Here is a 144,179-nt window from a genome sequence, read left to right on the forward strand (position 1 = left end):
CCTATCATAATTATTACTCATGGTGGTGATGATGATGGTGATACTTTACATGTGTTATCAAGACGTCTAATGCCATTATTTATCTCTGTAGTATATGTGTTTAGAATGGTGTAAGTGGTATTTGTACATGCTGTTAGCATACAACTTTATTATTTCTACTTCATGCTCAGTATTTCAAAAGCTTTACTGTAATTCTTTACTAGACTATATAATTTGTTGACACCAAGGGCTAATAAATGTCAAAAGTTTAGTTGTAACAGAGCAATCTGGCTGCTTCCAAATTTATGTTAAAAATAAAATATTTTTTATAATAGTTATCTACTTATTATACATAGTAAAAGTTCATAAGTTAGTAATATAAATTAATTACTTACCACTTGAGTAAAAATACCTAAAATAAGCAAAATATATCAAATGGTGTAAACTTTTTACTTACTAACTGTATTATATTAAAAGTGAAAGTGAAAGTTGCTCAGTGTGTCCCACTCTTTGTTACCCCATAGACTATACAGTCCATGGAATTCTCCAGGCCAGGATAGGGGAGTGTGTACCCTTTCCCTTCTCCAGGGGATCTTCCCAACCCAGGAATCAAACCCAGATATCCAACATTGCAGGCGGATTCTTTACCAGCTGAGCCACAAGGGAAGCCCGTTATATTAAAAACCTGTTCTTAAATGGGACTTGAGAATTATACAAAAAAGCAATGAATTTGCTTATTGTGTTTGAGTGTTTGTATTTAGTAGTTTCTGCTTTTTCACTTATTTCTCTTCACTTGCTTTGTTTTATTATATACGAATTCAGCATTATATACATAATTTATATATATTATAATATATAATAATTGATATACAATTATGTGTGTTTCTATGTTTATATATAATTATATATATATAATTTTCACAAAGTCAGCATATTTTCTACCCAGCCTCCTGAGAAAAAGCCTGAGGTAGAAAAAACTGGTTCTCCACAGCGATTTTCGGTTCATTTCAGTTCAGTTGCTCAGTTGGGTCCAACTATTTGCAACCCCATGGGCTGCAGCACACCAGCTGCCCTGTTCTACACCAACTCCCAGCTGCTGCTAAGTCACTTCTGTCGTGTCCGACTCTGTGCAACCCCATCCCTGGGATTCTCCAGGCAAGAACACTGGAGTGGGTTGCCATTTCCTTCTCCAATGCATAAAAGTGAAAAGTGAAAGTGAAGTCGCTCAGTCATGTCTGACTCTTGGCGACCCATGGACTGCAGCCCACCAGGCTCCTCGGTCCGTGGGATTTTCCAGGCAAGAGTACTAGAGTGGGGTGCCATTGCCTTCTCCGACCAACTCCCAGAGCTTACTTAAACTCATGTCCATCGAGTCAGTGATGCATCCAACTATCTCATCCTCTGTCGTTCCCTTCTCCTCCTGCCTTCAATCTTTCCCAGCATCAGGGTCTTTTCCAATGAGTCAGTTCTTCCCATCAGGTGGCCAAAGTATTAGAGCTTCAGCATCAGTCCTTCCAGTGAATATTAAGGAATGACTTCCTTTGGGATTGACTGGTTGGATCTCCTTGCAGTCCAAGGGACTCTCAAGAATTTTCACCAACACCACAGTTCAAAAGCATCAATTCTTTGGCACCCAGCTTTCTTCATAGTCCAACTCTCACATCCATACATGACTACTGGAAAAACCACAGCTTTGACTAGACGGACCTTTGTTGGCAAAGAAGTGTCTCTGCTTTTTAATATGCTGTCTAGGTTAGTCATAGCTTTTCTTCCAAGGAGCAAGCATCTTTTATGGCTTCATGGCTACAGTCACCATCTGCAGTGATTTTGAACCCCCAAAAATAAAGACTGTCACTCTTTCCATTGTTCTCCATCTATTTTCCATGAAGTGATGGGACCAGATGCCATGATCTTAGTTTTTTGAATGTTGAGTTTTAAGCCAACTTTTTCACTCTCCTCTTTCACTTTCATTAAAAGGTTCTTTAGTTCCTCTTTGCTTTTCTGCCATAAGGGTGGTGTCCTCTCCATATCTGAGGTTATTGATATTTCTCCCAGCAATATTGATTCCAGCTGGTGCTTGATCCAGCCCGGCATTTCACATGATGTCCTCTGTCTATAAGTTAAATAAGCAAGGTGGCAATATACAGCCTTGACGAACTCCTTTCCCAATTTGGAACCAGTCTGTTGTTCCATGTCCAGTTATAACTGTTGCTTCTTGACCTGCGTACAGATTTCTGAGGAGGCAGGTAAGGTGGTCTGGTAGTCCCATCTGGTATTTTCCACAGTTCTTTGTGATCCACACAGGCAAAGGGTTTGGCATAGTCAATAAAGAAAAGCAGATATTATTCTGGAACTCTTGCTTTTTTGATGCTCCAACGGTTGTTGGCAATTTGATCTCTGGTTCCTTTGCCTTTTCTAAAACCAGCTTGAACATCTGGAAGTTCATGGTTCACATACTGTTGAAGCCTGACTTGGAGAATTTTGAGCATTGCTTGGCTAGAGTGTGAGATGAGTGCAATTGTGCGGTAGTTTGAGCATTCTTTGGCATTGCCTTTCTTTGGGATTGGAATGAAAACTGACCTTTTCCAGTCCTGTGGCCACTGCTGAATTTTCCAAATTTGCTGGCATACTGAGTGCAGCACTTTCACAGCATCACCTTTTAGGATTTGAAATAGCTCAGCTGGAATTCCGTCACCTCCACTAGCTTTGTTCATAGTGATGCTTCCTAAGGCCCACTTGACTTTGCATTCCAGTATGTCTGGCTCTAGGTGAGTGATCAACCATCGTGATTACCTGGGTCATGAAGATCTTTTTTGTATAGTCTTCTGGTACCTTGCCACCTCTTCTTAAAATCTTCTGCTTCTGTTAGGTCCATACCATTTCTGTCCTTTATTGAGCCCATCTTTGCATGAAATGTTCCCTTGGTATCTCTAATTTTCTTGAAGAGATCTCTAGTCTTTCCCATTCTGTTGTTTTCCTCTATTTCCTTGCATTGATCACTGAGGAAGGTTTTCTTATCTCTCCTTGCTATTCTTTGGATCTCTGCATTCAGATGGATATATCTTTCTTTTTCTCCTTTGCCTTTCACTTACTTTCTCAGCTATTTGTAAAGCCTCCTCAGACAACTATTTTTCTTTTTGCATTTCTTTTTCTTGGGGATGGTCTTGATCACTGCCTCCTGTACAATTTCATGAACCTCCATCTATAATTCTTCAGGCACTCTATCAGATCTAGTCCCTTGAATTTATTTGTCGCTTCCACAGTATAATCATAAGGGATTTGATTTAGGTCATACCTGAATGGTCTAGTGGTTTTCCCTACTTTCTTCAATTTAAGTCTGAATTCGGCAATAAGGAGTTCATGATCTGAGCCACGGTCAGCTCCCAGTCTTGTTTTTGATGCCTGTATAGAGCTTCTCCATCTTTGGCTGCAAAGAATGTAATCAGTCTGATTTTGGTGTTGACCATCTGGAGATGTCCATGTGTAGAGTCTTCTCTTGTGTTGTTGGAAGAGGGTGTTGGCTATGACCAGTGCGTTCTCTTTGCAAAACTGTTAGCCTTTGCCCTGCTTCATTCTGTACTCCAAGGCCAAACTTGCTTGCTACTCCAGGTATTTCTTGACTTCTACTTTTGCATTCCAGTCCCCTATAATGGAAAGGACATCTTTGGGGGGTGTTAGTTCTAGAAGATCTTGAAGGTCTTCATAGAACCATTCAGCTTCAGCTTCTTCAGCAGTATTGGTTGGGGCATAGACTTGGATTACTATGATATTGAATGCTTTGACTTGGAAACAAATAGAGATCATTCTGTCATTTTTGAGACTGCACCCAACTACTGCATTTTGGACTCTTGTTTACTATGAGGGTTACTCCATTTCTTCTAAGGGATTCTTGCCCACAGTAGATATAATGGTCATCTGAATTAAATTCACCCATTCCAGTCCATTTAGTTTGCTGATTTCTAAAATGTCGATGTTCACTCTTGCCATCTCCTGTTTGATCACTTCAAATTTACCTTGATTCATGGACCTAACATTCCAGGTTCCTATGCAATATTGTTCTTTACAGCATCAGATTTTACTTAGATCACCAGTCACATCCACAACAGGGCATTGTTTTCACTTTGACTCTTGTCTCTTCATTCTGATAGCCTATGGTGAATGGTGTCAGATTCATGATCTTCGAAGAAGAAGATTTAGCTTCGGGGCCAGGGACAAGGGACCAGGCTTGATCACTCAGGTGCTTTTGTGTAACAGAGTTTTATTAAACTATGAAAGTGACAGAGAAAGCTTCTGACACATACATCAGAAGGGGAATGGAGAGTGCCCCCCTTGCTAGTCTTAGAAAGGGAGTTATATACTTTTTCAACTGGTTATTACAATAAATCAAAAATCTCAAGGTTGTAAAAATTTTACCATACTCACTCCCACAATTTCTTCACTTCAAGACCACTTTTGGGGCTTCCCTTGTGGCTCAACTGGTAAAGAATCCACCTGCAATGCAGGAGACCTGGGTTCGATCCCTGGGTGGGGAAGCTCCCCTGGAGCAGGGAAAGGCTACTCTCTCTGGTTTCTGGCCTGGAGAATTCCATGGACTTTATAGTCCATGGGGTCACAAAGAGTGAGACATGACTGAGTGACTTTCACTTCACTTCATATCACTCCCTCAATTTACATTTTAAGGCAATAGGATTAGAATTTAACAATAGAAAGATCTTACCAGACCACTCCCATAATATACATTCTAAAAATACCAGGATTAGTCAGGAGGTTTTTAGGAAGGAGAAACTGTCCTCAAGCAGGATACATTTTTGTAATATAATACCTAGTACAGAGTTTAAACTGAGTTGTTTTTTGTATAATCATCAGTTCCAGGCTTAAAGCAAAAGACATTTTATGTGACTAAGACTAAGGAATGTAGAGAGGAAAAAAAAAAAAGATGTTTGTCCTTTCCTCCTCCTTGAGAACTCCAGACCCCTATCTCCTCTTTGAGAGCCCCAGACCCCCCTCTCGTCCCTGGGGACCCTCAGCTTCCTATCAATCTGCCTAGGAATTGACTCTCAATTCTTTCTGGAGTTATTTCTCCACTGATCTCCAGTAGCATATTGGGCACCTACCAATCTGGAGAGTTCATCTTTCAGTGTCATATCTTTTTGCCTTTTCATACTGTTCATGGGGTTCTCAAAGTAAGAATACTGAAGTGGTTTGCCATTCCCTTCTCCAGTGGTCCACAGTGATTTTATTTATTATTATTATCTTATATTTATGGGCCATTTTATAGTTTCCAAAGTGCTTTACATAATTATTTCATACTCAAAGCCACTCTCTATAGTTGGTGTTGCTTCTACTTTTAAACTGAGGAAACTGCATTTGTGAAGTGGTTCACTCTAGGACCGAGAGCAAATTGATTTCTGAACATTCTGATGCATTTATAAGTAAGCATTCTTCAGGACACCATGTTCTGTTCCCACTGTGACACACCTGATATGTATCTGTGTATGCAACTTCCACTCTTCTACACCTGCTCTTCAACACATTCTCTGGTGATTTCATGGAGTGTGACTGCTGTAGGCCAGGGGTTCTTAACTGGGGGCAATTTTGCCATCTCGCCACCCATGACATTTGACAATGTCTAGAAACATTGTTGATGGTTACAAGCAGGAAGGTACTGCTGGTCTCTATGGTTAGAGGCCAGAATGCTGCCCAGCATCCTAAATTGCACAGGCAACCCTCGCAACAAAGAAAATCTGGTCCTGTTTTGCCCGATGTCTGAATCCCCGAGCGGGAAGAGAGAAGGCTTCCAAGACAATGCAATTCGTAAAAAGGGAAGTTTATTACTGACTCGAGCCAGGGCTCCTGCCTCAACCAACACAGTGGTGCAGGGTCAGAGAGCCCGGCGCCCAAGCTGTTACCAAAATTTATAGGGTATGCATAAGCGGTTGGTAGCTGGCTTAAACCGATTGGTTACATGTTTGCAAAGCAATTCTATTGGTACAAACTTTCACCGGCCTTTTTCAAACTTGGGCGTTCGCGGGCTTTTCAGCTTTCCCTTTGTTTCTTACTAGGCGCATATTGATTGGCTGGCCCCAGGTTGCCTGATGGGGGTAGGGAATCTTACCATTTCGGGGGGGAAGCCGAAACTTAGGTCCAGGCCGCCTGTCATGGTGTTAGCCCTGGCAGTCTCACAGTCCAAAATGTTCACAGTGTTGTTTTGTTATTGTGATTCTGGCTCCCGAGTTTGAGTAATGGTCCACTGACCACCACTGCATCCAGTCATGGTCTTTGGTTTGGGGGGTCCAGGCAGACATTTGAGGCTGGTCCTCATTGCTGGCTAAAATTTTAGCGTGTGAGGCTCGCAGGCTATACAGCATACCACATTGAAAGAAAGATGAAATCCACACAGAGAGAAACAGGGAAAGGCTGTTGTCTCTGGTGCCTAGTTTCATCCCACTGTATCACGTGAACCATTTTTTGTTTTTTCAGAATATATCCTAATTCCATTCAATAGATTTTTCTATTTTATTAGGTTATTTCAAATTCAATTTCTCTAACCGATTCAACTGAAGGACATTCTTACTACAGAGTTATTTTAATTAAGATTTTCTTTATTTGAAATAGCATGAACAAAAACTCAATCCATAGATGTTCTTCATATCATCATGTGGTCAGAGGAATAGTTTCATCTTAAGTAGTATTTCCCATATCTTTGTTTTTGGCCCTCCTGGAACCACACAGCCTATGTACTTAGAATGCTTGTTTTTATTTTTAATATGCAAGCCACAGGTGAACTCCTTCGGCTAGCTCAAGGGATTATTAGTACGAATCCCAGAGATGTGTGGGGAAATTACAATTGTTCTTTTTCCATGGCACTGAGTTCAGGAATGTACTTTAACCAGATATTCTAGCATGGATAGGCTGGGGTGATGGATGAGCATTTGATTCCTTATTAAAGCACTGTGTATTCTGTTCAGTACTATAAAACTAAAAATACAGAAATGCTCCTGACCCTGGTAAGGTCATCTCCAGCAAGTGTCTATACTGCATTACGTGCATGTACACGCCAGTATGTGACTAGGTCAGAAGAAAACAGATAGACTTCTAGTACTTCTGTCATTTATATTTTAACCTCTGCAATCATACATCTGCTGGTGAGGCTTAGCACTAGGAAGTTTTCACTCTTTGATCCTGGAGAGTGTTGCTGCTCTCTGCCATATATCCTAAAATTCTTTTGTGTCCTTTACATGAGTAAAAACTGTTTGATGTTCTCAAGTGTTTGTGTCTTGTTTATCTGTCAGTCCATTTACATTGTTATTATAGCAGTTGTGCAGAGAGGCAGCCAATGGAAATGACACAAAGACTTCATATCCATACGGATATATTTCTGTAGGGAAAACTTTCAGATAGTAAAGGGGACAGAGATGATATTGTGATACCAAGTTGGTTTTCTGTTTGCCCTTGATTTGACTAAGGGCTTGAAAAAGAGTGTGAAAGACTCAGTACACTTAGTCAATAAATATTGACAAAATGTTAGGGATCCAATGCTATCTTGAGTCTTCCACTTAAATGGCAGTAGGAGGACACATGAACTTGACAATAAGTGATATCAGTGATTTTACTGTTGGCTATTGAAAACATAATTCCATGCAGTAAACTTGCTCTCATAAAATTGAATTCAGTAGTTCATCTTTATTAGTACTTACATTATCTAGACCTATTAAATATTTGGGTTTCCCTGATGGCTCAGGGGTAAAGAATCTGCCTGAAATGCAGGAGATATGGGTTCGATCCCTGGGTCAGGAAGATCCCCTGGAGAAGGGGAGAAGAACTCCAATATTCTTGCCTGAGAAATCCAATGGACAGAGGAGCCTGGAAATCCCTGAGCCAGAGGCTACAGTCCACGAGGTCACAAAAGAGTCAGACACGACTTAGCAACTAACAACAACAATTGAAATGTATGCCAAGTTCCTAAATACAATGGTAAAGATCTGAAAGTGTCTTACATTATGTAAATAACTACATTTTTCACATAAAATAGCATTACTTTTGTAGATGGTTTCTAAGTCCTATATAAAAAGTATAGTCTTGGCATAACAGGGTGCTATGATGATTGGTTTAGAAGCCATGAATCAGATTAAAAACAAAGCTGAATTTTTATGAAAGCAGAGATGTAATGAAGAAAAAGCAGTGAAATGGGAGCCCATGAGGAGGTTCTGTTTCTGAATCTTGGTCAAGAGTGAGAGTTGCTGAAGCTTTGTGAACATGGATAATCTAAACTTACATTTTCAGAAAATGGCTGGGAATTCTGTTATCGCAATTCAAGGGAGGAAAAATCCTAACTCACTTTGGATCAACAGTGACATGGCAGAGTGTTAGTGGATCTTGTGAAACACAGCATACTGTAGGTTCTCAGGCCTGTCCTGTTCCCACCAGAGAGACCAGTCTTACTGCCTGACAATGCCCTTCCTGGGAAAGAAGTCTCCATGTGCTACGTGTTCTTGTCTCGTATTAATAACATGCATCTAAGTACTTTTTAATGGCTGCAAAATGTCCACTATGTGAGTGCTCTTTATCTTACCTGCCTCCTTTTATTGGATGCTTGTGTTCTTTCTGACACATGACATGGACAACAGTGGCTATTGGTGTTCCTGCTCAAAAGAGTTTCCCTACTACTTGAATTCAGTTCTAACTTCACGGGGACATGAGAGAAAGTTCTTCCTTTTTGCCCCATGTCCGCATAAGTCCCATTAAGAAGGGCTAACAAAGTCTAGTACTGTTCAAGTGTAAGATTTCTACAAGTGACCAGTTGATAGGAGAAGAGAGCAGGTCCTAAGTCCCTTCTGCTTTGCTCATTGGTCTCCTCTGGACCTTTCTCCGACTCCATTTCATTTTGATTTGAAATTTATACACTTGAAAATGCTGAATTTAAAAAGTTAAAGAGACTTCTTTACTGTATACTATAGGAATTCTCTGAGACTTTAATAGGCTAAATGTGAATTAGGGATCTTTGAAGTGTGTGTAGAATATGAAGAGTTTCTCCACCCTTCTTACCATCAAGTACTTTCTCACATATTTTCTTCTCTGTTTTCAAGAAAATATAGTTTGGTAAAAATGCTGCCATGTATTAAATTCTTACAAACACTTGCAATTTTTTGGATTCTTTATTTTCTTTCTGATCTGTCTAGTTAGGTTATTGGTAAGAAATGGATTATGAGATGATGGCTAACTTCATGTGTCAACTTGCCTGGGCTAAGGGATGCCCACATAGCAGGTGAAACATTATTTCTGGGTGTTTCTGTTGGAGGGTTGGAGGAAGAAATGGCAACGCACTCCAGTATTGTTGCCTGGAAAATTCCACGGACAGAGGAGCCTGGCTGACTATAGTCCATGGGGTCACAAAGAGTTGGACATGACTGAGCATGCATGCTGAGAAGGTACGTCCAGAAGATTTGAATAGGTAGGCTGAGTGAAAAGATCCCTTTCCCAGTGGGGGTGAGTGTTATCCAATTTGCTGAGGGCTCCAACAGAACAAAAAAAAAGTGGAGGAAAAGTAAATTTTCTCTTTCTTCTTGAGCCAGGTCTTCCCTCCTCTCCGCCCTCAGACAGCACTCCTGGTGCTCAGACCCTCACGCTCAGACGGGGACTTACCCCATTGGCTTCTCCAGTTCTCAGGCCTCCAGGCCTGGTCTAAGCCTGCACTGCCTGCTTTCCTGAACCTCCAGCTTGCTGATGGCATGCCAGGAGACTTCTCAACCTCTGTATTCACATAAGTCTATCCTAATGGGCTCCTTTCTATGTACTTGTATGTGTCCTACTGGTTGTGTCTGTCTGGAGAAGCCTAATATGGACACCACTAAGATGATGTTAACCCAGAGACCTAGGGCTGCCACAGCCATCTCACGCTCCTGCCTTCCTCAGCGTGCACTCCCTCGCTGTGTGAGAGTCCTGGGGGGCAAAGGAACTCTTTAGGAAAGACTTTGTCCCCAAGTTCCCATTACAGAAGCAGAGTGTGCTTGATCAAGCTATGTCCAGCTATGAGCTGTGCACTTTCTCACCTCGATACATATCCCTAGATCTCAGGACTTGCCACTAGATAAACCGAAATCCACATCTGCTAGTTGCCAGAGGAAACAGAAGCAAACAAACGGCACGTGTACATCCCAGGCCCATCCTGTATGATTAAAGATGCAAGTGCCACAAACTCCCGAAGGAGGGGTCCCCAAGCATGGGAGAAAAATAGAAAATAAATCACACCCATGTGTATCATGACTTTCTGTTTTCCTTTGAATGCTCTGTTCCAAATAACAGTGCAATGACATATGATTAATGAAGTTTAATATTCCTGCTCAGGGTAGAATAAGAGGACTAGAATGACTATGAGGAGATTGAGGTCAATTTATTCATTCTTAAACGGGTAAGATTCTTCTTATTCTTACATATAGTAATCTAGTACATTTCCTCAGCTCTGTCAGAGGACTCTTTCCTTATCTTTTTTCAAAAAGTTTTTTTTGCTATTTCCAATCTTCTGAATTGGGATTATATTGTCAAGTTACAAACAAACCTCACTGGTATCTTTGATTGGGATTGTCATTGTTACGATTGTTGTTCAGTCGATTAGTCATGTCCGTGATTGTGTTCAATATATATTAAAATTAGGGAAAATTGACACTTCTCAATGCAATTTTCCAACTCTAAGATTTATTCCCGTGTTTATTCAGTGCATTTATGTACTCATTTCTTAGTTGTTTTCCTCTAGGTGACACTATTTTTATTCTACCTCTCAGCTTCTTTTCCACTATGTTTTCTATTTCTTCCTTGAGGCCTTCTTCCCCACATTTCTTGCATTTTCCTCGATATGCCTGCTGTCTTGATATTATACATTCCTATATTATAACCAGGTAATATAAACATATGTATACATTTGACTCCAGCTTAATAGTCTTATAATTAATGCATAATTAGGACTTCAATATAAGTTAATGGTCTCATTTAATAGTTTATTTAATGTCAAAGGGACTTTTGAGTAAAAGTTATTCTGTACCTATTTTAATGCTAAATTTATTATTTATACTCTAATAAAATTATGAACATCAGTTTTATTAAACATGTATTAAATATTTACCTTTCCTTAAAAAATAGATTATAATTGCAGCCTTAGGTGTTCTGTTGAACTATTTATATAACTTAAAAGCAAGTAAAAAAAGTATTTTTGTAAATATAATAACTTAAATACTATGTCCTATTGTAAAAATCTCAGTACTTTAATTATTTCTTTACTATTTGTACTTCTGATGGCTTTACAGGATGTTTATGTTGCCACCCTACCAGCATGATACCCAAGAAAACTTTCCTCTAGGCAGGTTCTATTTTATTTTTGTCCTCTCAAGTTCTGGAACTCAAGAATTAGCATCCCTCAGATCCACCTTGGAGGCTGTATTAGTTTCCCAGGACTGCTGTAACAAAATACCACAAACTGGGTGGCTTAGAACAGGAGAACTTTATTCTCTCACATTTTTGGAGACTAGCAGTTCGAAGTCGACCTATAGGTTGGGCCGTCCTCGCATTGACGCCTCAAGGAGATTAAGCTTCCTTCCCTCTTCCAGCGCCTCGTAGCCCAGGTCATTCCCTGCCTTGTGGCAGCATGATTTCAGTCTCTGCCTCCGTCTTCATATGGCCTTCTCTCACTTTGCCTCTGTGTCTTCACGTGGCATTCCCCTCGCTGTATCTCTTCCCCATTTCTAGTAAGGGCACTGAAAGTGAAAGTGAAGTCGTTCAGTCGTGTCCGACTCTTTGCGACCCCACGGACTGGCTATAGCCTACCAGGCTCCTCCGTCCGTGGGATTTTCCACGCAAGAATACTGGAGTGGGTTGCCATTTCCTTCTCCAGGGGATCTTCCCGATCCAGGGATTGAACCCCAGTCTCCCGCATTGTAGGCAGACGCTTTACCGTCTGAGCCACCAGGGAAGTCGCCAATAAGGACACTAGTCATATTGAATTAGGGTCCATCCGAACAGGCTCATCCTAACTTGATGCTCTGCAAGTGCCCCATTTCCAAATGTCATTTTGAGGCTCACAGGGTTAGGGCTCCCACATAGCTTCTGAAGGGGCTCAACGCAATCCCTAATAAGCCCCATGACTGGGGCTGCTGAAATCTCTCTGAATAACTTCTGTTAAAGTCGCCTTTATCTTGCAGCCTCCTACACAAAGCAGAAACTAACTAGCTTCATCGTATCCCCAGTGTGATATAGGCACCATCCCTTCCTGCCGTCTTTTTCTTCATACTTGGAATGTGAATGTGAACCTATAGCTGGAGCAGCCGTCTTGTGACCGTGAGATAAGAAGCATGAGTAGAAAGGCCACATGCTAAAGATGATTGAGCAGAAAAACAGGAAGAGCTGGAATTGTGTTGCTACTGCACCAGCTCTGGACTCCCCACCTTTGGACTTATGTTAGAAAAAGTATAGCCCATTGTAGTTAAGTCACTGGAGATGAGGTTTTGTGCAACCCTCCCTCTTTTCAAAAACAACCTCAAAACAAAACAGCTGTGTTAGAGGACTGCTTCCCCCGGGGCTAACTGCTCATGCAAGCTTAACGAAGTAAATCTTGTTTATCAGTGATTTAGTATTGGCACACCTTTGCAACTCAACACAGGTAGCTGGTGTCTTAATTTAAATAACAAATAGTGTATGTTTTAGTTCTGTTTTTTGTTTTCTTTCTATTTTAAATCAAAATGTGACCTCCTCTATTTCCACACTTATTCTTAAAGTTGACAGTGATAATCTTGTAGTGACAGTATCCTCCTCACAGAAGAACTCTTCAGTAGAAACTCACTTATTCACATGTCTGACTTCATCTTTGCTGGCTTTGATTCTAGATGTCAGATGACCTCAGACACTGCCCACTGACAAACTCCCCGTTTTGGTTTCTGATTTGACAGGTTAAATTTCTCCATCCTTTTTTATGCCTGGTTCAGCTTTCCAAGCCTAATGTTGGCCGAGACTTTTAACCCCGCGGCATCCTGGCTGCGCTTACCTGCAATGAGCAAGGCTGATCAAAAAAACAGAGAGAGAAAACTAAAATCACCAGTATCAGGAATAAACAAGGTACACTGCGAGAGATTTAGGGAAATTAAAAGAATGATAAATGGACGCGAGTAACTTTTTGTCACTAGATTCAACAATTTAGATGAAATGATCAAATTCTTAAATGAATCCACTTCCAGAAGATGCTTTAGCAATGCAAGTGCCAAAAAAAAAAAAAAAAAAAAGCCAGGAAAAAAAATTTAGAGGAAGTAGCTAAATTGCTGTTGAAACCACCATTTCCTTAGGGTACAGCAAGTTCAAGATAATTTCCTTCTCAGAAGTGAGAAATTAACTAGGCTGAAATGTGTAGCTATGAGAATAGTGCAAACTTTGGATAAGTCTCAATGCTATAAGATTTTATTGGCTCCATTATCTCTTTGACCATTTATACCTTGTATTCCTACATGAAAACACTCAGGTCATATTTAGATGCCTAACAAATTTAACTCATGAATGACTAGATCTAGCAGCATTACCCAGTATAATGTAAGCACTACATAAGTACTAATCTATTAATATTTATTCATTTCTGGATGTTTACTGATTTAAAAAGTACATTTATATCCTGTTAGAATTTATAGTGATTTTGAAAATGTAACCATGTCAATTATTTTAGGATAACTGGTACTGTATCAGAAAAGGACTGTTTAAGGGAAACATGTTAAATGAGGACCAAGAATTCAAAATAAAATGTGGGAGATTATTTAAATGGAATTTTCTTTTGCAGAATGAAAGTGTAAGGATTAGGTGTTAGCGATAAGGAAATAGGAATGCTCGAATTGGAAGTAATGTATAAAGTTTATTAACAAATTTGTGTTTGCTATGCCTGCTGTAGACCTATGTCACCCAGTAACTATAGTGACTTGAATATGAACGCTTGAATAATAAGGATGCTATATTTTAACTGTTATGTAAGAATATGTTAGGACAGAATCTATAGACCATTCTGACTTGAAGTAAACTAGCATTGTTCCCAAGTTCTAATTTTAATCTCATGTTGATAAAAAATATATAATTTATTATTTATTTGGAGAATTACAAAAAATAAAATATTCTTGTAATTACAGTTTTATACACAGAGTTCCTCAGTAATAATATTCCTTAACTCTATCAGTGCATAATTCTGTGTTAGTATATTCATACTGAACCATCATTACTTTCTTAATGATGTTACTTACTTATTGTTACATTACTTACGTAATGAGGTTATTTACTTAAAACATCACTGTCTAAAGAAATAAAAAGCAAGCCACACATGTTATTTTGAATTTTCTTGTAGCTACATTTTGAAAAAAGTAAAAAGAAACAGGGGAGATTAATTTTAATAATAAACTTTATTTAATTCATCGCAGCACTGTTTATAATAGCCAGGACATGGAAGCAACCTAGATGCCCATCAGCAGATGAATGGATAAGAAAGCTATGGTACATATACACCATGGAATATTACTCAGCCATTAAAAAGAATACATTTGAAAAAGTTCTAATAAGATGGATGAAACTGGAGCCCATTATATGAGTGAAGTAAGCCAGAAAGATAAACACCAATACAGTATACTAATGCATATATATGGAATATAGAAAGATGGTAACGATAACCCTATATGCAAGACAGAGAAAGAGACACAGATGTATAGAACAGACTTTTGGACTCTATGGGAGAAGGCAAGGGTAGGATGATCTGAGAGAATAGCATTGAAACAGATATATTATCAAGTGTGAAACAGATCGCCAGCCCAGATTGGATGCATGAGACAAGTGCTCAGGGCTAGTGCACTGGGATGACCCAGAGGGATGGGGTGGGGAGGGAGATGAGAGCGGGGATCAGGATGGGGAACACATGTAAATCCATGGCTGATTCATATCAATGTATGGCAAAAACCACTACAATATTATAAAGTAATTAGCCTCCAACTAATAAAAATAAATGAAAAAAAAAATGAAAATGGGAAAAAAAATAATCAGTATTAAAAGTATAAAGATGTTTTTCATCCTTTGTTTCATACCAAGTCTTTAAAACTGGATGTGTGTTTTACACTTCAGATACATCTCAGTTTAGATTAGCCACATTTCAAGTGCTCATTAGCCCCATGTGGCTAGTGGTTCTAACTCTATACAGCACAGATTTAAAGACCAAGCTCTTACAAGTACGGTAACTCCAGAGCTCATCTTTTCCAATAGCCGAGTAGGTTTCTGTTTACTTAGTATGATTTGAGGTGGAGATTCTGAATTAGAGGGTGTATTGACTGAATGTGAACCCTCCAAATTCACATGCTGAAGCCCTAACCCCCAATTTGATGGTATTAGGAGGTAATTAGTTCGGGGAAGTAATTCAGTTTAGATGAGGTCATGAAGATGGGGTCCCCAGGATGGGATCAGTGTCTACTCTCTCTCTTTTTCTCCCTCTCCAGCATGTGAGGACACTTTGAGAAGGTGACCCTCTACAAGCCAGGAAGAGGGCCTCACCAGGAGCTGAATCAGCTGGCACCCAGCTGGTGGGACATCTCAGTCTCCAAAACTGTGAGAAATAAAATTCTGCTGATTAAAACACTAGAGAAAGTTGATTAAAAGCAGTGATGAGTTGTTACAGTGTGGACATTCTAATGCACACCAAGGTGTGTGAGTCATCCATGTAAAGAAGAGAGAGAAATCTGAGTTTAATTCACTTCTTTCATTTACTAACTGTGTGAACTTGAGCAACTTACTTAATGCTGGCCCCCAAGTGTAGCTAATAATACATAGTTTCCAGGACCGTAATGAACTCAACATTAACTGAGAGCATGCCAGGTCACACTATGCCATACTGCAAAAAGTATAAGGTGAAGGGTCGTAGATCTCTGTCTTGTCAGTGGACCATAGTGAACTGACAGAAGATAGATGCCTCTTGGACTAAGAGCAATAGTCCAGCATGCAGTTATTAGGCTTCCCCAGACTTGGGTGGTGCAGAAGCTAAAGGCAGAAAATAAAGACACAGTGCCGTAATAACTGCACGCCAGCTCTCTCAGCCTCTCCACGTAGCATCTGATTTTCCTGCACACAGTTTGCTGTGTGTACAGAGATCTTTGCTCAACTGGGAAGAAACCAGTAGCCTAACCACTGAAGTGTATGAGTCATTCTCTGAGGTCACCCCAGCAGAGAGACCCTGAAGGAACTTAATGGAGTGCACAGTAAGAACTTCTCTCTTGCCTTGCAAAATCAGAACAGCATTACTCCAAAGAGAAACAGAAAGGGAAGTACCAGACCGCTTTTTATGCTGAAGTTGAGTTAACTCATATTTGGACCATTTGTCAAATTAAGAAGCACAAGAGGACGTGACCCTTCAGTAAATGTTTCTTCTCTGAAACAAGTGTGCTAAAGAAATATTTAGAAATATTTATAGATAGACAGTTGCAGCTTTGTGCTGTAAGTCACTTCAGTCGAGTATGACTCTTTGTCATCTTATGGATTGTAGACTGCCAGGCTCCTCTGTCCATGGAATTCTCCAGGCTAAAATACTGGAGTGGGTTGTCATGCCCTATTCTAGGGAATCATCCCAACCCAGGAATCAAACCCATGTCAGTTATGTCTCCTACATTAGCAGGCGAGTTCTTTACCACTAGCACCACCTGAGAAGCCCCTCAGTTATGAGAGTTTAAAAATGTATGTTACTCAGTTCTTGTCTTAACATCATCTTTGAATTCATACTTTTAAAAGTGGCCGCTCTGTTTAAGTATGAGCAGAACTGATCCTAGTGCTAATAACTGTTTACGTTCTGTCTCTCTTGTCATATAATACAATCAAAGGCAAAATTTAGAAATCCCACTGTGGCCTTCTTTTTGAGCAAAATATGCATCAAAGTCAGCTAAAGTTGAGATGATAAGCTAAAATCTAGTGTAGAAAGGAAGACAAAACAGGAAGTAATCGAATATGCATATTAATAAGACACCCTTCCTAACCAAACTCTTAGGCAGACTTCCCTAAAGCCTGTTCCTGATGGAGGGCCTTGACTTTGCACACTTCTCTCCATCCTTGTCAATTGTGCTTAGACCAATTTTGGGAAAAATCCTGCCAAATCAGTTTAGAGAAAACTTCTGCCACTCTTTAGATCTGATTGCTCTTAATAGCTCATCAAATATCTCCTCTCCCACCCTTGATACTTGATCACTCTGGCCTGCTACTAGTAATTTTCCATCCTCCAAATCTCTCCCCCGCCCCACACCAACTCTGTTCCTTGGCTATAAATTTTGGCTGCCTTGTTCTGAACTGAACCCAGTGCTAAACTGAAGTCTCTTCATGAATGCAAACTAAATGTCCATCAACAGAGGAATAGATAAAGAGATGTGGTACATATATACAATGGAAAATTACTGAGCCATTAAAAAGAATGAAACAATGCCATTTGCAGCAACATGGGTGGAACTAGAGATTGTCATCCTGAGTGAAGTCAGAGAGAGAAAGACAAATACCATATCATATTGCTTATATTGGGCATCTTTAAAAAATGATACAGATGAACTTATTTACAAAACAGAAACAGATTCACAGACTTAGAGAATGGATTTATGGTTACCAGGGTAGAAGGGTGGGAAGAAGGGATAGTTAGGGTGTTTGGGATTGACATGTACACACTGCTGTATTTAAAATGAATAACCAAAAAGGACCTACTGTCGAGTGCAGGGAACTCTGCTCGATGTTAAGTAGCAACCTAAATGAGAAAAGAATTTTTAAAAAATGATAGATACATTAATATGTAAAAAACAATTCAATCTTCAATAAGAAAGGGTAAATTAAAACAACAACAACAAAAAAAACTAGTTTCTTTTCCCCTATTGCAATAGTTTCTGAATTAAATCTATTTTTACTGCCTTAACTAATGTCTGGCTCTGGTTCTCTTTGACAATATACACAACAGGTACATATAACATATAGCTCTGATACTATATGGCCCTTATACAAATCAATCAATGTGATATACCATATTAACAAACTGAAAGATAAAACCATATGATAATCTCAATAGATGCAGAAAAAGCCTTTGACAAAATTCAGCACCTATTTATGATTAAAACTCTTCAAAAAATGGGCATAGAAGCAACCTACCTAAACAAGTAAAGGGCATATATGATAAGCCTACAGCAAACATTATTCTCAATGGTGAAAAACTGAAAGCATTCCCCCTAAGATCAGGAACAAGACAAGGGTATCCACTTTGGCCACTATTATTCAATATAGTTCTGGAAGTCCTAGCTACAGCAATCAGAGAAGAAAAAGAAATAAAAGGAATCCAGATTGGAAAAGAAGTAAAGCTCTCAATGTTTGCAGAAGACATGATACTGTACATAGAAAACCCTAAAGATAGTATCAGAAAATTACTAGAGCTAATGAGTGAATTTAGCAAAGTTGCAGGATACAAATCAGTACACAGAAATCACTTGCACGTCTATACACTAACAATGAAAAATCAGCCACTGTGGAAGACAGTATGGAGATTCCTTAAAAAGCTAGGAATAAAACCACCATATGACCCAGCAATCCCACTCACAGGCATATACCCTGAGGAAACCAAAATTGAAAAAGACACGTGTATCCCATTGTTCATTGCAGCACTATTTACAATAGCTAGAACATGGAAGCAACCTAGATGTCCATCAACAGATGAATGGATAAAGAATTGTGGTACATATACAAAATGGAATATTAGCCAAAAAAAGGAACAGCTTTGAGTCAGTTCTAATGAGGTGGATGAACCTAGAACTATTATACAGAGTGAAGTAAATCAGAAAGAGAAAGATAAACATCATATTCTAATGCATATATACAGAATCTAGAAAAATGGTACTGAAGAAATTATTTGCAGGGATGCAATGGAGAAACAGACATAGAGAATAGACTTATGGACATGGGGAGAGGGGAGGAGAGGGTGAACTGTATGGAAAGAGTAACATGGAAACTTACATCACCATGTGTAAACAGAGAGCCAATGGGAATTTGCTGTGTGTCTCAGGAAACTCAAACAGGGGCTCTGCATCAACCCAGAGGGGTGGGGTGGGGAGGGAGACTGGAGGGAGGGTCAGAAGGGAGGGGATATGTGTATACCTATGGCTGATTCATGTTGAGGTTTGACAGGAAACAACAAAATTCTGTAAAGCAATTATCCTTCAATAAAAAATAAATAAATTATAAAGATACTATACGGTCTTAATGTCCATATGATAATGATGGAAGTGCAAGTTAGTACAAATGCTGAGGGTAATTGGACATTCTCTATGTGGAATCTTTAAAACACTCATATCTTGTTACTCAGTAATTCTATTTCTATGAATCAATCCTACTATATATGGCTTATATATAAAGATATTCACAGCAACATTATTTATAATAAAGAAAAATAGAAAAGAATCTGAATGGCCAACAGTAATTTGTGATATACTCTTATGAGGCACTCATAATGATTTGAGGAAACATTGTACCACCCCTCAAAATCTTTATGAAAAGTCATAATGACAAAAATGTGCTTATGAAATAGTGGTAAGTAGAGAAAAAAGCAACATACTAAATTACATGAAATTATGCCCACATTTAACATGTTTCTGCATATGTTGTTGTCCAGTCACTAAGTCCTGTCCAACCCTTTACGACCCCATGGACTGCAGCATGCCAGGCCTCCCTGTCCTTCTCTATCTCCTGGAGCTTGCTCAAACTCACGTCCATTGAGTCAGTGATGCCATCCAACCATCTCATCTTCTGTTGTACCCTTTCCTTCTGACCCTCAGTTTTTCCCAAAATCAAAATTCTGCCCACATTTAACGAATTTCTGAATGTGTATTTTATATATATATTAAAAAACATACATATGTATGTGACTGCATATATATGAACACAAAACACTGAAAGAAGTACACCAACAGGGTAACAGCTAAACGGGCTTTTCTGAGGAGGACTGATAGGTGTTGGTTTTCCTTTTCAAAAAGCCAATATCCTGGGAATTCTCTGTGGTCCGGTAGTTAGAACTCAGGGCTTCCATTGCCCAGGGCCTGGGTTCAACTCCTGTTTGGGAAGCTAAGATCCCACAAGCCACTAGGCAGGGCCAAAAACAGTCCAAATTCTTTGGTGGATACAGAATAAGCCACTCTGACAAGGTTAAGCAGAGAAAGTATTTATTATAGCAAATAATGTAGCTGACAGAATGGACTAGGGTGCTGTCAAAACAGTCCTAGAGCAATGCCCAGATCTGGCTGATTCTGTGTAAGAAATGCTAGCAACGGGATTTTTCTACAACTGCTGGCTGTCAGGAAGTCTAGAAAGCTACTCTTAAACTGCAGCCCCCAGAAGCTGTACACGTCTGAGCCACATGGCCAGCAAAAATGGAAACAATGCGGAAGCAGTTCCCACGTGTTACTCATCTCCAAGTGATCAGAGGGGTGACCTAACTGACTTAAACCATAAAAGGGTAATTCTGACTGCTGGGAGGAAAATGTAATGCAAGGGCTGGGGAGGATACAAGGAGACTGCTGAGGAATTCATCACCATATTCCAGGTAAGAGGTAAAGATTGATTGCTGAGAAGTGGTTGAACTCTGGGTGTATTTCAAGGGTGACTCCTAGATCTTGACCTGAAAATTTGGGAGACTCGGCTGTAACATAACTGAGATAGGAAAGATCATAAGTAGAAATCATAATCGAGCAACGTGCTGGGGTGCCCGCAGTGCAGAAAGTCAAACTCTGATGACAGGTGTTTGCGGCAAACTAAAAACTCCAGGGGTTGGTGATGGACAGGGAGGCCTGGCATGCTGCGAATTCATGGGGTCGCAAAGAGTCGGACACGACTGAGCAACTGAACTGAACTGAACTGAAGGGCTTATTGCAAGTTGACTTTGCAGAGCTTTGTGGTCTTATGTAAGGCAGTTGTGGGCAAGTGACAGTGAAGTGTGAGTTACTAATCTAATTTGATATGGTTTGCTCTGCTTGAGGAAGAAAACACTAGTGCCTTAGAAGGAAGCAGTCTACATTGTTGTCAGCTGCTTCTCGTCCTAATCAATTTGATCTGAAGGTCTCCAACATTTGTACCAGAGCAGATGTCAAATGAAGTCTTTCTCTGTGAATTGTGTACCCAAGGCTCAAGCCCCTGAAGTCTGGCCGCCATCTAGATAGTGGGGAGGACCTGGTATGGTCCCTTCAAGGAGATCAAGGGCAGTCTTTGTTCTTACAGATTCCAAATCAGAAGTGTGGGAAAAAATCAGAACCATTAGTTTGGATAATCCAGATATCTGAGGAAATTAAAATTCAGGATTCAGTCCACTTTACAAATACATACAAAATCTCAAAGACAAAATTAACAGGATTAGAATCTAAGAGAGAAAAGTACAAACATTAATTTTCTCTCTACTATCATCCCCATTTTTTATCAAACATAATCTTAGTAAAACTAATTTGTTTTCACTAAAGTTGGCCTGATAATTTATAATGACTATATAAGATCTTTTTAAGACTGCTTTGCTGAAGCAAAGTGCTGGGTTGACTTTTCCAAGAAGCTTTATTGTCTCCATAAAGCCAACCTCGGTTTCTTAAAGCTGTCTGGTCATATCTGAGTTTATGCTTCTCTCTCTCAAATATGACAATCCAGTCAAACCCTTGGTAATGAAACCACTTGGGTCATTTCAGGGGCTCTGAAAAGTTCTGGTACTGTGGTCCTTTATCTCTCAGTGCAGAAAAGAAATCAGAGAGAGGCAAAGTGATGGATAAGAAGTGATTTATTAGAGTAGAATGCTTGTGAGGTTTACAAGTGGGCAGGTGAAAAATGCCACGCCCCGAGAACTTACTGGGCTATAGTTTTATAATCAAAGGAAAAGTAGGGAGGGGAGGAGGCCTTCTTTGTCTTTCCTGAGCAGAAGTCATGCTTTGATCAACAGTCCCTCGTCCTGATTGAGCAGGGGCGTTTTCTTTTCCGTACATGTTCAAGTTCGGTCCACAGATTATCGTTTATCATGTGGGCAGAGAGCATGTCCCAGGGATGGTTAACTTACTGAGCTCGCTGGGCAGGATGTGGGTCTCATGCCACCGTTGCGTTATTGTTCGGGGTCTTGTCTCGAGCTTCCGTTTCGTGGTTTCGTTGCTAAGCAAGCCTACTTGGTTGTGTGGTAAAGCAAACCTGCTCTTTAGAGTCATTGTTTAACTTACAGGATCTCTCCCATACAATTTCTACTTACAGGCCCCCGATGGGATTAACTAATCACCCACTTTGTCCCTTTACTCTGTCCTTGTCGGTAATACAGCAAATATTTTCAACTGTGTCCTGTTATAAGAGACCAGATTCTTAATGAACTTATGCAAATAACTAACTCTATAGCCATGAAAAGAATACTTAAGGGTTTCCAAATTCAAGAGGGATCAGGTAGAGAGAAAAAGTAAATATTTCATCTTTGTTTACTAGGGTATACTTTACCAAAATGCTGCAAGACATAGATGGCTTGAGAGAAGCTTCCTTGAATTTAGAAAAGCATAATATAAAAGAACTGGCAAAGTTTAAAACAAAATGTCATAAAAATTATAATCATCGTCACCAGTTTGCTCAGTCTGACATAATTAATACTTGTTCTGCTTGAATCTAGTTTTTTCATTACTTCTGCAAGTTTTACCCAATTCAATTTTATGATATTAACCTTAACAGAAACCAATACTTGTCAAAATCCTTTCTATGAATTTCTCTGAAGATGAAATATTTTTGCAGAAACACTTTTACAAAAACTTCTGAGTGAAACAGTAACTTTCTGTAAATGACAAAAGACTTTGAGGGCATTGTAATGGAATTTTGAGGCTCTGTTGTTTTTTCTGTGGCACATCATGTTTTATGATAATGTCTGATCAATTCACCCTAGATGGTTGTTCACTTTCTCTCTGTGCATCCCCTGCTTGATCAGTCTCTGCTTTACCTTCACCCTACTCACAGGACTGACCTTTCCTCTTGCTGGTAGATCCTTATCAGTGCTTGCCTACATACTTACTTGCCCCAGGCCCAGATTGTGATAGCTCTAGAGACTAGGAATACCTTATCAAAAGGACAAAAAGAGGTGCTCCTCTGCTAGTTTCCCTGGTAACCAAAGAGCCAACCTAAGGCCCATTCCCTTTATAACTGGTAACTTCCCCCATCCCCCGCCAATCCCTCCCCATCCCATAGCAAAGACGACCGCCAGGTCTTGCCTCCTGTCTCTCACACAGGGTGGAGTATTGCTCCAGGATTTTGCTTCAGACATGCAAGATCCCCCTTTAAAGGATGTCTCTGTCACTGACTCTGAAATAAGGGAGAAATCTTGTTTTCTATTTCAGGTTAATCATTAAAGGAATGTTGCTTATCAGCTTGAATTATACAAAATAGCCCACCTCTGAGAACTTTGCCTCCCAGAAAACATCATAGCCAGACCCGGCTGTGAATGACTGCAGGTGCAAAGAAATGAACACATTCCCTCCAGAGGCTGATAGTCAAAGTGAAGCTGCTCATTCGTGTCTGACTCTTTGCGACCCCATGGACTGTAGCCTGTAAGGCTTGTGCGTCCATGGGATTTTCCAGGCAAGAGTACTGGAGTGGGTGGCCATTTCCTTCTCCAGAGGCTAATGGGAACTAGGAAATGCTTGACTTTACTCCCCCGCCTTTTAGCAGAAAGAGGCCTGAATTCTAACTCAGGCAACACAGTCCTGTGAGACAGGAGCTCACCATTTACTCAGTCTGCTGGCTTTCCAAATAAAGTCACCATTCCTTGCACTAACAGTTCCTCTTTTGATTTTTTGCCCTGTAGTGTGACAAGCAGGACGAGCTTGGACTAGGTGACAAATGTTGGTACAGCCAGCCAGAATCCTTGCTACTCCTTGGCCAGCTGGCCTGGCTTGGGAATTTTCTGAGAAGGTCCTAGCAGATGCTGGGACCTCCTATCTTGAGGATCTTGTCTTCAAAATTCCCCAAAGCAGTACTGGCTGCCCCCACACTTGGCAGTTGGAACAGGGCAAGTGATATCTCTTTAAATTTTAGTTCCCTCATGTATTAGTTTTTTGGTCATGCCATGAGGCATGCGGGATCTTAGTTCCCCAACCAGGGAACGAGCCCATGCCCTCAGCACTGGAAGCATGGAGTCTTAACCACTGGACTGCCAGGGAAGCCCCTGGCAGGTGGAGCAAGGAATCAACACACGGGAGTGGCCAACAGGCTTCATACAGAAGGGTAGGTCACTCCGGTGTTTACAGACAGAAATTTTATTTCCTCTCCATTTGGGCCTTTTTCTTCAGACTGTCTTGTGCTTGAGTTGGGTATCCTGTTGGAGAGTGGAAAGAGTTGTTGGACTTTTACAGCTCGGTTTGTGAACTGGTTTATCTGTTTCTTTGGATGCTAGGATTTGTGTGTGCAGTTTGTGTTTTGTCTGTCTTGAATTTCTGTCTTTGAAAACAGAGAATGTTTCTATGATCTCTAAAGAAAGTCTTCTAAGGCACATTTTGGATAATTACAAATTATCCAGCTGATTACAGCTATGAACATGGGTGAGACGAAGATGCTATATTGTATAATAACAACGCGTGACCACAGTACTTGTTAGGATCTCTACAAGGGGGTTGAGTGGGATTATGTGAGGACCCTGTGGGACACGTACTGATATTCTCCCTCAGTTATTTATGTTGCTTATGGTTTCCTGTGTCATTGGTATCTGTAAAACCCAAGACCAAAGTTGAGGGTTTATTTAGGATTTTCTGCTTGACTGTGGGCCTTTAGGTCCTTTTGAGGTTTTCATTTTATTTTGTTTAGTGTGGTTTCTCCATGCATTCATGTCAGTCACTCAGTTGTGTCTGACTTTTTTGTGACCCTATGTACTGTGGCCTGCCAGGCTCCTCTGTCCATGGAGTTTTCCCGGCAAGAATACTAGAGCGGATTGCCATCTCCTCCTCCAGGGCATCTTCCAACCCAGGGATTGAACCCGCATCTCCTGCATTGTAGGGGGATTCTTTTCCACTGAGCCACCCAGTAAGCTCGTTTCTTCATATACACCCAAATTAGTTCTGTGATATTTAAAACTTTTACTGATGTCGTATAGAGGAAAAGAACAGGAAAAAAAAAAAATCTGTCCTTATCCCAGAGTGGACATTTCCAGGAAGAAAGTCTCCAGGTGGTTCCTAAAAATCAGTTAAAGCTACAAATAGAAATGGACATGCCTTTCCCATAAACATTAGTTTAAAAGGTTTTAGCCATCTAGACAGCTGGCCTTGATTTGTCCCATTTGCCGGAAACCCAATCTTTTTTGTAACTGAGTTTTACATTGTTTTTTACATGGTTGGTCTGAATCATGGCTGAAATTTTGGAATGGGAGCTATGGAGTCTGTGTTTGTACATGTATTATAGATGTGTAGCATAATCAAAATTAATTTGTAAAAGAGCTCTAATTACATGACTTAAAGGAAATTTAGTGCTTATATAAATACGCAAAATATAAAACTGGCTAGAATAAATTGGGGTTCATGTGATATAGAAGACAGTCATTATCAAATTAATATCTAGCATTAAACTTAGCTTGGGCTTCCCAGTTGTCTTACTGGTAAAGAATTTGCCTGTCAAGCAGGAGACATGGGTTCAACCCCTGGGTTGGGAAGATCCTCTGGAGAAGGAAATGGCAACCCACTATAGTATTCTTGCCTGGAAAATTCCGTGGACAGAGGAGACTGGTGGGCTACAGCCCATGGGGTCACAAAGAGTCAGACACTACTGAGCGACTAACACTTTCACTTTTGAAGGTTTTAAGGCTAAGAATTATAAAGAAAACATTTCAATATGAAAAAAATGTAGGATGTTTGTTTTTAGCAAAGAAGGTATTAGGAGTAAAAGTGCATTTTGTTAAAGGGGAAGAAGGTGGTTCTGTCATAGAGTTGATTGTTTCTAAATGAAAAGAGGATAGATTAATAAGGACACAGAAAGTTGTGGAAGGTTTGTGGAGGAGGAACAATGAGTTTTGTGCATTGTCAGGATGGCTAAGATAGGGTTGAACTTAAGAAAGAGAATCTTAAATGTACAGTGGTACCACAACTGAATTTGGTTCTCAAAGGGGACAAACTTTTTTTTTGAAATATTGAACTGCTTTTGGTAATTGAGTTTCTTTAAGTGATCTGTATTTGCCATTGAGATCTTCTACTGTTGTTGTTGTCTAGTCACTCAGTCGTTTCAGACTCTTTGTGACCTCATGTTCTGCAGTACATCAGGTTTCCCTGTCCTTCACCGTCTCCCAGAGCTTGCTCAAACTCATCTCTATTAATTTGGTGATGCCATCCAGCCATCTCATCCTCCGTCATCCCCTTCTCCTCCTGCCTTCAATCTCTCCCAGCATCAGGGTCTTTTCTAAGGAGTCAGTTCTTCATATCAGGTGACCAAAGTATTGGAGCTTTAGCATCAGTTCTTCCAGTGAATATTCAGGATTTATTTCCTTTTATTATCTTTTATTAGCACTGGCTAAAATTTTTAACAAACTTTCCACAAGATCAAATTTTAAATGAAGTTCACTTGACCTCTAATTAACTTTGAGATTTTCCAGAGGGTCCTTGGAACACCTCAAATTATCTGTATTCTCTCCATCTCAGGAATATTTAACTAGGACTTATTTGGTATGTTAAATTATGTGGGAAGCACTGTTAAATAAGTGGTGATAAAACTTCTTAGAGTGTATTCATGATTGTATTAATAGTGTTAATTATTATTAACTATTAATACACACATTCTGGAAATTATATGGAACTTCTGAAATCCTGGTATATCCTGGTAAATGATACCAGTCATAATTAATTTAGTAATACTTAGTAAATAATAATTTACTAATAATTTTTACTAATAATTTATTAATTAAATTTCTATATGTCACAGCAGGAACCAAGCTTCTTTTCAATTGCATGTAGTCCTGACTGATTCATGGCGAAAGCAAAAAGATATCCTTTTAATGGTTAGAGATGAAAGTGAAAGTGCTAGTCACTCAACAGTCTCCAAATCTTTGCAACCTTATGGACGGTAGCCTGCCAGCTCCTCTGTCCATGGAATTCTCTAGGCAAGAATGCTAGAGTATGTAGCCTTTCCTTTCAACAGAGTATCTTCCTGACCCAGGGATTGAACCTGTGTCTCCTGTGTCTGCTGCATTGCAGGCAGATTCTTTACCCGCTGATCCATAAGGGACTGCTATTTATGGTTTTACAGTGGCTTTTGAATGACTATAGCAATTTCATGAAGAAGCAAGGAAGAATGATGAAACCCTTTATGTCCAAGAAAGTGTGCTATTTATTCAGTTCAGTCGCTCAGTCTTGTCCGACTCCTTGCGACCCCATGAATTGCAGCATGCCCGGCCTCCCTGTTCATCACTAACTCCCAGAGTCCACCCAAACCCATGTCCATTGAGTCGGTGATGCCATCCAGCCATCTCATCCTCTGTCATCCCCTTCTCCTCCTGCCCCCAATCCCTCCCAGCATCAGGGTCTTTTCCAATGAGTCAGTCTTCGCATCAGCTGGCCAAAGTATTGGAGTTTCAGCTTCAGCATCAGTCCTTCCAATGAACACCCAGGACTGACCTCCTTTAGGATGGACTGGTTGGATCTCCTTGCAGTCCAAGGAACTCTCAAGAGTCTTCTCCAACACCACAGTCCAAAAGCATCAATTCTTCGGCATTCAGTGTTCTTTATAGTCCAACTCTCATATCCATACATGACCACTGGAAAAACCATAGCCTTGACTAGAGAGAACTTTGTTAGCAAAGTAATGTTTCTGCTTTTTAATATGCTGTCTAGGTTGGTCATAACTTTCTTTCCAAGGAGTAAGCATCTTTTAATTTCATGGCTGCAATCACCATCTGCAGTGATTTTGGAGCCCAAAAAATAAAGTCTGACACTGTTTCCCCATCTATTTCCATGAGGTGATGGGACCAGATGCCATGATCTTAGTTTTCTGAATGTTGAGCTTTAAGCCAACTTTTTCACTCTCCTTTTTCACTTTCATCAAGAGGCTTTTTAGTTCCTCTTCACTTTCTGCCATGAGGGTGGTGTCATCTGCATATCTGAGGTTATTGATATTTCTCCAAGCAGTCTTGATTCCAGCTTGTGCTTCCTCTAGCCCAGCATTTCTCATGATGTACTCTGCATATAATTTAAATAAGCAGGGTGACAATATACAGCCGTGCAGTGCTCCTTTTCCTATTTGGAACCAGTATGTTGTTCCATGTCCTGTTCTAACTGTTGCCTCCTGACCTGCATACAGGTTTCCCAAGAGGCAGATCAGGTGGTCTGGTATTCCCATCTCTTTCAGGATTTTCCACAGTTTATTGTGATCCACACAGTCAAAGGCTTTGGCATAGTCAATAAAGCAGAAATAGGTGTTTTTCTGGAACTCTCGTGCTTTTTCGATGATGCAGTGGATGTTGGCAACTTGATCTCTGGTTCCTCTGCCTTTTCTAAAACCAGCTTGAACATCTGGAAGTTCACAGTTCACATACTGTTGAAGCCTGGCTTGGAGAATTTTGAGCATTATTTTACTAGCATGTGAGATGAGTGCAATCGTGCGGTAGTTTGAGCATTCTTTGGCATTGCCTTTCTTTGGGATTGGAATGAAAACTGACCTTTTCCAGTCCTGTGGCCACTGCTGAGTTCTCCAAATTTGCTGGCATATAGAGTGCAGCACTTTCACAGCATCATCTTTCAGGATTTGAAATAGCTCAACTGGAATTCCATCACATCCACTAGCTTTCTTTGTAGCGATGCTTTGTAAGGCCCACTTGACTTCACATTCCAGGATGTCTGGCTCTAGGTGAGTGATCACACTATCGTGATTATCTTGGTTGTGAAGATCTTTTTGTACAATTCTTCTGTGTATTCTTGCCACCTCTTCTTAATATCTTCTGCTTCTGTTAGGTCCATACCATTTCTGTCCTTTATTGAGCCCATCTTTGCATGAAATGATCTCTTGGTATCTCTAATTTTCTTGAAGAGATCTCTAGTCTTTCCCATTCTGTTGTTTTCCTCTGTTTTTTTGCATTGATCACTGAGGAAGGCTTTCTTATCTCTCCTTGCTATTCTTTGAAACTCTAAATTCAGATGGGAATATCTTTCCTTTTCTCCTTTGCTTTTCACTTCTCTTCTTTTCACAGCTATTTGTAAGGCCTCCTCAGACAACCATTTTGCCTTTTTGCATTTCTTTTCCATGGGGATGGTCTTGATCCCTGTCTCCTGTACAATGTCACGAACCTCCATCCATAGTTCCTCAGGCACTCTGTCTATCAGATCTAGTCCCCTAAATCTATTTCTCACTTCCACTGTATAATCATAAGGGAGTTGATTTAGGTCATACCTGAATGGCCTAGTGCTTTTCCCTACTTTCTTCACTTTAAAAGTCTGAATTTGGTAATAAGGAGTTCATGATCTGAGCCACAGTCAGCTCCCGGTCTTATTTTTGCTGACTGTATAGAGCTTCTCCATCTTTGACTGCAAAGAATGTAATCAGTCTGATTTCGGTGTTGGCCATCTGGTGATGTCCATGTGTAGAGTCTTCTCTTGTGTTGTTGGACGAGGGTGTTTGCTATGACCAGTGCGTTCTCTTGGCAGAACTCTATTAGCCTTTGCCCTGCTTCATTCCATACTCCAAGGCCAAATTTGCCTGTTACTCCAGGTGTTTCTTGACTTCCTTGTTTGTATTCCAGTCCCCTCTAATGAAAAGGACATCTTTTTTGAGTGTTAGTTCTAAAAGGTCTTGTGCTATTTATTACATCAGGGTAAATAAAGGGAATGAGAGAATGTTGTTTCAAACATAAGTCCTCCAGCTGAGCTCAGGACTAAGGGTCAGTTAGAAAATCCTGTGACATAAGAACAATTGTGGTTGCCAAGGGAAATGGGGATGGGGAAGGGAGTGGGAGGTGGGGGAAGAATGGATTGGGAATATGAGATTAGCAGATGCAAGCTATCATAACGGAACAGATGGACAAATCCTACTGTATACCACAGGGAGCAAGAGTCAATACCGTTCAATAAACCATAATGGAAAAGAATATGGAAAAACAACGTATGTGCTTAACTGAATCACTTTGCTGTGCAGCAGAAATTAACACAAAATTGTAAAATCAACTATACATCAATAAAAAAATTTTAAAGAAAGATTTCTGTATTAGTTCCTGGGGCTCAGGGAGTTGGTCCGGTCCACCACCTAAGACCCAGCAGGGCACCCAGTTTGGGCCAGGAGCACTCCCAGAGCAGGGCACTTTCCACTGCTATTAATTCACACAGGAGACTATATGCAAATAAGCAGGCAGCAGGGCTTCTCAGACTTGTTTACTTGAGGATTTTTACAGAGAGAAGCTCCAACACCTGAAGACCACTTGGCAGCACCCACAGCTGAAGCAAACTGGGACCTCAGTGTGAGAAGAAGGCCCTGATTAGAGCATTACTTATTAGGGCGTCTTGGCAGGGTTTTGAAATCAGGAACCAAAACAAAAGTGTTTGAACAAAATTTAAGAAACTCAGCAAAAAAAGAAAAAAAAGGAAGACCTGCCTCTGAATTTTTGAACAAGATTTATCAAGCCTACAGACATTATCTTAATGCAGATCAGGAGGTCCTTAGAATGGTAAATTTGACTTTGCAGGGAGGTGCAAAGAAGTTTGTGAAAATTAGATGGTGCATTTGGAATATATCCTTCTCATTTGGTAGATATTGCCTTTAAAGTGTTCAACAAGGTGAACAGGAGATGCAAAGCAAGATGCCATTTTTGGGCAGTGGCATTGGGTTCCCAGAAGGCTAGTTACCCTAAGAGAGGGAAGCCACTGTTGGAGAAGGAACCTGTGTTCACTGCAAGGAGAAAGAACACTGGAAAACAGCTTGCCCCTAGGCTAACATAAAAACAATAAAAGCCTCTCATGCGCAGAAACAGGAACCTGAAGGGAAGAAGCCCAGGGGCTTCCTTAGATGTGATACACTTAATTGCCCATATGAGCTCCACTTAAAACTGACAGAGAACAAGCTCTCTGTTGTTTTCCATTAGGACAGCTTGACACCAGAGTCTATAAATAACCCCAAAATTTCTTTAGAACCTCCCCAGGTGGGGACTCAACACAGAGGAAACCGCCCCACCAAGGAATGGAAAATAGACTTTACTCAAATGCTTTGAGCTGCAGGAAATTTTGGATAACCTTCCAGTGTTTGTGGATTCTTGTTCAGGATGTGTGTGTGTGCTTTGTCGTTGAGTTGTGTCCGACTCTTTGTGACCCCATGGACTGTAGCCTGCCAGGCTCATCTGTCCCTGGGAATTCTCCAGACAAGAATACTGGAGTGGGTTGCCATGCCCTTCTCCAGGGGATCTTCCCAACCCAGGGATCGAACCCAGATCTCCTGTACTGTGGATTCTTTACCATCTGAACCACCCTCCTCCAGGGAAGACCAAGAATACTAGAGTGGATAGTCTATGCCTTCCCCAGGGGATCTTCCCAACCCAGGAATCCAACCGGGGTCTCCTGCATTGCCGGTGGCTTCTTTACCAGCTGAGCTACCAGGGAAGCCCTTTTTTCAGATAGTGAAAAGCATATACCACTGGACAGAAAGTCTGAAGTGGTTAAAGTCCTCCTAAGAGAAATTATTCCCTGATTGGGGTTAAGGCATTGAAACTAATTTCATCCCAGAGACCACAATCAACAGGAAGAGCTATGAAAGTGAATTATACATTTACAAAGGAACATCTCTAAAACATGTCCAGACTGATGTAACTTGGGATAAGGCCTTCCCAGTTGCTTGACTGTAGATCGGTGAGTCCAGGAAGCAGGTTTAAATTAAGCCACTTTGAAATACTATATGGTAGGCCATTTCTAGGTGTCTGCCCAAGCAAGAGAATCCATAGACACTCTAAGACAGTGGTCCCCAACCTTTTTGGTACTAGGGACCAGGTTTGTGAAAGATGATTTTTCCACAGATTGGGGTGGATGGGTATGGTTTAGGAGGTGATGCAATTAATGGGGAGCTGCAGACACTTGCTGGCCCACCCTTCACCTCCTGCTATGCCACCTGGTTCCTAAAAGGTGGCGAACCAGTCTACAGCCTGGGGGTTGGGGACTCCTGTGTAGGATACCCAGCAGTTGCCTATTATATTAAAACTTTGGGCACTATACTAACCTCTTTATAAGTTTGCCTCCATCAGGTCTGCCTATCTAAATGAAGTAGATGGTAATTTCACTTTAGCTGGAGTAAGAGTCAATCAATTTTTTTATTTGTGTCTAACTAAATAGCACAGGAATTTACTACATGTGTTGGGAACTGGAACTCAAGCTCCAAGTTCAACTACAAATTAGACAGCTAAGTGCCAAGAGGTTTCATCTGCTTCAAATAGTTGTAGCTAAAAGGGAACTGACTAAAGAGGCTAAGGAATATTCATTACTTCCATTCAGCAGCAAGTAGCCAGAAAGTTTATCGCCCCTTTCCCCACAAGATGATGGAATGGGCATTGATAGTAGGAAACTGTAATAGGGACAAATGTTTTGTATTTCAAGTTAATCACCAAAGGAGTTTTTGCCTATCAGCTTAAGTTATACATAAAGGTCCATCTCTGAGAACTTTGCCTCCATGTAATGAGCATTAGGGGCTTCCCAGGTGGCGCTAGTGGTAAAAAAAAAAAAACCCACCTGCCAATGCAGTAGACATAAGAGATTTGAATTCAATTCCAGGGTCAGGAATATCCCTGGAACAGGACATGGCAACCCAGTCCAGAATTCTTGCCTGGGGAATCCCATGGACAGAGTCCTTTATGGAGGACTACAGTCCATAAGATCACAAAGAGTCAGACACAACTGAAATGACTAGCACAAATGCACACAATGAGCATTAAGCTAAAATACTTTTGTTTACCTCACAAAACTTCCTGACCAGGCCCATCTGTCAGACAGGAAGAAATGAACATGTCACCTCTGGAGGCTGATAGGAACCAAGAAATGCTTGACTTTACTCCCTCCCCTTTTAGTATGAAAGAAACCTGAATTCTAACTCAGGCAAGATGGTTCTTTGAGACACAAACACACCATCTTGGTTTTCTGGCTTTCCAGATTAAGTCACTATTCCTTGCCCTAACAGCTTGTCTCTCAATTCATTGGCCTGCCACATGGCATACAACAAAACAGAAACAGTGAGCACTATAACTTAGACTGGGTACAACTCTGGGCTCTTTCTTTGGTCTTAAGGCTGTGCAAGTACAGGGCATGCAGGCCTGTGGATGCAGTCCAATAGATAATGACTGAAATTATGCCTAATAATATTCAGTTCAGCCACTCAGTCCTGTCTGACTCTTTGTGACCCCATGGACTGCAGCACACCAGGCTTTCTTGTCTATCACCAACTCCCGGAGCTTGCTCAAACTCCTATCCATCCAGTCGGTTGGTTGATGCTATCCAACTATCTCATCCTCTGTCATCTCCTTCTCCTCCTGCCTTTGGTATTTCCCAGCATCAGAGTCTTTTCCAATGAGTCAACTCTTTGCATCAGGTGGCCAGAGTATTGGAGCTTCAGCAACAGTCCTTCCAATGAATATTCAGGGTTGATTGCCCTAGGATTGACTGGCTTGATCTCTTTGCAGTCCAAGGGACTCTCAAGAGTCTTCTCCAACACCAGTTCAAAAGCATCAATTCTGTGGTGCTCAGCTCTCTTTATAGTCCAACTGTCACATCCATACATGACTACTGGAAAAACAATAGCCTTGACGAGATGGACCTTTGTTGGTAAAGTAATGTCTCTGCTTTTAAATATGCTGTCTCGGTTGGTCATAACTTTCCTTCCAAGGAGTAAGCGTCTTTTAATTTCATGACTGCAGTCACCATCTGCAGTGATTTTGGAGCCTCAAAAATAAAGTCTGTCACTGTTTCCACTGTTTCCCCATCTATTTGCCATGAAGTGATGGGACCAGATGCCATGATCTTAGTTTTCTGAATGTTGAGCTTTAAGCCAACTTTTTCACTCTCCTTTTTCACTTTCATCAAGAGGCTCTTTAGTTCTTCTTCACTTTCTGCCTTAAGGGTGGTGTCATCTGCATATCTGAGGTTATTGATATTTCTCCTGGCAATCTTGATTCCAGCTTGTGCTTCTTCCAGTCCAGCGTTTCTCATGATGTCCTCTGCATATAAGTTAAATAAGCAGGGTGTATACATATATATAACCCTTCAGAGATAAACAATGAAAACAAATCTGTTAGCACACACACAGACTTTCCAAGGAAACATGGTGGTAAAGACCCAACAGTAATTCCACCTTAGGTTCTGTAATGTTTCTTTTTAAGAGTTTCTGCTAGATGTTAATACCTCCCTACACCATTTCATTCTCTGTACTCTCAATTTTCTGAAACACTGACATTTTCCAAAAGCAGATTACACTCCACCTATATAGCCCTATGGAGAAGGAAATGGCAACCCACTCCAGTGTTCTTGCCTGGAGAATCCCAGGGATGGGGTCGCACGGAGTCGGACACGACTGAAGTGACTTAGCAGCAGTAGCATATAGCCCCATAGATAAACATCTCTCCTCTAACTTCCCATCAGCTTTGTGATTCACTGGCAGAATCCAGAAGTCCTCCTTAATCTGACTCTGAACAACTCTTCTTGACTGACATTAAAAACACCATTTGGATTCTAAACTCCATGAGACCAGCTACCATGTTTCCTACAGACGTGAGTAATCCTTGAAGTCATCTCTATATTGAGAGACAGTATGAAATGGTTCTTTCTCTATTCTTGCCATGACATCATGTTTCCAACATGAAACATGATTTACAACTAGATATCTAGTTCCTAATTTCCCCACCCCTCCCCACACACAATTTCCTTCATCTCTCCATCCCTTTTGCATTTGATCAGCACCGACCCAGCTTGGTGAAGACCTCGCTTCTACAGTGTAGTAAGCCATCTCCACCATTCCCAGAATGGGTTAAGTGTCCTCACCTGTGACTCTCTTGATGCTTTTGAACTGTGGTGTTGGAGAAGACTCTTGAGAGTTCCCTGGACTGGGAGGAGATCCAACCAGTCCATCCTAAAGGCAATCAATCATGAATATTCACTGGAAGGACTGATGCTGAAGCTGAAACTCCAATACCTTGGCCACCTGATGCAAAGAGCTGACTCATTTGAAAAGATCCTGATGCTGGGAAAAATTGAGAGCAGGAGGAGAAGGTGATGACAGAGGATGAGATGGTTGGATGGCATCACTGACTTGATGGACTTGAGTTTAAGTAAACTCTGGGAGTTGGCTATGGACAGGGAAGCCTGGCGTGCTGCAGTTCACAGGGTTGCAAAGAGTTGGACATGACTGAGTGACTGAACTGAACCGAGGGTTAAAGAGTTTGGTAATTTATCCAGGGTTTTACAGCTAGTAAGGAACAGAGGCTAAACTAAAATCTGAAATTGAGACCAGTATTCTCTCTACTGTTCTTTGTCCCCTTTTCCTCATGGTTGTGCTCCCCCCACTCCACTCACACACATACACAAATGCATCAGTGGAGGGGAGAAAGTTCCTCCCTTCCCTTTTGATTCTTTGTGGCTGATCAAATAATTAAAATGACATAAAGCAGATTAAGAGGACAAAATCAAGTTTAATATGTACATATGTACATAGCATAAGAAACTCCAAAGATAGAAAGGCAGGATGAGATATATAAGTCATCCTGGACCTAGGAGAAGGAGGTAGAGGTCTAAGACTTCTAAGAGAAGTAAGATAATCCACATGAAGATAAAAGAGTTAATGCATGATCAGCAAATGTTTGCTGGGCCATCTGAGACAGTGGGACTCAAGAGAGGACTTTGATCAAACAGACCTTGCTATGTTCTTTCCTGTCTACCATATCTAGTTTACAACATACTGTAGTTATTTATCAAGCTCCAGGAGATGGTGAAGGACAGGGAAGCCCGCATGCTGCAGCCCATGGGGTTGCAAAGAGTCCAAAATGGCTGAGTGACTGAACAACACCAAGAGTTAGCTATGGTGATGACTCCTTCTGAGAATGGACCTTCTATCTGAAAGTCTCTAGGCAGTTAGAAGGGCAGTCAGATGTTCTTCCTGAGTCTTTTGGGCCTTGCTTATTTTCAGTTTGAATTAATCCACATGCCAGATAATCATATGCACCTCGGGGCAGCCTTCCCTGAGCCCCATCAGTTCCCTCTAGTGAAACTTCCTTAATAATTTCATATATAAAAAGCTGACCTGGTGACTGTAGAGAAAAAAGTAAGTAATAAATTGGGAAGATTGCAAAGAAAGAAAAGAACATAGATTAGAATGATATTGTTGTTCAGTCACTGAGTCATATCTGACTCTTTGCGACCCCATGGACTGCAGCACGCCAGGCTTCCCTGTCCATCACCAACTCCCAGAGCTTGCTCAAACTCATGTCCATTGAGTCAGTGATGCCATCCAACCATCTCATCCTCCATCATCCCCTTCTCCTCCCACCTTCAATCTTTCCCAGCATCAGGGTCTTTTCCAATGAGTCAGCTCTTCGCATCAGGTGGCCACAGTATTACAGCTTCAGCATCAGTCCTTCCAATGAATATTCAGGGTTGGTTGCCTTTAGGATTGACTGGTTTGATCTCCTTGCAGTTCAAGGGACTCTCAAGAGTCTTCTCCAACACCACAGTTACGAAAGTATCAATTCTTCGGTGCTCAGTTGGATCATAAAGAAGGCTGAGTGCCGAAGAATTGATGCTTTTGAACTGTGGTACTGGAGAAGATTCTTGAGTCTCTTGTACAGCAAGGAGATCAAACCAGTCGATCCTAAAGGAAATGAACCCTGAATATTCACATCCGTACATGACTACTGGAAAAACCATAGCTTTGGTTAGACAGAACTTTGTTGGCAAAGTGACGTCTCTGGTTTTTAATACACTTCTAGGTTTGTCACAGGTTTTCTTCCAAGGAGCAAGCATCTTTTAATTTCATGGCTGCAGTCAATGTCCACAGTGATTTTGGAGCCCAAGAAAATTAAGTTTGTCTCTGTTTCTGAAACCATTTACCTCAGATTGGGACTTGAAGCCACGTACTGGGACTTGAACCCAGACAAAATCCAGCTTGGGACTTGAACCCACGTGGCTGGCACTCAAAGCCAGCCAAAACCCTACCTGGGACTTTAATCCAGGTATTGGGACTTGAAACCAGCCAAAACCTAGTTTGGGACTTGAACACATGTGACTGGGACTGGAACCCAGCCAAAACCCATGGAAACTAGTTTCAGGGTTTAATATACCTCAGGTTCTTGATGTCTCATCACAGAAAGAATTCAATGAGAGACAAAGTGATAGGTAAGAACTGGATTTATTCAGATTCAGAGAGAAGCACATTCCACAGACAGATTGTGGTCCATCGCAGAGGGTGAGTGCGGCCTCAAAATGTGGCATTGTTAGTTTTTATAGGCTGGGTAATTTCATATGATAATGAGTAGGAGGATTATTCAAACTATTTTTGGGAAGGGGTGGAGATTTCCAGGATTTGGGCCCCTGCCCACTCCTTGGTCTTTTAACAGTGCCTCAGAAACTGTCATGGCGCCTCTGGGTGTGTCGCTCAGTTCAGTCACTCGGCCGTGTCCAACTTCTTGCGAGCCCATGGACTGCAGCACACCAGGCCTCCCTGTCAATCACCAACATACGGAGCTTGCTCAAACTCATGTCCATCGAGTCAGTGATGCCATCCAACCATCTCATCCTCTGTCATCCCCTTCTCCTTCTGCCTTCAATCTTTCCCAGCATCAGGCTCTTTTTCAAGGAGTCAGTTCTTCACATCAGGTGGCCAAAGTATTGGAGTTTCAGCTTCAGCATAAGTTCTTCACATCAGGTAGCCAAAGTATTGGAGTCTCATCAGTCCTTCCAATGAACACCCAGGACTGATCTCCTTTAGGATGGACTGGTTGGATCTCCTTGCAGTCCAAGGGACTCTCAAGAGTCTTCTCCAACACCACAGTTCAAAAGCATCAATTCTTTGGCACTCAGCTTTCTTTGTAGTTCAACTCTCACATCTGTACATGACTACTGGAAAAACCATAGCTTTGACTAGACGGACCTTTGTTGGCTAAGTAGTGTCTCTGCTTTTAAATACGCTGTCTCGGTTGGTCATAGCTTTTCTTCCAAAGAGCAAACATCTTTTATTTTCATGGCTACAGTCACCATCTGCAGTGATTTTGGAGCCCAAGAAAATAAAGTCTGTCACTGTTTCCATTGTTTCCCCATCTATGTGCCATGAAGTGATGGAACCAGATGCCATGATCTTAGTTTTTTGAATGTTGAGTTTTAAACCAACTTTTTCACTCTCCTTTTTCACTTTCATCAAGAGGCTCTTTAGTTCTTCACTTCCTGCCATATGGGTGGTGTCATCCACCCTAGGGTGGTGCATATCTGAGGTTATTGATACTTCTCCCAGCAATCTTGATTCCAGCTTGTGCTTCATCCACACCAGCATTTCTCATGATGTACTCTGCATATAAGTCAAATAAGCAAGATGACAGTATATAGCTTTGACATATTCCTTTCCCATTTTGGAATCAGTCCTTTGTTCCATGTCTGGTTCCGTTGCTTCTTGACCTGCATAAAGGTTTCTCAGTAGGCAAGAAAGGTGTTCTTGCATTCCATCTCTTTAAGAATTGTTCACAGTTTCCTGTGATCCACATAGTCAAAGGGGCTTCCAGGTAGAGCTAGTGGTAAAGAGACAGTGCAATGCCACTTGCCAATGCAGAAGACATAAGAGACGTGGGTTCCATTCCTGGGTCAGGAAGATCCCCTGGAGGAAGGCATGGCAACCCACTCCAATATTCTTGTCTGGAGAATTCCCATGGGCAGAGGAGCCTGGCAGGCTGCAATCCATAGGGTTGCAAAGAGTTGGACATGACAGGAGTGACTTAGCATGCATGCATGCACACAGTCAAAGGCTTTGGCATAGTCAGTGAAGCAGAAGCAGACGTTTTTCTGAAATTCTCTTGCTTTTTCTATGATTCAGTGGATGTTGGCAATTTGATCTCTAGTTCTTGTGCCTTTTCTAAATCCAGCTTATACATCTGGAAGTTCTCAGTTCACATATTGTTGAAGCCTAATTTGAAGGATTTTGAGCATGACTCTGCTAGCATGTGAAATGAGTGCAATTGTATGGTAGTTTGAACATTCTTTGCCTTTGTCATTCTTTGGGATTGGAATGAAAACTGACATTTTCCAGTCCCGTGGCCACTGCTGAGTTTTCCAAATTTGCTGGCATATTGAGTGCAGCACTTTCACAGCATCATCTTTTAGGATTTGAAATAGCTCAGCTGGAATTCCATCATGTCCATTAGCATTGTTCATAGTAATGCCTCCTAAGGCCCACTTGACTTCATACTCTAGGATGTCTGGCTCTAGGTGAGTGATCACACCATCATGGTTATCTGGGTCATTTAGATCTTTTTTGTATAGTTCATCTGTGTATTCTTGCCACCTCTTCTTAATATCTTCTGCTTCTGTTAGGTCCATACCATTTCTGTCCTTTATTGAGCCCATCTTTGCATGAAATGTTCCCTTGATATCTCTAATTTTCTTGAAGAGATCTCTAGTCTTTCCCATTCTGTTGTTTTCCTCTATTTCTTTGCATTGTTCACTTAAGAAGAGTTTTTTATCTCTCCTGGCTATTCTTTGGAACTCCGCATCAGATGGGTATATCTTTCTTTTTCTCCATTGCCATTTCCTTCTCTTTTCTCTGCTATTTGTAAGGCCTCCTCAGACAACCATTTTGCCTTTTTGCATTTCTTTTTCTTGGGGGTAGTTTTGCTCCCCGCCTCCTCTACAGTGTTATGAACCTCTGTCCATAGTTCTTCAGGCACTCTGTCTATCAGATCTAATCCCTTGAATCTATTTTGTCCCTTCCGCTGTAAGGGGTTTGATTTAGGTCATACCTGAATGACCTAGTGGTTTTCCCTACTTTCTTCAATTTAAATCTGAATTTTGCAATAAGGAGTTCATGATCTGAGCCACAGCTCCTAGTCTTGTTTTTGTGACTGTGGCTCAGATCATGAATTCCTTATTGCAAAATTGAAAATAAACAAACAGAAAAGGAAGATGAACAAGCAGAAAAGAACCAACTGGTCAACATTTCTCCACATCCTGTTACATAAGTTCCCCAACCCTGGGTTTGAAAGGTTTTTGCTGTGAGCTATGTTGAGAAGACCTTGAAATTGTGATGGCAATACTAGGATTCATGGCCTCCGGAGGAGAGGAATTCCATATAGTGCCAGAGACAAGGCTTGATCTCAGAGCTTATTGTGTAATAAAGTCTTTTTAAAGTATATAAGAGATAGAGAACCCTTCTGACAGAGACATCAGAAGGGGACAGATAGAGTGCCCCCTTGCTAGTTTTTAGCAATGAGTTACATACCTATTGGCAAGCTGCTAATTAGAGAAAGGAAGCGCCTCAAGAGTGAGTGGCACCAGGCCCCTCCCCCACAACATGCATTCTGAGATAGCAGTGGCAGTGGGTGAGTCATCCCGGGCCACAAAACAACTGACTTCAGTCTTGAAGAAAGGCAGCTTCCCAAGCAAATACATAGTTCATTAATACAGCTTAAGAAAACATTTGCATAAGAAAAACACAGTGCTTAACTCAAGGTTTGAGACAAAGTTAAGTTCAGGTGGAACCAGGTGTTGCCATGACAATGCAGGATTAGAAGAAAAAAGAAAAAAACTATCTGCCACTTGTAGCTCATTTCCTCCTGCCTCCTGGAGACCTCTGACTTCCCTACTGAAGCTATTAACACTCTCAGGACTTTGTCCAGAAAGTCTGTTACACTTCTTTTAGCAGATGTAAATTAGATATTATTTGCCCTGTTGGATTCACAGAAAGTGCTATTTTTCACCAGTGATTGCCCAAAGTCCTCCTTGCTGAATATCAGTGCATTTAGGGCATGATGATTTCAGAGCACCACGGGAGCTAAGCTAGTAACTTCTGACTGTAGCATTTTCAAGGTTTGCAGAGCAGTATTGAAGTCTTTTTCCACTACTGTGAAAAGATTTTTAATATTGCTTTTTCCAATTTACAGTCTTTAAAGCTTGGGAATAAGATCCTCAGTGTTGAAAAGACCTTGAAATTGTGATACATGGCAGATTCTCTGTGATTTCTCAGCTAGTGTGTTTATCTGGCACAACTTTTTGAACACAGTAACTTATGTTTATAAATTGGCTGGCATTTGCAGTGCAGTATTAGGGCACAGAAGGACCCTGGCATCCAAACCCACACCGTCCTGACCATTTAAGTGGGAACCTTCACACATCTGGTTGTCGCATAAAAAAGACAAGAGTGGTTCACAAACACGGTTAGCATGCTGTGGTCGTTATTGTCCCTCAGTCAATAAGTCGTGTCTGACTTCTTGCAGCCTCATGGACTGCAGTGCGCTAGGCTTCCCTGTCCTTCACTATCTCTGAGCGTTTGCTCAAGTGAGTCGCTCACTCATGTCTGACTCTTTGTGACCCCATGGACTATACAGTCCAGGGAATTCTCCAGGCCAGAATACTGGAGTGGATAACTGTTGGCTTCTCCAGGGGATCTTCCCAACCCAGGTATCAGACCCAGGTCTCCTGCATTGCAGGCAGATTCTTTACCAGCTGAGCCACCAGGAAACTCTGAGTTCACTTAAACTTGTATTCATTGAGTTGATGATGCCATCTGACCATCTCATCCTCTGTTGCCCCATTCTCTTCCTGCCCTCAAACTTTCTCTGCATCAGGGTCTTTTCCAATGAGTCAGCTCTTTACATTGGAGCTTCAGCATCAGCATTCTAATGAATATTCAGAACTGATTTCCATTAGGATTGACTGGTTTGATCTTGCAGTCCAAGGACTCTCAAGAGTTTTCTCCAGCACCACAGATCAAAAGCATCAATTCTTTGGTGCTCAGCCTTTCTTATGGTCCAACTCTCACATCCATACATGATGACTGGAAAAACCAAAGTTTTGACTATATGGACCTTTGTCAGCAAAGTGACATCTGGTTTTTAATGCACCATCTAGGTTTATTATAGCTTTTCTTCCAAGGAGCAAATGTCTTTTAATTTCATGGCTGCAATCACAATCCACAGTGATTTTGGAGTTCAAGAAAATAAAGTCTGTCACTCTTTCCATTGTTTCCCCATCTATTTGGCCTGAAATGATGGGGCCAGATGCCACAATCTTAGTTTTTTGAATGTCTCTATGAGATCTAGTTCCTTGAATCTATTCATCACCTCCACCGTACATATAAGAAATTTGATTTGGTCATACCTGAGTGGTCTAGCTGTTTTCCCTAGTTTCTTCAGGTTAAGCCTGAATTTTGCATTAAGGAGCTTATGATCTGAGCCACAGTAAGTTCCAAGTATTGTTTCACTGACTTATATAGAGGTTCTCCATCTTTGGCTGCAAAGAACATAGTCAATCTGATTTTGCTACTGACCATCTGGTGATGTCTATGTGTAGAGTCCTCTCTTGCATTGTTGGAAGTGGGTGACCATTTTAAGCGGTGCTACAGTGTCCAACACCTCCATTCTCCATGTGCCCCCATCAATCTGTGAGAGAAACAGAGAACAAAATAACTGATGTAAGAGGTCCACAGTTTGGTTTTGGCAGCTATAAAGCGTATTTGTCACCTAACCAAGTAACTTTAGATTTTCGATCCACCCAAATATAGTTTATGGTTTGGGGCAGCCTTATCATGGGGACAGCTGCAGTAGCCCAAAGTATACAAGGGGTGGTTTTTTTTTTGGGGGGGGGAGGGGTGTGTGCTGTGCTGGGCCTTATTTGTGACACACAAGATCTTATATCTTCCTTGCAGAATACAGGATCTTTTGTGGCATGTGGGATCTAGTTCCCCACCCCAGGCCGCCTGCACTGAGCGTGCAGTCTCAGCCCTGGACTACCAGTGAAGTCCAGCAGGTGACTTTTGAGACATCCAGGACATGTAGTGATTTGACAGATATTGGTGCCCAAAGGGGAGTTGCTAGAGTCACTTACAATTTCCTTAAGAGATTCAAAGATTACACCTGTGGAATCAAACCACAGAATTTGTTTTGCGATTTTGCCCTGGTAGGTTACCCAGGAAAGCAAACAGAAAGCTTTCCACCTATTATCTTTATCTGGGTAAGGGACAGTCTTTGGGCTTCTACAGAGTTTTTCTGGGGCCCAAATGACTCACTAAAGAGAGGCAGACTGATGGTTTTCTTGTGGATATCTTACCTGGCCACTCATCCACCTTCTGTACTTAGCTCACTTTGTGTTCACATTAGTAAGAACAAAGATTAATGGGGGCTATTTTGTACTCCCTGGGTGTTGACATAATCAATAGACTGATTAGTTCACGTGGCCAGGGTTTGGTAAATTGGCATAAGGCTTACCCCCTTATGAGAGGGTTAGTAAGAGCAAGACACGAGTTGAAAATAAGCCCATACTGGAGACTTAGCGGACAAATAGGATGGGAAGAGAAAAGCGTTCGCCAGCTAGGTTTCTAGTAAATGCTTAGTACATGTGGAGAAAGGACTCATTAACAAGAAAAGGTGGTTTTCTGTCGTTTTTTCTTTGTAGTGTGTGTATACCGGGAGTCTTAAAAGCAGGGATGGGGAAATAAATGAAAGTGAGGTTTCTTGATGTGTGATCTTGGGAAAAGCTGTCCACTTCATGATGCTGTCTACTTCTGGGACCTGGGAATTGGCCCTGGAGATCCTTAAAGTGACCTGGAGTATCTGTCTCCCCCAGGTGTCTTGAGAGGGATGTTCTGGACCTGTTTTGGCATGGTTTGCATGGATCCAGAAGGGTTTTCCTTTGGGAAGCAGTGTAGGTGGTTCTTAGTACCTCATAAGATCCTTCCCATGGAGGTAACACCACAAGCTTTCTTCTAAAGATCTTGATGTACACTTGGGCTCCTGGTTGAAAGAATGGCAAGGCTTGTCAGTTAGCAGAGGTCAAGCCCCATGAAATTTGTTTCAAATATACTCATTCTTGAACATAGCTAATCATAACATCAGACTGTTCACTTAAGTTACATCATCTTCACTTAACCCAGAAGTGGAAGGTTGAGAGATGCCAATTGACATTGGGTATCCAGAGACCATTTCAAAAGGGTTCAGTCCATGTGCCCCATTCGGAGTATTCCAGCTCTTTAAAAGGGCCATCAGCACAGATTATGGCCATTAAAGTCCAGTTTCTGAACCTTTCCTAAAGTTTTTTCTTGTCTAGATTTTTACATTCCACTCTCCTTGATGACTGAGGATGATATGGAGCATGAAATTCTAAAGAGTACCCCAGAGTTTTTGCAAGCAAGTGGTTTATGTCTGTAAAATTAGCTCCTCGATTTGATTTAATCCATAAAGGAATGCCACAGTGAGGAATAGCCTCAGTTATGAATGTCTTTACCACATGTAAGTCAAATAGGATTCAGTCCATCCCTGAAATATGCAGACAGCAGCAAAATAGTGAGATTAGCCTAAAGCTAGGGGGAAACCCATAAAATTCGTTTGGAGAGTCCCAAAGGGAAAGTGGCCTTGGAGGATTTCCTGGGGTATCCCAGGAATTTCTCAGAAGTGTGGGGAGGTTTACAAGGAGTGCACAGGGAAATAATTTGGTCAGAAATTTTATGGATGCCGAGGTAAAACCAACTTTCTTGTTCCTTATTCCCCATCTGCAAATTTATCTCACTTGATGGGATATCAGTCAAAAGAGTCAAGGAAAGGAGGCTACAGAAAGTCCATTTGGCCTGATGTATCCATCTGGTAATTTTTTGGCACCCTTTCATGTTCATTTGCTTCTTCAGATTGTGGGACATTTGCTTAATGGTTGATAATATCAGTCAAGAATGAAAGCAAATGGGGACACTTTACGCCCTCTCAGTGTCATACTGAGAGCTTTGTACTTTTTTCTCTAAAATAAATCCTATTCGCTTGCTACTGTGGAAAAAATAAAAGAATAAAAGCAATGAACCTATAGTTGCTGTCGGGGAAGTGTCAGGAGAAGGGATAATTAGGGAGTTTGGGATGGACATGTACACGCTACTGTATTTAAAATGGATAACCAGCAAGGTCCTACTCTATAGAACAGGTAACTCTGCTCAATGTTATGCGGCAGCCTGGCTGGGAGGGGGGTTTGGGGGAGGATGGATATACGGCCAGGACTTCCCCCATCGCTCAGTGGTAAAGCATCTGCCGGCCAACGTAGGAGACTTGCAGGAGACAAGGGTTCTATCCCTGGGTCAGGAAGATAACCTGGAGGAGGAAATGGCAACCCACTCCAGTATTCTTGCCTGGAAAATTCCATGGACAGAGGAACTTGGTGGTGACAGTCCATGGGGTCGCAAAGACTGCAAGGACTTCAATTGTTCCGTGTGATTTAAATGGTCAAATCTCCTTGCTGTCCACCTGAAATTATCACAACATTAATAGTTAATCAGCTATCACTCCAATATAAAATTAAAAGTTTTTAAAATATTTTTTAAATTGGTTAGAGAGGGAATAAGGGTGTTCATTTGGAGCTTGATGTTTAGCAACCGTTTTAGCCTGATCATTCTCTAAAGATATAGCACTTCCTTGGTATGAGCTGAACCATGAACAGCAGCAGTTTAAGAAGGGAGATGATATCTTGTGATAAGGAAGCCATCATAGGACCATTACCAGGAGGAGCATAGCTACAGAGGTTAAGAACTCATGGCATTTCCAAATGTGCCAAGAGGATGACTTGTCCAAAAGCATGTCTGAAGTCTGTGAATAGCAGCCGTTTTCCCTTCCGCTGGGGTACAAGCTCCAGGAAGAGCGATGAGTTCAGCGACCTGGGCTGACTGTTACTGTGGCTAAAGAAGACGCCTCAGGAGTCTCAGAGGGGAAGCTGTGGCATCACCAGTTAGTGTGTTTCCCCAGAAATCTCATTGACAGGCACCATCACAAAATAGAAGTCGGTCTAGGTTATCTCAAGGGGTGTCTGGGAGAGCAACTTGTGGCTTTGAGACCATTTCTGCAACTGCGAAGCAATCACATAGGGTAGAGCAGGACTCCCCGTCATCTGAGAGGGGTGGGGAAGTCGCTGAATTCAGAAGTATTAGCAAGCATGTGAGAGGATGAAAGATCCAGCTCGTGAGTGATCTGTCATCATGCCGAGAGGTGCTGCATCCGGTGAGCTCAGAGGCTAGCTGACCCCCTGGGGAGCATGGAGATGAAGCGGGGCGCCAGGCATGTGCGTACTGGCTCTGTCAATCAAGGCAGCGGCTGCACCACCGCATGCACGCAAGAGGGCGCCCTTGATGCCACAGGATCTGACTGCATGAGAAGCAAGCCTTAGGATGTGTCTGAGACACAGACACCGTCCCAGCATGCCTGCAGCAGGCCCACTGTTTTCATGACAGTGTATCGGATTGGCCAAGAAGTTTGTTTGGGTTTTTCCATAATATCTTGCAGCGAAACCTGAATGAACTTTTGGGCCAACAGTAGATGAACAGGATTGTCAAAATAAGGTAAGCCAGGGATTTAGAGCGTGGGCTAAGCTAATGTTGAAGTTTTAAAGGAGATTATTGCCTTCAAAGGGCCAGGAAATAGGCTCTGGACTGTTATCTGGGGGGAAGAGCATACAGAGGTTTAGCAAGGGCTGCAAAAGTAGGAATCCATTGGCAGCTATAGTAGCCAACTGCCTCTAAAAATTTACATAACTTTTATTTTTTCATTTGATGGGGGGGGGCGGGGATCGACAAAATCAACTCAGTCCCATCACATGCACCACTGTGAATGAATTCTAGGTCAAGTGATGATGTTTACCAGACATTCTAACCACAGAGTGCTGATTTGACTCCAAAAAAATGTTTTTAAGTATTTTGCAAGACATTTAATGAAATAAGAGATATGTTTTTATTGCACCACCAGAACCTCTTTTAAAATTGAGACTATTATTTCTGGAAATTCCGGAATTTCCTTTGGAAACATCCCCCAACTCAAATGAAAGCCTGGGTTAGCCTCGTAAAAATCCATGTTGCAATAGGTGCTCTGTCACTGAGAATCACCGAAAAGACGGGGTTAAAGGCACAAAATGAGCCACAAACCATATATGGAGAAACCCTTTTCTTCAAACTTGTGATGAACTCCTGTTTTGCTTTCCGTTTTCTCAAAGCTGAAGTCGGCGGTGCTTTGTAAAGCTGACTCACATACCCTCGGAACCTACAGTGCTTCTGGATTCCAGCCCCCGGGGCACCATGCCAGACCGTCTGAGCATGCGAGTCACATTTGCTCTGACAGCCTGGATGCTCTCCGTGGTCTCCAGTTCTTCCTCTCCAGCAAACACTTTGCCAGATATCAAAAACGAAGATTTTATCAAAGACTGTGTTCGAACGCATAACAAGTTCCGATCAGCAGTGACTCCAGCAGCCAGTGATATGCTGTACATGGTAAGAAACCTTCAGTGCTTGCAGCAGAAGTCAGTCAAAAACAAGGGATGTGGATTGATTTGGGTGGTGAATCCTTGGAACCCCGTGATCATTTTCTTCTGTGATGCAAGAGTGCAGTAATTTCACCACTTGTGATCAAAGCAAACCCAGTTTGCTCTGCCTACTCAATTCTCGTTATAAGCAAGCTCAGCCTGTGTGTTTTACTTCTCTTTTAAGGCACGTCTTTCCTCGGGTCTCAGGTGGCATTTAGTTCTCCATTTTTCTTCTTTTGGTCTGTTAATTTTTGTGAGGTTTTGTTGTTTCACTGTTCAACTTTTTTTGTTATTGCTGGCAGAGTACTGACTTTCTCAGGAGGGCAGCGGGGGATCCAGGCGAAAGGCTAGGATTTTAATCAGGCTTGAGTTTAAATCCTGGGTCTGTGGTTTTGGCCTGGTTTTTAACCTCTTGGAGCCTGTTAGTAGAGGGGCTATTTGGGATATGAAAATTGCAGAAAATGTGTGAAACCAGCCTATATTATTTTGCAACATAATTGGCCTTCATGAAATGTTGGTCTGTGTCACTCTCTTTGATTCTAAGTTCCTTGATACCAGATTATCATGTCTCCCACAAACCCTAGTGAGAATATAAAGACTATAATAGGGTCCTCCACAAGTGAAGGAACCCCATCTCTACAGTCCTCCTCCTTTCCAGACATGGCACCTCACCTCCCACGCAAACTCCCACTTTGCCCCCTCTGGTCACGCTGTTGTGTAACAAGCTGAAACCTTGACTTTCCTACTATTTCCTATTTATTTCTGCAGACATGGGACCCACAACTAGCTCAGATTGCAAAAGCATGGGCAAGCCATTGTGAGTTTGCACACAACCAACAGTTGAAACCGCCCCACAAGCTGCACCCAAATTTCACTTCACTGGGAGAAAACCTCTGGACTGGGTCTCTATCCATTTTTTCTGTGTCTTCAGCCATCACAGACTGGTATGATGAAGTTAAACACTATGACTTCAAGACTCGGAAATGCAACAAAGTCTGTGGCCATTACACTCAGGTAAGTATCTGACCTATATTCTCTAGAAACGGTCATCTCATGGGTGAGGGGAGAACTGGAATCTGGTGTGAAGAAAATAGAGTATACTAGTGTCCCTATAATATGAGATAGTAGAGATGACAGGCTTACTTCAAAAATAAATAGATGGAACAGAGTTCAATACCAAAGGAAATGGTGCTTGAAGAATGTATGACGTGGACAGACATTAAATGTGAGGCCCGCCAATCTGGACAGCCTCTGATTAATTCTGATAACACCCTTCTGCCCGTGGTACTTTGTTCCATTGTGAACAATCAAAGGGCCTTATGAGTAAGTAGATTTATTTCCAGGCCCAGGTGGCACAGTGGTAAGAGAATCTGCTTGCCAATGCCGGAAACACAAGGGACGTGCATTCGATCCTTGGATCCGAAAGATCCCCTGGAGGAGGAAATGGCAACCGGCTCCAGTTTTCTTACCCCGAAAATTTCCATGGATACGGGAGCCTGATGGACTGCATACAGTCCATGGGGTCTCAAAGAGTCAGACACGGCTAAACAAGTCTTCTGGGAAACTCGAGGCAGCTGCTCTGGGACTATAAAATTAGGAGAAGTGAGCCTCTCAGACAGAAACATCAACAAGAACTGACACTTGTGTATCCCCTTAGTCTTTCAAACATGACCTAAACATCTACGATGTAAAGAGGAAGAAAAAACCCCAGAATCCCAGCCTCAATGGAGAGACCAACATAAAAACTTGCACAGACAATCCTGCCCACAAATCTATAGTATAAGTCTCAATGGCTACATTCAGAGTCTCTCAATGAGATTTTTTTTTTTTTTAATTCAAGCTGCTTGTGGCTTCCTAACCCTAACTCACATTTGCACCACGATGGAGACAAATCCCTAGGAAGCATCTTCCACTGTCTGTTTAATATACTGCCTCCACATACTGGCCACATCTTGTTTATTTACCTTTATTTCCTGTCAGTCCTTGTCAAATAACTAAAGGCAGTGAACCTTTGTATGATTGATTTTAATGCAGAAAAAAATTGTTGAAATGATGAAAGTGAAAGTGGCTCAATCGTGTCCAACTCTTTGTGACCTCATGGAATACACAGTCCATGGAATTCTCCAGGCCAGAATACTGAAGTGGGTAGCCCTTCCCTTCAGGGGGTCTTTCCAGCCCAGGGATCAAACCCAGGTCTCCTACATTGCAGGCGGATTCTTTACCAGCTGAGCCACAAATGGAAGCCCAAGAATACTGGAGTGGGTAGCCTATCCCTTCTCTAGAGGGTCTTCCTCAGACAAGAATCAAACCAGGGTCTCTTGCATTGCAGGCAGATTCTTTACCAACTGAGCTATCAGGGAAATAATGTCTGAGAGCAAAAACATTTCTAAGAAGCCAGTTAACATGGAACAGTAGATGTTTTTATTTTTTTATTTCAATATTTATTTGGCTGTGCTGGGTCTTAGTTGCAGCATGCAGGATCTTCTATCTTCATTGCAGCATTTGAACTCCTAGGCGTGGCATGTAGGATCTAGTTCTCTGATGAGGGATCAGGATTCCAACCTCCTGCGTTGGGAGCATGGAAACTTAGCCACTAGGCCACCAGGAAAGTCTGAAGGTGTTTTTAAAGAGCAAAATGTTCATAGAAAAAGTCTCTATATTTCAGTCATAAAAAGATTCTGGTTGCACTGATCTCGTTATAGGGGAAACACATTTGGCACAGCTACAGGCGATTGTTATGATGAAAGGGTTGATTTCAGTGAAATCTTCATCTGAAGTTTATTGTAATCAAGGGGGAGCTACCAAATCATCAGTAGCCTTGGTCTCTTTCTTGGAAATATAAATAAGATCTCCTCTAGACTACGCCATCAATTTTGGCTTATGTTAACCAATAAATTTAACCAAAAAATAAATTTCACTGGATTCCCACAAATCCCTAAAGGACAAGAAAGCTAGACCCAGATTGCCTACAGTGCTATGTGGTTCTATTATGCATCGGAGTGTTAATCTCCAGAAATCATTGTCAGTTTGAAGGTGTTGACTCTCAGTATTTAAGCTCCTCCCCTATACCAGGCGCTTTGTAAAGTATGGGTCACATGTTTTAGTTCAGACTCCTAAAAAACACAGCCTGATATAACAGTTTATTTGCAAGATTTTATTAGAGTACAACTGCAGAGAAGTGGGAGGGAGGGGAAATGGGGAGTGTGGCAGGAAATGAGGGCCACAGCTGGGAATGGCCCCCAGCCCTTTTTGGTCTCATTCAGTCGCTCAGTCGTGTCCGACTCTTTGTGACCCCATGAACTACAGCATGCCAGGCTTCCCCGTCCTTCAGTATCTCCCAGAGTTTGCTCAAACTCATGTCCATTGAGTCAGTGATGCCATCCAACCATCTTATCCTCTGTCACCTCCTTCTCCTCCTGCCCTCAATCTTTCCTAGCATCAGAGTCTTTTCCAATGAGTCATCTCCTACCCTTAGGAGTTGACTTTTTTGGGATAAGACCTGTGTAAGTGGATGTGTTACAACATGTGGCTAGTGCAGTTTGAAGAAGCTGACAGTATGCCACGTGAGCAATGGGGACAGAGCAGCTCACTTGGCCAAAGGGAAGTATGGAGACATAGGACTTGTTCATACAGCAGGAGATACATGAGTTGGTTCTGAAACTGAATGAGATTGTCAAATGAAAAAGAATGCAAAGAGAATGACAGGCAAAGTTAACAAGATATAGAAGATGTACAATGTGCACAAATGAGCTTGGTATTTCGGAAGAATGGCAAGCAACCTAGCCCATCAAATACATAATGATCCAAAGACTGTTAAATTGACAAGACTCCTAAAGTCTGCGGGTTAAGAGACAACTTCATGTCCATCATTCTAGGAAGACAATACAGGAGGAAACTTCGTTATACGTCACAGAGAACTGAGATTTCAGAGATGGCCCTCCCCAAATTAACTGGACTTAACTGTAAATTTTCCTCTTGTATCTAGTGGGGGAAAAGGAGGGCTAATATTTGGGACATAGAACAGTTCCTAAATCCACTTCTTTGTAGGAAGGCAGCAGAGCCCAAACTGAGCGATCCTAACCTGCTCTTTTAAAGAGACAGCCACAGTCTATGCCGACCTCAGATAATGGAGAGGCAGTCCAGGGACCCCCTGGGTCTGGAAAGATGCAGCACCAGCAACTACTTCTTTAAGTGAATACATAAAATATTTAACCTTTTAAGGTATGTAGCTCTCTGCATTTAAGAGCTCATTCAACTCTCACTATACACTTCTAAGAGATGCTGTTATCCATAGATGAATAAACAGGCTCAGACAGGTCAAGTTATCCCAGTGCCATTTAGCTAGTAAGAGGAAGAGTCAGGAGTCAGATAGGATATGCTGCAAAGATTAAATAATATAATGTGTGCAAATTGCCTAGTAAAGTACTAATATTTAGTAGTCATTGAACAAAGTTTAGATTTCTTCCATGAGTTATTTTTCCACCAATTATACGGGAAGAAGGCTCTGACAGCTTGGTCAAAGACTTCCTGTTTTTATTCTTGCAAGAAAACTTGCTAGAGGGTTCAGGATTACTCAGTTGCCACTTTAAAACATGCTGGAAATTACCTTGAGTGGGTATTTTTAACTTCCCACTTAGCCTCATCTGTTAGATTTTGGTTGGTGAGCAGTGGCTGTATAAAGACAACAGATTCAGGTTCATTATTACTTCATTAAAGTGTGCTATTTCTGGACATCTTAACACTTTAGTTCTGCCTTCACTACAGATAGATTTGAATTGTGGAAGAATTTGGGTATATTCATATGAAAGATTATTCCAGTTAGATATTTTGATCTGCTCTATAATTTTGGGAATAGTTTTACTCAAATAGCTGGGAAGGCAGCAGCTCAGGTTTGATAGTGCTAACAATGTCCACTAGAAGGCACTATTGATCTCATTTCTGGTTTTATTCCCCCCGCCTCTGACACACACACACCTTTAAATTTTTATTTTTACACCCTCGAAGAACTGATGGAAAGTATGATGTCTCAGTTTGTCTGGCTGATTTTATATATGTTGTATCTTACTGGTAAGTCATCAGATGAACTGAGAACTGAAAGGAGAAGGTAAAAGGGCATTGTTAAGAAGAAAGAGACAGGCCTGCTCTCACTGGGTTGAGTTCCCCAGATGCAGTGTTTTTGTTAAGTGTAAGTTCCTGATTCTGCTAAAAAGGAACACACTCTGGAAGCATCTTGCTCAGGGCATGGACCGCCTTGGTACTTTGTGGTCAAGTAGAATTAGGTTCCACCCCTCATTTGTAAAAATTGAGGCAACACCTATTTATTGATTTGTTACGTGATTATGCATGATGTCATGTGCCGAACACTATCGTGGCACTAGGGAAATTCTCAACGTGTAGCTCCTATTTTTCAATTTTTGTTTAACATATTAAAAGAAATGAAAACATGCAACCAGAATCTGCCTGATAAAAAAAATTTCAAAAGTTTTAAAGCAGAAGAAAATTAGTCAAAAGAGAATAAAACATGAATATTTGCTGAGAGCTTGCTATGTTTTAGAAGGTGTTTTAAGTGTTTTCTTCTAAGCCCATTTAAATTGTCAAAGTAAGCCTACTGAGTACCTTTGTTATCCTATTTAGTAGACAAGGAAGCTGAGGTCTAGGTCACACAGTGAGTAGCTGAGCTGGAATATGTACTTGGTCTCTGTAGTCCTAGAGCCTACAAAGTTGCACCCCAAACCTGAATGCCCATGAAGCTATTAAAAAGAGACCAGCATGAATGGATAAATAAACCTGATATATCCATGCAGTAAGCATTACTCAGCAATAAAAAGGAGAGTGACTCCTCATGAATTGAATAACATAATGGATTTCAAATGCTTGTACTTAGTGAAAAAAGTCAGACTGAAAAGTCTACATTTAAACTGATTCCATTTATATAATATTCTGCAAAAAACAAAACTACAGGAAAGAGATTAGTGATTGCCTGGGAGCGGGAGTAAGAACTGACCACAAAGGCGCACAACAGAGCTTTGGGGGAAATGTTCTAGGGCTTGAGTATGGTAGCAGGTGCGCGGCTACACACTTTTGCCAAAATTCATAGAACTAAGCACCTAAAAAGACGTCTTTTATGTCAACTGCAACCTGACTTAGAGACCAACAGGCTTCCCAGGTGGCATTAGTGGTAAAGAACCCACCTGCCAATAATACCAAAATAAACAAAATAGCATATAGCATTAAAGGTGCATGGGGGATTAAGACTACTCAAAATATAATACTATCAAGAAGTGTTCAAAGACAAAAAGATGAAAATATAAAACGCGAGACTCAGGTGATAGTTCATACAACATTGCCAGTTAGCGTGAAATAAGAATCCCCCGATGAACTTGTTAATATGAGTTTTTTTTTAACTTTATTTTTATTGGAGTATTGTTGCTATTCAGTTGCTCAGTGGTGTCCGACTCTCTGCTACCCTGTGGACTGCAGCACGCCAGGCTTCCCTGTCCTTCACTATCTCCCACAGTTTGCTCAAACTCACGCCCATTAAATTGGAGATGCCATCCAACCATCTTATCCTCTGTCGTCCCCTTCTCCTCCTGCCCTCAATCTTTCCCAGCATCAGGATCTTTTCTAATGAGTCAGCTTTTCACATCAGGTGACCAAAGTATTGGAGCTTCGGCTTCAGCATCAGTCCTTCTGATGAATATTCAGGACTGATTCCCTTTAGGATGGACTGGTTTGATCTCTGAAGTCCCAGGGACTCTCGAGGCTTCTCCAACACCACAGTTCAAAAGCATCAATTGTTTGGTTCTCAGCCTTCTTTATGGTCCAGCTCTCACACCCTACATCCATACATGACCACTGGAAAAACCGTATCTTTGACTATATGGAACTTTATCAGCAAAGTGATGTCTCTGGTTTTTAATACACTGCCTAGGTTTGTAATAGCTTTTCTTCCAAAAAGCAAGCATCTTTTAATTTCATGGCTGCAGTCACCATCTGAAGTGATTTTGGAGCCCAAGAAAATCAAGTCTGTCGCTGTTTCCATTGTTTCCCCATCTATTTGCCATGAAGTAATGGGACTAGATGTCATGATCTTAGTTATCGGAATGTTGAGTTCTAAGCTAGCTTTTTCACTCTTCTCTTTCACCTTCATCAAGAGGCTCTTTAGTTCCACTGCCATTAGGGTGGTGTCATCTGCATATCTGAGGTTATTGATATTTCTCCCTGCAATCTTAATTCCAGTTTGTGCTTCATCCAGCCCAACACTTCCTATGAACTACTCTATGTAAAAGTTAAATAAGCAGGGTGACAATATACAGCCTTTACATACTCCTTTCCCAATTTTGAACCAGTCAATTGTTCCATGTTCAGTTCTAACTGTTGCTTCTTGACCTGCATACAGGTTTCTCAGGAGGCAGATAAGGTGGTCTGGTATTCCTCTCTCTTTAAGAATTTTCTACAGTTTGTTGTGATCCACACAGTCAAAGGCTTTAGTATAGTCAGTGAAGTAGAAGTAGATGTTTTTCTGTAATTCCTTTGCTTTTTCTATGATCCAACAGCTGTTGGCAGTTTGATCTTTAGCTCCTCTGCTTTGTCTAAATCTAGCTTGAACATGTGGAAGTTTTCAGCTCACATACTGTTGAAGCCTAACTTGAAGGGTTTTAAGCATGATCTTGCTAGCATATGAAATGAGTGCAATTGTGCGTTAGTCTGAACATTCTTTGGCATTGCCCTTATTTGAGATTGGAATGTAAACTGACCTTTTCCAATCATGTGGCCACTGCTGAGTTTTCAAAATTTGCTGGCATATTGAGTGCAGCACTTTAACAGCATCATTAGAGTATAACTGATTAAAAATGTTATAATAGTTTCAGGTGACAGCAAAGGGACTCAGCCAGACATATACATGTATCCATTCTTCCGCAAACTCCCCTCCCAATAACAAGATTTTTAGGCTGAATAATATTACAGATTGTGTGTGTGTATATATATATATATGTATATATATATATACACACCACATTTTCCTTAAGGAAATGCTGTCGTTTGCAACAGCATAGATAGATCTAGAGGGTATTGTGCCAAGTAAAATAAATCAGAGAGAGAGAGAAACACCATATGATCTCACTCATGTGTGGGCTCTAAAAACATTAACACTTAGAAACAGAAAACAGATTGGCGGTTGCCAAAGCAGGCAGGTGGGTGAAATGGGTGAATGTGGTCAAAACTTCCTGGGGATGTAATGGGTAGCATGGTGGCTACAGTTAACAATCCTCTATTGTGTATTTGAAAGTTGCTAAAAGAATGTGAGAAACACACTCACCAGCCCAAAACCGAGGGATGGACTCAAGAGACTCGCAGCACAGCAAAAGCAAGACTTCTAACGATGATCTTGCAAGATCTGCTGTCTGGTGGGCAGACACACCCAGGACAGTTATAGCAAGCACTTTTATTCCCTGGAGCACAAATCCCTCCCTGGTTCCTCACTGGCTGAGTACTATGGGGTTACAATCCTCCCAGACTTCATTACTTCTCATAGGGTTTTCTTTCTTCTCCCTTCCCATCCTAAGTTCACATTTCTCAACTAGGACTTTAGTTTATCCCTTCCCAAGCATCCTGTTAGCTTAGAGACTCTCCAGTTGTAAGCTGTTAGGCAAGACTAGCTTGCCAGTAATTTTTCAAGATAAAATGAGCTAGCTCTGAATGGAAAATCATTTGTTAATAATTTTCCACCCAAGGCCAGCTACTTTGTTCCAAAAATGGGCCACTTCAAGTCCATTTCTTACAGAGACTATATCTTAAAAGTTCTCATCACAAGAAAAAAAAATTATAACCATGTGTAGTAATAGGTATTAGCCAGACACCATGGTGACCATTTTGCAATATATACAAATACTGAATCATTATGTTGTACATGGGAAACTAATATAATTTTATGTCAGTTATAGCTCAATTAAAAAAAAAAAGATCAGATTTCAAGGACAATTCCAGAGACTCTCATGCAGTAAAACTGAAATGGGCCCAGAAATCTGCATTTTAAACAAAGCACTCAAAGGGAAGTCAATTTGAGATACAATGATAGAAATGAAAAAGTTTTAAAAATAAATACAAAAATAATTGAGAAATTAAAGTACAAGGATCGAACCTGAAAATGAATGAGAGCTAGGTGCTCTCAGGAAGAGAGAGGGGCTTAATTCACTTGGTTACGTGGAGTTCCCTGCAAGGGCTCTAGGGTGAGAGGTGGGAAGGGGAACACCCCACTTGGATCTGGGAGCAGTGAGGGGTGGTCTCTCATCAAAGGAGAGCATTGCTCCTCTGGGAGACCAGTACCTGCCTCCCCAGCTCCTCCCTAGTTGTCACACAAAGAGAAGACAGAATGCAAAGTGCCCCAGCATCCCCCACAGGCCTTCCGCCACCTCCCACTCCATCAATAGGGGCTTCCCTCTTGGCTCAGCTGGTAAAGCATCTGCGTGCAATGCGGGAGACCTGGGTTCGATCCCTGGGTTGGGAAGATCCCCTGGAGAAGGGAGCAGCTACCCACTCCAGTATTCTGGCCTGGAGAATCCCATGGACTGTATAGTCCACGGGGTCGCAAAGAGTTGGACACAACTGAGCACCTTTCACTTCACTCCACTCCATCAATAAACCTTGGAGAAATCAGTCTCCATTCCGATTCTCTTCCCTCCTGCTATACTCTCTCCCCAGAGAGCTGCTCTTAGCTGATTGTTTTCCTTTTCTTTTTTTTTTTTTAAAGTAAATTTGACCTTTTTCTGGGTCAAACCGACACCGACACTCCGGCCTTGGTTCTGTGAGTCTTTCCCACCTCAGGGTTGCTTTCCCAGGGGTGCCCTCTGCTGGGAGACTTCTCCTTGCTCCCAGGCCGGCTCACTTCAGCATCAGCCTCACTCACGCAGAGCAGGGTCCCTGCTTCGAACCCCTGAAGCACCCTCTGCTTCCTCTTCACAGAACTCAAAACCCATGTGCCACGGTTTCTGGACCGCTGCTCTCCACATTTAGTGAAGGCACACACTGGTTCCCGTGCTTCACCTTTCTAACCCCTGTATTTGGCACCGCTAGTCCCAGAATTTGGAGAAGGAAATGGCAACCCACTCTGGTACTCTTGCCTGGAAAATCCCATGGACCAAGAAGCCTGGTAGCCACAGTCTATGGGGTCGCAAAGAGTTGGACACAACTGAGCAACTTCACTTTCACTTTCAGTCCCAGAATTTTTATATATATATATATATATATATATATTTATAGAGTTGGTGTTTTTTATATATGTATGCAACCAAGAAGGGTTAATTTTCAATGTGCATTGGATCTGCTTCTGTGACTTTGACCCTTTTTTGTTATTATAAACATGCATCATGGCCCAACTCAGGGAGATAACCTGAGCTGCCCGCCTGTGAAGGACTGACTGGGAGGAAGGGATACAACACATTCCCCTGCCGGAGGCTTGGCATTCTAGGGGACATTTGCAAGGACTGAACAGTGTTTTTACTTTGTTTACTCACCTCCCCCCAATCTCTGATCTATAAAAGAACCTGGCAACCAGGCTCTGACAAGAGAGTTATTTTGAGACGCTCCCCTGCCATCTTCTGGGCCAGCCAGCTCCCCAGTTAAAGTCTCTTCATTGCCTCAACCCCTTGGATCCATTGGCCTGCCGTGTGGCAAGCAGAGCAAGCTTGGATGAGGTAAAATTTAGCTGCGCCAGCCAGGAGCCTTGCTGCTTGGAGCTAGCCGGCTCTGATCAGGGAATACTGGGGCAAGACCCAGCAGCTGCTGAGACCATTTGTCCTGAGGTTCTTTCCTTCAAGAGTCCCTGGAGTGGCACTGGCTACCTCCAGCACTTGGCCATTGAGACAAGGAACCCACAAATTTCTATAGAGTCCATGGACTCAATTTGTCTACACAAATCAACAGCTGGTTCAGCTGGTTCACTCGTTTTGTGTGCCCTTTTGTGTTATGAACTGACAGGCTCAATTTTGGATCGTGAGTCGCTCCATTGAGCACAGCAGGAGCATTTCCCTCCCTCATTGTGGGCTCTTCCTTTATGGGACAAGCCAATATGGTTGGGGTACCCCAGAGGGTAAGCGTTGTTGGACTCTACCCTGATCTGGTTCATTTAGAGAACTAGTTCTTGTGGGGCAAGACCACCCTAGTTGGAATTAGCTCGTTTGTTTTGTAGGGTAAACTTATCTATCTAATTTGGGAATCGGTTCAGTTGGAACCAGTTCACTGGGGAGCTAGTTCTTGTGAGGATGGGCAGCCTAGTTGGAATTAGTTCATTTGTTTTGTGAGGTAAACTTATTTACCTAATTGGGGAAATCGGTTCATCTGTGCAATGATGCTGAAATTTGTGCTGTTTTAGTTGGGATTCATCTGTGTCTTTTGTGTTTTGATGTTACAAAGTTTATAAAACGGAAATATTTCATCTGTCCTGAAGGAAAGATCTTTGGGGTCCATATTAGATATGTTAAGATCAGAACAATGGCCCCTGAAAGGCTCACAATTAAGCAATCTGGTGGTCAGAAGCACTTTACAAAGGAGAGGAACACTCATATTGAGTAGGCCCAGGGGCTCTCTTGGATTTGAGGCATCCAATACTAATTTCCTCTAGAGGAGTCCCAGGTAACTTTGATGGTGGGGGACAAGTTGATTGACTCTCTAAAACACACTACTTTCTTTTGTAAGTTAAATGTGCAAATAACCTTTACCCCAGAACAGCGTGATATCAAGGTTCTACCACGGCCTTTTTGACCAGTCTGGGGTACATTGGCTCAAATTTGGTGTGTTCTCCCCGTAAAGGGAAACTGCATTTATAAGGCGCTTTGGGGAAGGTCATTGGTCTAATGGGACTGTGAAGTCATGTTGATATGACTTTCCAGCTTATTCTGGTTAATTTGGTAATGTGCAAATATCTGGTAATATGAGTTTCCTCTAAGGCTTCCTTTATGGTTTTCTCATTTCTTTCTCCTCAAACCCACTGTGAACAGCTGCGCGGCTGTGGGAACAAGTGAGGAACTGTGGCCAGGGTTATTCTCTTGCTGTTGTTCAGTTGCTCAGTTGTGTCCAATTCTTTGTGACCCCATGGACTGTAGCACTCCAGGCTTCCCTGTCCTTCCTTCACCATGTGCCGTAACTTGGTGAAACTCATGTTCATTGAATCGGTGATGCCATCTTGTCCTCTGTTGTCTGCTTATCCTCCTGCCTTCAATCTTTGCCCTCATAAGGGTTTTTCCAAAGAGTCTGCTTTTCACATCAAGTGGACAAATACTGGAGCTACAGCTTCAGCATCATTTGTGTTTTGGTGTTATAAAGTTTATAAAAATGGGAAATACTTCATTTCAATTGCCCTGCTTCATTGGAAGATCTTTGGGGTCCATATTAGATATGTTAAGATCAGAAGACCAATGGCCCCTGAAAGGCTCACAATTAAGCAATCTTCCCCAAAGATCCTTCCAATGAATATTCAGGGCTGATTTCCTTTAGGATTGACTGTTTTAATCTCCTTGTAGTCCAGGGGACTCTCAAGAGTCTTCTCCAACACCACAGTTGATTACACCATCATGGTTATATCAGTCATTGAGATCATTATGGTATAGTTCTTCTGTATATTCTTGCCAGCTCTTCTTAACATCTTAGGTGTCTGTTAGGTCCATACAGTTTCTGTTCTTTACTGTGCCCATCTTTGCACGACATGTTCCCTTGGCATCTCTAATTTTCTTGAATAAATCTCTTGCCTTTCCCATTCTATTGTTTTCTTCTCTTTCTTTGTGTTCTTCACTTATGAAGGTTTACTTATCTCTCCTTGTGTTCTTTAGAACTCTGCATTTAGATGGATATTTCTTTCCTTTTCTCCTTTGCATTTCACCTCTCTTCTTTACTCAGCTGTTTGTAAGGCCTCCTCAGACAGCCATTTTGCCTTTCTTTTTTCTTGGGGATGGTTTTAATCACTGCTTCTTGTACAGTGTTATGAACCTCTATCCATAGTTCTTCAGGCATTCTGTCTATCAGATCTAATCCCTTGATTCTATTTGTCACTTCTGCTGTATAAAGGGTTTTATTTGGATCATACTCGAATGCCTTAGTTGTTTTCATTTTCTTCAACTGCAGTCTGAATTTTCAAAAAGGAGTTATGGTCTGGGTCACAGTCAGCTTCCCATCTTGTTTTTACTGACTTTATAGAGCTTCTCCATCTTTGACTGCAAAGAATATAATCAATCTGATTTCAGTGTTGACCATCTGGTGATGTCTATGTGTACAGTCATCTCTTACATTGTTGGAAGAGGGTGTTTGCTATGACCAGTGTGTTCTCTGGGCAAAACTCTGTTAGCCTTTGCCCTGCTTCATCTTGTACTCCAAGGCCAAACCTGCCTGTTACTCCAGGTATCTCTTGATTTCCTACTTTTGCATTCCAGTCCCCTAGAATTAAAAGGACATTGTTTTTTGGTGTTAGTTCTATAAGTTCTCATAGGTTTTCTTAGAACCATTCAGCTTTACCTTCTTTGGCATTAGTGGTTGGGGCATAGACTTGGATTACTCTGATGGTGAATGCTTTGCCTTGGAAATGAACTGAGATCATTCGTTTGTTTTTGAGATTGTTTTTGAGATCAAGGTTGTTTTTGAGATCATTTTTTAGATCAAGGTTGTTTTTGAGATTGCACCCAAGTACTGCATTTCAGACTCTTTTTTGATTATGAGAACTAACCCATTTCTTCTAAGGGATTCTTACCAACAAGAGTAGATATAATCATCATCTGAATTAAATTTGCCCATTCTCATCCATTTTAGTTCACTGATTCCTAAAATGTTGATGTTCACTCTTGCCCTCTCCTGTGTGACCACTTCCAATTTACCTTGATTCATGGACCTAACATTCCAGGTTTCTATGCAATGTTGTTCTTTACAGCATCTAACTTTACTTTCATCACCAGTCACATCCACAACTGGGCGTTGTTTTTGCTTTGGCTCCATCTCTTCATTCTTTCTTGAGTTATTTCTGTACTCTTCTCCAGTAGCATATTTGGCACCTCCCAACCTGGGGGGATCATCTTTCAGTGTTATATCTTTTTGCCTTTTCATACTGTTCATGAGGTTCTCAAGGTAAGAATTCGGAAATGGTTTGCCTTTCCATTATCTAGTGGATCACATTTTGTCAAAACTCTCTACCATGACCTGTCCATCTTGGGTGGCCCTACAAAGCATGGCTTATAGTTTCATTGAGTTAGATAAGGCTGTGATCCATGTGATCAGTTTGGTTAGTTTTCTGTGATTGTGGTTTTCATTCTATCTGCCCTCTGATGGATGAGGATAAGAGGCTTATACTTATCCTCTTGAGGATACTGGCTATGGGGAAAACTGGGTCTTTCTCTGGTGGGCAAGGTCATGCTCAGTAAATCTTTAATCCAATTTTTGTGCTGATGGGTGAGGCTGTGTTCCCTCCCTGTAGTTTGGCCTAAGGCCACACTGTGGTAGGGGTAATGGTTCAGTTCAGTTCAGTGCAGTCACTCAGTCATATCCGACTCTGCGACCCCATGAATCACAGCACGCCAGGCCTCCCTGTCCATCACCAACTCCCGGAGTTTACTCAAACTCATGTCCATAAAGTTAGTGATGCCATCCAGCCATCTCATCATCTGTCATCCCCTTCTCCTCCTGCCCCCAATCCCTCCCAGCATCAGGGTCTTGTCCAATGAGTCAACTCTTAGCATCAGGTGGCCAAAGTATTGGAGTTTCAGCTTCAGCATCAGTCTTTCCAATGAACACCCAGGACTGATCTCCTTTAGGATGGACTGGTTGGATCTCCTTGCAGTCCAAGGGACTCTTAAGAGTCTTCTCCAACACCACAGTTCAAAAGCAGCAATTCTTCGGGGCTCAGCTTTCTTCACAGTCCAACTCTCACATCCATACATGACCACTGGAAAAACCATAGCCTTGACTAGATGGACCTTTGTTGGCAAAGTAATGTCTCTGCTTCTTAATATGCTGTCTAGGTTGGTCATAACTTTCCTTCCAAGAGTAAGAGTCTTTCAATTTCATGGCTGCAATCACCATCTGCAGTGATTTTGGAGCCCCAAAAAATAAAGTCTGACACTGTTTCCACTGTTTCCTCATCTATTTCCCATGAAGTGATGGGACCAGATGTCATGATCTTAGTTTTCTGAATGTTGAGCTTTAAGCCAACTTTTTCACTCTCCTCTTTCACTTTCATCAAGAGGCTTTGTAGTTCCTCTTCACTTTCTGCCATAAGGGTGGTGTCATCTGCATATCTGAGGTTATTGATATTTCTCCTGGCAATCTTGATTCCAACTTGTGCTTCTTCTAGCCCAGTGTGTCTCATGATGTACTCTGCACATAAGTTAAGCAAGCGGGGTGACAATATACAGCCTGAACATACTCCTTTTCCTATTTGGAACCAGTCTGTTGTTCCATGTCCAGTTCTAACTGTTGCTTCTTGACCTGCATATAGGTTTCTCAAGAAGCAGGTCAGGTAGTCTGGTATTCCCATCTCTTTCAGAATTTTCCACAGTTTATTGTGATCCAGGCAGTCAAAGGCTTTGGCATAGTCAATAAAGCAAAAATAGATGTTTTTCTGGAATTTTCTTGCTTTTTTGATGATCCAGCTGATGTTGGCAATTTGATCTCTGGTTCCTCTGCCTTTTCTAAAACCAGCTTGAACATCTGGAAGTTCACAGTCCACATATTGCTGAAGCCTGGCATGGAGAATTTTGAGCATTACTTTACTAGCGTGTGAGATGAGTGCAATTGTGCAGTAGTTTGAGCATTCTTTGGGATTGCCTTTCTTTGGGATTGGAGTGAAAACTGACCTTTTCCAGTCCTGTGGCCACTGCTGAGTTTTCCAAATTTGCTGGCATATAGAGTGCAGCACTTTCACAGCATCATCTTTCAGGATTTGAAATAGCTCAACTGCAATTCCATCACCTCCACTAACTTTGTTCATAGTAATGCTTCCTAAGTCCCACTTGACTTACGTGTTCATTTTATTGTCTCTCTTCTTCATATCAGTCCGTGTTTTCTTTCAGGTTGTCTGGGCAGATAGTTACAAAGTTGGCTGTGCAGTACACTTTTGTCCTCAAGTTTCTGGCTTCCGAGGTCTTCTCAATGGAGCACATTTTATATGCAACTACGGACCAGCGTAAGTGCTCAAATTAATTACTTTTTTGGAAAACAATCTATTTTAGAAGTATTTATCTTCATTAAATAGATACAGAAAATAGATCTGGATAATAGTGTAAAAGAGAAAACGAATGTTACCCATTAATTCCTCTGCCCAGTTTTCTTTGTATGTTTGCTTGTATGTGTGTGTATATACACTTTTATAAACACTGTGTAAGTGCACACACAGAGAGACACATATGTTCAAGAGTAGCAAGACTAAATGTTTTCAGGGACATAGATTAATTGGATATGGTAATAATACCACAAGATGGGAAGATGTTCTCTAACGTCCTATTATATTAACTTATTATAATTTTCTCAAAACAAACAAACAAAAAAACCCACTCTGAACTGAACTCCTCAATCTGTATAACTTATTCACATACTTTTGACAGTTTTGTTTTTGAAAGACATAATTTTTCTCCTTTTGAAAAATGGGAAGGCATAGGATATCTCCCCCAACTTCCTTTAAATGTATATATGTGTTCTTTTGCATCATATACAAACTTAGAAAACAGAGATCATAAAGGAAATACATGGTTTTCTAGTTTTTAGTTACAATTATGTATTCACATTTTCCATTGCATTAACGTTTTTAAATGGATTACAGTAGTTAAAAACAATGATGTAATAATTGTATAAAGCTTACTGTGTGCTAAGCACTGTTTTAAGTGCTTCACATATATTAAAGGTATTTAATCTTCATCAAAAGTCTGTGATACAGATTCTGCTTTTACCCCTGTTTTGCAGATAAGACAGCTGAGGCCCTGACAGGGTGCCTGGCCTGCCCAGGGTCCCACAGCTAGTGAACATCATAGGTGGACTGTGACTTGGGAGGTCTGGCTCCAGAGTCTGTGTTCTTGTTAGTAACAGCTCACCCTATTGAAGAACTGAGACTGTTCCCTGTGTTTCCTTTTACTTACTTATTTATTTATATTGAAGTCTAGTTGATTTACATTATCGTGTTAGTTTCACATGTACAGCACATTCAGTTTTATGTATATATATTTTTTCTTTTTCAAATTCTTTTCTCTTATAGAGAGAGATATATAAATAATATTGAGTATAGTCCCATGTGCTATACTATAGGTCTTAGTTGATTATTTTATATGTATTACTATATGTATTATATCTATGTAGTATCTATTTTATATTTTATATGTAGTAGAGTGTATGTGTCAGTCCCAAACTCCTAATCTATCCCTCCCCCATCCCTTTCCCTTTGGTGGCTGTAAGTTTATTTTCTATGTCTTTGGGTCTATTCCTATTTTGTGTAAATAAGTACCATTCTCTTTATTCCACGTATAAGTGATATCACATGACATTTGTGTACGTCTGGCTTACTTTGCTTAGTGTGATAATCTCCAGGTCCATCCCTGTTGCTGCAAATGGCATTATTTCATTCTTTTTTTTAATGACTGAGTAATATTCTATAGGTTGTTTCCATGTCTTGGTTATTGTAGTAGTAATGCTATGAACATTGGGGTGCATGTGTCTTTTTGAATAGAATTTTCTTGGGTTACATGCCCTGGAGTGGGATTGTAGGATCAAACGGCAACTCTACTTTTAGTTTTTCTAACAAATCTCCATACTGTTCTCCATAGTGGCTGTACCAAATTACATTCTCATCAACAGTGTTAGGAGGGCTACTTGTTCTCTACAACCTCTCCAATCTTTATTATTGGTAGACATTTTATTATGGCCTTTCTGACGGGAGTGAAGTGACACTTCACTGTAGCTTTGATTATCATTTCTCAGATGCAAATGTGTTGAACATTTGCATGTGATGTTGAGTATCTTTTCATGTGCCATTTGGTCATCTGTGTGTCTTCTTTAGAGAAATGTTTATTTAGATCTTCTGCCCATTTTTAAATTGGGTTGTTTTGGGGGGTTTTTTGTTTGTTTGTTTTTTGATACTGAGCTGTATGAGCTGTTTTTATATTTTTGAAGTTAATTCCTTGTTGATCCATCATTTGCAATTATTTTCTCCTGTTCCATAGGTTGTCTTTCTGTTTATGGTTTGCTATGCAGAAGTTTCTGGGTGTCTCCTGAGGAGGTACGGGTCAGCAGTGGACTGCTGCGGGGCCAGGGGCTCTGGGTGCGGTAGACCTGGGTATGGCATAAGCCCTCTTGGAGGAGGTCCCCATTAACCCACCATAGAGCTGCCAGAACTTACACAGGACTGGGAAACAGACCCTTGGAGGGCACAGACAGAACCTTGTGCACCAGGACCCAGGAGACAGGAGCAGTGACCCCACAAGAGACTGACCCAGACTTGCCTATGAGTGTCCAGGGGTCTCTGGTGGAGGCGTGGGTCAGCGGTAGCCTGCTGCAGGGCTGGGGGCACTCCGTATAGCAGTGCATGCATAGGACCTTTTGAAGGAGGTCGCCATTATCTTCATTATCTCCACCATAGTTTGGCCCCAAGTAAGTAACAGGGAGGGAACACAGCCCCACCCTTCAACAGAAAATTGGATTAAAGATTTACTGAGTGTGCCCCCCCCCCGCCCCCATCAGAACAAGATCCAGTTTCCCCTTCAAGTCAGTCTCTCCCATCAGGAAGCTTCCATCAGCCTCTTATCCTCTCCATCAGAGGTCAGACAGACTGAAAACCACAATCACAGAAAACTAACCAATCTGATCGCATGGACCACAGCCTTGTCTAATTCAGTGACACTATAAGCCATGCTGTGTGGGGCCACCCAAGAAGAACAGGTCATGGTGGAGAGTTCTGATGAAATGTGGTCCTCCGGAGAAGGAAATGTCAAACCACTTCAGTATTCTTGCCTTGAGAACCCCATGAGCATATTAAAAAGCAGAGACATTACTTTGCCAACAAAGGTCCGTCTAGTTAAGGCTATAGTTTTTCCAGTGGTCATGTATGGATGTGAGAGTTGGACGGTGAAGAAAGCTGAGCGCCGAAAAATTGCTGCTTTTGAACTGTGGTGTTGGAGAAGACTCTTAAGAGTCCCTTGGACTGCAAGGAGATCCAACCAGTCCATCCTAAAGATCAGTCCTGGGTGTTCATTGGAAGGACTGATGCTGAAGCTGAAACTCCAATATTTTGGCCGCCTGATGCGAAGAGTTGACTCATTGGAAAAGACCCTGATGCTGGGAGGGATTGGGGGCAGGAGGAGAAGGGGATGACGGAGGATGAGATGGTTGGATGGCATCACCGACTCGATGGACATGAGTTTGGGTAAACTCCAGGAGTTGGTGATGGACAGGGAGGCCTAGTGTGCTGCAATTTATGGGGTCGCAAAGAGTCGGACACAACTGAGCGACTGAACTGAATGTTGACCTCCTTCAAGAGGACTTATGCCACACATTGCACTTTCCAGGATTGCTGCTGCCTGAGCCCCTGTCCCTATGGCAGGCCACTGCTGGCCTGTGATTCCGCAGGAGACACTCAGGCACTCACAGGCAGGTCTGGTGCTCATTTCCCTGGGTCCTGGTACACACAGGTTTTGTTTGTGCACCCCCCCCCCCCACAAGCATCTCCGGTGGGTATGAGATTTGATTTTAAAATGTAATTGTGCCCCTCCTACTGTCTTGTTTCAGCTTTTTCTTTGCCCTTTAATGTGGTGTATATTTTTGGGTGGGTTCCAACATTCTCCTGTTGATGATTCTTTGGCAACTAGTTGTGATTTTGGTGTTCTCACAAGAGAAGAGAAGCACACATCCTTCTATTCCACCATTAGTATCACCCTGCGGAAGCAGCTTCTTTGTCTTTGGGTGTGGGATAATTTTTTTAGTGGGTTCCAGGTCCTCTTGTCAATGGTTGTTCAGCTAGTTGTAATTTTGTTGTTCTCGCAGGAGGAGAGATGAGTGCACATCCTTAATAATAAGGTACAAAAAGGAGTTCTCGTGGCTTATACTCACTTTTCTTGATTTCAGAGATATAAACAATACTAAGTTGTAAAACTTTTAAGCAAATTTATATTTGGGCTTCCCTGGTGGCTAAGATGGTGAAGATTCTGCCTGCAGTGTGGGAGACCTGGGTTTGATCCCTGGGTTGGGAAGATCCCCTGGAGGAGGGCATGGCAACCCACTCCAGTATTCTTTCCTGGAGAATCCCCATGGGCAGAGGAGCCTGGTAGGATACAGTCCATGGGGTAGCAAAGAGTCGGACATGACTGAGTAACTAACCATAGCACATTACACAATGTTTTTATGAACACTGAGTAACATTCATTTATTCATCCAAATAAAAGCAAATATTCATTTAATTATTCAATAAATATTTGTTTACTCAGCTTCATAGGACAACAAGCCAGACACAGTCCCTGCCCCTTTGGAGTTTATTGTCTGTGGCATTCAGACAGTAAAATACAGATAAAATAACTTCATGATGATACGAGCCATGCTGGAAATAGAAATAATGCTGTAATTGACACTGTAAGTAGGCAGGGCCCTTGTTTGAGATAAAATGCTCAAGGAAGGGCTTTCTGTGATGCATTTAAGCTTAGACATGAAGAGTGAGAAGGAACCAGACATGTGAAGAATCTCAGAAACAGTTAGATATTCAGTTGTGAAAACAAAAGACCAGCTCCTGTGGAAAGGATGATAGAACAGACAGAAGACCTGGGTGCTTGGACCGTGAATCAGATGAAGCTGGGCGGAAGGAGGAAGCTCAGATCACCCCAGGCCTTGTGGGCCATTGCAGGTTAACTTTATCCACATCACAGGCTGACGCCATCAAGATAATTTAAGCAGAGGGTGACAAGACTTGCCTTAAATTTGTAGCTCACTGGGCATGCCTGTGGGGAAAGGATTGGAAGGTGTGTGGAAGGGAGCCCAGGGACCAGTGAAGAGGGTCCTCGTGCCATCTGAGCCTGTTTTTCCTTCTCTACACAAGAAGTTATAGGCCCCCCACTTCCACATAATTTTAAAAAGTCGAGTCCCTTCCCAGTGTTTCTGACATTCCCTCAGAAAGGGCTCTGGGCACTTATTCTCCAGTTCTGCGCTCTCAGCTCTGGACTCCTGCCCTCGGCTTGTTTCTGCTGCCTCAGACCGTGGTGACTCCTCTCCTCCCGGTCAACTCGGGTCTCCCCGATCTGCAGCACCCAGAACACAGACTCCTCTTCATCACCGTGGGCCCCACCTCCACACAGACGGCCGAAGAGATGATTACGCCACCGAAGTGCAGACAATCGCTCCCATAAGCGGTGCAGGACCCAGCATACTTTGGCCATCACTGCCTCGGGGTCTGTTACTCATATCTAAGCTTTTCTTTATAAAGATCTGTCTTTTCCCTTCACCAGAGTCCCAGGGTCCCAACCCTCAGGCAACCAGAGGAAACAATGACACTTCCTACTTCTCTATTGGGCAGAATACTTAGGTTCCCTTGTCTCTTTTTGTAAAATTTTACTATATTGCAGTATCGTTGATTTACAGCAAAGTGATTCAGTTGTTTAGCCGCAAAGTCATGTCTGACTCTTGCAAACCCATGGTCTGCAGCCTGCCACGTTCTTCCGTCTATGGGGTTTTCCAGGCAAAGATACTGGAGTGGGTTGCCATTTCCTTCTCCCAGGGATCTTCCTGACCCAGGGATTGAACCTACGTCTCCCACATTGGCAGGTGGATTCTTTATTACCAAGCCACCAGGGAAGCCCAATTCAGTTATACATATAGAATAGTTTGATTTGCTAATCCCAAACTCCTAATCTAGCCTCCCCCACCTCATCCTGGGGCAGCCGCAAGTCTGCTCTCTATGTTTGTTTCTCCTTTGTAGATAAATTTGTGTCATATTTTAGATTTCCCATCTAGGTGACAGCGTATGGTAATTGTCTTTCTTACTTCACCTAGTGTAATTACTAGGTCTATCCGTGTTGCTGCAAATAGCACTATTTCCTTCTTTTTATGGTCAGCTATATTCCATATATATTCCCTCTGCTTCACACCCTCTCCAGCATTTGCTATTTGTAGACATTTTAACAATGGCCCTTCTGACCAGTGTGAGGTGGAACTTCACTGTAGCTCTGATTTACATCTCTCTAATATTAGTGATGTTGAGCATCTTTTCATGTGCCTGTTGGCCATTTGCATGTCTTTGGATTAATGTTTAGATCTTCTATCCATTTTTTGATTGGTTTGTTATTGAGCTGTATGAGCTGTTTGTATATTTTAGAAATTAATCCTTGTGGGTCACACCATTTGCAAATATTTTCTCCCAATTCATAGGTTGTCTTTTCATTTTATTTGTAGTTTCCCTTTGCTGTGCAAAAGTTTGTAAGTTTGATTAGGTTCGTTTGTTTATTTTTGCTTTTATTTCTATTGCATAGAGTCTGTAGGTCTCTTGGTCTTAATCATTGCCTTCTAGACAAAATCCAGGTCTTTGCAGAGCATTTTTTTCCCAAGGTGAATTCTGCCATTTCACTGCAAGTCACAACTGCCTTACTTTTAGCTTGTTTTTGAAGTAGCAATTTTTTTCCTCTTCTTAATAGTACAGAATGCAAAATTAAACAAAGTATGAAGTGGTATAAGTGATTTCATTAAAAACATTCTAGAATTTAACTCAAAGAGTACTGTGCTTTTTAACAATGAAAGATATCCCAAGGACTAATGTCAATTTTGGATCTTCCATAGTTGTTATCAGAACCTCTACTATATTCCTTAGACTATTTTCCACAGTGTGGAGTAAGCATGGAGCTAAATTTAATTTCTGAAACAACCTAAATTAATTTGGAGCCAAAGGATTTGAACATGTATTTTTAGTTGGAATTGAGGTGTTAGTAAAAAGTAATGTCTCTTAAGGGGGGAGTTCTTAACTTTGAAAATAAATATATACCATTGGAGGATAGGAGTCCATGAATTTGAATTAGAAAAAAGTTACATCTTTTTCACAAACTTCTATAGGAAATAATATTTTTTATGAATTAACACTCCAGTCATATCAGCAATACTTATGATTGGACAGCACTACCTGTGACTTTATAAATGTCAGATATGTTCATATCACATTCTAGTTGTAGTTCTCTCAAAGTATAGTGTGTATTCATCACTAAAATCACTGTTAATTATCAGACTCCCTGCTGTGCTGAGCCAAGTTGCGTCAGTCGTGTCTGATTTCTTGGGACCCCCATGGGTTACAGCCCACCAGGCTCCTCTGTTCACGGGATTCTTCAGGAACGAATACAGGAGTGGGTTGCCATTCCCTTCTCCAGGGGATCTTCCCAGCCCAGGGATCGAACCCCCATCTCTTACGTCTCCTGCCCCAGCAGGTGGGTTCTTTACCACTAGGGCCACCTGGGGTGCCAGACTCCTTGCTGCTCTGACCTAATGCACAGAGAAGTGTGTTTGTACACCACAAGTATTTTTAACATGTTAATGTTTATTTCAATTTAATTGGCTTACTTTTTTTTCCATTTATTTTTATTAGTTGGAGGCTAATTACTTTACAGTATTGTAGTGGTTTTTGCCATCCATTGACATGAATCAGCCATTACTTTATAATCCTATGAATTTTATTTTAGCTATTTTAAAACTGTTTTGGGAAAGAACCTATAGGCTCCACCAGGCTGCCAAAGGGTCCATGACATGAAAAAGTCAAGAACTGCTTCCCAAAAGCAGAGTTCCAAAAAAAGATTAGTGCAATGGCAAGTTCATTGAAATAAATGTACAGCCTCTCATCATTACTACTCCAAAGTTATTTATGGAGATGTAAGTTGTTTGGATATTATTTCACTTTCTAAGCTGATCCTAGTCAGTTACTTAACAGAGTGTTAAGCCTCTAGCTATGGGGATTAAAAAAATTAGTATCTTCCCCATTAGGTTATTGTGAAGATTGATTCATTCAAGACTACTTGGAACAGTGCCTAGTACATGAGTATTCAGTAATTATTATGTTATCTGTGTCACATCTTTTATGTGAAAATAAATTGCACTTTAGGAACTCCCTCATAGCTCTTGTTATTTTCTTTTGGAAGACCCTTACCCCAGCCAAATGGCTCCTACCCAAGAAAAACCATGGAGGTTTGCTGGACTGAGAACAAAAATGTGGGTCACGAGAGCTTTTCTAAGATGGACAGTTTTATGGATGGCAGTGATCACACAGGCCAGACATTGGATAGAGGGAACATTTCTTTAAAATCAAATCTAGGTCTTGTTGACTCTGATATCTGTACATTGTGGTTTTTGGCAACTTTATCTTTGAGCTGTAGTTTCCTTACCTGTAAAACAGAAATAAAAATAACTTTCTCCCAGAGTTGTCTCAGGAATTAACTGAGATGATTAAGACAAAGGTTCCTAAACACAGGCACTTAGAATGAACTTGGCAAATATTAGCAGCCTTCCATTTCTGCTTCCCTCTCTCCACTTCTCTCATCAATCTGAATTTGTGGACTTCAATCCTAGGATTTAGCCAAAAAGAAGACAGCACTCAGTCGTGTCTGACTCTTGCGATCCCATAAACCGTAGCCTGCCAGGCTCCCCTGTCCATGGGATTCTCCAGGCAAGAATACTGGAGTGAGTTGCCATTTCCTTCTCCAGGGGATCTTCCCAACCCAGGAACTGAACCCAGGTCTCCCGCGTTGCAGGCAGATGCTTTACCGACTGAGCTATGCGGGAAGTCCAGGGTTTAGCCAGGGACCATGATAAATTCCAATTGGGGGCGGGGAGTCGGGGGAGAAAAACTTCCTAATGGATAGTTTTCTTCTACTTCACAGAGGCAATTACCCAACCTGGCCATATAAGAAAGGATCCACGTGCAGTGCCTGCCCCAAGAGTGACAACTGTTTGGACAATCTTTGCAGTGAGTAAAAGGAACAATCTACCAATAATACAGTGTGTTCAAAACTCTTGTTAACTTTCTACAGATCAGTCCTGAATATTCATTGGAAGGCCTGATGCTGAAGCTGAAACTCCAAAACTTTGGCCACCTGATGTGAAGAACTTACTCATTTGAAAAGACCCTGATGCTGGGAAAGATTCAAGGCGGGAAAATGAGACAACAGAGGATGAAATGGTTGGATGGCATCACCGACTCAATGGACATGAGTTTGAGTAAACGCCAGGAGTTGGTGATGGACAGGGAAGCCTGGCATGCTGCAGTCCATGCGGTCGCACAGTCAGACACGACTGAGCAACTGAACTGAAGAATGAAAACATTTGTTGTATCCTAATAGCTCTTTTCAGGAAAGGGGGCATCAGGTAGCAATCAAAGCAATGACTTACTACTGTCCTAGGAATGAATATATGTTCAAGAGAAATTTAAAGAAGCATATATCCTTTATAGTTAACACTAATCAGAACAACAAATGACTCTGATTATGGAAAATTATAGACCCAAGATTTGCTAATTTCAGCAAGATAAAAAATATAACAAAGTTAACCAAAAGAATTCTGAATTGTGTTCAGGTAGAATTCTACCTGTCCAAAGCATTCAAGAGTTAAATGTTCATCTACAGAACTGTATGAAATAAAAGTTGCGGTGTGGCACTTTCTACTAGTAAGACAGCATTTAATGAGGAACAGTGTAGAAGGTCATGAAGACAACTTTCCAGGGATGCCTTACATCACTTTATTAATACACAGTTGGCCAAGAGTCCATTTACGTTTTCTGTTCCAGACACATTCCTTTCCTTCTTAGTTTTCTTTTTTTCACTTTTTTGCTAGGGTGTGAAGGGAAACCTCAATCAAGCTACTACAGTTGTGCAAATCCTCTAGTACTTTTGCACTTTTATCTGTAACCAACTGAACCTCTCGGGGTTGCAGGACTGGTGTGCGGTGGTTGAAGCAGAAGTTTGGAATGGACTGAGTTTAACAGCATACATTTTTGTTTGGCCAAAGTGTTCTATTGCTTACATGTTTTCAAAGTCCCTCCTAGGTCTAAAACTATAAAATTCTTTTCAACTGTTTGTTCCCTTCTTCCTGATTTGTATGCGTTGAATTCTCATTTTTACTCCAGCCATATAGCAACACTTGACCACCTTTCTGAGCCAGTCATTTCTCTGCAGTTCAACCATTTTTTCACTCGTATTAGTTTCATTTAGAGAATCTGGAACAAGTGCCTGGCACACACTTGATAAATATTACTTATTATCCCCAAGTTCATCCTCCCTCTAATTTCAAATCTTGTTTGCTTTGGTATCCTGGTAGCATCTTTATGCCCAAAGTTTTAGGTGATGTTTTTATGCTCAAACAATCCTCACAATGCTTCTTTAAAATCAGTGATGAGAACAGACAATTATTTTAAATTATGTTAAGAGTAACTTAACTGTTGCTACTGGTTAACTGTCTTTCCCACTAGACTGAATTCCAAACAAGACACTAAGTCATGCCTATCTAATTCACCTTTGTAACCAACTGAAGTGCCTAGTCTGGCTGACAAATGACCACTAATCTGACTGCATATATTTTATTAATCATTATATTTAAAAAATCTAGACAATTAGTAACAACAGCACGAGAACAATAAGAAGAAAACTTGTGGACTTTTAGCTTTTGATCTTGGAGATCTAGCTTGAAATGGTCTCTAATCTTGAGGGATAAAATTCAGAAATTTAAGACTACTGTCCAATAATAATGAAAAACCCCTGACTCTTAAGAAAGACAAAGGAAAACACAAGCTAACTTGCAGAGGGGTAAGGGTTGGAGGATAAAGGCTTTTATCTATCAGATTCCATCTCTGACAATAGCAAACCCTGGAAGAAAAAAAACCTTTTGTGGTCTTCCAGATAACAGTTCTGTAAATACCAACGGAGGCCAAATTAGGATGGTTTTGCAAAATGCACTGGGAATACCAATGGCACACAAGCTGATTTGAGCTAGTGCCTGTGCATGGATGATGTTTCAATACTCCAAAGTTGGATGTTTAACATTTTAAAAGTATATATAAGAAAAAATATAACTAGCACATCACACCTTGAGTTCATGGAAGTAACTGCCAAAAAAAGTTAAAGCAGCAGAAGCTTCAACGGCAATTCACCACAGACAATGCTCAGTCACAGGTGTGATGACCAGAGATGCTCATGAGCAGGCAGAGGATCAGGACTGCACCACAGGAATCCAGCAGCAGCTGGCCTGGAAGCAGCATAGAAGAGGTGTTTAACCATTTATAAAAAGTATAAGAAGACCATGGCAGATGTGCAATTTTTTTCCCCAGGTCTTGGAATGTCAAGTGGAGAGGAATAGTTATGACTTTTGATAGCCAAATGCCCTATTAATAAGCTATTAATAAGTTAGTGACAGACTAGAACGGATGAGAGGACACTCTTTACTACTGACTGATCACAGGATTCTTCTCAGGGAGAAACTTATTTTCAGGAAAATATTTTAACAAATTGCTCACACTGATTATTACTTTTGTTTTTAATTGCAATGTCTTTTTCTTACATTTATCTGCTTATGTAAAATGACTTTACATTTATAGTAGTGATATATAAAAAGTTTTATATAAACAAGATAATTTAAAAATATCAAGTTATTACAGTAAGTACAAAAAAAAATCTTGAATAATTAACCTTTGAAAATCACTGCAGTAAAGCCAAAGCAACAGTCAATGGTTATAATTAAGAGACTTGACTCTTAAAAAGAAAACAAAAGCCTCACCAGTACCTATTCTTTTAATTTTTTTTTCTTTCTTCTGATTTTACAGCTAACCCACAACGAGACAAAGTGACACGTATGTATATAAACCTTAAACTGTTTTAAGATCTATGTGAGCTGTGTTACTGCATTATGGGGAACAACATTAATGAGTATATTTCATGTCTGTTTCACAGGTTACTACTCCACTGTGTTTCCAGACTGGCCGATATATCCACGTGACAGAAACACATCTCTTTTTCTCATAATTATCTCACCAATCCTAATCCTGAGTGTTATAATTATCATTTGGGCCAAGGGCAAATACCCTCATTTATTTACTTGGAAATAATCCAATCCAATCCAATACAATGATACAAACCTCATTCATACATGGTGTTTGTTTTTGTTTTAGTAACAACCGGGTGTATTTCTAATTTGCAGCAAACCCTTACTCAAAAAATGGTTCATCTTCCTAGCACTATAGGATAGACTCATCTTTACTTTCCACTTTTTAAACAGCAGCACTGTTTCCAAGCTGCCACAGCTCTGACTTGCAATGAGTAAGCTCTCTCCCCTGTCCACCTCAGCTTCTAAGTACGAAGAGTGAGAGAGCTAGGTGTAGGTGATCTGAGAAACTGCACTGGCCCTCATCAGTAAAAACACTCCTATATAACCTGGTGCGTGCTGTTCCAACTTTAAATATCCGGTTTTCCAGGTTCTCTTGCAGTTTGATATCTTATGATTTACTACTTCCTCAGACTCAGATTGGAATAGTAATTAAGGGAATTAATTTAAAAGGCCTTGCTTTTTTGGATTATGAATTAATTTTGAAACAAAATGTAAATGAGATTATATTAGAGCACTTTCTCAAAACCAAATGCTGGGACATGATTATATTTAAAGACTTAAAAATTACTGCTAAAATCATGCTTAGGCAAAACGTGCCTGGAATAGATTAGATACAATGCATATAAACATATATATATACCACTCTCTAGTATAAAATTTTTCAAAAAAACATATGGACAATAATTTATAAAGAACAGTTGTTTATATTAACACTGTAATAAAGCACAAACTCAGAAAAAAGTGATCAGGGTATTACTTCTCACGGATAAGGCAAGTAATGTTGCCAACTACAGTATTTCAAAATCCTTTACAAAAGGAAAGAGCTTAATAAATTTTAGTTCAGGGTTTGTTTGTGTTACTTTTTCTTCTTTTTCTTTTCATCTGCTTCCATTTTAAGCTTAACTTCTTCAGCTGTAAGAGCTCCCAGTTTCTTATTCTTTGCTTTCTTAACCTTTTCCTTGAGGGCAGCCACATCAATTTTAGTTTCAGTAGAAGCTAAATAAATTAAAAAACAATACATGTAATTCTTTAGATTTTACCAAATAAAACAAAGATTACATAAATATGAATAATTTTAGAGTACTATTGTAATTGAAAGGTCATGTTATAAAATACAAAATACCTGCTAAAAGTAAAGTTAGAAATTTCTACAAACTAGGAGAAAACAAAGTCCTTAAACACACTAGTAAGAATATACATGAAAATGACATTATAGTTTAACTGTTTGAACCAATTACTGGATTCAACTATGTTGAAATTACATTTTTGTCCTTAAATAGTTTGATATTATTATTTATATTTGTTTTCATATTCTGGAACTTTATAGTACTCTTGAAAAGACTTAGTTTTCCAAATATTAGTTCAATTAATGACTAGTATTATTTATTTTAACAAGATTTTGGAATAAAGACAGTAATCTGAGAGTATCTGGGGGTGCTAACAGAACCCAACCAGGTAGTTAACACCAAAAGTTTGAATAAAATAAAGAAAAGCAGCAGCAAAAAATTGCAACTTTTCTTATCATTTAGAGAACAGTATTCAGGACATAAAAGAACCACAAGATGAAATGTCATCATACAAACACCCCAGCAACTTGAGAGCAGACTTAGTCTTCACTACAATGGAACAGCTTCACTTTTTTCAGTATTAAACTGAGATTAAACTACCATTTAAATACCTTGAGAGTACATAACTGACCAGCTCGACAGACTTAAAATTATGATGCTTATGATATTTTTAACTTTTATATAACCAATGATCTAAGAAGTAGAATGCAGTATTTTTTAAGTTGTTAACACTGATATATATTAACAAAGTAGTAATGTTACATCTGGCTTAGACCAACAGGTGATGTACAACACGGCTGGTGAGCTCCCTCCCCTCATTATGCCACTGCCCACTCTGGAGAGTTACTCTACAGAGGAGTACAAGGGTTACTAGCGGGGAAGAATACGTAAAAGAGAAGGTAGGTCAAAACAAGGCCAGGGGTAAGAATGCTTTCTCTGAGTGTCTTTTTAATAACCGCTGAGTAAGAAAGCTATTCCTGCTATTCTGTTGGTGTTGTTTTAGCCCAAGGTGATGAGAAATCCATGTTAACAATACAAGCATCAGGTTTTAAGTCACAGAACGTACAAGTAAAGAAAGCGTAACTTTGATAAGCTCTGTAAGGGGCATACAGCAGAGCTTGGGGACCTTCCCGCTGTTTCTATAGAGGACTCCCTGCTCTGGTTTCTGTCTTTCAAAACAAACGGTCCTTCCTCAGCATGGCAGCCATCAGGAAGCGGCTGCCAGCATGGGACACTCTCAAACAGGCATCAACTGGTGCTAAACTATGCGTTATCTCAGTCACCTCTTGTCCCGAGGATCTGTGAGTAATGAAATGCTGAGAGAACTGGTGAAAGACGTGGCTATTTCTTAACACGAACTCAGAGATTCAACAAATTCACTATGGGTTTACTTTTCCTCTAGTAGACTTCAGCATCATAACAAGACTTAGGAAAAAGCATTACCTTCCTTAGGTTTCTTCAGGTGAACTGGTTTTTCTTTAGGTGGAATAAAAGCTTTGTTTCTCTCCTCTTGTCTCTTACTGAGAGCTTCTGCTTGTTTAGCCTACATGATTAATAAAAACTTTTCAGTTAAGTAAGAATCCAAAGTATCTATGCACTTTGCAATTAATGTTGCCAGCTAGACAGTCTTACCTTTATTGCTTCCATTTTCTGTCTCTTCTTTTGACTTGCCTTCAAAAAGTATTCACCACTAGCCAATTCTTTATCAATCTGTTGAAATATGTATTTACAATTACTTCAGAAATCATGTAGATGGGAAGTCAATTTCTAAGAAATTCACAATGACCCTGAGGTAAAGACAGTAGGGTTGAAACTCTTATGTAAGGTAGCAGCCTAAAAAGAAGGAAATGTACTTTAAGCTGACAAGAATACACATACACAAAGCATGTAGGTAGGAAAGTAGGTGGTGTGTCCATGGAGTACTCAACAGACCGCTTTAGGGGAGGTGGAAGGTCAAGGTCTCAGAAAAGTGAGGAAAGACACCTGGAAAGAGTTTGGGACATGAAGAAACATGAATGACAGGTAAGGGAGGTGGGATGTGATTTAGAAATGACTGAAGGTTCCTGAGAAGAGTGAAGAGAGCAAAGTAACACTTTATAAACGGAACAGAAAAAAGGAGATAAAAAGCCTTTTTTTTTTTTTTAAAGTTTCATTTTGTTCATCATACAAAATGAAAAGCAAGAATTGTCAGGATGTAGTGACTAAATACTAATTAGAGCAAGTAACCACTCATTCATTAAACAGTCAACATACAATTGATCTATCTGAGGCAATGCTCTAAACTATTACTAACCTTTCTACAATTACTAACTCGCTTAATTCTCAAATTCTCAGACAACTGAGAATTTTATGAGAATTCATCATCCCCATTTTATGTACGAAGAAACTGGGGGCACAGATGTGTTAAATTATGCTCATAATTAACAATAACCTCAGATATGTAGATGACACCACCCTTATGGCATAAATCGAAGAGGAACTGAAGAGCCTCTTGATGAACGTGAGAGAGAAGTGAAAAATCTGGCTTAAAACTCAACATTCATAAAACTAAGATCATGGCACCCAGTCCCATCACTTCATGGCACATAGATGGGAAAACAATTGAAACAGTGACAGACTTGATTTTCTTGGGCTCCAGAATCAATGCAGATGGTGACTGCAGCCATGAAGTTAAAAGACGCTTACTCCTTGGGAAAAAAGCAATGACAAACCTCGACAGCATGTTAAAAAGCAGAAACATCACTTTGCCAACAAAGGTCTGTCTAGTCAAAGCTATGGTTTTTCCAGTAGTCATGTATGGATGTAAGAACTGGATCATAAATAAAGCTGAGTGCCAAAGAATTGATGCTTCTGAACTGTGGTGTTGGAGAGGACTCTTGAGAGTCCCTTGGACTGCAAGGAGATCAAACCAGTCAATCCTAAAGGAAATCAGTCCTAAATATTCATTGGAAGGACTGATGCCGAAACTGAAGCTCCAATCCTTTGGCCACCTCATGCGAAGAACTGACTCAATGGAAAAGACCCTGATGCTGGGAAAGATTGAGGGCAGGAGGAGAAGGGGACGACAGAGGATGAGATGGTTGGATGGTATCACCTACTCGAAGGACATGAGTTTGAGCAAGCTTTGGGAGTTGGTGATGGACAGGGAAGCCTGGCGTGCTGCAGTCCACGGGGTCGCAAAGAGTTGGACTCAACTGAGCGACTGAACGTAGCAAATAAGTGGCAGGTAAGTCAAACGAGACACTGCTGACTCAAGAAGCTCACAGTCACAGGAGAGGAAGAGGAGACAAGCAGTGAGCACAGGAGAGGCTGCCTGGAGCACACCAGGGCTGCAGAAGCGCACATTAGTTCCTGAGTCACGCACTGCTTCTCTCCAACTAACACTTTCTTTCTGGCTTCACTTTATTGTCCAGTGTAGAGCTCGAGATCCAACACTTACACTTTTTTTTAACTATGATGATCATCATTCCTTTTTTACCTCTGACCTTTCATCAAACCTTCCCTGAAAAACTGCAAACACAGGGGTAAGGAAGACAAGACAGTATAAAGAAAAAGACAGGCTAAAGGAAAAACTTCAACATACAGCCAAGGGAGGGAATAATGAAGAAAGATCCTCCAACAGACAGGTGAACAAAGAACTCAGAGAATAAGCAAAGAATGGACTGAGGCAGATGGGAAAAAAACCTGTGAGCTAAGAGCACGTTTAAAGAGTTGTTGCCTGGTAATCTCAAATACTCGAGGGGAAAAAAAGCACTTCCACTCTCATCTACTGAGAGTGGAAGGGTGGCAAAAGAATTAAGAGGACACAAAGCAGCCAAATAATACTGCTGAAGACCATCTGAGGCTGGAAATGTGAGTTTTTAAGGGATATAATCCAAAGACACGACTCTCTTCAGCTATGTTCAGTAGCCACACTATGGGAAAAGAAGTCAAGTTTTAGGACTGATGCAAGTTTTAGAGCGGTTCTGTCAGAGGGTGTGACAGAAAAGGGGAGTATGAAAGAAAACAGCAACAGGCAAGAGAGAAAAGGAAATTATGCCAGACGACAGTACACAAAATGAGAGGCATTCATATCTTTAAAAAAAGGACAGATATCAGAAGTTAAGATTTCAAACCCAGAGCAAAACACACAGCACGGGTCACAGGAATGAGGCCGCAGCAGCACCGAGGGCACGGCGGGCTAGGTCGCCGACGTTTCCCACCGTGGAGCGCGCACAGCGGCTACGGGCAGAGCTACACACCACCGCCAGCCACCTCGATGCCATTCTACGCTCACAACATGAAGCTGCCTCTCCCCATCTCCACACAGTCAGTTCAAAACAACTGTATTTACACTTACCTTCAGATTCTTACATCTCTACACACCTAAACACCCACAGAAATTCCACCTAAAAAACCCTCAAAGTTTCTGACAAAACAGACTAAAATGGTTTCCCCCTCATGTAACAAAATTCAACATTTAATACTGACCTGACTTTCTGGCTGTGGTGGTGGGAATGGTGTATACTCTTTCTTAACAGTTTTCTTCTTTGGTTCCTTGCGTTTATTCACATTTTTGTGCTTGAACTGTGGCAAAAACCTTTCCCAACTTTGTGATCTTAACTCAGAGTCCTTTGCCAGCTCTCGTTTAATCATTAAGGTCTTGGATCATGGTAATATATGAACAAAGTAAACACTTTTAATTTTAGAAGTGACATGTTTCTCAACCTAAGACATTATAAATAATGTCCCTATAAACAATAAAATTAAAAGGAACAACTCTTAGGCTCTTCAGTAGGATTAAATCAATTCTGTAAAGAAAAAGCATATAATCTCAAATATGCATCATGAACCAAGAATCAGAAAACCATTAGAAATTTAGATTAAGAAACAGAATCATTAAAATAGAGATGAAAAATAAGACTAAGTTTTTCATTAAAACCTTTGAAATTCAACTTAATCATACAGAGAGAGTGATTAATTAGTGAAGTTTCCTACAAGCAGGAAGCTTTCAGTAGCACATGAAATATGATCATCATAGGGAAAGAAAAAACTAAAGTTTCTCATGATCAATGAAACCAGTGTTTTCACATTTCCCCCAATTCCACCTGAATTTTACCGACACTGAAACATCACAGGGTGCAAAGCAGGCATCAGATGCAGGACACGCACTCTCTAATGTCCCAATGAAGCTCAAGTCATTTTCCACCCCACTCTAAGAATGACTTTTCAAATTCATCAAATTCAGGGACTGTTTAACAAATATCCATCATAAAACATCATATACCGTGGTTACATTTCCAAGAACAATCACTGAATGTTATACATGCAGGGATATAACATCTCTCTCAATGAGCCTATAACTTGAGTGTTAAATTCCAAAACAAGTTTTAATGCAATCTGAATTATTCCAGACTTACAGAAAATGGCAGAATTCTAAAAGACCACACTTTTAAATACAGTCTGTGGGCTCATTAGCCTAAGAAAACTGAACTAGTACCCTCTACAACAAATTCCATGAAGCATATTTTATTTATATCAGAACTGAATCACTACATTACAGAGCCCCCTTCAACAGCTTTCTTTCACCCTCTACTCCTCAGAGACCCAAGCTTTCAAAGAAGGAACTACAGGACTGGGATAGTGTTGAGTGGGCTGAACTCTACCCAAATAGTTCTGCTTTATCTGTTTTGTATATTAGACTTTCATAAAAGATTTATTTTCAAGAAAGGTTTTTGTAGCTAAAAACAATTTGATAACTGCTATTATACTAATGCACAGTGAACACTCACTTTAATATTGTAAATTGGATGAATATTCTTCATAGTGTCTAGGACTACTTTTCGAACCTGAAATTTGCAAAGAAAAATCAATCAGTTATTTATAATGAAGATTTTAGTGAACTAGGTAGAAGAGGATTAATATATTGCAAAATAACCTATGAACCAGGCAATGGCTACCAAACTGGATATAGCAGTCCCTTCAACTGTTCTGAGTGGCTTCTGGATCTTTCATAATAGTTAACCTCATTTGGATGCAATGAAGTCTCTCAATTTTACTGCTAAAAAGTGATACGCAGAATTAGCACAACAGTCTGGAGCTATGCAGTTTAGGGGAAAGAGAGATGAATTTAGAGTTAGAAAATACGTGCTCAAGTGAATTAAAAAATTCACTTAATTTTCCTCCTGACTTGAGCTTTTGAATTCTGTAATACATTAGAAATAAAACCACCTTAAGGATCTGTTGTAAGAATTAAATAATATACTTAGACTCTACAAAACTATGAAATACTCAAAACACCTAAGTTGTTATTGTGCTATGTGAAAAAAGCAGATAACTTAAGAGGTCCAAAAGAAGTATTATTAAAGGCCCTGAAAGGAAGTAAGAACTCACAGCCAGATACACACAACAAAAGCCTCAAAAGGAGTTTATAGAAACAGTATGTGCTCTATAGATTTTCTCATAACATGCGACAAACTAATATTCATGAAACATTAAATTAACATATTAAAACTCAAAGAAAATACATCTTAAGGGAAGTTTTCTGAGCCTGACCTCTACTGGCTGCATCTGTTACTGCAAAGAACAAGATCTGCTCAATTCTCCAATCATTTAAACACATGTTTTCTAATGTTAGCTACAGACTGAGATCTTAAAATACCCACTGAAAACCTGCAGTAGGGGAAGTAATGATGAACAGACCTTCTAATTCAGAAATGAATCTCTCTGTAATTACCAAAAGTTGGCCATGATATGTTAAGGTTCAGGAGTGGCTATTCCCTCAAATTACATGAAGAATTTACTAATGAAAATCAAACAAAACACAATTTTTAAAAATTATGAAACAATACATTATCCAATGAACTATTATAGTATACCCATATTCTTCCATTTATTCTCTGCTAAAACTAAGTTAAGAGCATAAATCTCACCTCTTTTAAGCCACTAAAAGGTCCAATGGCTGAAACCGTGTTTCCCTGAACCATAATGTAACAGTTTGTCAAGAGTTCCAATGCCTATATCAAAAGAGCAATAAGTTGAATTTCAGTACACTGAAAAACTAACAGTAGAGGAAAACATACTTTTTCACTAATAAAAAGTACCTTCAAAGTAGATCCTTTGGGACCAATAAGCCGTTGTCTTCTTTTTACAAATCTTTCTTTATTTCTTACTAAAGAACCTATTTTAATGATGTCACATGCAACATCGTCCTGAAGAATTCGTATTGCCTTTTGGGAAAATAAAGAAAATAGCCCATCAACATTCTTTACAAGTACAAATGTTTTCCAAGCCAAGAAATTTAAGCACAAAAATGAAAACGTTTTAGGGGGGAGGTGGTGGTGGCAGTGATATATGTTGTCTCTAATGTTGATGCAAATAAAACAAATAAAGTCTAAATTTAATTCTAAATTTACCTGTTCAAATGAAACACTCCTTGCTAACAGTTTGATTAGGTCTCTGGCCCTAATGATGATATACGGATCAAATGTCTTCTTTGTAGTACAGACAGTCATGCTGCCTTCAATCAGGTCCAGGGTTGCATTAACATGCTACAAAAAGAGTGAGCAGACAGTTATCTGAAAATGCATTCAATTTTAGATGAGTACAGAGCCTATCCTAGCCTAACTGTTAATTTCTGTGCCATTAAGATATCTCAAAATCTTTTAACTCTCTCCTTGAAGAAGCTGGAAAGTTAATGTAAATAAGGAATACTTGATTACGTTTCGATTTCAAGGAAAATAAGAAACTCAGGTAACTGCAAACATTTATAGTTGACTTTAGGATATTTACACTTATCGGAATAAATATTACCTCCAGTCTAAAAAAATCACATCAATCAAAATGAGGTCATATTTAAGACTTAAGGTAAAAATGTAAAGCTTATAATTTCCCTAACCTGGCTAGATGTAGCTCTAATCTAAAATCTTCTCCCTAGAATGAAAATAGACTTTTCCTTTCAAACTCTCCCCTGGTGGCTCGGCGGTGAAGAATCTGCCCACCAATACAGGAGATGCAAGAGATGCAGGTTTGATCTCTGGGTTGGGAAGATCCCTCAGGAGAAGGAAATGGCAACTCACTCCAGTATTCTTGCCTGGGAAATCTCATGGACAGAAGAGCCTGGTGGGCTGCAGTCCATGGACACAACCAAGCGACTAAACAACATTAGCTAAATACAAAGTAAAAACAAACTGTCAGAGGTTTAAAGATAAAAGCAATAATGGGAGAAACTATGCATTAACTTTCAAAAGAACCAGACTTCAGCAAAGCAAATAAAAATGCTATTTTCTAATTTGTGAGCATGACCTCAAGAATATTTCAATACAGTGAATGATGAAGAGTTAAACATCAGGTTAGGTGTCTATCAGTTTAAACACACACACACACACACAGACACACAGAAACAAACTGGGTCTAATCCCAGATGTAGACAGCTGTAACATGGCCTGGTTTGCTAACCACTCTCAAGCCTAGTGGGCACAAATGACTCTGGAGCAGTCCCACAGCTGAGAAATAGATTTTCTATCACAATCTCGTGTGTACACGAACACACACAGACAAACCAAAAGCTTCATAAAATGATACTTATCCTTACCACATGTGATATATTTTTTTCCTAAGGCTCACTATAGTCATTAAATTGACTTCCTGATTCACTAAGGGGTCTCAATCCAGTTTGAAAAATAAAATCAAATACACTGCTCTAAGAGCACTGCAGGAGTAACAAACAGGAAAGTCGGTCACATCCATCATCTTCCATTTACAATGAGACGTTAAAACAGCGCCAGGGGCATGCCCCAGCTCACACCATACAGGCTAATGGCAACCATCGCAGCAGAGAGTGACTCTGAAACCTGGAGTTTCCAAGTGAGTTTCAGATACCCCTACACATTGAAATCCCCTAAAAATGTAAAAGCATGTGAATTTTTCCAAGTAACCTGTCATTCACAAAACTAAGAACAAATGAACAGTAAGGATAATGCTTAACTAGTCTGTTTAAAATACCAAAAGAATCAAATGGAACAGCTATGCCAGCACCTTTACACAGAAATCCATCATCACACATTCACTTACTTAAAAGATACAAGCAATAACAATCTCAGAGAAATATATGAAACACGCATACATGTTCACTCAAGGCTTTCTGTACCAATGGCCAGCACTCTTTCAAGTATGCCTCTCTGTATTTCGGAAATAAAGTTGCAAAACTGCTCTCCTCCAGGAGTCCTCTAGGATTGTCCTCCTTGGAGAAAGCCGGCTCCTTCCAGCCGTCTGGCACAGTGAGGAGTTCAGGTTCACCTACAGAGGAGGGAAAATCTACACGTCAGATTCAACTTCTTTTGAAGAGTTTTTGAACACTTGTACGCATACATGCACAAGTTTCCCAATACTTTCATGCACTTCCTTCTCCCCTGCTTTTTATATTATTCAACACTCCAAGAACACGCCTCTGTCATTATCAACATACTGTATTAAAATTATTTGTATGTGTGCCAGTTGCGTCATAGACAAAGTTCCTGGAGGGCAGGGACTCTGCTCCCTGGGTCCACAGTTACTGGCATACACCTGGCACATAGTGGATACTCACAAACTTCTACTACACTACACTTTTTTAGAGTTGAGGATCCAAAGACTATTTTGTTTACATTACTATTTAAAATAAAATAACATTTCAGACTCAACTGAAGTGGAGCTTATGTGTATATATATTTGTATGTGTGTACACATAAAACTATCAAAAACTGATTCCAGTGTGTACCTTCAGTTAATATTCACTACAGTAGAGTTTTAGGTTTCCCAAAGAGCTTTCACGTGACCTCCTTCTGTATACTCTCATCAAAACTATGAAAGGAAGAACTGGTATTATTATTTCCACTTTAGAAAAGATATTCCATTCAAAACGTTTGAGTGACTCGTGTAAGGGAATGTGAAGCTGACTTGGTCTAGGTCTCCTCTCATTAAAACAAAATGCCTCCTAAGGGCCATAAATTGTCTCCTGTATCATTTATTAAAACGCCTGGTCCTGGATTTAACAACTTCTTAAATCCAACAGCTCTATTTTAACTGACTATTACACAAAGGTATGATCCATGGGCCTGCAGCATAGGCATAAATACGGAGTTTGTCAGAAATGCAATTCTCGCATTCCACCCAGACCTATTAAATGTGAACCTCTGAGCTGAAGCCCAGAAATCTGTCTTAATGGTGTCATGAGGAGCTTCTTATGCATACTAAAGTTTAAGAAGCAGGTCTTTATAGTCCATTTTAGCCACCCCAGTCAGATATAATTGCTTTCTGTTTCTTTCACTCACATCCACTCTGTTATTTAGGGTTCAAGTCACAGAGAATTAGTCTTCATTTACCATTTACTCCTCAATATCCTGAAAAAAAAAAAAAAATCCTCAAATTCTGCAATAGTGACTACTTAAAATGGTATCTGGGCTGCCCTCCTCGCTCAGTTGGTAAAGAATATGCCTACAATCTTGATCCCTGGCGTCAGAAGATGCCCTGGAGAAAGAAATGGCCACCCACTCCAGTATTCTTGCCTGGAGAATCCCATGGACAGAGGAGCCTGGCAGGCTACAGTCTGTGGGGTGGGAAGAATTAGACACGACTTAGTGACTAAACCACCACAAAAAGCTATCTGTCCAAGATCCTACCAATTTAAACAACTCACTGGATGTGAATTTAAAAAAGAAAAAGAAAAAAACCTGGCTAAGAAAATAAAAGTTTAGTTTCACAATACAAAAACAACAAATAACCCCCAAACATGTGTAAAGATGGATAACCTCATTAGAAATCAGGATAGTTTGAATTAAAACCACAATATGATTTCATACTTAACTAAATGACAAATTTAAAATTCAGATAACAGCCAAGTGTTAGTGCTCCTACTACTTTTGGAAGTATAAAATGCCACAGCTTCTTTGGCAAAGATTATTATTTGCACACGCCCTATCCTACACTACAAGGATTCCAATCCCATGTAATGTACATAAACAGAGACGCTCCAGAATGTTAACCAGGAGAAATGTATAAAGATGTTTATACCACATTGTTTATAATAACGAACAATGGGAACAATCCAAATGTCCAGCAACATTAAAATGAAAATATACATCAGCGTGTATTCATACAAGGGGACATTAGAATGACCTGAGAGGTGCACGTAGGGGGTTTTGGAGATACCGTTGGTAATGTTCTATTGCTCTGACGAGCTGCTTTTCACCTGTTGGTTTTTATTCCTTAAGCTGTATATACACCGGCCTCTGCCATACCCTTAATTAAAACAACAAAACATTTTTGCTCTCTAATGCCTATAGAATCAAAGTTTGAGGTTTTTAATACTTCCAGTACGTCTGGCTGAGCAGGCCCCAGACTATTTCTCTGTCAACCACACAGAAGATAATAGATAAAACAAGAGCGCGAGCGCAAAGCAAGAGAGCAATTTAAAAATAACGCAGTTGAAAGAGCAGGCGCTGGGTTGGCTGATACTTCAGCAACCGGACAAATAGGAATAATAACAAACGTTCCAAAAGTTTTTCAATGGCTGACAAATTGACGCTAAGGGCACGCGTACCTTTTCTATCACTATTGCTGTCTTAGTCCTTCACTATCACTCTACCACTCGTTCACTCATATGCATAACCACCACCTTCTCCCACCTCATCCCTCATTCTGCCAACGACTTCCAAACACCGCTGCAAGTTTAAGGCCCTGAAGCGCCCTCCTCAATTTCTTAAATCCTCATATTTTTACAGAACACGCATTCAGCAACACTTCTACTTTGGAGACTTTCGACAGAAGCAATAAATTAGGAACACGTGGCCGACACCGTACAGGCCCGTCGGTCCTGCAAGTCTGGTCAACAGCCCCCAAAATCAGCAATTACAGGTACACAAACTCACAGAACAGGCCCAAGGCGGCGTTACACGTGCCGGGCCAGCGAAAGCAAAAAAACCCCAACTCCAAATCCACAAACTCCAGGCTTCGGTTTTTAGACAACCTCACCTCGGTTCTCCGACGTCGGCTTCGCGCCACGAAATTCCGTTTTCCCCGATGCTGCAGTCGGCCCATTCTGCTTGGAGGACGCCATCTTCAAGCTGCTTCCGGTGCTACCGGAAGCGAAACCTCCGTAAATCCTCCCGGCTGTAATCCGCGTACTCAAATTGAGTTCCACCGAACTCAGAGGAGCTCTGCGAGGGCTCTGCGCGTGCGTACGCTAGAGCCCGCTTATTTGCATAAACTTCTGCTCTGCCTCCGCGTAGCCAAGGGAGAGCTGGAGACTGCTTTGACCTGGCGCGTCTAACTACGGAGTTCCATTGCGTGTTGGGAATTAATATTTTAGCCCTGGCAGCAAGTCGGAGAAGGTTTTTATCCTTCGTTTCCTCATGGACTCAGGGTCTAACGCGGAAAGCAAGACTCCAAGCTTTAGCTAGAGTGCCACTTGAATCTCATTGCTCTCAGTTCACTCATTCGGTAAATATTTATATGATTGTCCAATATGTGCTAGGCGTTGGGAGGTGGTACAGATATGAGAATCTATGAGCCTTGACAGCAAGGAGTAACAGTGATAGATACCATTTATTGTGAGACTAGTTTGTCGGAGGGTATTTTAACATTATTTCTAATCCTTGAAACAAAGATGAAGTTTAAGCAAAGCTCTTTAAGATTGAGGTGGTTTTTTTTTTTTTTTTTTTTTTTTGACAGTATTAATAAGTTTTCAAAGCCATTGTTTCTGATGGTTACTGTCTAGGGTCCTGGCATTTCTAAGCAGAGATATAGTAATTGAGCGACAGTTCTGAAGTTTTTCACCTGACCTGTTGTTCAGTCTGCTAAGTCCAACTCTTTGTGACCCCGTGGACTGTAGCCCGGCCGGCTTCTCTGTGCATGGGATTTTCCAGGCAAGAATACTGGAATGGGTTACCCGTTTCCTTCTCCAGGGGATCTTCTGGAACCACGGATCCAGTGGCAGGGGCTGAGGGGCGTTGGGGGGGCGGGGGGGAGGACTCCTGCATTAGTAGGCGGATTCTCTACTGCTGAGCGGCTAGGAAAAGGACAAACTCCTATCTACCCCAACACGGTATACGTGGCTGATGTCACGATGTCCTTACTATAAATCTGTGCTGCTAGGAACCTAAAAGTTCTTACACGCGACAAAGATAGTAGTTCTTTGGTTAAATTGTCTTATTGCTATCCGTTTTCAAGTTTTTCTGCAGCACAAATAGAGAAAGCATTTGACAGGTTGGATTTCTCACATTAATGAAATGGGGAACGTTTATCGGAAGCCCGGCCTCCTGTATCTTCTATAAAAGATACTCGTTTATAAGGTACAGATATAAAATCAGTTACTTGGGGACAGAAGATCGAAAGACACATGATTATGTAAAGATTTCTGCTTTAATCCTGTGTGTCTTCTAAATGACAGGCACTGATCTTTAAACAAGTCCCTGTGTCCTTGTCTTCCAAAGTAAAACGCTGGCTCACGAGTTAATGATTGGGAAATGTGAAGATGTGGAAACAGAAAAGCTGTTGGGCTAAAAACTGGTTACATCTTAGACTATAATCCTGCCACATAAGGACTCACCACACTCACAGGTCCCCGAAAGATATAAAGGCCTGATCCACATTCCTAAGTTGTTTTTACAGGAAGCAGACCCCCTCTAAATAAAAACTGCTGACGGAAAGAACATAGACCCTACATTGGTTGAAACAAGGAGGCTGCTGATGCTTGAAACTTTACCTTGATGCCAACCAATCCCAGCATTGTCCAGGAGCTGGTCAGCCCTGCTCCTTAAACACTACTCCAGGGCGGCTCACACAGTATTGAGGGCATTAGCCCGCTGTGGCCCCCCTTTGCCTGGCAGAGCAATAAAAGCTACTCTTCTGCTTCACCCAAGCTCTGTCTCTGCTTTTCTGTTTGGAACCAATGAACAGAGGCCAAGTTTCAGCAACAATTTCATATACTCTTAACAATTTATTGAAAAGAAAAAAAAAGACAATCCCTAAAATAGAACAAATAACAGGTGAAAGTTACAAAGTGAGAAGCTTTCCCAGAAGCCCTATGAAGCAGGGTTTTGAGAGCCTTACTTTAAGGAACTCAGATCACTAATAAGTGAAGAGCTAGACTTCAGGTCCAGGCAGTCTGACTTTTAATAGCTCCAGAAAGGCTACCATACCCAAAGGATTAGTTGTTGCAAGTGTGTTGGCAGGAGGGCTGGGTCTTCAGCCTCAGAGCCTTTGGATTTGGGCCGAAGTATCAACTGTTCCAGCCTGCTGGCCCACCCTGCCCCAAAGCCCACAGTTTGGACCTTCCAGGCCTCCATAATCACCTAAGTAATTATATATTCTGTGTCTCTGGAGAACCCTCATACGGCAGTTTACAGTAGAGCAGATCCGAACGGCTGATAAACATATAACATTCAACCTTACTACTGTCTGAAAAGCACAGAGACATAACAATTAAATAACACTTTTCACCCTTCACATCAGTTAAAAATACATGTGTAATATTTTTAAATGATAATCTCTTGAAGAGAAGAGCACTCTCATATATTGTTTTGATGGAAATGTAAACTGTTACTCTCTTTTTGCAAAGCAATCTATCAATATGAAATATACACATTCTTCCACTCCCAGGAAACTGTCAACTAGAAATAAGAATGCAAGTGCAATTGTGCTGACAACTGCTCTGTATAGAGCTAGTTCTGCGAAAGGTCCTTGGAGCCGCACTGACTGGTTTGCCACCTTCTGGCTCTACAGCCTTAGGAAAGTTTCTTAATCTGCTCCTGTTCAGTTTCCTGTAATGGAGAGAATAATCTTAATTTAGTGACTTCATACATGTAAAGTGCTTGCAAGAAAATGCTTTGTCTGTGGAACACAATAGGTGTTAGCTGTTATTTTTTATAGTAACAAAAAGTAAATTCATCTTGACTATCAATTAGGGATATAGTTAAATGTTGGTGTTGTTTTCATAACTGTGAGATATTATACAACCATTCATAAGAATTAATTAAATCTATATGGAGAGATTACCTAGAGGCTTTGAGGGATAAATGCCAGATACAGAAAGATGGGATAATTATATAGAGAGAATAATTATTATAATAATTATATATACATGCATGTAATTATCCCACTTTTATGAAGCAAACCATTCATTCATTTAATAAATATTGAGTATAATGCTGCAGACACTGTTTTAAATACTTGGTTCTGTTCTATGTTCTGCCCATAATAATAATTATGTGTGTGTGTGTGTGTGTGTGTGTGTGTCTGTGTGTGATTATACAATGAGAAAAGATTTGGAAGGATACACAATAAACTTTCAAGGCTGGCTACTTTAGGGATGAAGGTGATTAGAAAGAAAAATGAAGTAGGCAAAAATGCTTTAAAAAATAGATGTCCATGATAAGACAGCAAGCATATGAATCTATTTATGTAAAACTGTCTATATGTATGTATGCTCCTGTGTATGCATAAGAAAGTCTATGAAAACCCAGTCACCAAAATGTTGACTGTTGCCTCTTCATAGAGAGATATTTCAAAGGACGGCAACTTAAATAGCAATACAGTTGTAAGTCAGTCACGATTTATATCATTTAACTTCCTTAGAAATCTGGATATAAATATGTACTCAGATCTGCAGTGTGATTTCCAGAAATCACACAAATAGCGTTAAAAGTGGAAGGAATAATGCTCTCTCCAGAGTTTCTTGGCCCTAGCAGCTGGGACAGTCCTGCAGGCAGACCTGTTTGGTTGAGATTTCTCCCCTCCTTGGCCTGTTAAGCAACTTAGACCCACATGCAGACATCTCCCTATCGATGATGATTTCGCCAGCTCTCATCCTGCTCATTTATTTTCCCATGAAAAGCAAGTTGGCCTCAACTCTCCTTTGGAATTAAAGGCCTTAATTCCCACAAAATTAACCCAGAGAGTGGCGGGCAGAGACATCAGGAGGTGGCTTAACACTATTATGGCTGTGCTTATTTTAAAAAGAAAAAAAAAAGTGGGCAAATAAGTGTGATTTATTTTCCATTTAACATTCTACACTCATTTATCATAGATAAAAAACAGTTTTTTTCCACAGTAATCTTTTGTGGCTTTTTTCACTAATTTTTAAAAAAATAAGCAATCAAGGAGGGTTTCCCACATACAAAGGGTTGGCACATGTTTATTTTCTAACACAGATAAACCGCTTTCTATTTCAGTCAACCTCATAGGTTTAAAATCTGAAATCAACATTTATCTATCAACATGAATAACAGTAATAATAACCGTGACTCTAAAAATAAGCCCTCTTCTAACTCCAAGTGATTGCATATTAAAAAGGGATCTCATAAAAAAATAAAAAGGGATCTCATGATAACAGTTAAAAAAAAATAAGTCCAGCTGTAAACTAATCATGTTATTACCCTATCTTTTACAAGTAACGTCAGTAAAAATGAGGTACTCTGGATGAAAGCCTAGGAAACCTGGGATCCACAATTGCGCATGCGTGCTTAGTCGTGTCTGACCCTTTGTGACCCCATGGACTGTAGCCCACCGGGCTCCTCTGTCCATGAAATTTTCCAGGTGAGAATACTGGAGTGTGTTGCCATCTTCCACTCCAGGGGATCTTCCCAGCTCAGGCACTGAACTCCTGTATCGGCAGGCACATTCTTTACTGTTGCACCACCTGGGAATCCAGAGGAGAGACCAATTTTGAGAAACATACTCAGCCAGTCCTGGAATGCTTTCTGCGGTGCCGTGGGATGTCTCATGTGTCAGGCTGCAGGGAGATACCTTTGCAGGATTTCCACCTCTTCCTGCAAGGCCATGCTTAGCAAACTGTCTGGGTGAGGAGTTGTGGTTTACTGCTGGGACTGCTAACAAGTTTGGATCCTGAGTAGGCATTTACTCAACCTCTGATTCTTTGATTGTGAAATAAAGGAATTGAGTTAGATTCCTGTTTCTCTTTTGGCTGCATCGCACAGCCCCTACAGCCTGCAGGATCTTGGTTCCCTGACCAGAGATTGAACCCCGCCCCCTACAGTGGTAGCTCAGAGTCTTAACCACCAAGGAAGCCCAGATTACTGTTTCTTAGCCAATTTCAGAATCACATGGAGGGGTTGTGCATGCCCAGTCGCTCAGCTGTGTTCTATTCTTTGTGACCCCGTGGAGTGTAGCCTGCCAGGCTGCTCTGTCCATGGGATTTTCTAGGCAAGAATAGTGGAGTGGGTTGCCATTTCCTTTTCCAGGGGATCTTCCCGACCCAGGGACTGAACCTGTGTCTCCTGCATCTCCTGCCTTGGTAGGTGGATTCTTTACCACTGAGCCACCTGAGAAGCCCATGTACAGTAGATAATTGAGGTCTAAAGACACTCATTACCACTAGAATATTAGTCTCTCCAAACCCCAGGCCCACAAGACATCAATATTTCACTGGGAATCTAATCTAGACTTTCCTACTGTTTCCAGCGCAAACTTCCCTCTTTCTCTTCCTGATTGTTCTTGTTGATAAGCAACAGCTTTTGATTTAATTTTCAGTTATAATATTCTTCTCTCTGAAGGAAAGCTAGAGCACATTTCACAATGAGGTTCCACCACAGAAGGCTTTTTAATGCATGCATGCATATTCAAGATCTGCTCAGTGGTGTGTGAATGTATTGGTACTACTGAGAATTATTATTTTATGCAGATAGAACAAGCAAACTGCAGTCTTTTATTTGTTTACATGACACTTGGGGGGCTATTTGAACTTTTTCAGGGAGCAATTTCTAGTCATTTTTTAAATCTATAAGCCTCTTCTATCCTTCAGATAGTGGTAACCACAGATGGCCCACAATGAAATGAACTTTCAGATGAAGTGTTTTAAATATCAAATGGGTTTTTATTTAAACAAGTCATTTCATGGTGTTAATAAGACGGTGACATTGCTTCTCTGCTGTTTCAAATTCTCTAATTGAAAAGTCTAGCTACCTGACACACTTCGAGTCATGGAAACTCAGACTTTAACACTATACTTTGCCTTTAATCATCTAGTAGAGATCCACCCTCTTGTTTTACCAGCCCCTTTACTAATATGATGAAATCTACAGCTCTTTTCCCCAGAAAAGCACATGTATTTGGGTACACATAATTTTTTAGCTACAATTTGATGGGATGTTCACATGCCTGTCACACTCTTCACAGAACCCCAGGGGTATCAGGTTATTAGGTTAAGGGCCCTTGCTTTAAAGCAGCAAGGGAGGAGTGTTCAGAAGCCTGGATCTGGGGACTTCCTTGGTGGTCCAGTGGTTAAAAATCCACCTTTCAACTCAGGGTACACAAGTTTGAGTCCTGGTCATGGAACTTAGATCCCCCATACCGTGGGGCAACTCAGCCCATGTGCTGCAACTACCAAGCCCTTGCACTCTGGAGCCCACACACCACAACTGAAGAGAAGCCTGCACACCACAGCAAAGGTCCTGTGTGCTGCAACTAAGACCCAACGCAGCCCAAGAAAGAAATATTAAGAAGAATCTGGGATCAGATCTTATGAGCTCTCCAGTTCCCTACTCTTAAAAGTTCCCTAGGAGAGGCATGGGGTTGGAGGGGCCCCTTTACCTTAAATAGGCAAATGCCTTCCACAGTTACAATTTTAGGACACTTTAGTACACTTGTATATAGGTATAAGGTATACTTCACAACATTCCTTTGACTGCAGGTCATAGGAACTCAAAGTAACAAATGAAAAAAAGGATTTATTGCCCTGCCTACTGGGAAACTGGGTCTAGGACCTCAACAATGCCATGGAGACATTCATGCTTTTCTCAGGCATGATCTGGAAATGACTCTCTCATACTCCTACCTGCCCCCTTCCCCCAAGCCACCTGCCTTGTCTTTAGCACCCCCACAGATGCAAATAGGGAGGAACTGCAACCTCCAGCTATCAGCCTCCTAAAAGAGAATGGAAGCACATCTTCTCAGTTCGGTTCAGTTCAGTTGCTCAGTCGTGTCAGACTCTTTGTGACCCCACAGACTGCAGCACACCAGGCTTCCCTGTCCATCACCAAATCCTGGAACCTACTCAAAACTCATGTCCATTGAGTCGATGATGCCATCCAACCATCTCATCCTCTGTCATGCCCTTCTCCTTCTGCCTTCAATCTTTCCCAGCATCAGGGTCTTTTTCAATGAGTCAGTTCTTCACATCAGGTGGCCAAAGTATTGGAGTTTCAGGCTCAGCATCAGTCCTTCCAATGAATATTCAGGACTGATTTCCTTTAGGATTGGCTGGTTGGATTTCCTTGCTGTCCACAGGACTCTCAAGAGTCTTCCCCAACACTACAGTTCAAAAGCATCAATTATTTGGTGCTCAACTTTCTTCACAGTCCAACTCTTACATCCATACATGACTACTGGAAAAATCATAGCTTTAACTAGATGGACCTTTGTTGGCAAAGGAATGTCTCTGATTTTTAATATGCTGTCTAGGTTGGTCATAACGTTCCTTCCGAGGAGTAAGCATCTTTTAATTTCATGGCTGCAGTCACCATCTGCAGTGATTTTGGAGCCAAAAAAAAAAAAAAAAATAGTCTCTGTTTACATTGTTTCCCCATCTATTTGCCATGAAGTGATGGGACCGGATATCATGATTGTAGTTTTCTGAATGTTGAGTTCTAAGCCAAGTTTTCCCTCTCCTGGTGTGGGCAGACCCTCCAGTGGCTGCCGCTCTGGTTGACCAGTTGATTGCATCCCCTAAGAGACCCTAAGCCACAGACGCCCCCATTAAGCTGCTCACACATTCCTGATCCCCACAGAAACTAGGTTTGTTGTTTCCAACGGCTAATCTGGGGGTGGTAATTTTTTTTTTTTTTTTTTTTTTACATTATACAACTAGAACAATATTGCAGCAAGTCTAAGCATTCATCAAAATAGCACATTTTGATGGACAGGGAGCATGAAACTTCCTCTCAGGAGGAATGGTTTTCTTTGATTCTTGCCACTAGAGGGCAAAATAGTCACAAACGATGGCTTCAGGAAAGAGCTGAAAGACTTTTTCTCTTTCCAGGGAGCCACCTAAGTCAGACATGCAAAAAAAAACCTTAGAGATCATCTGGTTCAGTTCTGCTGGGTCACAGAGGAGGATTCTAATGGCTAGAGATTAACTGACTGGTCCAAGGTTACACAGACTCAGCTGCATATAACATGCAGACCAGGTAACTGTTTATCAATTCTGTTGTTTTTTAAAATCACTACGTATAGAATAGAGAAAGGTTTTTTTTTAAATCTTCTCTATTTAAACTAAGCTATTAATCCCCTAAGACCAAAAAAAAAGTATGATTCAGTGTCTATAATGAGCCATCTACCGTACGTGTATGCTTTTCATTTAATCTGCACAACAAACCTTTAAAACTTATACTTATCAGTACATGAGGGACAGTACTTTTCAAGGACATATAGCTAGAAAGAAGCAAAACAAATCTGAATCTGATACAATTTGAATCTGATCAAATTATTACAATAATTTTGCAGGGGGTAAGGGAACAACTCTTTGATTATATCAGAAGTTTGTTGCTTCTGGAAATGTTTTAGTATGTTAAGATACTTAGTGAAGTGAGTGAAAGTTGCTCAGTCATGTCCGACTCTTTGAGACCCCATGGACTATACAGTCCATGGAATTCTCCAGGCCAGAATACTGGAGTGGGTAGCCTTTGCCTTCTCCAGGGGATCTTCCCAACCCAGGGATCGAACCCAGGTCTCCTGCATTACAGGCAGATTCTTTACCAGCTGAGCCACAAGGGAAACCCCAAGATACTTAAGTGGTTGCCATATAGCATTAAAGAGAAAAGAATAATTTTGACGATTCCCCATTATTTCCCTGAGGACACGCACTCTCTCTCATCTCCTCTCTCTCTCCCCCCTTGCCTCTTCCCTTCTTTCTCTCTGACCAGCTTTTTGAGCCTGGTAACCTTCCAGGGCTTCATTTTGTTGCACCTCTTTCATTTCCAAAACGAGACTACATCTACCTCCTTCAGACTCTCAACAGGGATGCTGTGATGATTCATGAGGAAGTCTTTACAAATCTCATTTGATTTTGCAGAAGACGGTTGTTTAATAAAGCTGAAGAATCATTATAGTGGTAATTAGTCATATTTTAAGGCAGATGGAGAGGTGTCTGGCAGCAGTGACTTGGAGCTGTCACCGCACCAAAGCAATGAAGTGATGTTAACGTGTCAGTTGCATCAAGTGAGAAGCAAGGAGAGTGTAGTATCTGCCCAACTCACACACTGCCTTGGTCATCATCCCTGTAGGGACATTCTGGGGACAGTCACAAGGCAGCCAGGCCACCCTGGAAGACCCACCTGAGTGCTCTGATCGAATCTAGTTTCCAAGGAGAGCCGCCATTCCTCACACCAAGAGACTGAGCCTATTTCTCCTCCCCTTGAATCTGGACCGGCCCTGTGACTGACAGACCAGGTGGTTGCTCTGGCTATGACTCTAATACCAGGTCAGGCCTTCAGGAGGATGGGAGCTTCTGCTTCCTCTCTTGGAAGAAAGCTGCAGTGTGGGGAGTCCAGCTGCCTTGGGACCATGTCACTAGGAGTAAGCCTGAGCTGGCCAAGTGGAGAGACAGAGGTAGAGAGGCGCCGGTCAGCTCTCAGACGTCCCAAGCGTCACAGCTGATTCTGTAGATATGAGGAGTAAAGAAGCAGCCCTAACATTTCAGCTCTAGAAGACAACATGTGGAACAAAAGCACTGTCCGCCCCAGAAATAGGAGAGTTAATACATATTTGGTATTGAGGAGCCATCATGTTCTCAGGATGTTTGTTATCCAGTGATAGATATTTGAAATACCTATCCCCACTTAAAATAGGGTCACATCCCTTTTGACCCTCTCTCTTTGCCAAAGGAAATAGAATAGTCCTTCAGAGAAATGAAATGAGAAAAAAAATTACAGTTTGATAAAATGGAGTGCGCTAGTTTCTTTTTAGAGGATACAGTTTTTAGCCTCATAAAAGTTCTGATAAAATAGAGCATTCCTTCCTTCCTTCCTACTCAGTGAATACTTGTTGAATACATTTATTGTCTGTTGTGTATCTGGTACAGTTCTGGGCGTGGATACTTGGTGGTAAATGAGACACATACAGTGCTAACACCCTAACTAGAGAAGAGAAACAACCATTACAGAAGCTGACTGCAGCCAGTGATGATGCAATTGAGAAAGGGTAATGTGATAGCATCATCACAATCTTTCCAAGGGTCTCTTCCTCGTGTATCTGTAATAAATGAAAGAGAGAAAGAGAAAGGGAAAGAAAGCAAGTGTTTCCCCCTGAGTTTCTGATACAGTTTAATTGTCTGCAAACTAATCGGCAGTTTCTTTGTATACAATTCAGGATCTTGCATTTTAGACTTGAAGTATGTAACTTTGCTAACACTGAAGCAGATCTGATAAGGATTTTTTCTTTTTTGCTGGCTTATCACTTTGGGGAAGGTGAAGGTGGGGTGTGCCAGCCTTGAAGGAATAGGTGCTGCGAGGCCTGGGGCCCGGGGCCCAGGGCTGGTCTCTTAACACAGTCTCTGAGTCACGGTCACTTCTGTGCTCAAAGAAAACAAGTCTGAATTAGGAGAGAAACAAGGAGCTAGATACCTGAGAGTCCTGAATTTCTGGGAGGCTTAACTTACTGATTTTCTTCTGAAGGAAGGGCATTTTTCATTAGAGAATTCAGGTGAAGAAACCACTCTTCTTTTACTCATAGTGTGGCTGCCTGTGCTATCCTGTGAGTCTGCTGCTAGGCACTTCCTTATTCTTTTAAAGGGCTCTCCAAGAGGCTCTAGTGGTAAAGAACACGCCTGCCAATGCGGAGATGTAAGAGATGCTGGTTCGATTCCTGGGTCGGGAAGATCCCTTGGAGAAGGAAATGCAACCCACTCCAGTACTCTTGCCTGAGGAATCCCATGGACAGAGGAGCCTGGTGGGCTACAGTCCATAGGGTCACAAAGAGCCAGACATGACTGAAGCAAGTTAGCCCGTGGCACATATTCTTTTAAAAGTAGCAGTGACTTCTTTGAAAACTGACTCTGTCTTACTTTCTTTGCTTCTTCAGTCTTTCACATACTATTCCTCTCATAGTACAAGCTTAACAAATATTTGTTGAATGAACAGATATTGGATAAAGAGACCAAGGTCTGCGTTTGAATCCTACCTCTGCATCCTACTAGCAGTGTGACTATGAAAAAGTTATTTAATTTCTCTACATTTCCATTATTTCAATTGTAAAGTAGGAAAAATAACACTTTACATGATTGGTTGTAATAAAAATTACATACATATGTAATTACATATGCAATTAACACAGAGGTTACATGTGGTTGAAGTTAATTAAACGTAGTTCCTTCCCAAAGAGGTTATTTGGCTTTAGGTAAAATCTGGGAAAAGTGGAGATCTCTGCTGTGATCCGAATGTTTCTGTCCCTGCCTCCCTCCCCATTTATACGTTGAATCCTAACCCCCAAGTTAATGGTATTAGAGGTGAGGCCTTTGGGAGGTGGTTAGATGGATGCGATGGGAGTTAGCGCCCTTCAAAAAGACTCCAGAGAAGATTCCTCTGCCACCTCCTGCCATGCGAAGACAAAGCACAAAGAGCTGGAGAATTCTATGGACCAGACAGTCTGTACAGTGCCTGGGGTCGCAAAGACTCGGACATGACTGAGCGACTTTGACTTCACTTCGCTTCATGAACCAGAAAGCTAGCTCTGACCAGTCACTAAATCTGCAAGTGCCCTGATCTTGGGCTCCCCAAGCTCCACCCCTGTGAGAAACGATGACTGCTGCCATAAGCACCGTCTGTGGTGTATTGCTATGGCAGTCTAAACGGACGAGAGCAATCACTATTGCTAGAACTCAATTTGAGGGTTATTTTTATTTGAATGGTGACTTTTCAAACCCTGCTTTCACCTAAGGTAACTTTACTTGGCCACTGTGAACTGGCAATATCTAGCATCTATTATACTGTATTGAGTCACTGTTTTGGAAATGATAATACTGTATTTTAAATTGATGATATAGTGATCAAAGTTTGCTAAGACAGGAGTCAGAATAACTGAGAAAAAAGGCTGGAAACTTGACTCCTTTTATAAACTATAGTCTAATACCAGATGATCTAACCCTCAAATGTCTGTTTATGTGAAATTCATTGTAAAGTCCCATGATGTTAATAGGAGAGGTGATATATCCTTGCCAAAAAGGGTCCTGGGTAGATATTTTGGAAAAAAAAAAAAAAAATTGTCTTCAGAGAAAGCTATTACCTAGAAAGGAAAAAGTAACACCGATATTTTTGTCATTTTTTGATGTTTATCACCTATTTGTGGAATAGGTGGATAAAAACTATTGATACAAAATTTTTAAATATTCATATGAGGGTTTTATTATAATTTTTAGAGAATCAGCTTGATTTGGTAAGACGAAAACAGTTGAGACCCACCAGTATTTTAAAATGAATGATAATGAGAAAAAATTATGACTAGGATAATCAGTTTAAAATTAAGAGCTATTTGGGTTAGACTGTAACTTAACAGGAAACAAAGCAATGATATTCAATTTACATCCTTTAAGGGGATTCAAATCTTTTCTCTAACCACTAAGGAGAGACTTATCTGTTCTAAGAATTAACTGAAATAAGCTAATTTTGACTTTTCAAAATCTGTATGATTGCTAATTTCATGGTACTTCATCCTACATGAACATAAGGTAAATAAATTGGTAAATAAATTTAGAGAGAACAGGTGATTTGTCTTCCTAGTAACACATTCTTACCTTGCATAACAAATAACTAAAAGATTTCCAACTACTCACGTGCCTTGATGACTTGGCAATCTGCAGTCAGAGCACAGACTCTGGCCCTCGGTGTTCTAGACATCATCTCTGTTTAGGAGGAAGTTAGAACAATTACCTCTGTAGCTTTAAAAACACTTTGCCATCTCCCAGAAGCAATCAGTTGGGAACATGAGATAAACAGACCCCAGCAATATGACAAAAATAAAATACGGTGTTTTTATCACTGGGCTCCAGCTGGATACAGCATATAAGCTAGAAGATTCTGTGATCTGGTTATACATTCCATATCACCCCAGACAGATCAATGAAGGTTCCTTAGGATTTACTGTGACAGACACTATTATAATCTCTAACTCTGGACTTAAAAGTGTATGTTTGGTTTAATTTCTACCCAGAATTTCTAGGTCTATACCATTGTCAGATGAGCCCTATTTTCTCTGCGAATGGAACATTTTCCTGAAGATCTATTTTCGTTCAAAAACAGGGGAGTTATAAATACCCCTCAGTCCTGGGAAAGTGGATGATGAGGAGGGTCAGAACGGAATAGGTAGGAGAATCTTCCCTAGTCTAACTTCATATTGACTCTTTACCCAATTTTTGCCAATGACCTGAATGATTCTGGCCTTGAAAATACTGGTATTCAGGGAAAAAACTTAATCGTGTCCAACTCTTTGGAACTCCATGGACTGTAGCCCACCAGGGTCCTCTGTCCATGGCATTCTCCAGGCAAGAATACTGGAGTTGTCATTCCCTTCTCCTAGGGAATCTTCCTAACCCAGGGATCAGACCCAGGGTCTCCTGCATTGCACGCAGATTGTTTACCACTGAGCCACTGTAGAAACGAAGGGAACTAGACAGATGTTTGCAGTTAAATGTCACCCGTGGGAACTTCGAGTGCTGTGGTAATACACTACGGGTGTGTTCCTACTTCTTCCAAGGGGTAGAATAGAAAAGGACACCAGTGACCCTCATCTGGGTATCCCAGTGCAGATAATTTCATGGGATTCTATTTCCTCAGATGAACACAAGAGGGCATGGGCTAAATGAATTCTAAAGGCTCCTTCCAGGGATAAGGTGCGAGAATTCTATTCAAATCCCTTCAGTCTCAGTGGCATGTTCATATTCATGTCTCTGAAAGGATAACTTGAGAAATTCTTGGGAACTAAGTATAAACAACAGTTGCGTCTTTGGTGATCACTAGGGTGGCAGCAGTGAAGCTCCAAGGGCCCTGTGGTACCCAGTATGGTCTTACTGTCTGCTTCCCACAGGCCCCCTTTTCTGTGTGTGTACCCAGCCAGGTGGGGATACTATGCTCTCCTGGTTCATGCCCCAAAGGTGCCACCTCAAAAGGTTGTGCCCTATCATTTTCTCCCTGAAGTAACCAAGTGGATTACCAAGAAGATAATTACCAAATTATCTTCTTAGGCCTTTCATTACCAAAATAAGTGATGAGTCACACAAACAAACAGAGGCACAGAACCCATCCCTAGTTTTTCCATAGTTCCCAAGGTAAATATGCAAATGACTTCCATAGTCAATGTCATTGCAAGACTCTTCCGATACCTTTTCCAACCCTTCTCTCTTGTTTTACCCACTATTGAGACTAGGAAACAAATGTGTTCAACTCGCAACCTTTCTCTCAGCCAAGAGTAGCTATGTAGCTCAGTAATGGCTTATGAAATGTAGATGGAAGTCCCTGGGGACTAGGAGGACTTTTTATTGCTTTGTTTTCCCCTATTCTTCCCCTGTTCATCACAAGCCTGTGATGGCTGGAAGTAAAGCAGCCATCGTGATACCATGAGAATGGAAGTCATCACTAAGGTTGATGGAGTAGAAAGAGAAAAAAATTTAGTTCTTTGAAGACATTTTAGAGATGCTGCCTCAGCCCTGGACCATCTACAGTAAAATTGATATTTTAACTGTTTATTGGGTTCTAGTTTCTCACAGATGAATATCATCCTAACTTACAATGCTTACTAATAATGCTGACTATGTACAGAAGGGTCACGTATAGAAATGTCAGAGTGACCTGGTATACTTAGCAGGAGCCTGAAATTGATCAGAACATGCCTGCCTGTATTTGAGTGAAGTAAAATCATCTAGGTTCTTTCATAGTGGGTTGTCTTTTAAGTATGAGATTTTAATCAATTAATATTGGAATATCTGAATTGAGTGGAAAGAAAGCTACTAGCTCCAACCTATCTCAACAAGAAGATAAAATTCCTTTCAATTTTGAGAAGTCCAGAGTGACCACTCTGAATGGTCATGCTGTGCCCCATTTGAAAGAAGAGTTTGAGCTTGAAAATATGTGTTTTTAAAATGCAAGACTACCGCAAGCTGCATCTTATGGGACATGTAAACACAAGCTTCCACTCTGGAGAAGACATTTCACAAGTATTTAAACATCTGAGGAATTTAAGCAGTTCCTTGTGTCCTATTTAACAAAAAGCATTTTGAGAATGTCTTCACCCTAGGCTCTTGAGTCAGACTACCTGTGTCAAATCCTTGTTTAAATTCTCATTGGTGATGTGATTTTGGATAAGTAGTGGAACTTTAGTAATGCCCAGTTTCCTTATTTGTGTAAAGGAGTAATAACAGCAATTACCTCCTAAGACTTGTACACACTGTGAGTGAGTGAGTGAAGTCGCTCAGTTGTGTCCAACTCTTTGCGACCCCATGGATTGTAGCCTACCAGGCTCCTCCGTCCGTGGGATTTTCCAGGCAAGAATACTGGAGTGGGTTGCCATCACAGTGAACTAAATGCTTGTGTTCCTCCAAAATTCATATGTTGAAATTCCATTCCCAAACCTGACGGTATCAGGAGATGGGTCTTGGAAGACATGAAGGCTTTATGGGTAGGATTGTTATTATTGCTTAGTTGGTAAGTCATGTACAACTCTTCTGTGACCCCATGGACTGTAGCCCATGTTCATAGGATTTCCTGTTCATAGGATTTCCCAGGCAAGAATACTGGAATGGGTTGCCCTTTCCTTTTCCAGGGGATCTTTCTGACCCAGGGATCAAACTCACCAATGTCTCCTGCATTTGCAGGCAGATTCTTTACCATTGAGTCACTTGGGAAGCCCATGGGTAGGATTAGCATCCTCATAAAAGGGACCCCAGAGAGGTTTATTAACCTCTTTCCATCAAGTGAGGATTCAAGAAGAAAGCCACCTGCAGCCTAGAAGAGGATCTTCACCAGAACCCTACCTATGTTGGCATCCCATTCTTGGTCTTCCAAGCTTCCAGAGCTTCAGTAAATAAATTCCTGTTGTTTATAAACCACCCAGTCTATTGTACTTTGTTGTAACAGCACAAACTGACAAAGAAACTTTGGATAGAGGTAAATTTCCAAGTATTATATATTATTATAATTGTCAGGATAGAGGCTTTACTTTGCAGGTTTGTCTGTTTCATTTTAGATTGCCGTACAATTTCTTTTCATGTGTTTAAGGTATATCAGTCTTTATGGGTATGTGATCATCGGTAATATTTTTTCATAGATGAAATATAAGCCCTCTAAGCTTGTTGAAGTTATTGGAACTCTTTGGAGTCAAGAAATATTTTTGTCCAGTGTCAAACATGATGTTTGGCACATAGTAGGCTTGTAACAAATATTTGTTAAATAACTAGGACTGCTGGGAAAGAAGGTAAGAGGAATAGGCAACTTTTTATCATATTACATTTCTAAAGGGCCAAATACAAGAGCTGTCATTAAAGCATCAAGCCCCCAATGTTTTGTGTACTAATTTCTGAAGTCCCAGAACTTGTTTTCAGCTATAGTATTGTTAGCATTATGAGAACATCTCAAATTGTCTGATATCTCTTTGTTATTTATTTATTAGTGTTGTTTGGTTTGTTCAAGAGGGATAGCAGTGATACGGGAATTAACTTTAAGCCACTGAATTATTCATTAAAATCTAATATTCTCAAGTGGGGAAAAACAGAACAAGAAACAAATTTCATCAACTCTCAATGAGCTATTTTTGGGTTTCTACTGACACGACACATAGAACCTAGGCACCTTGTTAACAATAGATTAGTATTTTAGATAACAATAATAGAAACTCTTAAAAATAAAAAACCAAAAATCATAAAAACATTATTTGATCAGCCACAGGTCTTCTATGGAATGTTTAGGTGACAGTTGTCTGGTATTCAGTGTTCATGAACACAATCTATAGTTATGGATGAAAATATAAACTAATAAGAGATGTGAGCTCATCCATTGACCCTGATTACCATAAGCATGCTGGGGTTAGCCAGAAATTCTTGCAAAGAGACGGTAAGATGATGGTTTCCAAATCTGTTACTGTAGAGCTGGAGGACTAAAGAAATGCCTGAAGATACTGAATTGTAATTTTTCTGAGCTTCAGGTTAGATAAAAAGCTGATGTCTGGGGCTTCCCTGGGGGCTCAGTGGTAAAGAATCTGCCTGCCAATGTAGGAGACATGGGTTCAATCTCTGATCCAGGAAGATCCCACATGCATGGAGCAAGTAAACCCTGCGTCCCAACTATTGAGCCTCCCTCTCGAGCCCGGGAGCCACAAGCACTGAGCCCACGCGTGTGTGCCCTAGAGCCCGTGCCCCGCAAAGAGAGAAGACACGGCAGTGAGAAGTCAACAGACTGCGCTGCGGGGCAGCCCTGCTCTCCGCAACCAGAGAGAAGTTCATGCAGCAAAAAAGTCCCAGCACAGCCAAAAATAAAGAAATAAATAAAGTTATTGTTTTAAAAGGTTGATGTCAGCCAATTTGTTGATACAGGACATATTCTTAGGTACTCTATACATTCTTCAGTTCAGTCGCTCAGTCATGCCCTACTCTTTGCCACCCCATGGACTGCAGTACGCCAGGCCTCCCTGTCCATCACCCAGAGCCTACTCAAACTCATGTCCATCGAGTCAGTGATGCCATCCAACCATCTCATCCTCTGTTGTCCCCTTCTCCTCCTGCCTTCAATCTTTCCCAGCATCAGGGTCTTTTCCAATGAGTCATTTCTTCGAATCATGTTACCAAAGTATTGGAGTTTCAGCTTCAGCATCAGTCCTTCCAACTCAGGACTGATTTCCTTTAAGATGGACTGCTTTGATCTCCTTGCAGTCCAAGGGACTCTCAAGAGTCTTCTCCAACACCACAGTTCAAAAGCAGCAATTCTTCAGTGTTCAGCTTTTTTTATAGTCCAACTCTCACATCCATACATGACTACTGGAAAAACCATAGCTTTGACTAGATGGACCTTTGTTGGCAAAGTAATGTCTCTGCTTTTTAATGCTGTCTAGTTCTACATTCTTAATTACATTAATTTTGTTTGGTTACAAGTTTTAAAATAACCTCAAAGAGTCACAGCCTACATTAGATAATTTCTCTTTCATATAAAGGAAATCAGAGTGAAACAGTCCTAGATTGGAGTACACATTTTTGATAAACATTTTATCTCCAAGGCTAGGAAGAAACTCATGCACTTTACACAGAATTCTGGCAGATTTGAGAGATCCCATATGATGGCTCTTGTATGTTTTAATTAAAATAAACTCTATGTGGCTTTTAGCTAATTCCAAAATTCACATTCACGCTTAAATAACAAAATTTTATCACAATTTAGAATATCTTTTAAAAGTAATACAGAAATGTTTAAAAAAAAAAGTGTAAGTGTTAGTCTTTCAGTCATGTCCGAATCTTCTCATCCCCGTGATGTAGCCCATCAACCTCCTCTGCCCATGGAATTCTCCAGGTAAGAATACTGGAATGGGTAGTTATTCCCTTCTCCGGGGGAATCTTCCTGACCCAAGGATTGAACCTGGGTCTCCTGCATTGCAGGCAGATTCTTCATCATCTGAACCATCAGGGAAGCCCTTAAATAACAAATCTTTGTCACAATTTAGAATATTTTTCAAAAGTAATAGAGAATGCTACATCAATTTAAGGAAGGTGTAACAGAGATATTAATATAAAACAAAAGCAATTTCAAAAATATGTTCAGTGTGTGTCTGTGTGTGTGTTCCAGGATCACTAAATTGGAAGAGACAAAGGCATTTTGTATATGTAATCCTATAATTTCTTTTATTGTAGGCATTCAACAGATATATTTTTCCACAAACATACTAGGTCCATGGTGAGCAAGTCACCTACATACTTTTCAAGACGTAGTTCTGGCCCTAAAGGGGCCACAAATCATAAACACAGAATCCAAAGATGTATGCTATGTTCCAAGCGTCGAGGGTTACCCCAGGAGTAAACACGGATGGCAGGGGCAGTGAGGGCACCGGGAATCCAGCGGGGCTTGTGGCTTCTTGCCTGGTGCTGGAGAGAGTCAAAGGCCGCAGGGCAGGGGGACTGGCAGAGCTTGAGAGTCTTGTGCCAAATGGTGGAGAACCTTGCAGCCATAATTTTTATTCAGGCAGATCAGGTCTTTAATTGGCTTTACCAGCGGTACCTCAGGCAGCTCAGTCACCCTCATAGAAAGAATTCCTAAATCTGGCTTGTGGGAAGTGAATAGGAAAAGCCCATTAGTGTTTAGCAGCCAAACACCTCTTCAGCAAGCACGCAAGGCTAGAACATCACTGCCAAATGAGAGGCAGCAGGGTGTGACCAAGAGAGACAAAAATATTGAAACAGCCCTGTTCTTCATGCCCTCTTCTGCAGCCTCATCTAAAAGAGAAATGTAAACCAACACCTCTCCAAACATAAATTAGACTCGGCCAGCCACAGCTCCTTGCTTTATGCTGGATTTGCTAATGTTATTAAGTTATGCCTATGCCCTTTGACATGTTCAGTAATTCAATTTATTAGGAGACTAGATTTATCTACCTTCAATTTTCAATTCCATTCTGACCATCTTCCGTACACTTATTATCTTCAGAGAGAGCATCACACAGGGACACAGATGTGCCCCCAGGCTGAGAACATGGTTTGTTCACTCTTGTACTGATCAAAGCTGGTTACTCTGTGTAGTTGTAACACTTGGGTAATGTATGTGATGGGCTTCCCAAGTGGCGCCAGGTGGTAAAGAATCTGCCTGCCAGTGCAGGAGACAAAAGACTCGGGTTTGATCCCTGGCTGGGAAGACCCCCTAGAGGAGGGTATGATAACCCACTCCAGCATTCATGCCTAGAGAATCCCATGGACAGAGGAGTCCATAGGGTCGCCCAGATGAAGGCATAAGACTCTTTTATAAGAAGAAGACTGCCATTGTTTCTTAAAAAATCCGATACAAGGACTTCCCTGGTGGTCCAGTGATTAAGAATCCAGCTGCCAATGCGTGGGACTTGGGTTCAGTCCCCGGTCCTGGAAGATCCCACATGCCGCAGGGTAACTAAACTCCTATGCCACAACTTCAGAGCAGCACTCCAGAGCCCATCCTCTGCAACAAGAGACGCGCCGGGAGGAGAAACCCACGCACCACAGCCAGAGAAAGCCCGTGTGCGGCAACAAGGACCCACTGCAGCAAATGAGTAAATCTTTTTAAGAGGGGGGAAAAAACCCAATACAATGTTAATAGAAGTATCACACACTGCTTTTAAATATCCTCTGATTAATCAAATATATGCCCACATGTGCCTACGTATTTTTCATTTAGAAGGCAAGGCTTGTTTAGATTTTGTTTAATTATAAGATATTTTAGACACCCAGAAAATTACAGAAAAAATAAAATTCTTACCTAGTACCCACTACCACTTTGTCATGTTGGTTTGCAGATTGCTTAATCCTTCACGAATGATTATCAGTGTCCTAAGGTTGGCAAGTGTCTTTTCCATGCACATCTTTACACTTTGATAATATGTAAATGGACTTCCCTGGGAGCTAAGATGGTAGAGTCTGCTTGCTATGCAGGAGACCCAGGTTTGATCCCTGGTTCGGGAAGAGCCCCTGGAGAAGGAAATGGCAACCCACTCCAGTAAATATACTCCTAATACCATATAGTACTGTTTTGTGCAATTTTAATGAATACAAGTATTGTACTAGACATATTTTACAACATGCTTTTTTTCCAATATACATCCTTATCAACATTTTACCAATCAGATGGTCACCACCTAGTATTACATTCTATTGCAAACATCTTTTTCCAATATATAGCTTTTCTTTTCACTTTTTTGTGGCATCCTTTGATAAATAGACATTTAAAATTTTAATACAATCTAATTTGTGACATTCTTCCTTTATGATTTGCAATTTTTGTGTCTTATTTAAAGATTTTCTCTCCATGATTATAGAATATTCTAATTTTTTTCCTCCTATAGCTTCAGGGTTTCAGGGTTTAATTTTTACATTTTGGTCTTAATTCAGCTTGAATTAATTTTTCTGTGTAGTATAAAGTGGGAATCAAATTGTATTATTTCCAAATGGAAAACATTTGTCTCAAGACTATTGATTAAAACTGTCCTTTCCTGTGCCTTTGCAATGCTCCCGCTGTCATAGATCAAATTTCCTTATATGGGCTTTCTAGTCTGTTTCCCTGGTTTACTTATAGCTAAATATCTCTGTCCTAAAGCTGTGCTTTTTAAGTCAGTTACTCAGTCGTGTCCGACTCTTTGCGACCCCATGAACCGCAGCACGCCAGGCCTCCCTGTCCATCACCAACTACCGGAGTTTACTCAAACTCATGCCCATCGAGTCAGTGATGCCATCCAGCCATCTCATCCTCTGTCGTCCCCTTCTCCTCCTGCCCCCAATCCCTCCCAGCATCAGGGTCTTTTCAAATGAGTCAGCTCTTGGCATCAGGTGGCCAAAGTATTGGAGTTTCAGCTCCAGCATCAGTCCTCCCAAAGAATATTTAGGACTGATCTCCTTTATGATTGACTGGTTGGATCTCCTTGCAGTCCAAGGGACTCTCAAGAGTCTTCTCCAACACCACAGTTCAAAAGCATCAATTCTTTGGTGCTCAGCTTTCCTCACAGTCCAGCTCTCACATCCATACATGACTACTGGAAAAACCATAGTCTTGACCTTTGTCAAGATCCATAGGTCCATAGATGGACCTTTGTTGGCAAAGTAATATCTCTGCTTTTTAATATGCTATCTAGGTTGGTCATAACTTTTCTCCCAAGGAGTAAGCGTCTTTTCATTTCATGGCTGCAGTCACCATCTGCAGTGATTTTGGAGCCCAGAAAAATAAAGTCAGCCACTGTTTACATTGTTTCCCCATCTATTTGCCATGAAGTGATGGAACCAGATGCCATGATCTTAGTTTTCTGAATGTTGAGCTTTAAGCCAACTTTTTCCCTCTCCTCTTTCACCTTCATCAAGAGGCTCTTTAGTTCTTCTTCACTTTCTGCCATAAGGGTGTTGTCATCTGCATATCTGAGGTTATTGATATTTCTCCCAGCAATCTTGATTCCAGCTTGTGCTTCTTCCAGCCCAGCATTTCTCATGATGTACTCTGCATATAAGTTAAATAAGCAGAGTGTGCTTTTTAAAAAAGTATAAATGACAATATGTAGTAGTGAGATTCTCTGCAGCGTAATCCTTTAAAAAAAATTTGTCTGGGCTATTCTTGTCTCTGTTGGTTAACTGAATGTTTAGAATCAGTTCTCTAGTTACACACACATTGGGATTTTATTGTGATTAAAGTGAATTTAAAACTAATGAATAGAACTGACATCTTTATATATTGAATTTTTAATCTATTAGAATTTTATTATATTCCCATTTACTTAAGTCTCCTTTAAGATCTTTCCATAATATCTCATACACTTCTGTGTATTTTAAGAGGTATTCCAAAGTACCAGCAATTGTGTTCTTATTTTAAATGATATCTTTTAAAATCACATTTCCTGTATTGTAGATCATTAAGAATATAATTAACTTTAATATATTACTAATGTATGCAGCAAGCATTTAGGACACTCATATATTCTATTTGTAGATTCTTGTGGGATTTTTACATAATCAATAAGATAATCTCTGTATAGTGGTAGTTTTTTTCTTTCTTCCCAATTTAACTTTCTATTTCTCACCATGACTGAGTGGACACTCAATATAATGTTAAATAGAGGTATCACACACTGTTTTAAAATATACTCCAATTATCCAAATACAACACACACACACACATACATACATATTTAAAGTTATAACTTATTTAGATTTAATTATGTGTTTACTATTTCTTTGCTCCCTACTGCCACACTCACACTGCTGATTCAGTTCCTTTCTCACCAAAATGTATCTTTGAGTAATTCAGGATGGGCGTGTGAGTGCTAAATGCTACCTCTTAGCCTTCTTTAGAAATGTCTTTATTCTGTTCTCACGCTTGGAGAAATTCCCTGAGGTACAGAATTCTACGTTTACATATTCTAGCATTTTATGGATATTTTCAGACTTTCTGCCTTTATTGTTGCTGAGAGCTTTATGGATATCAGTGTAATAATTGTTTCTGTGTAGGTAATCTGTGCTTTTCCTCTGGTTTTTAAAAATTTTTTCTTTGTCTTTGTCATTACAATGTATCTATACAGGAATTTTTTTTCCTTTATTCTACTTAAGACCTGTGTGTTTTCAGTCTGTAAACTCACATTTTCATTCATATTGATCTATTTTCTCCTTAAATATAATCTCTTCCCCACTGCTTCTTTTTCTTTCTGGAATTCCTGTTAGAGTTTTCTGGTTGTCATTCTGTTCTCCATTTGTCTTAACTACTCTTTGATACTTGGCATCTCTATGTGTCTCTATTCTTCATTTTAAACCCTTTCCTTAGAAATGTCTTCCAAATCACTATTTCCTTTTTTAGTTGTATTATTTTTATAAGTTTTATTTAGTTCTTTTTCATATTTATCTTCTCTCTTTGCTTTTGGTTTCTAGTCTTTCTTTTACCTCTTAAATATCAATACATTAGTTTATTTTACAGTCCTCTTAGATTGCTCTAGTAGTTCAAATTCTTACAAAGTGTTAATCCTTCTGGTGTTTGTATCTGCTGACTTTCCCTCATGACGAATGCCACTCGCATAGTCAGTAATTTTTTCCTACTGGGATTCATCCTCAATTGGGAATCTTTGTCTCTTCCGGGGGTCTTAACTCTTCTGTGTGTTTGAACTGTTGGTACAAGCAGTTTTCTGTTTGTTTCTACTGGTTGCCCCAACATGTGCTTTGGTCCAGAATCACATCATTATTATTTTTCCACCTAAAGAATTCTACACAGAGATAGTAATAAATATATTTGGATTCCATGTCCGTGTCTGACACAGGCTTTTCAGCTTTCCAATAGAACTTTTTTCCCCACTCAGCTGTAGATCAAAACAAACTTTCCTGTCAACCATTTAGCATCCTTTCGGATGTTCCACATACATGTCAAGGCATTTTCAGTTACAGTATTGCAGTTCACAGCAAAGGACTGAAGTTACCATTTGTCTTAATGCAAACACTTTCAGTCCTGACTGCCAATCAGGATCCTGAGGGGTCTGATCACACGGCTGCCACGTTAGCCATAAGGGTTCTCTTCTCCTGACTTAGAATTTCCCTGTCAATTAAAAAATATCAGCTATGTATTACTGTGTGTGCACAGGTACATCCTTAGGCTGTATTTCATTTTGTTTAGCACCTCCATCTATTTTTAACAAGAGAGGTTTCCATGCTAGGTCAGTCTGCATTACTGATAGAAATTTTTAAAGATAGAGAAACTTAAGTTACAAAGAACATTCCGTTTTGTGAAAATTTTTGTATTTCTCCCAAGGGATAGGACAACTTGTATACACGAACAGTCTCAGCCATGTACTTTGTGACTGTCGAGACCTATAGATTCACCTCTAAATCCTGGTCCTCAGCTTAAAAAAAAAAGCTCAAATAGTCTCTTTGTAATGTGTTAGAAAGATCATTTATATTATAATAACACAAGAATTGTCATACATTATAATAGCTATTCATCTTCTGAAGATGTTTGAAACAAAAGTCTAAGGTCATTGGAAGTAAAATAAGTAAGCCAATAAGGAGTGCTTCCAACATGTCATTATTTTGGGGAGAATAAGTGGTTTTGGTTAAATATCGTTTATAAATAAGAAACAGATAAGATCTTCTCCTGCTTTCATTAACAACATATCTTATCTCATTAAAGCAAAAGTAATGAATGCTTTTTTAAAAAAAAAATCTGATTTCCACAATGATTTTGTGGAAGACTTCGTCAGAATGTCATGTTTAAGGTATTACATTTTGGAAGGCTGACGAGTGAGGGATTAGAACAACTCAGTACCATTTAGCCTAGAGTATGAAGTGGGGGGTGGTAGGACGTGGAGAATAACCTTGAATTCCACGTGAAAAACTTCACATTTTATCCTGGGGGTGGTGGAAAGCCATTGAAAATTTCTAGTGAGGGTAGCGATGTGGTTGCATTTCATTTTAGGTAGATGATAAATGTGAGAAGTCAGATCTAAGAATAAGGAGTCCAGTTAAGAGGCTGTTGTAACATTTCAGGCAAGAATGTTCCCAGCCCAGATAAAGGGCTGTATCGGTGAAGATAAAGGTGGAGAGAACAGAACTGATAAATGTTTAAGAAGCAGAACTATCAGAACTTGGAGACTGATTAGATATAATCAAGAATGTGAGGGGAAAAAAGAATTCTCAAGCAACCCACAGACTTTTGGCTACAGTGATATATTGGGTAGTGGTGTGATTAACCGATATTAGAAAATAGAAAAAGAAGCAGATGTGGGGAAACTATGACCATTAAGTACTTAGTAGACTCACGAGCTCTATCCTTAGTGCATAGGGAGAAGGCAGAGCTAGACAACGTGCACTTTACATCATTAATACGTTATCTGTGGCTAAAACAACAAAGAAACTGAGTATATCTGAGAGGAGCATGCAGAGTAGAAATGACCTGGGAACCAGATCCTGGAAAACATCAGTGTCTGAGACACAGATGGATGACGAGATGAAAGGGAACTGTCAAGGGTATGGAAAGAAAGTCCTAGGGGCCCAAAACACAGAATTTTAGACAATGTGTGTGTGCGTGTACTTCTAATGCAAGTCCCATTTACCTACTTCTAACATATCTCTCTTCACTATCCTCACTCTTTCTAAGAACTCCTGGTGGACAGTAGGGACTCTTTGTCTGGAAATGCAAATATTAGAAGCAAACAGCTAAAATCGTGAAATTCTTGGGAATTAGAAAAGAATGAGAGTTTCATTCTGCAACTCATTTTCTTATCACCCAGCAGGAAACTACTATTATTGTTCATAGTTATCGTTAACAGAAGAACTAAAAAGCTGCGCTTGAAGGGAAAGACATCCCTTTGTCCCTACAGTAACTAACTAAACATTCCTGCTATTACACAAATTGAAAACCAGTGGGCAAATTTTTAATTAAAAATTTTTATAGCATGTAGAAGGTCTTCTCAGATAACTCAGTGGGTAAAGAATTCACATTGCAATGCAGGAGACTTAAGAGACAGGGGTTCCATCCCCGGGTGGGGAAAATCCCCAGAGGAGGAAATGGCAACTCACTCCAGTATTCTTACCTGGAGAATCCCATGGACGGGGGAGCCTGGTGGGCTGCAGGACACGACTGCGTGCCAACTGGGAAGCCAGCTGCTAGTCTCTCTTACCGCTCGTGAAGAGTGTTTTATAGCTGGCCATGATTCTCTTACTGCAATCAGCTTAACCAATAATAACTATTAATTAGGCAAAGGACATTTCGTTATCATCCATGCAGTGGTAAGGAACCCTTTGAATAGTTTTCAAAAGAACAACACTTTGAGGAATCATTGTCTTAAGGACTTTTGTTCCTTTGAAAGTGAAAGTCACTCAGTGTTGTCTGACTCTTTGTGACCCCGTGGAAATTCCCTACAGTCCATGGAATTCTCCAGGCCAGAATACTGGAGTAGCCTTTCCCTTCTCCAGGGGATCTTCCCAACCCAGGGACTGAACCCAGGTCTCCTGCATTGCAGGCGGATTCTTCACCAGCTGAGCTACCAGGGAAACTCTAAATAGGTAAAAAGTTCCTTTGACCTCAAAAATGTCCCCGGTCATCCTAAGGCTCAGATATTTCTATAGATTTCCTCATCGATTCATTTAAAATGGTAAGAAATCTTAAGCCACATTAAACAGAAGCATAACAGGAAAGGGGATCGGGAGGAGATGAAGTATGTATGAAGTGAAGTGTTGGTCGCTCAGTCGTGTCCGACTCTTTGCGATTCCACGGACTGTAGCCCACCAGGCTCCTCTGTCTATGGAATTCTCCAGGCAAGAACACTGGAGTGGGATGCCATTCCCTTCTCCAGGGCATCTCCCTGACCCAGGGATCAAACCTGGGTCTCCTGCATTGCAGGCCATTTATTTACGAGTCATCAGGGAAGAGTGTATACACGAATGAATATGATGCAATATTTGTGTGTTTCTTAGGACCACGTCCCTAGAGATATTAGCAATCTTGTTCATGAATGCAACACACCCCTGAGTCAAGGCCTAATCACAGCTTTTTGCTTATTCACTTATTTGTTTTGTTTGTGAAGTTACCAGGGTTTCTCTGCCTTGTAAGACATTCTATTCTAGTTAGTGGAAAATAGAAAAGACAGACAAGAATTCGATGAAATGAACAGAAATTGCTTAAACCAATGACACATGTTACAAAAAAGAATTTAGCAGATTTAAGACAAGAGCTAAGAGAGGAAACTGCTGACTCAGTAGCAGGGACCTAAGTGGGTCTGCGGGTCAGAGCTTGCTGGGTGAGGGCAACCTGGTATTTGCACAGGTCTGGTTAGTATGACCTAATAATGGAAAGACAAGGTGTTTGTTTCAAGAAAAATACACATAAAAAACAGGTCCTAACACAGTTCATGGTCCTGCTGTCAGGGGAGACAACAAGAAAAAGCTGAATTGAAACTCTGTTCTCATAAACAGATCAAAGGTACCCGTAAATGGGACACACAGATGATTTTCAATGTGTTGAGGATTCCTTTGATATACTACTTCTGAAAATATGCCCAGCTTCCACTTATTAGGAACTGTTATTTATGGAATTCAACTAGATACTAGAGGTCAACTTAATCCCTTGTATTTTCCAAATGTCTTACAAGTTAAACTTCTTTTCTTTCTTGAAGCACTGAATTCTAAAAAGAACATCACCCAAAATGAGTAAACCATTTTTTCTGACTTACATGTTCCTTTCAGTCAAAACAGAAAACAATGAAGGATATTTTAAGATAGCTTTCTTTCCTTGAATATTTAAGTAGGATGCGTCTTATCTATGAGCAATCTCCTTTTAAACTAAAGGAGGTAGACTCTGAAGATTGGAGGAGGATGAAAGGGAGCAAGCCAGAAACAGGCTTCTGAGAACTGAGCCACCTGAGCCAGAAGCACAGACTTCTTACAGATGCTTTTTGACTTTCTTACAAAGACCCCACTCAAGCTTTGAGGTGGTCAATTGCAAAAAATCTGATTAAATTTGTAGCCAAGAGTCTTTCTTTTTACCAGTTTTTATTTTAAGGGAGGGGAAAGAGACTTGCTTCATTTTCTATTTACCAGGAAAATGAAGGACTCAAGATGACTTTAAAGGATTCTTCCTATTCTCTGATTTTCTTCTAAAACATTGAGCACTTCCACTTGACTGCCTGTTCTAAATTTACATGGCAGGCACAGAAATAACCAATCAGTCAGTAAGCCAAATTTGTTTCTAAATGGGCCAGAAACTTCATTTTAAAATAGATGAAAATTGGAAGGAAATAGGAGTGAAGTCAAAGCAATTTATAAGGAGGGGCTTCTGATTTCTTTTTTTTTTTTTTCTTGAAGATGAAAGTGGAAAAACAAAATTAAGGGGAATGAGATAGAGGGAGAACTTGTAACAATGGGACACAATGGATTACCATAGGAGGTGACATGGAATAATGAAAGTTATTTCATTTATATGCTAAGAGTAACTGACTTGTTTGAAGCAATCTGACTATTTTTGGTGTCAATCAAAAAATACAAATTTGGGAGAGCTTTGAGAGGGCAAATTAACAAGCAGAATTCTTGTTAAGAATTCATTTTTTCTGTTACATTTCACTGGCCCTTCCCATGGAGACTATCTACCAGCTGCTGTGTAATCCTCATGTTGATAAATGAACATGCTCATAATTTGCTGATCCAATCAGGACAGAACAATAAAAGTCTGTAAGTACAAGTGGTTATCCCTGCTCTAATTCCATAAACACCAGGGGGATTATCAATTAAAGATGCCCTCTCAATTTGCTATGAAAAAATGTATGTGCTGGGAGTCAGTTGCGTTTTGATTATATTGAGTGCCCTGTTTCTTACACCCTCTTTCACAAACTGTTTTTCAATCTTGGATAAACTTTTATAAATGTGACATACATCTCGATTCATGAACCCAGCCATGGAAGCAAACCATGGTATATGTAGCAGTGAGGGATATGACTGAATCATAACGCTCTACATCTCCTGTTATCACATTAGTGTTACATGACATTAAAGATCTGTTTGTTTGTTTTTCTCCTGTCTCTTTATATGTTTATTTCCTTTTAAACTAACTTGGACCTGTGTGACTTGTGTCTCCTTAGCTGTGTCACATTCATTCTTTAACTGCATTGTTTCAGAAAATGTAAGCCATACTTTAAAAAGAGTACCATAGCACTTCAGGGATTGTTTTAATGGTTTAGTAGAGAGAAAGAGGAGGGACAAAGTATTCAGTTAGAAAAAAATTGCAAATAATTTCTGCTTTCCTTTATTACTTCTGACTTTTCATTCTGGCTCTCTTTGGATTGTGGGTGAGAAGATTTGCTAAAACGGAGAAAAAATCCCCAGTAGTCTAAATTAAACAGTACCTGTGGGGCCTGAAAAGTAAGTCAGCTAGAAAGAAAGTCAATTATTTAGAAAGTCAACTATATAGCTATAACATTACAAATCGATTTATTAGTCTTGGTCTTAGATCTGTCTTTCATGTAATTTATTCTTTCTGAACCTTATATAAGCAGAGAGTATCTTTCACTAGTGGGAAAAATATCTTGATTGATATTCTTTCATGAAGTATTTAGTGATTTTTATGTTATTTTAATCTATTTAATAACCAAAAGTTTATTATTTTATATTAAATAAAAACTAAATATTTCTGGAATATTGAATTCCCAAACCACAATTTTCCTCTCAAATCTATAAAAAGGAAAGGAAAGAAAAAGATGGAGAGGGAGGGGAAAAACAAGCCGAATATCAGACAGACCTCAGCGCTTACTAAAGTGTACCCTGTTTGCCTGGCAGAGTGCCAAGCTCTGGGTGATGAGGAGAGAGTTACAGAAAATCGAACTGTCAAGGAGTTGACTCTAGGTGATGAGATAAACATACTCATATTGATAGGCTGAAACACCAAGGCACTAATAAGAGGTGTTGCTAATAAGGACTTTAGGAATTGAAAGGTTGGGGAAATCAAGAGTTAACCTTGGTGGTATCAGAAGATCACCAATAAGTATTGAAAAAAGAATGAACGATTATGACTGAAAGATGATCATTATCTTCCTCTATGCAAAAGTGGAAAGGATGACATTTTGGGTGAAGAAAAGTTACACTCGAGAGCAGGGCTGACAGATAACTAATGAGCTGTGTGTAGCTCAGGGTCTCTCCCAGTGCTCTGTGATGACCTAAACTGGGACAGAATCCAAACAAAGAGGGGATAAGTGCATACGTACAGTTGATTCACTTTGCTGCACGGGAGAAACTAACAACACTGTTGAGCCATTATACACCAATAAAATTAACTTTCTTAAAAAGAATATGGCTGAATCAAAAAGTTATAAGGATCAGGCTTGGCTGGAGTGGAGCACTTGGGCTAGACCCCCAGAATAGGTAAGAAAAAAGAGAGTGAAGAGGGATTTTGGAAGATTCTGAAGGTCAGGTAAAGAAAGGGATCCAGGAGAATAGAGTCTGAAACTTGTTTTTGTAGGTGGTGGGTAGTTGCCAAGGTGAAAAACGTGTTCTGGAGACATTAGATTATTAAACTGGAGTACATGTTGTTTTATTCAGACAAAATTAGGTGAGTTACTCCAAAGAAATTTGGTCTTCTGATTTTCCTCCCTTGCATATACTGAGGCTATTTTAATACTCAGTTGACCTAAATTTATTTAATCAATAAACATTAATTAGGTTCCACAGTAAATTAACACGTGTTGAAGAACCTACTGTATGTCAGTATCCTTCATATGGTCCTCCCAACACCCTGTGGCATGTTAGCCGTACACACCCATGTTGTGCTGGCTTTGCAGATGCTTAACTGATTGCTGACCCAAGGTCTCAAGGGATGAGCAGCGCGTGGCCCCAGTCTTCCAAATGAAAACCTCATTCTCCTTCCTCTATTGCGCTCCATTTCTAGTCTGTGCTGGGCACTGAGCTGGGTAATTTTCCATTTTAAAAAACAAAGCAGCATCGACACAGTTACATATTAATACTTTTATTTAGAAACTTCTCTATGTACATGGAGACAAATAGCAACAACTGTAGGATTTTTAGTAATTCCTCCAAATCAAGAATAGGTAAAATTTCGGATACTTAAAAATATAGCCAGAAGAAATCAAAAGGTTTCATAAATTCACATCCATCTAAAAGTTTATTTAGTGTTTTATAGACATTATGTTTTCACTAAAAATGGAAATTCTGTTGTTTGGCACATTTTTTCACTTCATAAAAGAATTATACTAAGGTATGCCGTACCTTAGTACTGACTCCTTTTTTTTCCCGACTCATTCCTAAGAGTTGGATTCTACAAAGCATAAAAAATGTTATCAGAATTACTTTTAAATACACTCAGATAAAATTAATCCAGTTTTTCCAAATGTAGAAGGAATATGTAAAATAATGGTAAGTATTTAGTGATTGACTCTGGGGAAAACAATGATAACATTTGCCTATTTTGTAGGGCAATGGCCTACAGCAGCCACTAGAGGGCTCTCTGTTTTCAAGCCACTAGAGGGATGTCATTGAACACGAGCTGGGAAGGATGCACTGACAGATACCATTATACAGTATATTTACTACACAGATTAAACAGACATCAATAACCTCAAGAGTACGGATAACCGTAAAATTCCGTGAAATAATGATGAAATATTGAATTTTGAGTATCAAATTGAAACTTTGAGTATCCAACTTTTAAATGTAATTTATTTAATCATATGTTCCCTTTTCATCTGGTGGCTCAGATGGTCAAGTATCTGCCTGCAATGTAGGAGACCCAAGTTCGATCCCTGGGTCAGGAAGATCCCTTGGATACCCACTCCAGTACTCTTGCCTGGAGAATTCACAGAGGAGCCTGACAGGCTACAGTCCATGGGGTCGCAGACTGAGCAACTGCCACTTTCCTTTTCATCCATTTTTTAATTATTGGCAGTATTTAAAAATCAGATCTTAAAATCCCTAAAAATTTAACAGTTGACTCTTGCAAGCCAGTACAAGCTGGCTTCAGCACACCACTGGGAGGCCAGGAAAAAGAAAACAGGCATCAAAACACCCAGGAATATTTAGGTAAAGACAAAACTCCATGACTCTACATGACTCATGTGTATGGTGGGTCAATGAAACAGCCATTAATACTCACTGGGAACTTACTAAATACCAGGCAGCTCTTTGTGTATAATTTCTTCTTTATTCTTCACAACCATCTTATAAAGTTGTGTTTCTATCATTACTTTTTGACAGATGGCAAACAGGCATGGAGAAGGTTTTGACTCAAATGCCCCTGCTCTTAAAAATGTATATAGCACCCTGATGCCCCAGTGAAAGATCTCACACCCTTCAAAGGCTTTCAACCCTGAAAGCCACTCAGAGCTCCAACTTAAAAGGGCAGTGGATTTGCTCCTCCATCAGGAAAGTCTCAATAAGCAAACATCATGCGCAGGCCCCCCTGGTGGCTCAGTCAGTAAAGAATCCACCTGCAATGCAGGAGACCTGGGTCGAATCCCCAGGTCAGGAAGATCCCCTGGAGGAGGGCATGGCAACCCACTCCAGTATTCTTGCCTGGAAAACCCCATGGACAGAGGAGCCTGGTGAACTACAGTCTGTAGGGTCCCAAAGAGTTGGACATGACTTAGCAACTAAACCAAATTATACCATGTGCAGTAAGTTGATTACAAAGATGAAACAAGGCTCACTCTGACCCTCTTCCACCTAAATTCTAGGGGTGTACACACCACTCATATCACTACATTGCTTACTTTCTGTGTGCTTCTATTCACCTGAGATTTTCTTTCTTTTTAAATGTTTGCCCAGGCCCAGCAGCATGTGGGATCCTAGTTCCCCAACCAGGAATAGAACCCAAGCCCCTTGCACTGGAAGCGTGGAGTCTTAACCACTGGATCCCCAGGGAAGTCCCCATGTTGGATTTTCAATTTCCAAAGAATTAAATACAGTTTAGTAAGGCTAGATGCTTTTTTTTTTTTTTTCCATTTCCTAGATTTCCAACCATTATTCTGGGAACAGAGGGCTTAGTTCTTGTCTTCCTGTCAGGGTGATTAATTAGATTTAATTTCATGCTGTCTTCTCTACCATCCTGTCCTGGCCCCTGGTGACTAATAACTCATCTCCAAAGTCCAAACAAATGGTCACAGTATCTACTTTTTATTTTTGGAAGTTTTCCGCAGCCAAAACTCATAGAACCTCTTCACAGGCAGCAGTTTAGGAATTCCTGGCCAGGATTCCTGCTCTTAACAGCCGCCCTTGATATGGCTGGATGGCTCGTTGACTGAACCCTAGTGGCATCATGCCAGCTCAAGAGTTGTCAGGCTATTTGAATCAAGAAGCAGCACAGGGAGGTGATAAATATAGATGGGCAGCCTCCAGAACAGCTCTGGGAGGCGCCGTATCTTCAGGAAGTCCCCATGTGCCAGCCTGAAGCATTAACACCGCATGTCTTTTTCTACACTTGACGTCTGTGGACACTTAGAGTGTGTGACAAGAGGAGGAGGAAGATGAGCGTGGAAAGGAAGACGAGAGAGTTTGCAGGTAAAGCCGCAAATCTGAGACGCGTGGACGGCAGCAGGGGGCCAGCAGCTCCCCGCCCCCGGCACACCCCGCCCCAACTGGCTTTTTTAGTGTGAGGGGTGAGTACTAACAACAAGCAGCTTGTTTCAAGGTTAGAGCTGAGTACCACTGAAGGAAGGGGTCAGAAATGAGCAGGTCACATCTAGCCACGCCACAGATCCCCTCCCCTGACTCCAGCTCACCGAGAAGGGTCCATGAGTCTGCCACACCACATGGCCCCCAGGTGAAACCTTAGGACAGGAAATAGCCCGGCCCCCTGAGTTAAATCTTGTTATGAGCCCAGATCACTGGCCTCTCATGGGGGCGAGGAAATACGGCTGTTCAGACAATTCCAGACATTCAGACAAGCTTGACATAGCTTTAATAAATTCATCAGGGAGATGAAGATGTCTAGCAGCCTAAATATGTGTATGAGTTGGGAAGAACTTGGGATTCGAGGTCTATGGAACTGAAACTCTGCCCTGTAGCTTATTTAAGGCTCAAGAAGGTTAACAACTGGTCCAGTATTGTTTTACAGATAATCCTCAATTTCCTCATCTGTAAACTGAGAATAAAATTAAAATACACCCCGCCAAGCTTCTATGAGGCTCAAATGAGGTGACTTATGCAAAGCACTTTTTGAATGGCAAAGCCCATATGAATGTACCACTGGGTTAAGTTTTGGGAGCAGTTGTAAATGAGTTACAACACTAATCTCCATTATCAGTTGTTTTTAGAAATCATATAAAACACACTTTGGGTCGTGATTCTAGTATTAGTACTATCATTGTTTCTAAACTGGTAGCATTTTAAAAGCCATCTGGGGACCCCCATCTCTTCAGACTAACAAGGAAGTCATTGTGTTTTCTAAAAAGTCACTCACTGAGTTACCTTCAGAACTTATATACAACTTGAAAAGTCAGTCTCGGCAATGACTGGTCATTTATGACCCCATATAGTGTTTGCTCTATTTACCTAATATACTTAGGCTCAGATATGAAATCAAGTTCATCCTTAAGGAAGATATTACATTATGCTTCATAGAAACAACTGGCAACCCACTTCAGTTCTCTTGCCTGGGAAATTCCATGGAAGGAGGAGCCTGGTAGGCTACAGTCCATGGGGTCGTGAGGAGTCGGACTTGACTGAGCGACTTCACTTTCATTTCATAGAAACAATGTCATATAACTTTAGAATTTGAATCTTCTTGGTTTTTTAGGTTAGGCAGGGTCCATGCTTATAGATCTTCCTTGTTTATAAAGAAATTGAGGGCCAGAGAGATGGAGTTCTGATACAAAATATGATTTTCTATCTCAAAGGGATTTCTTATTCTAGGGAGAAATTTTGCCCTATTCTTTTTTCCCCCCTATTCTTTAGGTTTGTTCCCACTGAAGTCCTTCAATCATTGAGTCAGTGACATAGTTGCAAAAAATAATTTGAACAATAGTAGCACTATTGGAATATATTATAAACACCATCCCTCAGAGTAGCCATATTGAATTACTAACATTTCACAAGTGTGTACTGATATATTCATTTAAAAATTGGTCTGTTGGATTTTTTCAATCTATTTAATGTATTTATATACATTTATTTAATTTAAACATAGATTTATTTAATCTACGAATTATCTATTTCTAAATCTCTCATTTTTACTCAGAAGGTTTAAGGGTCTCCAAATATTCATTGATGTTGAGGCAATTCAGTATCAAGTCATGGGAAAACACAGTAAATCCAGATTGGTTTTTTAGAAAACAAAAACAATACAGTGGTTTTTTTTTAAAAAATGCAGCTGTGTGTATATGGCATTCTGAGTGTGAGGTTATTTTCAAAGTTTGAACTTATTTCCCAACGTTGAAAATTCACTGTAGATTGAGAATTTCTATTTCTTCTTGACATGTCAACATGAATTCTTACCAACTCAAGGTTACTTCCTCAGGGAGGCCCTCATTCTCTGCTCCAGCCACTGTAAGTGGATTCTTTCCGTGTGTTCTGACAGCATTTACCCTTGACGGCTGTTTGAACATTGGCACGTCACCCTCATTGTTTTGCGTCAAACTCCAGTTTACTGGAGCTTATTAAGAGCAGGCAATCTTATCCGTTCCCCTCTCCCAACACCTAGCATGATGCCTGGTACATAGTAAAGTGTAAAGTTCGATAAATTTTTGATGAGTTAATGAATACAGAAAATTTAAACTATAAGACAGTGTAAATAAACAAACAAAGTTTACACTCTGCTGACACAGAAGCAGCCTGGTCAAACGCTTGTCTTATTTCCTTCTGTCTCCCGATGTCTCAGGAGAGGGTCGGGCTGTCTGATTGTGAGTATTCTGAAGAGCATGCAGTCAGAGACACTGAGGGACCCAGGTTGAGGACACTGCCAGGAGAATTACTGGAATTATTTTTAGTGCTTCTGTTTAGCTGAATGCATTCCTCTGCAGAGAATTTAAAGTGCTTCATTCAGCTGTCCTTTAAGTGTCATAGTCCTGCAAGCTGGTGGGGGGTGGGGGGGGCACAGAATTATCACCTCATTTCATGAATGAGGAGGCTGGAGAAGCTTGACGCATTCAGGGCCGCTCAGGTGGCTTTTGGCAGGGAGATTAGAAAATGTTTTTCTTATTCTTGATGTCTCTGGTGTGTGGCAGCGCCATTAGCTTTAGCAGGGCAGCCGCCGAAGCTCGGTTGCCCCCGAGGAACTCCAGCCTTCACTCGGATGCTGACCTAGGCTGTGAGCAATTCAAAGCTGCCCCAGTCAGGCTTGTTTTCCCTGATACGCAGGCCCTGGAGGTGTTTCTGTAAGTTCCTTTTTCAGAACCAACTATGGAATTTGTAGGGACTGCCACAAAATAAAAATGGGCTCCTTGCTCAGAAATTATTAAGAATTTCAGGAAGAACTCTGTAGAGCCTTCAGCCCCTCTGAGGCTGCACACTCAGCAAAATTGCCGTATCTGAATCCGGGGCTGACAAGTACACACGACTGTATTTAGAATGGATAACCGAGACGTCCCTGGCGGCGCAGTGGATAAGAATCCGCCTGCCATGCAGGGCACATGGGTTCAGCCCTGGTTTGGGAAGACTCCACACGCCGCGGAGCAGCTAAGCCTGGGAGCCACAGCTCCGGAGCCAGCGCCCTGGGGCCCGTGCAGCACCGCCGCGGAGCCTGGGCGTCGCAGCTGCGGAGGCCGGGTGCCCAGAGCCGGGCTCCGCAGAGAGAGAAGGCGCCGCGGTGAGAAGCCCGCCCTGCGACGAAGAGGCGCCCCACCCACCGCCGCTGGCGAAAACCCGTGCCGCGGCCGAGACCGGCCGGACACCTAAAAAGTGGGTAACCAGCAAGGACCCACGCTATGGCACAGGGAATTCAGCTCGATGTTACGTGGCAGCCTGGATGGGAGACAGTCTAGGGGAGAAGGGATGCATGTGCACCTGGGGTTGACTCTCTCTGCGGTCCAACTGAAATTAACACATTTCTAATCGGCTGTACACCAATATAAAAGGCAAGGCTTTAAAAAATTACCCTATCCTTGCTCTTCTCCTCAGTTCAGTTCAGTCACTCAGTCGTGTCCGACTCTTTGTGACCCCATGGACTGCAGCAGGCCAGGCCTCCCTGTCCATCACCACCTCCCAGAGTTTACCCAAACTCAAGTCCATTGAGTTGATGATGCCATCTCACCATCTCATCCTCTGTCGTCCCCTTCTCCTCCTGCCCTCAATCTTTCCCAGCATCAGGGTTTCTTCCAATGAGTCAGTTCTTTGCATCAAGTGGTTCCTATTTTCTTCCAAATCCTCATACAGTTTTTAACCTTTATGCTCCTAACGTCTCCTATCTCCTCTACCTCTTTTCGGTAAGACCCAATTCAGAGTGCCCTCTTTGTCTACATGGGGGTGAAATCTGTAAAATAAAACTCTGCTGAGGTCATTACCTTGTCTAAAATCTTCCAACAACTTCTTGCCATCTTCTGAGATGAACTTAACTTCCTGGCTTCCCTTTCAGATTTCTAGCACTGCATGAGGAACCACCCCAAAACCCAGTGGTTTAAAATAATAGCCACACACTTTCTCATAACACTGGGACTCCTGGTGGCATCTGCAAGGCTCACTCACGTGTTCTGTGTTTGTCGGGTAGCAGAACAGCTAAGGACTGGCAGGTCCCCTGGGGATGCCAGCCAGCGTGCCTTCCTTCTCCTCTTCATGGACTCTACAGTGTGAGGAGGTTGGCAGGGAAATGCTCTGGAGGCAGCTGGATTCCAAGAGAGTCAAAGTGAAAGATGGTCAGCCATTCTACACCCTATGTGTCAACGTAAGTCACTAGAGCAGCCCAGATTTGAGAGGTTGGAGGAAGAGTTTTCTGCTCCTGACAGAACAGCAGCAGCAGCGGTATGTGACTAAAGGGGTATGAGGAATTTGTGGACAGACAGTAAACACCCTGCGCATGAAAGTTGAGTTGTGAACTTTCCAAGATGCAAATGTGACCCTGTATGCACGAAAGTTGAGTTGTGAACTTTCCAAGATGCAAATGTGACCCTGTATGCCAACTGTTGTACTACTGTACCTCTCCAGGTATGGTACTGTAAGATTAATAATGCTTTCTTTATTTTTAATGTGCATATTACTTGTGTGAAAGCTATTATATTATAAACCCTTTATAGTTCAGTACTGTATAGCCGATCGTGTAACTTGGGTACCCAGGCTGACTTTGCTGGAGTTACGAATAAATTGCACTTGAGGACGTGCCCTTTGGACTCGCTCATATGTAGCGGACTTGCTGTGTTTTGCAACTGACCATACCTTGCCGTGTGTCCTCCCGGACCTACACTTGCTGACCTCTCCTCGCGTGTCTCCATTACTCTCCCGAAATGATGCTCTAGACTTGGCCACATAATAGTGATGATAACCAGTACACAGATACAGTCTTTGAGGACCTTGTCCCAAGCACTGTAGCCAAAGTTGTGCGTGTACCATTGTGTATTTCATCCTCCAGATTCCCTATCATGGAGGTATTTTTGTTCCCATTTTAGGGTCAATGAAATTGAGACATTCAGGAGCTTAACAGGTCTCACAAGGAAGAACCTGAATTGGGATTCACAGTTAGATACGCTTGATTCCAACATCCATCAAGTTTTTACTCTGCCACACAGTCACACCACAATGCTTGCCTATTTGTTGTGTACTCACATGCCTATGTGACCCTCACAGCCCTTTCCCTCAGGCAGAAAAAGCCTCGCTCACTCTTCTCTCCTGTTCCTTTTCCTTCCGTCTCCTTCTCCACTCACCATGGAAAAGCACACACGTGACACTTCACAACAGCTCTCATTTCCCCAGGCAAAGTTAGATGACCCACTTCAGGATCCTATAAAACCCCTTTGCTCACTTTTTCCTTCTTCTTGACCATTTGCTCCTTATCTTATTTATTTTTGCATCTCCCTGACCTAGTATAGTCCTCAGCTTATAACCATTGGTTGATGAGTGACTGTTGAATGGAATTTTCAAAAGCATGCTAACTTTACACACTATTATATATAAGATAAATAAACTATTATATAAGGACCTACTGAATAGCACAGGGAACTATAGTCAATATCTTGTGATACCCTATAATGGGAAAAAATCTGAATAAATACTTATCTATCTATCTGAATTGTTGGGCAGTACACCTGAAACTTACACAACATTGCAAACCAACTCTACTTCATTTTTTCAAAATGCACAGCAAGCAGATTAGAAGGAAATGTAATAAACATAGAGTTAATATATGAAGGGGGATTGAGGCATTAGGTCATTTTATTTTCTATGTCTACTTCATTTTTCAAATTGTCTATGATGAACATGTATCGCTTTTACAATGGCTAAAATAAATTTGATAAAGAGAAAAACACATGCTAACTTTGTCAATTAAGATGATATTCAGACATATTAATAATTCCCATTGGAAAAAGCAATCAAATGAGTCAAATGGTTAAAGCAGTTGTTCATGTAGAGTTTCAGGAAACCTCTTGCAAGTGCCAATCTCACCAGGCCGTTCATTCATCCACTTATTGGCTTATTCAGGTTCTTGTGTATAGGGCATTGTGTACTTTGACAAGACATGCATGCACTTAGTTACTTATTAAGAAAATTACCAAATGCAAAAATTAACCAATCTTATGTTTAAATGTCACTCGATTCTGTTTTGGTTTGATTTTATAATCAATACTGTGATCTACACTACAGGTTAGCTGGCTTGGCACTTTTCTTGATTACCTTCACCATCAAGGCTATAAATACTATATACTTACTTTCTCAGTCTCTCTTGCAGATATGGGTAGTCATGTGACACAGTTCTGTTCAATGACACATAATCCGAAGTATGAATCTTTTCACAGTTTTTGTGAAAAGTTTCTTCTTTAAATAAATCATAAACACGGCTGGCTTCATGCCTGTCTCCCTTCTTGCTGCTGTGAGTAGAGACATAATGTCAGGAGCTGCAGCAACCATCCTGAAACTATGAGAAATGAGCATCATGCTAAGCATGGGATAGAATTTAGAGAGAGCGAGCCTAAATCCTCCATGATACACTGGAGCTACTGCACAAGCCTCCAGGCAATCTCTATCCAGCCTCTTGCAAAGTACAAAAGAAAACACTGTTTGTTTAAACCATTTTTGGTCAATTTTTCTTACTTGTAGCCAAATGCATCCCTGTATAATACAAATAGAGTTTGACAATACAATGTGGAAATGGCCTAAAAGGAGAAGTGCTAATTATAGTTAAAGAACAATAACAACATTACTGCAACATAAAGTCTTAGAGGGCAGGGATGTTTGTTTGCTTTCATTTTATTCACTGCAATAGCTCCAAAATTTAGAACAGTGACTGGCATGTAGTAGGCATTCAGTCAGTGTTTGCTGACTGAGTGGCAGCATTTATGTTTGGGGAGTTGCCCCCTAAATTCTGTGTCCTTCATTCACTTCTGCAAGGTGCATTTTCAGCTGCACGTCTTAATGGTTCTCTGAAATCTGACTCAACCACTAAAAGTATCCTGAAGCAAAATTTTCCTGCAACCTCAGAAGGAGTCAAAGAAATGAGTCAGAGGAGCCCTATAAATTTGGTGAAATCTTACATTCACTTTATCAGAGGTCAGAGGATACTGGAAAGGGACCTGAACTCTCAGCTCCTAAGAGCTGTGTCATATGTCTTATCTTGGGCTCACCTGCTGCCTGACCCCATCTGCTTGAATCACTCATTCCACCTTTCAAACAGGATGGGATCAAATAAGAGCGCTGACCTCAAGCACCAAAACGTGGCCATAAAATTTGCAGTTTATTGCCTCCTATCTACCTGCTATTATCAGGGAGATGTTGGAGGTTTGTGAGGCAGAAAAGTATTAGTTGTTGAGTTCTTGGCTTTTATGCATCTGTTCAAAGGTAGTTTTCCATCTTTCCCATCCAATATTCCCTAAAGGACCAAAAAGATAAAATGACATTTGGGTGAGTTTCCTTCTTAAATAATTAAACATGACTCATCTTTCCTCCAGCCATGTGCAAGAGATATTTCAAAGGGAAATTCTTCCTCCTATGGATCTGCTCTAACAAGAACATCATTTTGACTTTCAGCACTCAGTTTATCTGTGAGAAAATACCTGTGGCATGTACAGTTAATCATAAGCTGTCACGGTGAGGATAACAATGCTGATGTAATCAACTGGTTTAAAAATAACTAGGCATGAAATTCACTCTCCTATCAAAAATTGTCACCCTCTGGAAATATTATCAGAATCATTACTATTACTGTTTTTCTTGTTTAAAGATTTCTAGGATTTCCCTGATGGTCCAGTGGTTAAGAATCCACCTGTCAATGCATAAGGCATGGGTTCAATCCCTGGTCTGCAAAGATTCCACGTGCCTCAGGGCAGCTAAGCGCATGCGCCGCAGCTACTGAGCTTGTGCTCTGGGGCCCGGGGGCTGCAACTTCTGAGCCCACGTGGAGCAACGACGGAAGCCCGTGCGCCCCAACAAGAGAAGCCCCCACAGTGAGAGGCTCTGTGTCACATCTGGTGAGTAGCCCCCGCTGGGCCCGCCTGGAGAAAGCCCACACACAGCAGCGCGGACCCTCACAGCCAAACACAAACTAAAAGAAAGATTTCTAACGAAAGATTCACTGTGATTCTTTAAAACTATACTTTGTTACTCTTCTTAACTCTGTTCCTCTACTGAAAGCGATACCAGATAAGTGACTTAAAGTGGATTTTGGTGTTTTTCGAGTCCTGCCTGTAATGTCCAAGGGAAGAAATCATTCTCCAGGGAACAGTCTAAACTAGTCCAACAATTTGCCTGAGGAAAGCCTGAACAAATAGGCTATTTTCACTTTGTTTTTAAAAATAGGAAATGAGGCTGTCCGAGTTCAGTGTCCCTGAACATGTCACGTCTCAGCCCAAAGACATGAAGTCCTAAGTTTTTTCACAAGAATTAATTCCATCAGGCATATCTTACTTTGTTGCCCTAGGCTTTACTGTGTTTTGCAGATACAATGTTTTGTTACAAATTGAAGATTTGTGTCAGCCCTGTATCAAGTAAGTCCTTTTTCCAGGGCATTTGCTCATTCTGTGTCACACTTTTTAAAAAAGTGACACTATTTTTAAAGAACAGTTTAGGGTTGACAGAAAAATTAGGGGAGAGGTACAGATTTTTCATATATTCACTGCTCTATGTCACAGTTTGATAATTCTCAAAATATTTCAACCCCTTTACCTCACTGAAGGCTCAGATAATGGTTTACATTTTTTTTTTTAGCAGTAAAGTATTTTTAACTAAAGTACATACTTTTTTTTAAACATAATGCTATTGCATACTTCATATACTCGAGTATAGTGCAAACATAACTTTTCCAGCACTAGAAAACCAGAAAATTCATGTGACTAACTCTATTGCATTATCCACTTTATTGCCATGGTCTGGAACCCAACCTACAATATCTCTGAGGTATGCCTGTTTGGGGAGGAATTTTTAGTTCTCCATTTCCTTCTCTCTTTGGAGCTCAGGAACTCTCCTAAGTACAACAGTATGCATTGACATTTTTCCAAATAGTGCCGACTGTTAGTTTTGAGAACCAGGTTTGGCAGTTGTTTGCCTCAATGAGTCCTTGCTTTTGTCTTCCATTTGGGATTTTCACCACCTTGCACACCAGGCCCCATACCTGACTTTGGAGAATTCACACTGGATTTGCTTCTGCAAAGAAGTAATTGGATTCCTCTGTTGACTTTTGAACCCTGTTCTAACCTCAACCATCCTCCCTTGTCTAGACCAACGGACATCTGAGCTTTGTTTATGAAGGAAAAAAATGAGGAAGAGTCAACTGGCAGATCAGGGTCAGGAGGTAATGAGCCACTGGGATCAGGTGGTGGCAGCTTGAGCATTTTTCACAGGACACTGAGCAAGAATGAAGACTCAAGGGCATCTCTCAGAGAAGAGCAGAGCTGAGGACTAAATCCAGGGCTTGGCTCCTCAGAAGCCTCAGGGGCCATCGTTGTCTTGCAGAAAACGTTCCCAGCTGGGCAGCTGGCCTGGTTTATGCAAGGATGAAGCTGTTTATGGTAGAGAAGTGCTGACAATTATTTTATACCCTTGAAACGGGCATTAGACATAATCTATGAAGCAATGAAAAGTATGACTATTTCAGAGATTATCTCCCAAGTTGGCTTCCCAGGAGTGCCCCCCTTCACAAGTCTGTGGTTTATGCTCCTGTGGATGTGGAGGTTGGAACACTATTCTGGGGACTGCCAGCAGCAACAGTCAGCTTGGTTGCGTTCATGCTCTTGAGTGTATAGAAGCGGTCATAAAATCTGGCTTCTTGCTGGGAAATGACACCTGATATGGAGCTGTCCCCTAAGGAGGTGTCAAGCATAAAAATTCAACGGAGAGGAAGAAGTATGAGTTCAGCTGAGTATACACAGCAGACTGGAACTGGCAGAAGTGAACTCGTTAATGACCTTTAAGTAGTCTCCCTTGTGCTCTGCTGGGAGATTGACTTGGAGCTTGGTTAGGGGACAAAGACCTCTCTAGAGCCTATGTCAACAACAACAAAAAAAATCATGAAAGATATATAAAAGAATGTGTGTGTGCATGCTAAGTCACTTCAGTCCATGTAAAAGAATATCTGATGTGTATTTAGTATTTGTGAAGAGCCAGGCCCTGGGTTAAGTCTTTTTCAAGCATTCACAAGTAGGTTCATGATTAAATCCTTGGAGGAAGACACAGTTATGAACCCCATTTTATAGTGGAGGAAATTGAAATTTTAAAAAGCCAACTCGCCAATAAATGGCTCGGCCAGGTCTGTCTGATTCTAGTGCCCCCCAAACCTGAACCTGCTAGACTGTGTTGGATATTCACTTGTAATTTCCAAGTCAGTCATTATACTAAATAAAATGAAAGAAAAATAATGTGGAAAATGCAGATAATCATTGAATTCCAAAGGGCAGTTTATAAACACAAATTCTGAGTTATCATATTAGTCATCCAGCAAGGCTTCAGTTGCACATAGACTCAAAGAAATGTAAATGTTTGTTCCACACAGCAATTAATTTCAGAATAACGAGTAAGTCTGTCAACACGATAATCTTTCTCTTAAAGTCCTGATTTTTAGAAATGTAGGCGTTGTGCTCCCTCCGTTGTTTTGCATTTTACCAAGATGCTCAGGGGCTCTGTGCTGCAACACAAGTTCCCTTCTCCTGTCTATTCAGGGGTTTGGATGAGCTGGTACAGATAAAGATCACTTTCTGTCAGAACTTTTCTTACTAAGAGTTATTTTAACTCATGTGAGTAAACGGGTCAAAAATTTCTCCCAGGAAATGTACAGGGTGGTTTGGTGGGAGGCAGCTTGCAAATGCTAGATCTTAGCTCAGTTCAGTCACTTAGTCGTGTCCGACTCTTTGCGACCCCATGGACTGCAGCACACCGGGCTTCCCTGCCCATCACCAACTCTCAGAGCTTGCTCAAATTCATGTCCATTGAGTTGGTGATGCCATCCAACCATCTCATCCTCTGTCGTCCCCTTCACCTCCTGCCTTCAATCTTTTCCAGCATCAGAGTCTTCCAGTGAGTCAGTTCTTCGCATCAGGCAGCCGAAGTATTGGAGCTTCAGCTTCAGCATCTGTCCCTCCAAATCTTAAAGTGTTGATATTTATTTTCCCCACTAGAGAGCAGTGCTTGAAAGGATTACAGTCCTTACCTCTGAAGTTAGTACAACGGACTGGAACAAACCCTAGTATTGTTACTTCCCCTAACCCACGCAGAGAGAACATAAAGATTTTATTTCTTTGAAGGAAAAAGGAGAAAGTAATACGTTTGCTCTAACACGACGCAGAAATCAATGATGATGCTGTCTTAACTTGCTGAGCTTGGAGAAAGAGAAACGCTAGTAAAATTTAATACTCTGAATCATCAAAGGATAAATGGAAGAAGACATCTTTATAAACGTAAGTGAAATCCTTTTATGATAAACTCTTAGAGACAGAGTATTGCGACCAAATACTCAGAAAAATAATCTCTGTTGCTTTGGTTTGATTATCATTAGAATTTACTGGAGTGAACAATGGATTTCAATAAGCATCTTTTTTCTTTTGTCAGTATAATGGTCACACAGGGTATGTGGTGCAAAATACAAGCTCAAAAAATACAGAATATTATGTAATGGTTAAGCTTTCCCCTTTGAACGAAGGATGAGTGCTGAAAGGGCAGTAGCTGGTATTCGAAGATGGATTTAAAAGCTGTAGAAATTTGCTGAGAATACCTTGTGTTACCTGCTTGAATCTTCCAGAGAGCCGCTCATTAGAGAGGCTGCCAAAGTGGAAGCATTGTTTCCTTAAACCGTAATTAAAGCCCATGGTTCTTGGGTCTTGAGCTCTGCTTTAGCAAGGATGACTGGGACCCTGAGGGATTCACTGAGAATTCTTACTTTTCAAAACAGTCTAGTGGGGACGGGGGACGGGAGGGGTACACTGAGAGACTAAGTCAGCAGTTTATCAAGGGGTTCCCAGTCCAAATGTTCTCATTTTTTTCCCGGTCAGCCCAGGTGATTCCCTATCAGCAAGTAGATACTGCATGCCTACAGAGCCACAGATTGAGCAGCTTTGTGGAGAGCCGGGGGCAGCACTGGTCCTACAGGAGATTCCAAATTTTACATCTTCTCCCTGCCCTGAAGGACAAATGAATACACTCACCTTCACTATGAAAATGCAAAGAGTTCAGGTGTGAGGATGGGGCTGGAGGGCACTGTCTTAATTCACCGAATTCAATAAAGCAGAAGCCCTCCCCTCTAAGAGCTTCCAACCTAATGGAGAAGGTACCCTGACACCCAGCTAACTTGCTTCCCTCGTTGGTGTGTGACCCTACCTGAAGAGCTTTTATTCAGAGGACACTGTATTCATTCTCACTGTTTGCCCTTGACGTAAAGGGAACAGTCCTGAAAACACCCCAAGGAAGATCGTTAACAAAAATCACCAGTCTGGAAGATGATTTTTATTCACCCTCCGGAGCTGTGTTGACTCTGATGGCCCTGCCCAAGGCAATAACTACTCTCTGCAACACCAACAGTTTTCCTCTTTGTAGAATGAAATTACAGAAACACCCACGTCACAGGATTCAGCATGTGGATGGACAGGAAATAAGGGTAGAAACCAGTCTGATGAGCCTCACAGAGGTCTTTCTGTTCGGGACCCATTGCGATCTTAGAGACTTCACTCATCTCAAAGCAATAGGCTTTATTCAGCCTTCATTTTGGGTGTGCAAACATTTAGCCCCAGATAAATGGAGACCCTATTATCCACATTTCAAAGGGTTTTTAACTTTAAAAGCCTTAAAGCAGATTTTTTTCTGGAAATAGGCTTTTTTTTTTTTTTTTCCTTTTGAAATGAATTAGCTGCAATTGTAGAATGCTGGACCTGGAAGAGATTTCAGAGATCTTTTATGTACATACACACTCCCGATTTACAGAAAAGGAAAGAAAAATCAGGCTGTTTTCCCTAAGTCAAGAGCAAATTTTTGGAAGGGCTGGAATCATGTTTTCTGATTCTCAGCCCTGTGGGTTGGTCAACTGAGAACAACAAACACAAGATTTGAATCAGATACAAAGAGAAACTGACTTCAAGGCCATCACATCGTTCAATGAGATTTGTTTGTTCATGAATTCTACATTCTATAACTAGCTATTCAGAAATACAACTACAAGAAATATTGAAGTACCAATATAAAGAGGAACAAAAACCAAGTGCACAATTATTACATGCAGTCACCAGCCCATCAGGTATTTTTAGTCTTATCAAAATCAACATGGCAATAAAATGTCTCCTTGTCCTTCCAACTTCCTTATTAAAAGGCATTAAATTTGTTTTTCTCACACATAGAAAGATAAGGTTGTTAATTGCAGGAACTCCTTATCAGCAAAAATGTAAAATAGCAGGAGAGTCATTTGATGGTTTAGCTAAGAAGAAAAAGGAATGGAGGAAGGAAGGAATACAGAATAAAGAAAGGCTCAAGGAATGAACATGAAATCAATCTTCATAATGAATTTAATATCTGTAAAGGGAAATATTTCCTAGAAATTATCCTTTGTATTTTTTAATAAGGAGATAATGCAAAATACTGAAGTATGAACATATGTAAAATGCCAATTAAAACTAAAGGAATAAACTGAGATAGCAGAAGACAGAGGAGCCTGGCATGCTGCAGTCCATGGGGTCACAAAGAGTTGGACATGACTTAGCAACTGACTGTTACAAATGAAAAATGCCTCCCCGACTTCAGGATGGTCCTGGCAAGACTGTGCGTGACTGGAGTGAACACAAGGTGTGGGGAAAAGTGACCTCAGAGTCTGCTCCAGGCCTGAGTCTTATAAATCCTGTCAATGACTGGAGTTTGGAGATGTCTTAGGTTGTGAGAAGGTTATTTCACAGTGGTTAACATAAAAAAGCTGCACTAGAAAGTAGAAGGTTATCCTCTCACAGAAAGAGAGAAATGAGTCCAATTCTATCCAGCTTCACTGCGTTTAGAGCGCTGATGCTAAATGTGCGGTCAGCTCTTGGCTCTCGTGTTTTCTTCCCTGTCAATCAGAATGCTTGCAAAATGGACTTTCAGTATTAAGGGTTAGTCCATAACCTCATTAGAAAAGACCACATCAAGCTTGTGGCATTTAGCTTCTATGAATTTCCATGCCATAGTCCCAGATTTTTGCTTCCTCCGTAAAATAAGTTAGTGTAAGTCACTTGTATGGATACCAAGGTTTTCAGATTAATTCATCTAAAACATACACACACATCTAATTATTCATAACTCCTAATTTAGAGGAACAGGCAAGATGTTTGGGTATTTGGGGGCCAATATTCTTTTATTGGGCTTCTCCAGTGGCTTAGGGGATAAAGAATCCATCTGGAATGCAGGAGACTGCCAGCAATGCAGCAGACCTGGGTTTGATTCTTTTATTATTAACTCTTTTACTTTTTTAAGCAGGAAGGAATATTTTAAATATAATTGGGTGTTGGTGAAGAAGGGTTTAAATTCACAAAGCCTTATGGCTAGAAGCAGCATTTTTTTTGTCCAACAGCACTGTTCTCTGTACACCACCTGTCTGTCTAACTCTCCACTTACCAATCTGAAGTAGTTTTCCAAAACCCTTTCAGCTGTAGAATCCTTTAAAAAATCGTGTCTAAAAATGTAACATTAAAAAAAAAAAAAAAGACACTCTGGCTGTGACTGGGGAGAAACCCACATGGGGGCTCTCTGTACACCACCTGTTTGTCTAATTCTCTACTGACCAATCTGGAATAGTTTTCCAAAACTTTTTCAGCTGCAGAATCTTTTAAAAAATCATATCTGAAAATGTAACATGAAACAAAGACACTCCGGCCGTGACTGGGGAGAAAGCTACATGGGGCGGTTTCTGTCCCACTGTTTGGACAGAGGATGGCAGCGGCTGAAGGAATGTGTGGCCCTGTGGCAGCAGCTGCCGGCAGTCTCAAGGCAAGGTGCTTGCAAGCCAGCCTGGGCAGCAGTCATCAAACAGGCTGCCTCAGCCTTTGCCCAACCAGAGATCATTCATAATTCATTATCATTAATTAATAAAATACACACTCCTCCTTTCTAATGTGTACTGACCGGAAACACTGTAGCAAAATTAGCAGATACTCTAAATTATGACTCCTGTGTGTTAAACAACCTCCAAATCACAGCTCACGCATAAAAAAGGACATCTTCTGAGTCCATGATGAGTAGAGAAGTTCAGGAAAAATCTATTGTTAGCTATTTATAAAGAAAGTATCTCGGTTTCTGTTCTATACTCTGATGGGAGGGGATGGAGTACTCTTGCTTTATTTGCTTGCATTTTTATTTCAATATAAAGAGCCATATTTTGATGGTTGAATATTCTTATAGTTAGCCAAGTGGTGTTGAATCATGTATTTGAGCCAGTGTTGGCCAGGGACTGTGAGCTCTCAGAGGATGAGACTCACAGCTGCTAGACATCAATTCTCAGCCAACTGCTGTGTGTTTCAGGCACCTAGGGATGAGATGGCTTTGGAGCCAGATCGCTTTCTACTACTTCCTGTTCTTCCTTGTTCTCCCTCTGGTCCCCATTCAGACTTTTTAATAAATGCAAACTATATCCCTCCTTAAAAAAAAACCATCTTCAGAACTTTCCTCTTGAGCATCTGTCATGCAGGATTGAAAACTCCAGAAAATGCAGACGATATTTGGGTTTTAGCTAAAATAATTTTAAGAGACTTGGAAGGCATAGGGGCCCCACTAGTTGAACTTCACTGGCACAGTGTTGCTTTTTTAAAAAATATTGAACCCTAGAACTAGCTCATCAGATCCTTCGAATAAGCTCAGCTGATCAGACTGCAGTTCCAATGACAGCATATTGTACTAAGTGCTGGAAACAGATGAGATAGTGGGTAGACAAGTTATGATTCTCTATGAGAATGGAAGAGTCAGGGTGAGTCTTTGTAAACGCAGGCTCGGCACTCCTTGAAGCCCTTGAAGATTACATTTGATTCCTGGGTGCCTTCTAGATCAGAAAAATTAAAAATCTATTCTTTAATTGCTATTTCAAGGTAAGGAGTCTTTGTACTTTCAAAAAAAAAAAAATCCCTTCAAATTCTCACAAGAGAAGTTCTTTGAAATTTACATGTCTCTAAGTAAATTTGGATTGGTGCATTAGTCTCAGGCAATCTATTAATTTTCAGCTGGTGGACAATCAAATCAACCCTAAATGAATGAATCTTTTCACATATCTGTATTGGAAAGAAAGGGGTAAAAGAGGAGAAAGGGTGCAGAGGCCACGGAAATTGAGTATCACTTATTCTCAGATACAAAAGTCCTTACAGCTTTAAATGAGCGTTTTGCTTGGAACAATTGGCAGTCCATTCACTCATTCACCAGTTTATTCCGTAAATGTTTATTGGGTGCCTGGATATACCAGGCACCGTGCCAGGTTTGGGCTATAACAAAGAGCATCTTCTTTCCTTAAGGGGGTATCGGTTAGTGCTATAGACACAGAAGTAAACAACAAGGACTAGTAATGGACTGGCTGAAGATGAACAAGTTTGTAAGGGACAGCAGAGACGGGAGACCAGACCAAGCCTTGGACGTGAGGGCGGCACCGAGATAAGCTGGGCCAGGGAAGGTGGGTGTTAGTGAGTGGCAAGACATGAAAAGGGAGCGATACTCAGGCCCTAGAGTTTGAAGAGCCTTGTGTACCAAATGAATTTATCTGACCTTCCTCTGTGTCTCTCGGGACTTGGATATCTTGGTATGGCCCATATCCCAAAACCACAGGATAAACAAGAAATGTCTTCCTGGAGCATTAGTTCTGCTTAATGGTGAGTACTTTAAAATATTTGTTACTAAAGGAATAGAAGGCACGATCTACACACATGTGTAAGATGAATCGTGAGATGCCGAAGACACTTTGCGCTTGTGATGGGGAACCTGAGGTTGTACCTCCAGCCCCACTCTCCTCCCATTAGGGGACATTTATGGAAAAGTTTGCAAAGCACGTTGTCATGGGAGCTACTTAAGTTTAAGCCGACCAATGACAGGAGCCAATCTGCAATTTGGAAAGACCCGCGGCTGCGAGGTAGATAATGATTGAGAGAAGGGTGATGGTGAAAGCAAGAAAAGCAGCTAGGAGGCTCTTATAGTCCCCGGTCTGTAACATCACATGACTCTGACTAGCGGAGTAGCAACAGGGATGAAAAAAAGTGATTTGCAAGATCATTTATTGAGTGGCTCTCATGTTCCAGGCGTTATTGCTGGCAGGGAAGAACACAGAAAAGATCCCTGCCTTCTTGAGCTTATAAGCTAGTGGAAGAGACAGAAAAAAAAGATGGTAAATGAGAAATTAACTTCATTGTATAAATTAGTGATGAATTTTGTGAGGGAAATGAAAGTGGGAAATGTGGTATTGTCTTGGGGAGTGAACAAGGTGGTCGGGAAAGGGACTGGGAGAGTGAGAGGGGAATGAAGGCAAACGTGCTTGAATGACCGTGGCCTACACTGAGACCGGGAACGTACGGAGAAAGGGAAGTCTAAGAGGAAATGATGCTGAGCGCAGTGTGCGAGATCCATGAGCACAGGCCCAGAAGAGAACAAAGAAGACAGGAATATCTCTGCCACACCATACTGTAAGTACACACGTGCTCAGAGGCATCCATGCACGTGACGCATGTACACACATCCCAGGGGATCACTCCACACAGAGATGGGGACGTGCGGAACCTAAGGGTCAAACCAGTAACAGTGCGAAGTGAAAATGAGGTCCCAGAGGCCTCCTGAGGGTTCAGATGAACAATCAATCCTTCTTTAATAATTAAGAATCATCATCAAGTAGGCACGAGCGGTGTGCTCCCTCCTACTCAGCAGCGACAGTCCGTGGTTTTATGTTTTTACTCAGCACATATGCTGAGCTTCTTTGGTTGGTAGACAGAAATGTTAGGTGCAGGCCTGGGTTGCTCCCCAGCTGCCTGACATCTTGCGGGTGTGCTCGAGACAGCTCTTCCTCCTCACTGTCCACCAGAACTTCAAAAAGGCCCTGTGGGCCCCCGGGAGACCACAGGCTCTAATGAGGCCCCCGCCTGGCAGCCCAGGAAGCCTCGGAAATAATGAGGGAGTCTGCTGCTCTTCCCTACGAGTTCCCTAGAGCCCCAATTACAGAATTTAAAACCCCAACTTCCAAGGCTGTGTTGACATTGAAAAAAAAAAAACAAAAACCCATTTTTCTCCCTGCCCAGACAATGTGAGACAATAAAACCCCAATCTGAAAAAGAAGCAAGCCCAAGGAACTTTGTTCTGGGAAGAAGTGGAAGAACAGTACATAAATCACATTATTTTTTTTAATCCTCTAACAGCCTTCCACTGCAGCTGAATGTCTTTCTTCAACAGCTATTGCTTTATAATGTGAGCATTTACATTGACCTTTAAATTGGCCATTTGGCTGAAGACAGTTTTCTGTGAGGCAGATTAAACTAGGAAAGCATCCATTGGTTTATACTGAAATCTCTTATAATTATAAAAGCCACGGATCTCACTGATTCCAACATCAACAAACACCCCACCTTCAAGAAAGGAAAAACGTGCCCACGTGAAAGGGCACTTTGAGTACATGGAAGTTTCCGACGCGCAGCTTTAAATAAATCTTTTCACGAGTTCTCCTGTTATGGTAGAGGAAAATGAACGATTTTTTCCCCATCATGGGGTTAGAGACTAAGAGTGAGCTTAAAAAGCAGAGGGTGCTGGCCAGAGCCTGGAATGCAGGCATTCTGGGAGGCTGCTGCTTGCGGTGATCTGGTAAAGGGTTACTCGGGGAATAAAACTATAGAGGCTAGGTCTTGAAAAAGAGACCAGGATATGAGATAGCACACACTTATCCAAAGACCATATTTCAGAGCTGAATGTGGGCATGTAACTGTCCTTGTTGTTCTGCATTTTCTTCTCACATGCTCCGAGTCTCAGAAGATTTCTGGCATATGACCATGTTTGGAGGCTGTTTCTGAACTCATCCAGGCTGTGGTGCCAGAGACACGAAAAAGCCCCTAATTTTCTAAGTCTAGACATGAGGGGATATCCTGTGACCAAATACATGTGCCCATTTGTTGTTTTATTCCAGGAGAAAAATCAGCTGGGTTCCATGAATACACTTCTTTAGTCAACTTTCCAAACCAAAGAACTGTGTGTATTTGGCAGCCATATTTTAAAGAATAAGCTGAAACCCAATCAGGCGAATTATTGAGGATTCCTGTGTGTTAGCATCATCTTAATCTGGCACTTTAGTTTTAATTTAAGTACTCCATAATATGACATTTTCAATTTAAAGAGATAATGGAATTGAAATTAAGAAAAATTATGTCACGTAACACAGGCAGGAAGAATATTTCAATTTGAGATTCTTTAAAGACTCTTTTGTTCTTACTAGGCTCTCCATCTCCTCAGAGAAAGCCATAAAAGAAGATAAATTAATGAGAAGAAGACCTACAGGAAGAAGGCGGTGTTCTGTGTTGGGAGGCCTGACCGCCATCAGGAGCAGAAAGGAACCCACCCATGGGTTGGCTGCGGCCTCAGTGAGTTCTGAGCTGCTAGGGCCCTGGCTTCAGTCCTGCAAGTTCAAAGTTTAATCTGATCTTCATCCCCAAACTGATCCAGCTAGAGTATATTTTTCTCCCTCTCTCAAACATCACAAAAGTATATTTAAAATCAAGACAATCTTTAAGTTTCTAGAATGAGAACTATAACACCCAAGTGAAATGAACAATCACATTATCCTTCCTGGCACATTCTCTTCCCAGAGATAAGCTTTATGAGATGCCAAATTATGACTGGAACCAGCAAGGTTTTGTAGAGTATTCGAAAATCTACCACATCAGAGTCTGATAGCCATGCACACAACTGGGGATGGATCTCCCCAACCAGACCAAGATCTCCATCAGCCTTGAATATTTAGATTTAACTTGCCAATGTTTGTCTCTTGGTGCTCTCTTTTTCCCAAGACCTCTATGGCTAACTAATTTCTTTCTAATTTATTAATTAGCACAATTAATTAGGCTATTGATGATCCTTGAGACCAGGAACCCATTTTTATTTTTATTTCTTTTCTAGGTTTCTTGAAATAGGTTTATGTTTAGCCATTCAACAGACAAAGAGTAGCCATTAATTTTATTCACATCTAGCCGCCTACCCCTATCTTTGGAGAAAAGAATCTTTTGAGAGTTTCAGCTGTATCCGAGACCAAAGGAAGTCCAGTTTTCACCAGGTTGACATAGTAAATCTCATAATAAGATAACAGTGATTCTACACACAAAAGGTATAGTTCATTTGGCACAACTGTCCTTTAACCTGATGCCTCATTAGGAGATTTCAAGCAGCTCATTTGCAGCATAAAACCATCACTCTGGAGAAAATTTCTTCATGAGTAATTATACAAAAATTAAATAAACATGCTGCCACCAAGTAAATCCGTTAAATTGTACTCTCACTATATCAGGGCCTCGATTCAATTGTCATCTGTCTGTAAATATTAGAGAAGAATTGGCCATCACTTTCAGAAGATAATGACGGGCAGTTTTCCAGATGTAATTACTCAAAGACAGAACAGCATTGTGTGGGCCGCAAATGCTGACACAAAGGCTATAGTCTGCGACTGAGGTGAAGTAAGGGCATGGAAGAGGAAATACTACTTTTACACCCATTACAAATATCAGGAAAAGACTGGGAAGAGACAGTGCCGTTGAGTTAATGAAGGTGACATTCCCACACGTGACTACAATCCCAGTTACAGAGAGAAACATCCTTCAGCGGCAAACATCGTCAGAACCTATCAAATTTCAATCAGGCTTATGCGATAAATATTGCAGAGGAAAGACGGATGAGAGATAATTACTTAGAGCAGACCAGAACTTTTCTAGAGATGAGACAAGGATGTCATGGAACCAAATATTGCAGTTTTTCAGTTCGGAGGAAACAGAAGCAGGACAGATTCAGTGTGAATGAATGGGATGGCGACTGGGAGAGCTGGACTCACAGGTGGAGGAGGTGCCAGGCGCCGCAATCCAAGCAGCAGGAAGGAGCCCCGCCCCCAGAACAGCTCTGCCCCTCCCCTGCTGCCAGGGAAATTCCCCCGGAGCAGCTTCAATTCACATTCCAAATGCCATTGGGAACCAAAGAACATCAAGTGACTGCCAACTCTTTACTTTTTAGTGGGAAATAATTTCACAACACTTATTGCACAAGCTTTTATTTATATACCAGGCCCTCTAATAGATGTGAGGCATACATGATGGAAATAATATAAGTAATACGGATAGGATTCCTTGTCCAATGGATCTTAGGTTCTAGCTGAGAGGATGACCATTGGCCAGATAGCCCCCAAATGAGTACTTAATTGCAGCTGGAGATAAGAGCTATGCAGGAAAGAAAGCTGAGCCCCCAAGTGCATATGACCTCATCTAAGCTGGAATTTTGGGGGAGTTCCCTGAGGAAGTGTGATCCCCGGGCTGACTACTGAAGGCTGGACAGAAGACAATCAGATGAAGAAAAGAGTAGAAAATCATTTTGGGCAAAGCAACAGTATGTTCAATGCCCATAAATGGAATATCATTCAGCTCTAAAAATGGATAAAGTGCTGATACATGCCAAAGTGGATGAACCTTGAAAATGTTATGCTGAGTGAAAGAAGTCAGACACAAAGGCCATATATTGTATGATACCATTTATATGAAATATCCCCAATAAGCAAATTCACAAACAGAAATCAGATTAGTGGCAGGCTGGGTCTGACAGCAGGAAAGAATGAAGAATGTCTCTTTAATAGGCCTGGAGTTTCCTTTGAGGGTAATGGGATTGTTCTGGACCTTGACAGTGATGATGGTCATGCAATATTGTGAATCCACT

The 144,179-nt window shown here is 40.9% G+C and overlaps 2 protein-coding genes across 4 annotated transcripts; one reads left to right on the forward strand and one right to left on the reverse strand.

Moving 5' to 3' along the window:
- Positions 1 to 20,438: 20,438 nt before the first annotated feature.
- On the forward strand, positions 20,439 to 75,541 carry GLIPR1 (GLI pathogenesis related 1). 3 transcript variants are annotated; one of them, XM_061124701.1, is made up of 7 exons: positions 20,439 to 20,572; positions 47,142 to 47,415; positions 48,216 to 48,461; positions 63,494 to 63,606; positions 72,296 to 72,381; positions 75,226 to 75,252; positions 75,353 to 75,541. In XM_061124701.1, the coding sequence occupies exons 2-7, from the start codon at positions 47,224 to 47,226 to the stop codon at positions 75,505 to 75,507; spliced, it is 819 nt and encodes a 272-aa protein (XP_060980684.1). In that variant the 5' UTR covers positions 20,439 to 20,572; positions 47,142 to 47,223; the 3' UTR covers positions 75,508 to 75,541. The 3 variants fall into 3 exon arrangements, with proteins under 3 accessions (XP_060980684.1, XP_060980675.1, XP_060980666.1); XM_061124692.1 differs by lacking the exon at positions 20,439 to 20,572 and adding an exon at positions 24,090 to 24,243; XM_061124683.1 differs by lacking the exon at positions 20,439 to 20,572 and adding an exon at positions 46,293 to 46,494.
- KRR1 (KRR1 small subunit processome component homolog) lies at positions 74,922 to 88,715 on the reverse strand. The gene is made up of 10 exons (XM_061124669.1): positions 88,562 to 88,715; positions 85,677 to 85,849; positions 83,968 to 84,102; positions 83,656 to 83,781; positions 83,485 to 83,568; positions 82,345 to 82,401; positions 81,044 to 81,214; positions 78,206 to 78,283; positions 78,017 to 78,116; positions 74,922 to 76,502 (listed from the first exon to the last, which is right to left on the reverse strand). Exons 1-10 carry the CDS (start codon positions 88,644 to 88,646, stop codon positions 76,363 to 76,365), a joined length of 1,149 nt encoding a protein of 382 aa, XP_060980652.1. The 5' UTR covers positions 88,647 to 88,715; the 3' UTR covers positions 74,922 to 76,362.
- Between the last annotated feature and the right edge of the window lie 55,464 nt (positions 88,716 to 144,179).

This window comes from Dama dama, chromosome 3 (genome assembly GCF_033118175.1).
Source record: "Dama dama isolate Ldn47 chromosome 3, ASM3311817v1, whole genome shotgun sequence".
NCBI lineage: Eukaryota > Metazoa > Chordata > Mammalia > Artiodactyla > Cervidae > Dama > Dama dama.

Excerpts from the sequence above, each read along its gene's own strand:
- GLIPR1 (XM_061124701.1), top strand. The coding sequence starts at position 47,224 with ATGCCAGACCGTCTGAGCATGCGAGTCACATTTGCTCTGACAGCCTGG. Across the intron at positions 47,416-48,215 it reads CCAGTGATATGCTGTACATG|ACATGGGACCCACAACTAGC; the intron begins GTAAGAAACCTT and ends TTATTTCTGCAG. Across the intron at positions 63,607-72,295 it reads ATATGCAACTACGGACCAGC|AGGCAATTACCCAACCTGGC; the intron begins GTAAGTGCTCAA and ends TCTACTTCACAG.
- KRR1 (XM_061124669.1), bottom strand. The coding sequence starts at position 88,646 with ATGGCGTCCTCCAAGCAGAATGGGCCGACTGCAGCATCGGGGAAAACG. Across the intron at positions 84,103-85,676 it reads AGAAAGCCTTGAGTGAACAT|CATGTTAATGCAACCCTGGA; the intron begins GTATGCGTGTTT and ends CTCTTTTTGTAG. Across the intron at positions 76,503-78,016 it reads CCTGAAGAAACCTAAGGAAG|CTTCTACTGAAACTAAAATT; the intron begins GTAATGCTTTTT and ends TAATTTATTTAG.